This window comes from Esox lucius, chromosome 7 (genome assembly GCF_011004845.1).
Source record: "Esox lucius isolate fEsoLuc1 chromosome 7, fEsoLuc1.pri, whole genome shotgun sequence".
NCBI lineage: Eukaryota > Metazoa > Chordata > Actinopteri > Esociformes > Esocidae > Esox > Esox lucius.
The window spans coordinates 42,419,618-42,563,796 of record NC_047575.1 but is presented as its reverse complement, the minus strand read 5'-3'; the positions used below and the strand labels follow the sequence as shown (position 1 = coordinate 42,563,796).

General features: G+C 43.4%; 2 protein-coding genes across 4 annotated transcripts in view; both read left to right on the top strand.

The window, feature by feature from the left end:
- LOC105009969 (globoside alpha-1,3-N-acetylgalactosaminyltransferase 1-like) overlaps nucleotides 1–11,723 on the top strand; it is a 12,566-nt gene extending 843 nt beyond the window's left edge. The window contains exons 4-10 of the mRNA XM_034293319.1: nucleotides 11–46; nucleotides 384–518; nucleotides 1,738–1,789; nucleotides 2,392–2,547; nucleotides 8,492–8,616; nucleotides 8,854–9,016; nucleotides 10,591–11,723. Of these exons, the coding sequence (XP_034149210.1) occupies nucleotides 30–46; nucleotides 384–518; nucleotides 1,738–1,789; nucleotides 2,392–2,547; nucleotides 8,492–8,616; nucleotides 8,854–9,016; nucleotides 10,591–10,791 (849 nt within the window). The 5' untranslated portion in view covers nucleotides 11–29 and the 3' untranslated portion in view covers nucleotides 10,792–11,723. The remainder of the gene's footprint in view (nucleotides 1–10; nucleotides 47–383; nucleotides 519–1,737; nucleotides 1,790–2,391; nucleotides 2,548–8,491; nucleotides 8,617–8,853; nucleotides 9,017–10,590) is intronic.
- A 24,783-nt stretch (nucleotides 11,724–36,506) lies between these two features.
- Nucleotides 36,507–139,524, top strand: LOC105028499 (reticulon-4 receptor-like 1). 3 transcript variants are annotated; one of them, XR_002196919.3, is made up of 8 exons: nucleotides 36,507–36,821; nucleotides 37,290–37,395; nucleotides 133,638–133,816; nucleotides 134,262–134,546; nucleotides 135,094–135,203; nucleotides 135,409–135,613; nucleotides 136,043–136,752; nucleotides 138,889–138,958. XR_002196919.3 is itself a non-coding variant. In XM_020047920.3 (8 exons), the coding sequence occupies exons 2-8, from the start codon at nucleotides 37,383–37,385 to the stop codon at nucleotides 139,065–139,067; spliced, it is 1,503 nt and encodes a 500-aa protein (XP_019903479.3). In that variant the 5' UTR covers nucleotides 36,507–36,821; nucleotides 37,290–37,382; the 3' UTR covers nucleotides 139,068–139,524. The 3 variants fall into 3 exon arrangements, 2 of the variants coding, with proteins under 2 accessions (XP_019903479.3, XP_010899573.3); XM_020047920.3 differs by having other exon boundaries at nucleotides 136,043–136,574; nucleotides 138,889–139,524; XM_010901271.5 differs by lacking the exon at nucleotides 138,889–138,958 and having other exon boundaries at nucleotides 136,043–137,721.
- Nucleotides 139,525–144,179: the final 4,655 nt, after the last annotated feature.

Below are 144,179 nucleotides of genomic sequence, written 5' to 3'. Positions count from 1 at the left end.
TGTTTTTCAGATTGCAGACCAAGCAAGCCATGCTTATGGAACCAGTGTAAGTGACTGCAAATGCAAATAACAGCATCACAATAAAGCTATAATTCTATTATTTTCTTAATTCTACCATACCATATTATGAAATCTTCTATAAAGTACATTTTATAGTGCCTAACAAGATCCATTAGAAATCCTCTTCATTGAGCTACCTCTAACGACTATCCATCCTGCCAATTCCTTTGCTGGTTATATTGACGGGGTTCAGATTTTTTTTTTAAATTATAATTACAATTATTATACTTATTATCATTCAGGAGGACTGATGTGCTGACTGTAACCCCATGGCTGGCTCCTATTGTCTGGGAGGGAATCTTATTATTATTATTATTATTCAGGAGGACTGACGTGCTGACTGTAACCCCATGGCTGGCTCCTATTGTCTGGGAGGGGACCTTTGATCCCCAGGTCATAGATGAGGCCTTCAGGTCCTACAACCTCACCATTGCCACCACAGTGTTCGCTGTGGGAAAGTAAGTCACACAGCAGCTCTGGGTTTCAAGTCCAGTCAAAAAACATCAACTCAGATACCATGGTTGCACCATATCCACTGCAGAGGTGTAAAAGTTACAAAGTAAAAGCACTTACTTGGTATTCACGAGGAGAGACAAGTTCCTAATTTTGACTTAAATGATTTCCATTCATCAGTTCATTTAGGTGTAATAAGGAACTTCCCTCACCTGGTGAATACTGGGTAAATACTTCTACTTGTACTTTTGACACCTATAAAATTGTATAAGTATTACACTTAGCCAAGTACTTTTACCTCTCATCCTTCGTGTGTGAGAGACTGAATGAGGATGTTCTCTCGTTACATGATAAGAACTTTTTTTGGTTACATGCAAATCTTGATGAAATTTCCGGTCGAGCCAGAGGGCTTTGAATTGATTATTTTACTGCTGTGTAAGATTGTCTCACCCTAAGTGACAGTCATTGGAATGGATAAAAAAGAAAAAAGCAGTTCTGATTATCTGTTATGGAATAATGGAGTAAGACAATAAAAGACATCCATTAAATATGAACTGTTTTTTGTTTATTTTAAATGTTTCATAGGAAATATAATAACACATGAAATAACTCTGTCCAACCAGCTCTAAGATACCACCCCAAAGAAAATTTCAAATAACCCTTCTTCACCATCTCACACCAACCTTTATAAAGACTTACTCATGGCTGATGGCATTTCAAAGTCTGAAACATCTGAACATATAGAATTTTAAAGTAAACCAGTGCATTTTGTGAAAATAAATACACATTTCAAGATTGTATGTATAATGATTTACAGATTCCTGTCATCTACAACCAAATGAAAGCTGGGAAGAGCAGTGTTCATAGGAGAGCAGTGTTCTTAGGAGAGTGCGGTTTGACCCACACATTTCCTACATGTATAACCCTTTACCAGAGCCATTATGCATCTGTTCAAAAGCAGTACACTACAAGTAGAATAAGATGCCATTTGGCACCTACTTTGTGAACATGAATGGACGTCTTTACTTCATATTTCCAGATGTTCAATTCATGTCCCTAGCATCCAGTCTGTTAAACTGTTTATTCACATTTCCTGCTGCAGAAACACCTGTTTTCTACTGGTCCATGCATGTAATGAATCTACTTTCTTCCTCTTCTGGCAACTCCGTACTTGAAATGTATTTCCTTTAAATCTCGATCTTTTCTCTCTCTCCTTCAATGCAGATACACTTGTTTTCTACGTGACTTCCTAGAATCAGCAGAGAAGCATTTCATGGTGAGAACACAGAGCTGGTGTTGGGCGTTGGGCCAGGAAAGTAATGGCTGCTGTTTCCAGGTGAAATAAAGCCTGTTTATTAATAAACGCTGTTTTTCTCTCCCTGAGCAAAGCCATTGACCATTACTGCTCCCAGGTTGTGACTGTAAATAGATTTTTCTTTTGGCATAGTAACGTGGTACAACAACAGTACACAAATGACCTGTCTAGATCACGGCTGCCAAACCATTTTCCCGGAGATCTCCTGTGCTGTAGGTTCTTTCTCCAAATCTAATTTAGTACACCTGATTCTAATTATTAGTTGGATGAAAAGCAACCTTGGGTTAGACACAAATGGGTTGGGAGAGAAAATCTACAGGACAGCAGATCTCCAGGAACAGGGTTGGGCAGCCCTGGCCTAGGGGGTCACTTGATCAAAGGTGTCATACTTCCGGTGTTCATAAAGAGTACTGTAGGAGTCATTACTGAAGAATATGTCCCTACTGTCTGGGTAATCAAACAAATTCATCCAGACTGAAGTAAATATTTTCTCAAAGAATTATATTTTATATTCAATTCAGATTGTTACAAATTCCATCAAATAAAATTCCATGTGATTCCAGGTGGGGCTGAATGTGCAGTACTACGTGTTTACTGATATGCCAAGTCACGTTCCTATCAGCGTGACTCTGGGTGTCGGCAGACGGCTCAACGTCGTGAAGGTGCCGAAGTTTGACCGCTGGCAGGAGATATCCCTCCGCCGCATGGAACTCATCCAGGTTACACTATTATTACTACTGCAGGTTTTCATTATTAGTAATGTTTATCATAAGTAGTAGTACTAGTAGTAGTAAGAGTACTAGTAGTAGTCTTAGTAGTACTACTACTAGGAGTACAAGTAGTAGAGGTATTCTTAGTAATAGTAGTAGTTATACTCGTAGTAAGAGTAGTTGCAGTAGTATGGGTAGGAGGATGACTAATACAGTAGTCAACTCTACTTTCTGCTGCATTGAGTCTTGGCTGAACACCATTCTGTTATGTCAAATAGCCGTGGCAAAAAACATAGATACAAGGAACAGTGTGACACTTGAAGCAATCCTGCACTTTGTTTGCAAGATCAAAATAACATGAGAAGGTACTTTTGATTTCACCTTCCTTTTCTAAGGGCAACAGTGCATGGCAGGATACATACAAATATTATTCATTCCATACACAAATTCCAGACACTACAGATTGACTGATGAAGGACCTTGGCAATAAATTCAGCGCAGGCTGAATGTGATTTCAAGTGAGTCAAGGTTGTAGCAAGGATGTCATTGTGCTCAGCAAATCCTGCTCTCCTAACCTAAATTCTATTTGCGTTCACTGTAAACCGAACAATTTACCTAGCACATTCGGGTCAGTCATTTTGGCTGTAGTTAACATTGCTCTGAATGTTTGCCACAGTGCAACTTGCTGACCAGACAATGAGGTTAACAGTAAGTAACCATATTGTCCATTGACTATAATGGGGGATTTTAACCACACAAGGCTTAAACAAGATCTTCCCAGGTAGAAGCCTTTGATTATATGTCTAATCACCACCGCCAAACCTGGGTAACACAAATCATGTGATACTCATACAAATCCCTGCATACAGACAGACAGTTAAAAGTGCAAAGACTTCCAAACATATTGTGTGCGAATGTGCTGACAAGCCTATTCAGGAACTCAGGGACTGACTTGACACCACTGTGGAATCAGAGCATTAACAATTACAATATGAATGTACCTAGATATGTGCCTAGATAATGAGAACAACAGAAACATCTCTGTTTAGATTATCTCTCTGTAGGTTGCGCTCTGATAACCCCAGGAATGTTCACGTTGACCATTTGGCATGGGGGTTACTGTCTTGGAAACCTGATCTTTGCTATGTAGAAACGCCCTTAATGTATAGGCTAGCTGGCAACTAACATTACAGTGAGAAGATAATGGAACGTTCACTGAATGACATCTGTGCTGCAATTTTCCAATCAACTTGAGCGAACTTCTCCCTCGATTTGATACGGGTTCTCCATTATTTGACCACTATACCAAACCGCCGATTTCTAACACCACCAGGCTGAGACATATTCATGGACAACAATGCCAATGTACAGTGGGTATAGAAAAGAATCACCCCCCTTTAAAATAATCACATTTTGTTGCTTTGCAGCCTGAAATGAAGACAGACACAGTTTGTTTCATTCAGCTGCATTTACTCAGTGCAACTTATAATATCCATGTGAAAGATATAACACCAACATGTCAGAAAAAATGAAAAAGGATCACCTTGTGTCAGTATTTTGTTCAACCACCTTTTGCTTTAATTACAGCCTTTAGTCTGTTGGGATATGTTTCTAACTATGCACATCTAGACATTGCAATATTTGACCACTCTTCTTTGGAGAACTGCTCAAGTTCAGTTAAATTTGATGGTGACCGTTTGTGGACTGCTGTCTTCAAGACATCCCACAGATTTTCAATGGGGTTTAAGTCCAGGCTCTGACTAGGCCTTGCAAGGACATTCACCTTTTTCTCCTTCAACCACTGTGTGGCAAGGTTATTATCGTTAACGAAAACGAACGAAAAAACGAAAACCAGGTGGGAAAAAACATTGTCGTTAACTGAAATAAAAATAAAAACGAGGCATTACAAAAAAACGATAACTAACCAAAACTGTAATATGTGGTTGACAAAACTAACTAAAATAAAATTATAGAGTAAATGTTCTTAGTTTTCGTCTTTGTCAATGTCTTCCTTTTTTAATGCTATTTAAAACAGCTGAGTATTCGCTCAGCTGTGTTTCCTTTCCCTGCTCTCCCTCCGTCTCTCTTTCACTCACACACACACACACACACACACACACACACACACACACACACACACACACACACACACACACACACACACACACACACATCCCTCCATGCACACCGAGCTGTTTTTCAATGTCAAGGATCCTTCCTTGGTAGGACTAGTCCTTCCAAGGAAGGATCCTTCAGAGGCTAGGCCAGGCTCCTCCTTAGCATTCGAAGAACACGTACAATGGAACAGGCTACCATGTGCACGTCATTGCGTTATTACGTCAGTGAAAAGGCCCGTCTTCGTCTGGTAGTGATTTATAAAAGAAATGCCGGTGGCGGCAACCAAGCTAACAACTGTTAGCTAATATGACAGGTCCGGTTCGGTTCAGTTAGCTAGCTAGCTAGCTAGCCTACCGTTAGCTCGTTAGGTATCTAGCTAATTATCAATAGCAATTTGTACTGGCATTTAAACGTTAAACTTTATTTTTTTGTACTACCGTTTTAACAAAGGTACGGTAACGTTAAACACTAAACTAAAGATACTTACATTTAAGAGCATATTGCCCCGTCACATTTTTTTTTTTTTTACGAGCTGGCAAAGCCGTACGCATAGGATTGTGGGTAATATAGGAGCGCGAAGGATACACATATGCATCCTTTGCCGTCTATGGGAAATTCTCAGAACGAAGGACTCAGTCCTTGGTGGGATTCGGAGGATCCTCGACATTGGAACGGTCCTTCGACGGACGTCGATGACGTCGCATCCTCCAAATTCTGGCTTCGAAGGATCCTTCCTTGACATTGAGAAACACCTCGCGTCTCCATGAGAACGAGTGTTCGACGTTGAAGCAAGTTCGCGAAAGGTTGGTATCTCGTGAACACCTTTACACAATCACACATTAAAAAGTGGTATAAAAATATTTTTAATTCTGAATATAATTTTGTCAGTGTGTTAATGTCTATCCGAGAAGCGATTGCGCCTTCTTTAGAAAGGTAACTAGTCGCAAGTTTGAGGTAAAATGCACTTGGGTTGTCGATGTCAAAACACTATAAGCTGTGATTCAAATATTAAATAATGTTATGTCATTTTTACTTTTACACTGATTGTTTGCTGCTTCAATCCAGATTTGTAGGCAGAAGGCTATTGTATAAATTTAGAATAGGGTGTGAAAATTGTACAGCTGTGGTATTTGCGGTTCATCATGTATGTCTTCTTTAGTCTGTTGGCTATTTAGGTTTTTTTCTTGGCACACGTCACTTCCACATTTTGCATTTATTGCGGAGTGTCGACTGTTTACATATTTGTGCCCATATGTACATTTTATGTACTGATTTTATTGTTGAATAAATATTTTCTAAAATTGTATGATGTTTTTGTTGAGTTATTATTACACAATACCTTTTCTGACACTAAAACAACTAAAAACTAAACTAAAACTAAGCATTTTCAAAAAATAAACTAGCAAACCCACTTTAAAAACTAATTAAAACTAAACTGAATTTGAAAACAAAAAGTCTAAACGAAAAATTAAAATAAAAAATAATAAAAAATGCAAAACTATAATAACCTTGCTGTGTGGTCAGTTCTGTTGTGTGCTTTGGGTCATTGTCATGTTGGAAGGTACATTTTCTTCCCATTTGACAGTATTTTGCCCCATCCATTTTTCCTTCTATCCTGACAAGTGCTCCAGTACCTGCTGCAGAGAAACAATCCCATAACATGATATTACCACCTCCATGCTTTACTGTAGGAATGGTGTTATTTGGATGGTGAGCTGTATTGGATTTTCCCCAGACATATCGTTTGGCGTTGAGGCCAAATAATTCAATTTAATCTCATCTGACCATAACACCTTTATCCACGTGGCCTTAGAATCTTCAAGGTCCGTTTTGGCAAAGCTCAGTCGTGACAGCATGTGGCCTTTCTTGAGGAGAGGCTTTTTTCTTGCAACACTCCCATACAAGCCACATTTGTGGAGTATTTGTGATATTGTTGTCACATGCACGCAATGACCACTCTTTGTCATGAATTCCTGCAACTGTTTCAGAGTTGCTGTAGGCCTCTTGGTAGCCTCTCTGACCAGTTTCCTCCTGGCTCTTTCATCCAGTTTGGAGCAACATCCTGACCCAGGGAGGGTCTGTGTTGTACCAAATACCTTCCCCTTCTTAATAATAGACTTCACTGTGCTTCTAGGCACTGATAAAGCCTTTGAATTTTTTTTGTATCCATCTCCTGACTTGTGCCTGTCCACAACGCGTCTCCCACGCGAGTCCTCGTTACACCCTCACTGTACAAGATGTTCCCAGGTATAAGCCAGTGGTGAAATGTCCAACCACCACCTCACAACCAGGGTGCATGTGATACTGGTGCAAATCCCTGCATACAGACAGACACTTAAAACTGCAAAGATTTACGTACACATTATGGCCTCAGACCAGTGGGGATTTCTTTAAGACTACAAGGGAAGCTCGGCTTCCCCTATAACGTAAAAAAAAATGTGGTCAAATATGTACTATTGTGTAAAAATTTTATTGACAAAAAATGCGTTAAAACACGTTCATCTCTAAAACTAGTTAATTCGGAATCAGCTACAGGTTGGCTGACTCGATTTTCTTCTCATACAATCCCGCAGCGTCACAGTGCATTTCCCTGTTGAAGCCGCGCGTCCATTGACTTCAATGGGGCTGCTTAGAACAGTTTTTTTCAGCGTCTCTGGGGGTGAATGTGGAGTGGGCTGGCCCGGACTCCGGCCTTCCACGTGATGATTGGATCTGTTTAACTGCATCTCCTTTTGACTGACAGCGGTCTGTAAGAAGTCACTGAAGCTATTTCGCGCTCAGTCACATTGCGGATTTCTCAAGTGTATTTGAAAGACAAACTGCTGCAATATTTCTTGATATTTGTTTGGTGAAATTGCTAGCCGATTTGCATCATACATTTCACACAATTATAGGCTACACCAGTGGTTCCCAAATACGGTCCTCAAGTACCCCAACAGTACACATTTTCATTGTAGCCCAAGCCAAGCACAGCTGATTCAACTTGTCAACTAATTATCAGGCTCTCATTGAGTTGAATTGGGTGTGCTTGTCCAGGGCTACAACAAAAATGTGTGCTGTTGGGGGTACTCGAGGACCGGAGTTGGGAACTACTGGGCTACACCACAATCCTTGTTTCAGTTTTACAAAGTTAAATTTAATTTTTTTAGATAGTTAATTCATTCATTCATATACAGTAGTAGGCTAGGCTAGCGTCGTACGTGGGTGAAACTGCGCACGATGGCAGACAGTGCTAATATTGTCGACCTGATTTTAGCGAAGCCATTAATAAACAGAGTAAAACTATATTTGTAAAAAAAATTTAAATAAAATATTGTTCTGTTACAAAATTAAATGTTATTGTCTGGGGTCCAAAAGACCCCAAAGACCCCAAGTGTCACTACAAATGAAGACCATCCGAGGGTTATAATGTAGGCCGAAAATGAGCTTCCCCTCTATGAAAGACCAGCAGCCACCACTGCCTCAGACAGATTAGAAACTACAAACCCCAAGTCCCCTCACTGCTGAAGGAAATCTGACCTCAGCCCCTCTCCTGAATTTAGCAGGAGTAGTTGTTCCTTATAGATGATGTACTGATGCCACAACGATCAACCATAATGACCAACTACAAGCAGCTCATATAATAACATGTCACAGCTTCTAGGTTTACATTCAGGGTTAGGAGGATATATGGCTTAGGCTAGTCAGTACATACTAGTCAGCTGATGTGACTGTAGACAAATTAATTTCCCAATGAGGTATTTAACATTTGTTTGTTTGATTGGTTTTGCTGGTTAATTTATGTTATTGATTTAACATCAACTGAACGTCTAAAATCCATGTATTTTGGGAGCAGACTGCTATAGAGGAATACATCCACCAGAGGGCGAACTACATCTTCTGTCTTGACGTAGACATGATCTTCCATGGCCGTGTGGGACCAGAGGCTCTGGGGAAACTGGTGGCTGCTATACACCCCTGGTAACACACACACACACACACACAGAGACACACACAGAGAGAGAGAGACACACACACATTCAATCACACACACACACACACACAGGTGAAATGAAAACCTTTTTATATACACCCACATGCTGACTCCTCTCTGTTGATCTTTTGCCAGGTCTCCCATCCTAAAGAGTGATGTTAATAAGGGTTATTTACTTGTTTCATTAAAGGTTAAGTTACACAAAAGGGTCTGGTGTTTTACAGGTTCTACTGGGTACCCCGGAGCCAGTACCCCTATGAGCGGAGGACAATCTCCAAAGCCTACATCCCCCAAGACCATGGAGACTTCTACTACCAGGCCAACATATTTGGAGGAGCAGTGGAGGATGTTCACAGACTGACCAAGACATGCAGGGAACACCTGGAGGTAAGTATTCACACACACACACACACATACACACATGGAAGCAGACAGACAGACAGGCAGGCCGAAACACAGATATGCAGGCAGACAAGCAAACAGACAGGCCGAAACACAGATATGGAGGCAGACAGGCAAACAGACCGACAGGCAGGCAGGCAGGCTGAAACACAGATATGGAGGCAGGCAGACAAACATACAGGCAGGCTGAAACACAGATATGGAGGCAGGCAGGCAAACATACAGGCAGGCTGAAACACAGATAAGGAGGCAGCAGGCAAACCGACAGACAGGCAGGCTGAAACACAGATATGGAAGCAGACAGGCAAACAGAAAGCCAGGCTGAAACACATATGGAGGCAGACAGGCAAACAGACAGACATGCAGGCAGTCTGAAACACAGATATGGAGGCAGACAGGCAAACAAACAGGCAGGCAGGCTGAAACACAGATATGGAGGCAGACAGGCAAACAAACAGGCAGGCAGGCTGAAACACAGATATGGAGCCAGACAGGCAAACAGACAGGCCGAAACACATATATGGAGGCAGATACGGAGCCAGACAGGCAAAGAAACAGACATGTAGGCAGGCTGAAACATTGATATGGAGGCAGACAGGCAAACAGATATACAGGCAGGCTGAAACACAGATATGAAGGCAGACAGGCAAACAGACAGACCAAAAGACAAAAATGGAGGCAGACAGGCAAAAAGACATGTAGGCAAGCTGAAACACAGATATGGAAGAAGACAGGCAAACAGACAGACATGTAGGCAGGCTGAAACACAGATATGGAGCCAGACAGGCAAACAGACAGACAGGCAGGCTGAAACACAGATATGGAGGCAAACAGGCAAACAGACAGACAGGCAGGCCAACACACAGATATGGAGGCAGACAGGCAAACAGACAGACAGGCAGGCTGAAACACAGATATGGAGGCAGACAGGCACACAGTCACATACTCAGTCCGACAGTCATGCAAATCACTGTGAACACTCATGTTACTGTTGCAGTCAGTCATTTTCAGAACCCACTCTACCCTGCTCTACCTCTCTCACATCCCCTTCTCTACCTCTCTCACATCCCTCGCTCTACCTGTCTCTCACATCCCCTGCTCTACCTCTCTCACATCCCCTGCTCTACCTCTTTTTCACATCCCTCGCTCTACCTCTCTCTCACATCCCTCGCTCTACCTCTCTCACATCCCTCGCTCTACCTCTCTCTCACATCCCTCGCTCTACCTCTCTCTCACATCCCCTGCTCTACCTCTTTCTCACATAACTCGCTCTACCTCTCTCTCACATCCCTCGCTCTACCTCTTTCTCACATCCCCTGCTCTACCTGTCTCTCACATCCCTCACTCTACCTCTCTCTCACATCCCCTGCTCTACCTCTTTCTCACATCCCTCGCTCTACCTGTCTCTCACATCCCTGCTCCTCTCTCCTCTCCCTACCCCCTTTTTCTCTCTCCCAACACTTCTTTGTCCCTTTCTTACCCCTCTTCCACCCCTCTCTTCCTCCCTTCCTTCCTCTCTCCCTCCTTATCCCCCATCTTGTCCTGACCCCTCCCTCTAGATGGATAAGTCTGCTGGAGTGGAGGCTGTTTGGCAGGAGGAGAGTCATCTGAACTGGTACCTGTTGAAGAACAAGCCCACCAAGCTGCTGTCACCTGAGTATGTCTGGGATGACCTTAGAGGACAGGGCGCCAAGGAGATTAAACTGGTCCGCTTCTCCTCCGTCATCAAGAACAAGGCAGAGGTCAGGGAGAACCCTTGAGGGGAGAAGAAGAGGATGTGCTGCATTCAAGGGGCACCATTTGGCAACCCAGGGCCAGGTGGTTCTCCCCAGATCAGGTGGTTCTCCCTGGGACGTTGGCTAGATGCTGATCCAGGAGCGTGAGAGTTTACGGCAAATAATATTTGTGTGTTGCTCAAAAACAAACAAAGATAGAAAGTAATCACATACTGCGTAATCCTTGAGGAAAGATTTACCAGAAATTTTGAAGCACATTTTACTGCACATTGTAAGTGACTGTGATTATATTTTAATTTATTAGTACTAATTTACAGAATTATGAGCTTTCATTAGTCTTTTAGAGTGTGTATAATTATGTTATTCTGTTTATTACTGTATTTGTCTGCTTTATTACTGTATTATACCGCATTATGAGTACTAATGAAATGCTGTCTGATCCATCATTCATTGGCATTAAATGAAAGGAACATGGGTTTTTGTTACTTTCATTGCATTATTGTTTTTCTGTGTTTACATCAAAATATAGTGTACTTTTTTTGCTAGTTCTACTAAAACAAATGGTATGTATTGAATGTATTAAAATTGTCATGATGAGACCCAGGCCCTCTACACCACTTGGGAACCCCAGGCCCTCTACACCACTTGGGAACCCCAGTCTCTCTACACCACTTGGGAACCCCAGGCCCTCTACACCACTTGGGAACCCCAGTGCCCTCTACACCACTTGGGAACCCCAGTGCCCTCTACACCACTTGGGAACCCCAGTGCCCTCTACACCACTTGGGAACCCCAGGCCCTCTACACCACTTGGGAACCCCAGTGCCCTCTACATCTCTTGGGTACCCCAGTGCCCTCTACACCACTTGGGAACCCCAGGCCCTCTACACCACTTGGGAACCCCAGTGCCCTCTACACCACTTGGGAACCCCAGTGCCCTCTACACCACTTGGGAACCCCAGTGCCCTCTACATCTCTTGGGAACCCCAGTGCCCTCTACATCTCTTGGGAACCCCAGTGCCCTCTACATCTCTTGGAAACCCCAGTGCCCTCTACACCACTTGGGAACCCCAGTGCCCTCTACACCACTTGGGAACCCCAGTGCCCTCTACATCTCTTGGGAACCCCAGTGCCCTCTACATCTCTTGGGAACCCCAGTGCCCTCTACACCACTTGGGAACCCCAGTCTCTCTACACCACTTGGGAACCCCAGTCTCTCTTCACCACCCAGTGAAGCCGGTGACATTGTTCAACGCACTTAGTAAAGAAGGTAGGGGCACAGTGCTTCCCTGCAGGCTGCCAACAACACAGTGGGACTGGATACCACAAGCTCTTCTTAATGATGCACTGTGAATGCACCCTGGGAATCACGTCTCCCATGGTAAAAGGCTCCATGGACCAGTGGCATTGCGTCACCATGGAGATCACTTGGCAGTTTATGAGAGGGTTTGGGGAAGAGCTGACCAGACAAAACCAGGAACTGCAGGCCTTTATCTCCGGCCCTGTTGCCCAGTGAGGGTCTCCTGGTTCGTTGGGAAATTAGCCTCCTGGGTCGAGGCTCCTCGATCACCTGGACGCCTGCATGATTTGAAGCTGATCTGGATTCCCATCTTGTCTTTGTTGGCCTGCTGGTCATCTGAACAGTTTCTTCCTAATCTCGACCCTACTAGGAGGTTTTTCCTGGCCACTGTGCATTCATTCTTGTTGGTAGTTGGTCTTTGGGGTTTCAGGCTGAGTATCTGTAAAAGCACTTTGTGATGGCAGCTGATGTAAAATGGGCATCGGTGATGTAAAATGGGCTTTATCAAATACATTTGCTTAGAAAACTTGACAGTCGTAAAACTTTGGGTAACCTATTCAGTGGCTGTTAACGGTCATGTTTATTGACACATTGACATATTGAGCTCAAAGAGTTAATCTGCAAAAATGACAAGTTAATAAGTGGTTATTAATTGTTTGAAAAAAACACACACTCTCACGCGCGCACACATGCAGAAACCATGGATTTTCCTTCAACATGGCGGAGTTCATATCTGCCTGTGCTTTCAGGCCTTTTGCGCTTTGGCCCTGATGAAGACATGTACAGTATCACTGCCTTTACTGGTCATCCTACCTCACCCGTGTGTTGACTCTCGTGTCTCTCTCCACCAACCCTCTCAGCCACTGCCTAGCTGGTCGTGCTCTCAGTGCTCTACTACCGTCTCCTCTCCTATCATCTGTCCTATCTATTAAATTATAATAAGATTTTCGTCACATCTTTTCCGTCATACTTTCAGAGTCTTTCAGACATCATATGCCTTTTCCTCAGGAGTGTTTCCATCTAGCCATTCTACCATAAAGCCTGATTGATGTAGTGTGGTAGAGATGATTCTCCTTCTGGCAGGGTCTCCAATCTCTGGAGAGAAACTTTGAAGCGCATTCAGTGGCCATTGCGCTGTTGCTCAACTCCCATGGTCACCTTCCAGAACATCTTGCCCAATTACTGTACAATGAGACTTGTATATTTCAAACTTCTTCTACTGCACAATAATGGGGCCCAATGTGCTCCTAGGATCCATTTCAATCCTCAGTATTTTATAACCTTCCGTAGATCTTCCGTAGAACCTTCCGTAGACCTTAGCACCATTATAACTCACAGGTCTATGGAGAGCTCCCCTGACTTCAAGGCTTGGTTTTTGTTCCGACATGCAATTTGAAGGGTTCAGTGTTAAAGAAACCGGACGGTGTAACCGGAGCCGGCCAAGAAGAGCAAATGTCTCTGAGTGACTGACTGACTGGCTACCCTTGTTTGAGAGCGTAGTGGTTAAAGACATGGACTGCCATGCAGGTGACTGGTGTTTGAGCCTTGCCACAGACAAAACAAATGATGCATTAGGATTTGTTCAGGATAGCCAAAAACGTTGGCTGGCTACAACCTTCAGTAGCTATATTATAGTAAGCCTAAAATAAAACTGTTTACGGTTACATGCGGCTATTTCTGGTGGATTTTCAAAGTACGCATCCTTGCCTGCTTTTCTGGGTGAGATCACAACCCCTTTCACAGTAAAAGAGGAGGCGTTTTCAACAACATTCATCCCTTCTAATCGCAGGCCCACCTAACTAGGCTTGCTGGTTCCTTTCCTTGTTAGTTAGAGTTTTCACCCATGAATGTATCTGTCAGTGACAGACAATTCTTTGCATTCAAGTACCTTTTCTATTAGGGAGTAGTATTTTTTTAAGACAGTGTAAGATAAGTTCATGCAAGAAGAATGACATCTAATTAATTGCTTTCATTTGAGGAATTTGGCTAGCAACTAAATTCCTGCCAACAGGAACAATCTAATCTATAATCAATGTCAAGTATCAAGCAATAAATAAGAAGCAATAAACCCAAATTAAAATAGGTCTGTTTAAACTTGCATGACCATCAGAACACGGTGTAAAATGACTGACATAGGCTCCACCCCCTACATAACCTGTTCCCCACAGGGCACATCAGCATACAACGCCTCCAATCCAAGGTGGCCTTGAGCGAGGGACTAAACTAACCACTTTTGTGGCCTTTTAGTGTTATGCGAATAACATTACAGTGAGGATGGAAGCAGGAGCTCTTGCAGAAGCTGACGGTGTGCATTTGTGAAAACGTTCCCTGTGACTGAGGACTGAGAAGAAATATGTCTACTATGTCTTCTCATGGAAAAGGAAATGATCTGACCACCTATGAAGGAGGGTAGCTTTGATCTAGTCCAGTGTTTTGCCCCCCTGCCCTGCATGTTTTAGATCATCTCTACCACACTACATCCTGCTCTGTCACACCTGATTCAAATGATTTGCTTATTATCAAGTCTTTCATGAGCTTCATCAGGCATGTTAAGGCAGGGATAGATCTTAAAACACGCAGTGTAGTGTGGTGTCCAGGAGCAGGGTTGAGAAACACTAATCTAAATCCATTTAACATTGTGGTATTTCTGGCCACTGGTTGTAAGAGTGGCGCTGTTGAGCCAATATAGACCTCAGAACATGTTTTTACTACATCATGTATGGTGACAATTTGTGACCCATAACATCAAAACTGCAAGCTTTCAAAGACTTTCGTGGCTAACTCATGGATGACATTGATGTTACTCATATATTAGGCACGCATAAACAACATAGCACACACCTGGCCCAATATAAGCTTCTATAAATGTGAACAATGTGCTGTTATAGACTGTCCCAATCGCATCGGCGCCCCAAATTTATTAAATATTAAAGCCACGTGCTAACTGTGTGCTTCTGTGAGGGGAGCTTACTTCATGCGAGTAGAAAGGAAGTACTTAAGTGGTGGTATGAGGCATGGAACCAAACAGGGGTCCCTATTATCACAAGGATCCTGTTTATAAGTATGTTTTATTTGACAACATGAAAAACAGCCACAGCGAATTACGTAAAACCTGGTGGTATATTTAAGACATTCATTCCTATGTAATACGTTCATTCCTATTTAACACGTTCATTCCTATTTAATACATAAGCCATTACATTACATGTACTTGTGTTGGGAGGGGGTGCTTCATTTATTTTAGGTCATATTTGGTTGCAGTATTGACATGTTGACCAAATGCCGGAGAAACATAATCAAAAAGGTTTCTAGTGGGAATGATGTTGTTTTAAGGTTGAACTACGTTTGGACCAGGTTACATCAGCTCAATTCTGATATTTCTTCCCGTTAATTGATCTTCTAATCAGTAACAGCTATTTTCAGAGCTGGTCAGGTTGGTTCAAAACCAATTAGTGAAATACTTTTTTTGGGGGAAAAGCCTTCCTCTAAGTCCATGTTTAGAGATCAAATGACGGCAACCTGTCTGATCGTGACTGACAACCATTCTTAAAACATTAGCATCCATAGTAATAGTTATCAAACATGAAAGACAAGACTTCACACAATCACTTGACCCTACAGTTTTTTTTTTCACCCTAGCTTTCTGTAGTTGTTTAAGAACCTAAACTTACAGGCCACAAAGTTTTCTGAAATTCTGGGGTGCAAAGAAATTATGTATGTATTGTAGTCTTTAACCATGTCACATGACCCTGTGTATAGTCTGTAAATATTGTCTTGAAACATGTCATGTGATCCGGTGTATAGTCTATAAATATCATATTTATCCCCATCACATGACCCTGTTTATAGTCTGTAAATATAGTATTTAGCCATGTCACATGACCCTGTTTATAGTCTGTAAATATAGTCTTTAACCGTGTCACATGACCCTGTGTATAATCTGTAATATATTATTTAACAATGTCACATGACCCTGTGTATTCTTTGGTCTGTAAATGTACACTCTAACTGTGTCACATGATTCTGTCTATTGTCTGTTAATATAGACTTCAACCATGTCACATTACCCTGTGTATATTCTGTAAATATAGTCTTTAACCTTGTCAAATGACCCTTTAGTCTGCATAGTGGGCATAGTGTGTAGGTATGTGAACAGATCCAAATGTACAGTTTTTCTCAACTGATAAGATACTATTAATGAAACCAGTTGATCTAATGAGCACTGTAAGGTCTGTCTCCAGATCATGCCCTAATGACAAAGTATTGTATATTTAATAGGCACTGGAATTCCCAAACTCTCCCAGAAATAGACTACAATGAGAACGAACATTTCTTACATAAGACGTAAGATTATAATCAGCATTAAACAACTGTTAATGCATAGATTACATTTTGCAGGTGTTCAGTTGCTGGCTTCATATCAAGGGCAAAGAAGACTTAGCAAAACCTTTAGACAGAACTAATACTTCTAAAAAGTCCTGTGACTGTCTCATCTAGTGTGCTGACCTCCCATAACATTACTGCTGCATGACTACATGTTCTCCCTAGTCCAGCGATGCATGAACACCCAGTTGCTTGTACTGCCCCTGCCTTAGCAACAACGACCCAAAGGATTATGGTACCAAGTCCTGACACTGGCTAGGCCTAACATCTGCATTCAAATAGGTTTAGTCTCCCTCTGTCTTCATTAACACATGCTTAAATCTAACTACTTTACAGGTACTGGTACAGTGGGGAGAACAAGTATTTGATACACTGCCGATTTTGCAGGTTTTCCTACTTACAAAGCGTGTAGAGGTCTGTAATTTTTATCATAGGTACACAACTGGGAGAGACGGAATCTAAAACAGGACCTGGTCAATGACCTGAAGAGAGCTGGGACCACAGTCTCAAAGAAAACCATTAGTAACACACTATGCCGTCATGGATTAAAATCCTGCAGCGCACGCAAGGTCCCCCTGGTCAAGCCAGCGCATGTCCAGGCCCGTCTGAAGTTTGCCATTGACCATCTGGATGATCCAGAAGAGGAATGGGAGAAGGTCATGTGGTCTGGTGAGACAATAATAGAGCTTTTTGTCTAAATTCCACTCGCCGTGTTTGCAGGAAGAAGAAGGATGAGTACAACCCCAAGAACACCATCCCAACCGTGAAGCATGGAGGTGGAAAAAACATAATTCTTTGGGGATGCTTTTCTGCAAAGGGGACAGGACGACTGCACCGTATTGAGGGGAGGATGGATGGGGCCATGTCTCACGAGATCTTGACCAACAACCTCCTTCCCTCAGTAAGAACATTGAAGATGGGTCGTGGCTGGGTCTTCCAGCATGACAATGACCCAAAACACACAGCCAGGCCAACTAAAGAGTGGCTCCGTAAGAAGCATCTCAAGCATGGAATTACGAGTCGTTTAATTATAACCTGTTGAGACTCAATCTCATTTGAAACGGCGACCTGGCCAAGAAGACAACAGCAATGAATACATTAGAGAGTTGAAACATACAACAATGCAACACAACTCAACAACACAATTCATAAATTCAACAACATAATGCCTAAAGAAAGCATTTGCACTCCTCCATTGTATAAAGCTAAAGAGGTACTGTCACAGATATAGTTAATGTTACACATTCAGTAGCCATTTTTTCAATGCCTGTGAGTAGAATTCTGCCGGAACAGTATAGATATGAGAAGAGTAGAGTTCTGCCAGAACAATATAGATATGAAAAGAGTAGAGTTCTGCCAAAACAGCATAGATATGAGAAGAGTAGAGTTCTGCCAAAACAGCATAGATATGAGAAGAGTAGAGTTCTGCCAAAACAGTACAGATATGAGAAGAGTAGAGTTCTGCCAAAACAGTATAGATATGAGGAGAGTAGAGTTCTGCCAAAACAGTATAGATATGAGAAGAGTAGAGTTCTGCCAAAACAGTACAGATATGAGAAGAGTAGAGTTCTGCCAAAACAGTATAGATATGAGGAGAGTAGAGTTCTGCCAAAACAGTATAGATATGAGGAGAGTAGAGTTCTGACAAAACAGTAAAGAAATGAGAGGAGTAGAGTTCTGACAAAACAGCATATAAATGAGAAGAGTGTAGAGTTCTGGCGGTTTACGCTACATGCAGTTTAAATAAAGGTGCTGTATTATTCTATTACTCCTGGGGTCAGGGAAAGTTCATCTGAACTCAAGCCACCCAGACAGGGGGGTGGGAATATTTTGCAACTGAGATGATGCCCTTTAATCAACTAAGCTGTTCTTGTACAGCTGCGGGAATTATCATATATTGATATTTATGAGCGACTTAAAGGTGGACTGGTTATCTCCAAACTCAGATGCCATATAGGGGCAATGTAATTTACAACCAAGCCCAACCCTAAAAGTAACTGTATATATACACTTATTTCATTGTCCTGACTAAGGTTCCACTGAAGTACTCAGCCATCCGCATTTATCCAAATGATATGTGATCACGGTGGAATTGGGACATAATGGACAGTAACAGCCCTAAACCGCACCCCTCTAGATAGTAGCCTAATAAACAGAACTTTAAGAAGTTTGTGAACAGGCTTTCTTGCTTGAACTTTATTCATGTTACTGGGAAGAAAAAAGTTGAGATAGCTGACTTTTTTATAAGCTTTTCTCAACAATCTGTGATAAACATGCTCCATTTAAAAAATACTGGGTTACATAGTCGACATCCACGGATCCGCGGACAGTGCTCATTTGCATAAATATTTAGAAAAATAGAATTGCCATAATCGTCCGATTCCAATGGTATATTATTTGTAGCCACTTTCGTGAGAATTCAAAGAAAGGCTAATGTGTAGACAAGAATAGGTATTACAAGGGTGTACATCACTATATATGATGTTTTGAACCATAATACATCGTTTGTATTATAAATATGATATAAAAATAAATATTTAGTCAACATAGTATGGGGGTGTTCTTGAGTTTTTGGGAAGAAGTTGGTAATTTTTCTGAGTTTATAAATTATATAAGTCCAAACGTAACTAGCGATCTAGTGCTGCCACCTGCAGGTCGTTTTGCGTCATTACATGCAAAAAAAGGGAGATCAGATAATTATCTTTCATTTTATTGTGTTTTATTTCTAGGTAGAAGAACAAAAATGTTTGGGGGTGCATGTATATTTTACCTTCTATTATTTAATTATTTTCAACCCAATACAGTGTAATTTGCTAGTAAAGGCATGAAAGTATGAGGAAATACCATTGACACAATTCTTTATATTGCTTTCAAAAAAAATCTTTATGCTGAATGGCAGAAATGTTTTCAGAAAAATATTATTTTTGCCTTTCCAATAGATGAGTTTTTAAAATGGTGACCTAAAAGTCTGTTTTTATGTGTTTTTATTGAAGCCAAGGGGGTTGTGATTACCAGGATACATCATAATAGGTTGTATCTGTTACAGAAATGAATCTAGGACCCAAAATGTCCAAGTAGTGAAATCCGGCCGAAATCCCCACAGTCTACTTATTAAAGGCAAAGATTATCCCTGGTTCACAAGCGAACTATCTGATCAAATTCATAAGCGAATTGTGCGATGGGAAATGGTATATCCCGACTGATGGGCAGTCTGAAATCAATGCAATATTCTGATGAGAAAATGTTAATCAAGCTTCTATTATGAAAGTGTGGGGTGCAAGAGTGGAAGAAATCACAGTTTCGACCGTTTTACGAATGGAGTCCCGCTGCGTCAGGGGTCAGCTTTGGGATTGGTCCTTTTTGACCTAGTGTAAAACCTAATAACGTAAAAGCTGTGGGTGACACAATCGTTTATTCCTGTGCTTCCGTCCTCACGGCCTTTTGCACCGACCTCACAAACCTCACAGGCAGGAAAATGGGACTTCTTCTTACCCCTAGGGACCGCCAGAAACATAGACAGCTCCCTCACCGTATAAGCTGGGCCTGCCACCAGACTGGCTTGCAGAGAGCATTCAGAGGAGGTCATCTCATACTCCTCCCTCACCAGATTCCCCTACCCCCTCTTCTTCCTGCCCCAACACCGCACTGACCTGTACTCCCTTCATACGCCAGCCCTGCTCCCCAACACAAGGCGAAATACCCCGGGAGGCCAACCCCTCCTCCACCCCACCAACCACACCCGTTTTCTTCTTTGGTAAGACCAGCACCACAGCCCCGCCATCCCGTTTATTAAGTCCCTCCATACTCGCACTAACGTAGCATAAGCGACCACACCGCCCTCTTCATTCCCAACAACCCTATTTTTCCGAAAACGGACTAACTCCTTTCGAATCTGCTCATCCATATTGAATGGCGGCAATTTATCCTAGTTGAATGGCATAGAGGCGAAACTACCAACAACTTATTCCTGACAATAAAGGTTCAAAGGGTTTATTTGTCATTTGCAATAACAAGTTACGGCAATGAAATGCTTGGTTTTCCTACTCCCGACAGTGGAGTTAAAAGTAGAAAAATAACAGTAATTATAATTTTTAAAAAAACAAGATAACACAATCAGTCATAACAATACTAAAAACCACACATCAATAATAATAACTATACAAATATACAACCGTAGTGCAATGTAGTGTGCATGAATCTGGTTGTGCATGATATAAGTGTCTGATTTTTATTATATAAAGTGACAGGTGTGCATGGACTATGGATGGAAGGGAAGATGGGTTCCCGAGTTGAGCAGCCTTACAGCATGTGGAAAGAAACTGTCCCGTAGCCTGTTTGTTTTGGACTGAATACTCCTGTACCTTCTGCCTGACGGCAGCTTGGTAAACAGTCCGTGGCATGGGTGGCTGGGATCTGTAATGATCCGTTTGCTCCTCCTCCTACACCTCTCTGTGTAGAGATCTTGCAGGGATGTCAGGTCAGAATTTGTGATGCTCTCTGCTGTTTTAATAACCCTCTGAAGTGCTTTGCATTCAAGGGCGGTGCAGCTGCCATACCAGGTGACACAGCCAGTCAGGATACTCTTGATAGTGCATCTGTAGAAGTTGGTGAGTATACTGGAATCCATGCCAAATCTCCATAATCGGCGTAGGAAGAAGAGCCGTTTCCTGGCCTCCTTCACCACAACGTTAGAGTGGTGAGACCAGATCATGTCATCACTGATAATGACCCTGAGGAACCTGATGTTGTGAACTCTCTCTACTGCAGACCCATTGATGTGTATGGGGGCGTGGTCTCCACGCAGCTGCTTCATGTGATCAACAATAATCTTCATTTGCTGATATTGAGCTGGAAGTTGTTATCCTGACACCACGAAGTCAGTGACCTTACTTCGTCCCTATAGGCTGACTCGTCGTTGTCAGAGATCAGGCCTATGATGGTGGTGTCATCAGCAAACTTAACGATGGTGTTGGAGATGTGGGTTGCCAGGCGAATAGTGGGTGAAGAGAGTACAGGAGTGGGCTCAACACACAGCCCTGGGGGGAACCAGTACTGAGAGTCAGTGAGGAGGAGGTGGTGTTGCCCATCCGCACCACCTGGAGTCTGCCCGTCAGGAAGTTCAGGATCCATCTGAACATAGTGGAGTCGAGACCCAGATCCCTGAGCTTAACCGCCAGCTTGTGGGGAACAATAGTGTTGAAGGCTGAGCTGTAGTCAATGAACAGCATTCTCACATATGTCTTCCTTTTGTCCAGATGAGAGAGTGCAGAGTGGAGGGTCAGAGCAATGGCATCCTCTGTAGATCTGTTATGTCTATAGGTAAACTGTAGCGGGTCAGGTGTTACAGGCATGGAGTCTGTGATCTGAGTTTTAAATAGCCGCTCAAAGCACTTCATGATGATTAGTGTGAGTGCTACAGGGCGGTAGTCATTCATGCAGAGGACCTTTTGCTTTTTTGGCACAGGAACAGTGATGGACTTTTTAAACCAATTACTACTGACGTAGCGATAGGTTGAAGATATCAGTAAATACATCAGCTAGTTGGTCAGCACAGACATTGAGAACACGGCCTGTTCTCAAGTGTACCTACCAAGGCCGCTTTCTTCATGAACACAACAACTGCTTTGTTCATTCTAGAAGCTGAGTGAATGTTCAGCAACTGCCCGTTTCCCCCAATGACCAGCAACACTTCCTCAACTCTAATTCGATCCACCGGTACACACCTGAAACCGAGCCCCAGCGCCAACGCCAACTCCTTGGTTGGCGAAGCAGCCATAGCTGCTTCGATACCGTCAAGACCCAAACAAACTTCCCCCTTCCCCTCAAAAAGCTACCCGCTAATTTGGTATAAAGAATCGAAGAAACCCAATGTAAGGAAAGGAGAACTAGAAATCATGCAAAAACCAAATCAAAACTAAATAAACAAACAGCCACCTCCAAAACTCCTTACATCCCAAACTCCCAGCATGCAACACACCGAGAGAGAGAGAGACAGACAGAAAGACACATGGGCATACGCAGGGTGGGAATGCAAGAGGGAGACTGAGAGGAAAAGAATAATAAGGGATCAACGGGGAGAATAAATGTGAAAGAGTGAGAAAGAAAAACAGGTTACCGAAAAATAATTAGACCAAAGCTAAACACAAATGGGTGTAAATCAAACCAATGTATATTACACAGATTGTGCTCATGTATCCATTGCTGATCATGAGCCTGTAATTAACTTTATCATCGAACACGAGAAGGGGGAAACGGAGGAAAAGAGAAGCAGAAATAGACGGAAGGAAAGCATAAAATAATGGATAAAGATTATACGCGTAATAATAATAATGATGTGTCACATTTAGAGGGTTGGTGGCAGAGATATTTTTAGCCAGTGATCCATGCATAAACACAGCAAATTACACAAAATACATAAACACATCGGAATACATGAAAATGTACAATAGGTCTACACAAATCATCAAGTACACAATACAATTTTCTTTTTTTTTTTTTTAACACAAAACACAATCACAAGAAACAAACTCATTATTTCTTTTCCCATCTGTCTGAATTTCCCCAGAGGTACAGATTCATCCAGTTCTAAATGATGTTGTAAATTATTCCAAATGTGTGATGCAGAGACACTGAACTCAGTGGAGATTGAAGGGATTTCCAGTGTTGGCCACCGCTTCTTTAACACCTCATAGTTCTGCACGTCAACAGGGACATAAAGTACAGAGGACATTCACCATAAGGTCCCAGTATAGTTGAGGACGAAACCAGCAATAGGATAAACATGTACAGAACACTTTATTACAAACCGCCGACACACACACATGCAGTAAACAGAAAGAGGACAGAACTAGTGGATGAGAGAAGTGTAGTGTTGAGGTAAGTCAGCTGAGAAGCAATTTTTATTTAAAAAAAAATGACAACCTGGCCAAAGGCATAAAGATTACATGACATTACACAGTTAAAGAGAAATAAAATCAAGAGATTCCTAAATTACACCACATGGGGTGATTCATATACAGAGAGATATTATGTTAGGCAGGTGTAGCGATCAGGTAGAAGTAGTAATCAGTGTTTTTTAGTGTTTGGTTTTAGAGTCCGGTTGACATGGGAAAGGCCTTGTGGCTGAGGCGCAAAGTGGACAGGTGTCGGGCAGGAGTCGTCAGACCTTCTCGACCTGCCCTCTTGGGGAGAACCGAAGCACAGGCAGGACCCAGGTCAGCTTATGGTATTTCATCACAACCTGGCCCATGACACAGCATACATGGTCTTCTGCCGCTTGGTAAGGAGTAAGAAGGAGGCAGCAGATGGTAACTCATGGTGTCTGTTGGACTGGGGGTTTTCTGTCTAAACTTTGTTCTGCTGTGTCCCAGGGCCAGAGAGAGTTTTAGAAAAAGGGTTTTGTGCACTTATATTGATGCATTACAGTGAAGTGCAGGATGTTGTTGATCCTGATCGAGTCGCCCTAAGCTCTCTGCATAAGCACAAGGATATTACACTCCTTCACACACTCAAGCTCCTGTGTGAGTAACTAGACCACTGAACCAGATTCAGGGGCACTCACAGCCCAGCGCTGAGGCACCCTGATCAACTGGAGCTTGGAAGTTGGTTACCCTGTTCCGAGAAGGCAAGCCAGTCAATGCCATGGCTGGGAAAACACATGCCACATGAGTCAGGTGTAGGTGTGTGTGTGTGTGTGTGTGTGTGTGTGTATGAGTGTGTAGGTGTGCATGTGCCTTCAGATGACAGAACAGAGAACCGTGCTGTCACCTTAGAACATTTTCCCAGAACTCCCTCTGTTCCTGAGCTCTGAGGAGAAGTGATAGATAGATAGATAGATAGATAGATAGATAGATAGATAGATAGATAGATAGATAGATAGATAGATAGATAGATAGATGGCAGAGAGAGATGTGATGTGGTGGAGGAGGTGGAAGAAAGAACTAGAGTTTGGGAAAGCAGGTTCAAGCACAAGATTGAAATTGGGTGAATTGGTAGAAAGCAGAGAAAAGTATAGATAGATGATGTTAGGAAAATTAAAGAGGGAAGGATTCAGCTGAAGTAATTAGCAACCTCTAATCATTCTCATTAGCTAACTGCTATCAGATTGGGTGAGAACAGAACAGTGGGAGAGCGAGAAAACGGGGAGTCGGAAATAAGAAAGGGAGAGAGTGTGACAGAGACAGAGAGGAGAGAGATAGTGAAAAATAGAAAAGATAAAGGGTGAGAGACAGAGAAGAGAGAGTAAAAATAGTGAGAAATAGAGGAGAGTGAGAGACAGTGAGAGAGTGAGAAAATTAGAAGAGTGATTAGAGTGAGAAAATGAGAATACTAATGTGAGTGAGAGACAAAGAGTGATGAGAGAGGAAAGGGGAGGACTGTTCATTTATTTCAGCACTTGATACAAATAATATTGGGTTAAAGTCTGCCAGCTTTGACTGTACTTTCCCTAGACTCTGGGCATTTTCCCTGTTAATGCTATGCCATAACTGTACTGCAGTCATCTTTAGTTCATGCTTGTTTTCAAGTATTTTTGCCTTCAATCTTGGTCAAACCCTTTGCTAAGGGCTGTCAGGTCCCTGTACGACCGAAGCAGGAGCTTGGTCCACATTGCCGGCATTAAGTCAGACTTGTTCCCAGTGCATGTTGGACTCCGGCAGGGCTGCCCTTTGTCACTGGTTCTGTTCGTAATTTTTATGGACAGAATTTCTAGGCGCAGCCAGGGGCCGGAGGGTGTCAGGTTTGGGGACCACACAATTTTGTCTCTGCTCTTTGCAGATGATGTTGTCGTGTTGACCCCTTCAAACCAGGACCTTCAGCATGCACTGGGACGGTTTGCAGCCGAGTGTGAAGCGGTGGGGATGAAAATCAGTACCTCCAAATTCGAGGCCATGGTCCTCAGTCGGAAAAGGGTGGCTTGCCCACTTCAGGTTGGTGGAGAGTGCCTGCCTCAAGTGGAGGAGTTTAAGTATCTAGGGGTCTTGTTCACGAGTGAGGGAAGGATGGAACGGGAGATTGACAGACGGATCGGTGCAGCTTCTGCAGTAATGCAGTCGATGTATCGGTCTGTCGTGGTGAAGAAAGAGCTGAGCCGCAAGGCGAAGCTCTCGATTTACCAGTCAATCTACGTTCCTACTCTCACCTATGGTCATGAGCTTTGGGTCATGACCGAAAGGACAAGATCCCGGATACAGGCGGCTGAAATGAGCTTTCTCCGCAGGGTGGCCGGGCGATCCCTTAGAGATAGGGTGAGAAGGGTGGATGGATGGATCTTGGTCAAAGCAGATCAACTTCTGGTAAACAATTATATTTTCACATTTTAGCCACAAGAACACACCTTGCATTCAGGACCCAGGACGATAACAAAAATGTAATTACTAATCTATGCAAACTGCAGTTGAAGGAAAACACAGTATGTAGCACACTCAGGGAATCAAATCAAATGCTGTTTGAGGAGGCCTACTGCTTTCAAGACTCAACTACAACAGATAGACTGGCAACACAATCAATCAGACCCCCTATGAACTGTCATCATGTTCTATTGATGGAGAAAGAGGGAATTGCTCACCTCCATGGTACCCATCAGGGACAGGGAGATGTAAAAAGCTTTTCTGGGAGATTTCCAGGTACTCTAATGGGTTTAGGATTATACCTGAAGTCAACATTTATTCAGATTTAACACTGGGACCGCCAAATGCCTACGTGCAGGGGCGTAGGTTTCATTATACACGTCCCCCCCACTTTTTGAAAATGGCATTTTGTCCCCCCCACTTTTTATCAACACAACTCTTAATATAAGAAAAGCTCAAACTCTTTAGAACGTTGCAGTGGCAGTACGGTAAGCAAACGCATAATTCGAATAAGACTGCCTTTAGGACCACACGCAGGCCCTTTTGCTTTGCTGGTCTGGTTACTGTAATATAGAGGCATGCTGTTGCAACTGATCACCGGCTCATGAGTTTGGTAACCTAGCTGACATTACCTCTAGCTATTTAGCTTATCAGACTGTTTTACTAAAACCGGCAGCCATTGTACCCCCTTGTACAACACCAAAATAAGATCAAAGTAAAAACTAAATTCGAATGCATTTATTTCTTAATTATTTAAGTTTTGCGTAATTTTCATGTTGTACATCTGTAGGGCATAATAAACGAATGGACATACGAATGGCCTGTGTTCTTAGAAAGAATCGTTCTATGTATTATTTTTTTTGTAGTTTTTTTCCGTATGATTAGACCTTAAATGCAAAAACATGATTGTATTTTTTCAAATTCATTAACCATTTATATTTTTACTATTCTACTGTATATAGTTTGATGACAACCCAGTAGATGAACTGATGCTCTGGCTGGATGGTGGTGCTGTGGAGGAGAATGTGTATGCTAATATGGACGATTCCTTTGCTAATGACAAGAAACGGCATTCGGCTCTGGCTGTGTTCGTTTGAAAGGCTTGGCGGTCCTAGTGTTAACAGACACAACGCTGCAACGGACAGAGATTTTTAAAACTATTTTGGTAGCGTGGTGACGGATTCAGAGGGTTTCTTCTCATTATGACTTTCCCTTGTCTCGTAATTTACAGTCTTGCACAAGCACGCATTCTCAAGTACAATTACTGTAAATGATAGGCCTTGGGTTAAAAATGCCTTCAAAAGAGGATGGACTGGTTCGTTTTAACCCACACCAGCGTCACCCTCTCTCAAATCCAAATGTTTATTGCTCCTTGCATGTAACCTATAATTTGCCACTGTTCAGCAACACACACGTTTGTACATGCTTGTCACACATTTACATATTTACAGCTGCGTATATAATCTCAATGTATTGTGAGGCATGACAAAACGTTTCAAATAATCTGAACATTCATGTAAAGCTATTTCAATCTATAATTATAATTCTTCACAAAAAAATATGTTTTCCCCTTCATATGTTATACCCTAGATTTCCTCCTACAACTTACAATCATGGCCTCGCCTCGTCGGAACAACTCCGCCACAGGAAATGCACGCTTTCTCCAAATCTCGCCAAGCTGTTCTGCTTCTTATCACACCGCTTGCTGAACCGGGATGTTTTCTCAGGTACACGCGCCACAAGTTTTGCTTAGCCCGGCCAATAACCGTGACTGAGCGCATCCTACCGCAAGGAGTCGCTAGAGCGAGACGAGACGAGGCAGCCGGGTTTAACATTCAACGGTCCACAGCGAAACAATTGTGCCTTCCTGCGCAGCGCTCCTATGGGAGTTGTCTGTTTGCCGTGACCAGGATTAAAACACCTGGCCACAGTGACGCAGCTGTTCTGTGAGGCGGTGGCTTTAACCAGTGCACCGGTCAAGGACGATTTTCAGAATGTGTAGAGGGACAGGGGAAAGTGTGGGGGGACAGGGTTAAAGAAAAGCAGAATGGGCAGAAAGTTAGAAGGTTAGGTAGAGATGGGTTTGAACCATTTCCACCTACTGACACCATCACCATTATTGCCGTGTCTTTTTTTATGCACTGAAAAGCACTGTTCACAAATTGAATAATTACCACTAATAAATAATAATACAAATCTTTTAGGTACATAGCACAAAAGCCCAGTAACATTTTCACCCTCCTTTTCCATTTGATACTCAAGGTCCATACCATTCTGTTGCACTCTGATTCTGTTTCTTCTTCATATTAACAAACAATAACAGCATTTTTCTGAAACTCACTCAAGTGCCTTTGTTATAACTCTTCACTGCTCATCTCACACAAGGGTGTATTTTACCAAACAGTGCACAGTATTATCAGCCCAGCTTTTGCCAACTAACGGCTTAACGAGTGTCAATTTAAAATGGAAATGTGGGCTAGTAGGCCTAATTACTATTATTAGTAGGCTACAGGCGAGCTGAACAACTATTCATGCTCCTGACTGTTCATCAGATATCAACAAACTGGACAACTGCCAAAGACAGTGACGGGTTGTCATGGATTGCTCATTCATCCTCGATAACTGCAGGTTTACGGAGTACACAAGCCATGTGTTTGTTGTTTATTCATGCTCTTAACCACTCCAGAAATAAGATGCTGAAAGAAACAGCAGTTATTCCATATTCTAAGTCAGTGTTTCTCAACCCTGCTCCTGGACGCCCCCCTGCCCTGCTTGTTTTAGATCTCTCCCTGCCCTGCGGGTTTTAGATCTCTCCATGCCCTGACATACCTGATGGAGCTCATGAAGGACTGGATAATGAGCTGAACGTTTGAATCGGGTGTGACAGAGCAGGGAGAGATGTAAAACATAAAGGGCAGGAGGGCGCCCAGGAGCACCTTTGAGAAACACTGTCCTAAGGCATGCGTGACTTCTCGTTATACGTCTTGTTAAATTATGAATTCATCTTGCCCCAAAAAAATTAGTCAGGTAGGCAAACAAATGACAGATTTTGCTATTTTGTTGGAATGAATTACAATCCACTCTTTCTATAATTTATATGTAAATCTGCATACCATTTGAGCAGAAAAGATATGTACAAATTGTAACGGGCAGTCATGTTATTTTTTAAGGCCATGATATGAAAAATAACGAGATAAAGGCAATTATTACAGTTTTTCCCGATTGCTAACAAGCATTGGTCAATACTGAAACCACAATTGCAAAACTCTTCACACAGTCTGCATTTCTAACACGCATCTTGGCCAAACAGATAATATCAGAATAATCTCAGAATAAAATAATATTCACAGCACGTTTTCTCAAATGCTTACACACTGTTCCCAGAACTGTTAAAAACACATTCAAAAAAGAATGATTGCAATTTGTGTGGATTTCTGCAGTAACCAGATTGAAATATAAAGAAAATGTTTGATATTTGTTAGAAAATGTTAATTATGTTAGAATATTCCGTCAATCCAAACACAGTTGATTGCAGTTTCAACTGAAAACCGACCCAAGTGTTGTACACTGTACCCTTTGAGAGAAACGGAGAATGTGTGAAAGAACACCAGTATCAATATATCCATGGCTCTTTGACCGATCACATTTCTTCCCCTGTGGTGTGTTTTTTCCAGGTTGAATCCAGCCCCATCCACGAAGATGAATTTATGTGCAGTTTGACTGGCTTCCATCTCCATTACTCAAAAAAAAACAGTAAATCCACAGCTTTACAGTACTTTACATTATATGTAAGTCTTTGATACACTGCCGATTTTGCAGGTTTTCCTACTTACAAAGCATGTAGAGGTCTGTCATTGTTATCATAGGTACTCTTCAACTGTGAGTGAAGGAATCTAAAATCACATTGTATGATTTTTAAGTAATTAATTAGCTTTTTATTGCATGACATAAGTATTTGATACATCAGAAAAGAAGAACTAAATATTGGGTACAGAAACCTTTGTTTACAATGACAGAGATCATATGTTTCCTGTAGTTCTTGACCAGGTTTGCACACACTGCAGCAAGGGATTTTGGCCTTCTCCAGATCCTTCAGGTTTCTGGGCTGTCGCTGGGCAATACGGACATTCAGCTCCCTCCAAAGATTTCCTATTTGATTCAGGTCTGGAGACTTCCTAGGCCACTCCAGGACCTTGAGATGCTTCTTACAGAGCCACTCCTTAGTTGCCCTGGCTGTGTGTTTTGGGTAGTTGTCATGCTGGAAGACCCAGCCACGACCCATCTTCAATGCTCTTACTGAGGGAAGGAGGTTGTTGGCCAAGATCTCGCGATACATGGCCCCATCCATCCTCCCCTCAATACGGTGCAGTCGTCCTGTCCCGTTTTATAGTTTAATCCATGACGGCGTAGAGTGTTACTGATGGTTTTCTTTGAGACTGTGGTCCCAGCTCTCTTCAGGTCATTGACCAGGTCCTGCCGTGTAGTTCTGGGCTGATCCCTCACCTTCCTCATGATCATTGATGCCCCAAAAGGTGAGATCTTGCATGGAGCCCCAGACTGAACTTCTTGAACTTCTTCCATTTTCTAATAATTGCGCCAACAGTCATTGCCTTCTCACCAAGATGCTTGCCTATTGTCCTGTGGCCCATCCCAGCCTTGTGCAGGTCTACAATTCTATCCCTGATGTTCTTGCACAGCTCTCTGGTCTTGGCCATTATGGAGAGGTTGGAGTCTGCTTGATTGAGTGTGTGGACAGGTGTCTTTTATACAGGTAACGAGTTCAAACAGGTGCAGTTAATACAGGTAATGAGTGGAGAACAGGAGTGTTTCTTAAAGAAAAACTAACAGGTCTGTGAGAGCCGGAATTCTTACAGGGTGGTAGGTGATCAAATACTAATGTCATGCAATAAAATGCAAATTAATTATTTAATAACCATACAATGTGATTTTCTGGATTTATGTTTTAGATTCCGTCTCTTACAGTTAAAGTGTACCTATGATAAAAATGACAGACCTCTACATGCTTTGTAAGTAGGAAAACCTGCAAAATCGGCAGTGTATCAAATACTTCTCCCCACTGTATATGTGTATACACCCTGTTTGGTTATTGGACAGACATCTTGCCTGGATATATTGATACTGGTGTTCTTTCACACATTCACCGTTTCTCTCAAAGGGCACAGTGTACAACACTTGGGTCGGTTTTTAGTTGAAACTGCAATCAACTGTGTTTGGATTGATTAAATATTAAACATTTTTACAAATCTGATTACTGCAGAAATGCACAACAGTTGCCATCATTCTGTTTTGAAAGTGTTTTTAACAGTTCTGGGAACAGTGTGTAAGCAATTGAAAAAACATGTGCTGTGAATATATTGTTTTGCATCTGGTCGAGTATGAATGAGAAAAGAGTTCATGGATTTTGGAGAATGTGTTGATTGAATGCATTTTGTGTGAAGGCAATGAGAAATGATTCACAGTTTGGTCCACATACACTTCTGTTTCACTGACTGTGTTTCACTGACTGTGATAATGTAACTTCAGTATTGACCAATGCTTGTTCGCAATCGGGAAAAACTGTAATTCAATTATTCTGTGATGGCTCAACTCTGTGTAAATGTAATAATCTAGATCAGTGTTTCTCAACCCTACTCCTGGGCATGCAGGGCAGGGGGGCGTCCAGGAGCAGGGTTGAGAAACACTGATCTAACCATCAGTCACAGATATCAAAGTGGAGACTGTAGTGTAGACTGATCACCCATAGCGTAGACTGACCACCCTTAGTGGAGACAGAACTCCTGTAGTGGAGACTCACCTCCAGTGGTGGAGACTGACCTCCAGTGGTGGAGACTGACCTCCCATAGTGGAGACTGACCACGGGTAGTGGAGACTGACCTCCTGTAGAGGAGACTGACCACCCGTTGTGGAGACTGACCTCCTGCAGTGGAGACTAACACTGACCTCTCTATTCTTTTTCCTTGCTTGTCACTCTCTTTCATTCTCTCACTCACCCTATTTTGTTCAATGTCTTCCATCATTCTCCCTCTCCCTTCTCTCTCTTTTTGACACCCTATGCCTTGGGATCTTTCATTCTCTCTCTTTCCCCCGGCACATTCTATCTGTATCGTATGACCTTGTCAGTGAAACAAAATGGACAGTGATAGATGTTGATTGACAGTGACAGAGTGAGATGGACAGTGACAGAGTGAGATGGACAGTGATAGAGTGAGATGGACAGTGATAGAGTGAGATGGAGGGAGATGGAGAGTGATATATGTTAATGGACAGTGAGTTCTGGATGACAGAACACATACATCTGTGGAGTGTGGGTGGATGACAGAACACATACATGTGTGGAGTGTGGGTGGATGACAGAACACATACATGTGTGGAACATGTGTGGATGACAGAACACATACATCTGTGGAGTGTGGCTGGATGACAGGAAACACTTAAAATTAGCAACACTCTTATAAACTTTAAAAAAAAAAAAAAGGGTAAAGCCGAGGTAACGAAACACCAGTAGAACACATTCTGAAAAAGGTATGATCATAATAAGATGCCCTGTTCCCTGTATAGTGATCCACTTAAGACCAGAGCCCTGTGGTTCCTTGTCTAATATACTGCACTGTCACAGGAATATGGGCCCGATTGGGATGTCGATGAGGTGAGAGGAGTTAGACAGGACAGAGCATCGGGGAAATCCAGGAGGAGCAGCTCCAGATTTCCTGCGGTTAACGAAATGCAGGTCGATAAAGCTCATTGTGTTACCTTTCAGATGCAGAGAGGTAAGGCAGAGGAGGACCGGTTGGGGAGAGAAGGAGTGGGGGAGTTGAGGAGGAATTGGGGAGAGGAGAAGAGAAGAGGTTGGAAAGAGGAGGAAACCAGAAGAGGATGTGAAGAGGAGGCGCGGTGAAGGGGAGGAGAGGGCACAGAGGAAAGAATGGGGAGACAGGAAGAGTGGATGAAGGCATAAGGTAGGGTGAGAAGTGCTGTGAAAAGGAGGGAGGACGTGAGAAGCAGGGAGGCTGTGAGGGATGATTTAGACTTTAGCTAGTATGGAGGATGTAGCAGGAAAGGGGAGAACAGAATCAAGAATGAAGGGAAGAGGACGGAGGAGGGAGGAGGGAGAAGGTGAGGCCTGGACCTTTGCAATGTAAAGGTCGACCCAATTGGCCTCAGTTTCGACCAGTCACTGCGAGACAGGCCTGGACCCTAATCACTTGGGCAGAAGGTCATTAAAGATCATAGAAACGGGATGGCTAAACAGGTCACAACAGCCTCAGTCAGATCACCTTTCAATCAAACTTTGAGATGCACCAGGTTGTACTAGACATGCAAACTGTAATAAAATCAGCTCAGGCTGAAATTAATTCCCCACATCTCAGTGGACATAATACTGAGAACAAAAAAAAAGTCCACACCATGGACAGCACCCACACCTTCCCTTTCAAAACCAATGAATAAGACCTAGGCTGGTCAATACTCCTTATCCAATCATTTCTGTGAAGAAGACCCCGGTCAACTCTTCTAAGCCAATCAGCTCTGTAGATAAGAACCGGTCAACTCTTCTAAATCGCTCAGGTCCATGAACAAGATCAGGTCAACTCTTCTATGCCAGTAAGCTCAGCAGACAAGACCCAGTGAACTCTTCTAAGCCAATCAGCTCCGTAGACAAGACCCAGTTAACCCTACTGACTAGTCATGACCATGGACCGAGTAAAGGAATGAGACTATTAATTGTCTATCCTTTCCTCTACCCCATTAGTGACAATAGTGGTGGAACATTTGCTCGATCTACAATAGGTTACCCAGCAACCAAACCACGATGCACGTTGGAGCGTCAAGGAGCAGCACCCATTTGTGAAGACACAGGACAGTGAAGACATTCGACATGCAGGTCAGAAAGCCCCTCTGTTGATCTTGTTCAGCGACCGTAAAGGATCCTACTAGACTAGCCTACAACATCACAATATGGCTGCATGGGAGCGACTGCGTACATTGCTACTCAGGGCTGTAATTGTAAACTGCAGTGAAATCTGTATTTGGTACGGCGAGCCCTTGTCAGAGTGTTTGAAGGTTTCATTCCATTTGGAACAGTTGAGGGCCGACTTGACAGCGTACTATGACTATGAAGGCACAGTAACAGGCTATATTTCTACTTCTGACACTGATATGCTCTCTGTTCTGGATCATACTGCCAAGTCCTTTTATGTGGTGTGATCACATGACCTGAAAGCTCATGGAGCATCAGGTGTTGCCATCAGCCATTGAAGAAAGCCTCCTTTGAGAGAAATAACAGCTGACATACTCCTTGAGTTGCGTCACGTCCAACGACAGCATCCCGAGCTTCACGACTTGCTAAGTTTCAAATCTTGACGGCTGACGTGTGCATTCTTTCAGTCTCGCAAAACCTCATGATATCTCAGCGGAGGCTGAGCTGAACATGCAGTCGAGCTGAACATTCAGCAAATGTTAGCTAACTATGAAGTTGCCTGATTAGTCAGCTATAGTAGCAAAATGGCTAGCAACCAGATTTCACATTTGGTAACTTACAAATTACACAATAGACAGCTAAAATGAACTGCACAAACAATTACATTTAGAGATACAAACCAACTTACCTCTATGTTAAGGTCCAACGTTTATGTTCAGGTTCGATCTCTGTGCTCAGGTCCAACCTTTATGTTCAGGTCCAACCTCTGCGTTCAGGTCAGCTACCGCCTCTTGTCTTTCCCAGAATCATCTTCTGCTCTTGCCTCTACTTTTCCATTGGACGCCTGACAAACTTGTTGTAATAGTTTCTGCCCTCAGGGGATTTTTCAATAACTTAAACTCTTATGAGCCACCTGCTCCTACCAGCCACCTGAACAGCTATACATGTCCTGCAAACCAGCTTAGTTCAGCGATTTAGTAAATGCTCTTATTAATAAGAAAAATTTGAGGAATCTGCAATTAGTAAAAACATTTATTTACAAACGTTTTATAGATAATGTTGTGGCAGCATTATAAACTTTTTGATGGAGATGTTTTTATTTTCTTTCAGTACATTCCTGCACTCTGATGGCTTGTGTACAGAATTTGGTTTGACAAACCAGAAAAAGGTGAAGGTTCTGGAGTGCCCATCACAGTCTCCTTACCTTAATATCATTGAACAATTCTGGGGAGATCTCAAATGTGCGGTTCATGCAAGACGACCATAGACTTTGCATGACCTAGGAGAATTTTGCCAAGATGAATGGTCAGTTATACCACATGCAAGAATTCGGGGCCTAATAGGCAACTATTACAAAAGACTGCAAGCTGTCATTGATGATAAAGTGGGCAATACACAGTATTAAGTACCAAGGGTATGCAAACATTTGAACAGGAATAATTTAATTTTTTTCTTTATTGCCATGTTTTGTTTCATGATTGTGCGATTCTGTTAAGACCTACACTTGAATGTGAATCCCATAAGAAATAAAAGACGTGTTTTGCCTGCTCACTCATGTTTTCTTTACAAATGGTACATATATTACCAATTCACCAAGGTATGCAAACTTTAGAGCAAAACTGTATTAACATGTTTTCGCTGCAGCCAAAACTTTTAACGTGTTTTCGCTGCTTTTGAATATGAGCAGTAGTTAATGGAATGTACATAATGGAAAGTTACTTTGAAACAGCAAAAGGTCAGGGAGAGTAATATTGTTGAACCCCTATGGCATCAACTGTCCACAAAACCATGCAGCCATTGTGGCCACAGGTTTGAAACAGTTATAGTTGTTGAAATCGTAATATTTCACAAGGGGGGAATGCGTGGAAGGGAAAAGTGATGGGAAAATATTCGATTTTACTGGTTACCCACCTAACTGACTGGTTTACCCACCTAGCTGACTGGTTTGCCCTACTGGCTGACTGGTGTACCTGCCTAGCTGACTGGTTTGCCCTACTGGCTGACTGGTGTACCTGCCTAGCTGACTGGTTTGCCCTACTGGCTGACTGGTTTACCTGCCTTGCTGACTGGTTTGCCCTACTGGCTGACTTGTTTACCTGCCTGTCTGACTGGTTTACCCACCTAGCTGCCTTGTTTACCTGCCTATCCGACTGGTTTACCCACCTAGCTGACTGGTTTTCCCTACTGGCTGACTGGTTTACCTGCCTAGCTGACTGGTTTTCCCTACTGGCTGACTGGTTTACCTGCCTAGCTGACTGGTTTGCCCTACTGGCTGACCTGTTTACCTGCCTAGCTGACTGGTTTGCCATACAGGCTGACTTGTTTACCTGGCTGTCTGACTGGTTTACCCACCTAGCTGACTGGTTTGCTCTACTGGTTGACTGGTTTACACACTTAGCTGACTGACTGGCTGGACAACTGCCAAAGGAGACAATAGCTGGATTGACACCTGTCATGTCTGATGCTGTGTACAGAGGTCGGATGAAAGGATAACCTTCAGATGTAGAGACAGGTGATGGAGGGACAGATTATGAACAGCACCTTAATCCTGTAGCTGACAATCCCAGTTTCTTTGGATGAAGAAAATCTGAGATGTAGGACTAACAGAAAGACAGAGAGACAGAGAGACAGACAGGAAAAGAAAACTGACTGATGGACAGAAAGTATTCTGCCAGATTGGCAAAGCGACTTGAGGTTTGGTGGTTGTATTCCGCAAATAAACTCTGCGAGTCTACGAGATAGATAAATAGATAATGGTGTGAGAGCGAGAGAGAGAGAAAGACGGACGGACCGAGAGATACAGTGTTAGAGAGAGAAAGACAGATAGAGAAGGGGGTGCAGCGGCAAAAAGGAGATGGTGAGACGCGCGGCGCACGCTATCTGTCCTCCTCCAGTAGACATCCTTAAGATCATCACGCGGAGGGAGAGGAGATTGAAACGGCTGCCGCGAGTGCCGGGTTAGCAGAGACAGGAGAAGACAGTAACCCACGCGGCATTCCTGCCTTGGCGATTAACGATTGATTTTGGGGTGTTAAATGTTTTGTGGTTATTCGTAGAGCTCAAAGCCTGGACATAGGAATGGAAAAAGGTATTATGTTACGCTTAAAACATCTGTTGTATATAAGCCTATTGATATACTGTAAATGTGGCACTCACGTGCAAGAAAGTTACGGCATTCTTTTTTTCAACGGTAGTCTTTGAGTGGAAGCTAAGCAGTGACAAGAAATTAACAGATCAGGTGTCTCTTTAAGCAGCCATACGAGTCGAGTTTACAGTGTCTGGTACTGTCAAAACAAGCTGCGCCTTCACGCCGTGCGCTTTGGGATGATACCTACGGCATCTTGAATTGTTTTGATGTGTTCGTTCTGAAACTGTTATTTCTTTCTTGGAATGTCAGCATTTAGTCTGTAATTTCAACTATGCCCATCAACACTATTGATTTCAGGCGACTTGGACCAAACAATATTTCACATTCACTCGCGAGGGACGTCGAAAATACCAATGGTTAAATATCCAAAACGGTTCTAAAATCAAACCGTCTTTTCATTCTTACCAGACAAGCAGCCTACATTTGCCCGAAGGAGACGTCCAAGCAGGATAGGAATCAAACTGGAATAACCTATCCACGAATTGAACAGCCGCTTTCAACATGTTTAGAAGAGGTAAGGATATTACTTTTTTATTATATAGCTGTGGTTGGGCTGTTTGTTTTGATATAACGGGGCACATTGTGTGGCTGTGTGTGTCAATGAAGTGGCCTTACTAGATCTTGAAATCCGAACATTTGTTCGAATGGTAATGACCTACCTAGTAGCTGAGCATTCTAACATGACTTGGAATAAATTGTGTGTTTGTGTGTAAAATGGTTGCATGGCCGGCACAAGCCTCGTAGGGGCCCTAAGCATAATGAGTTTGGGGTGACACTCCAACTCAAAGCAGTTTTTTAGCTTCTCCTCATATTACACTGGGAGAAAGAAAATGTGTACAGTTGTGTAGAAATGTACAACTTTTACTTGGGGTGGGGGGGTCTATAGCAATGTTGGAGGTTGGAAAGCTACTTTCCTGCAATTTATGACTTGTGCCAAGTTCATCTGTGTGACAATGACTTATCCAATATGGATGGCTTTTCCATCAAGGTCAGGGCCTCTGAGCATACAGTATAACCTACAGGTCCAATTGGCTATGCCATGTAATTGCTAGAGGTTTAAATAACGACGTATTAACAAAATCTTGCCGCTGTTTATGTAAGCACGACGAGGCAAGACAGTCACATTGGATTACTAACCTCTGGCGCACGGACTGTGCTGGCCAATATCACTGCCTTCCACGGGACCTCTGGCAAACGCACCAGAAGGATTAGAACCCGGGTCTCCCAATGAGGTTGCTGACAGCGAGGCAGTGACTTCAGCGTTGCACCCGATTACGATCTTTACATAGCAAGAAGGACCTAGGCCTTTCAGTGGCTAGTTATTGTTTGCTAATGACTGCAGGACCAGCTAGATAGCTGCTTTCGTAAAATCAGTCAGTTTTTGCTGTCACACTAAATGCCCAGGGGAAAGGGTTTATGGTTTACAGCAGTCTTTAAAGCATTTAAAGCAAGTGTTTTTAGATATAACTTTTTCTGCCCAAATTGATTGTTTCCACTCACACGACACACCGACTGTCAGAGATTGTCCCCAAATAAGAAAAACGGCTTATCTACAACCACATTTACAAAATGCTCAGGTTGTCAGCCTCAGTGGACATCCTATTTAGACTCTACTGTTGACTATAGAGGTTATTAAATGTCTTGTCCACAGGGAGTTTGTGTATGACTTCCAAATGGGTGTTTCGGTCGGTCTGAGCGTTGTTACATGAGATGCTTCAACTTGTCCCTCGGCCCAGACTCGGCCGAGCTGGCTCGGCTCAGCTGAAATAAAATATTTATCCGTATCACGCAATATTCTTCTTAAAAATAGACGGCCGCTGCCGCACTGCAGTTTAGAGTTATCTGTGTGTGGGTGTGGGTGTGTGTGGGTGGGTGAGTGTGTGTGTGTGCATGTGTGTGGGCATTTGTATGTCTCGATAGAGATGGGGAGAGAGGGCAGCGAGAGGGGGTAGAGATGGGGGGAGAGAGGGGAGATAGAGGGGGAGAGAGGTGGAGAGACAGCCGCAAGATTGGAGAGAGTGAGGGGGGACAGAGGGCAGCGGGGGAAGAGAGAGAGGGGGAGAGACAGAGGGCAGGTAGAGGGGAGGGAGAGAGGAGAGAGAGCGGAGAGAGAGGTGGGACAGAGGGCAGTGAGAGAGAGAGGGAAGAGAAACAAGGGGGGGGGCAGAGGGCAGTGAGCAAGGAGAGAGAGAGGAGTAGAGAGAGGAGTTGTGAGAGGAGTAGAGAGAGGAGTAGAGAGAGGAGTAGAGAGAGGAGATGTGAGAGGAGTAGAGAGAGGAGTAGAGAGAGGGGAGCACTGCTGTTACTTTAAAATGTCTACATTTGTAGTACTACAGTACTGTAGCATACATATGGTTGAAATTCCTCCTTGCACATCCCAAGACAAAGGCTGTGCATCTGTGCCTCTCTCTGAAGAGACAGTGGTCTGTTTGGGGAGCCAAATGTCTCTGTCTCTCTCTCTCACACACACACACACACACACACACAGATCATTATCAATTAGGCTACTTGGCCCACCTTCAATTAAGCCACTAGCTGGGCTCCAGCCTGATTACTGATGAAACCATATGGACCTGGACTTGGGGCTAGTGGCTGTGTGTGTGTGTGTGTGTGTGTGCGTGTGTCTGTGTGCTTGAGTGTGAGTGTGTTTGTGCTTGTGTGTGTGAGTGAGAGCATGTGTGTGTATGTGTGTGTGTGTGCTGGAAGAAATAGGCCAGTGATGTGTGCATATGAGTGTTTGTGGAGGGGCTTGTTTACCGGACTGGCAGAGTTTCCTGATGCTTATCCACCAACATACACACACACACAAACATACACATGCAGACATGCAAACATGAATGCACATATGATAAATGCGTGTGATGCTGAATTTGTAGCTCTCTGTTAGTGGAGGTGATGTAATGTGCTGTAATGTGGAGGTGGTTTGTGTCTGATACGGTTATCTCCGCCTGTCAATTACACTCCTGGTAGGAAGTGAGAGGAGGTGGGAGGTACAGAGAAGAGTTAGGGAATTAGAGAGAGGAGGTGAATAGCATGAGGTAGACAGGTAGGGTGGCGGAACTGGTGAGGGAGAGTAAAGAAAGGGGGAGACAGGTAAGGTGGCGGAACTGGTGAGGGAGAGTAAAGAAAGGGGGAGACAGGTAAGGTGGCGGAACTGGTGAGGGAGAGTAAAGAAAGGGGGAGACAGGTAAGAAGGTGACAATTCAGGAAATGAAGAAGCGAAGTAGAGACTTCATGAATAGAGGTAGGTGTGATCTTTTAAATATACACTGTATGTTTCCAAATAGTCTGTCTGTTGTAATGAACGCGGAGAGAGACAGGGAACGTACGCAGACAAACCCCTTTAATGGGGATGCAGCTTTGTCTCTGCGGTGGACTCCCGGTGGTGGTTTGGGAGGAATTGGGTGCTGGCCGTCGCAGTTTTGCCGGCCCGGCACCCTCCATCTCCTGGGCCATTTCCACTCACAAGGCATCCCAAATGACTGTCAGAGATTGGCACCAGATAAGAAAAACGGCTTATCTACAACCACATTTACAAAATGCTCAGGTTGTCAGCCTCGGTGGACATCCTATTTAGACTCCTGGTTCTATGTTGCTTCTGCTGGCCACGGCCCCAAGCTGCTCCCTGGGAGCCCTTGTATACCTCCCCGGACCAGGTCCTAATAGGGGGCAGGTGTTGATTGGACCAGAAAACTGGGGTTCATTTATCATTCATCTGCATCACTATGTCAGATAGACTTCGGAAAAGCATTGTGAAGGTAAGTTAAAGGTGGTTTTGTGAGCCGTTGCTAAATGACTGGATGTTTAGAAGCCATAGATTTTCATTTGTCAGTAACGCTAAATAGCAATTACACAAACAGTAGATAGTCATTTCCTTGAAATTGCAGGCAAGGACACATGAATGGTATTCACCATTGATCTGAATTCAGGGTGGTAGATTTAAAGAGCCTCATATCATTATTGTCAAAATCTGACCAATCCCTTTAAGCCCATAGGCCTTTTGGGGCTCTGCTGATAATCTAGATTATAACAGTTATATAATATAATAGTTATTAGTCAAGTCTCTACATTCTTGTAGGGTATGGCCTTCCTTCAGCCAGCAACTGGTGTGTGTGTGTGTGTGTGTGTGAGAGAGAGAGAGACAACAAGAGGGAGAGATAGAGAAGGTGAATGAAAAAACTAGAAAGAGAGAAAATTGTGCGAAAAGAGAAAGTGAGAGGCAAAGAGAGAGAAATAAAAATGAGAGCGATTGAAGATCCCTCGTCCATTCTTTTGTTGCCAAGCCAAGTGTCTGAGGCATCGTTTTGCTGTGTGTTGGCTAGTTTAGCTTTTGTCTGTACCCCAATCTCTCTCTCTCTCTCTCTCTCTCTCTGTGTCTCTCACACACACATTCACACCAAGGCTTGCTGGCTCAGCATTTGACCCATCTTCTTTACCAGCCACTTTTCCTGTATTTTAGATTAATAATCTTATTACCGTGAAAACGCTCACTGATTGGTTATGGAAGTGTTTGGATGGCTATAGCAGCCGATGGCTGGTTGATGGTTTGTTGGCTGGTTGCCTGCCTGTCAGTGTTTTCTACTATTGGGCTGTTTATATCCTTTAGGCTTACAATCCAGAAAAGTATTATATCAAAGTGGATGAATAGGTTGCTGGCATCTGTGAACATTTAATGACTTTTATTTGTAAAAAAAGACTCCAGTCTGAATTTAAACCAATAATAACGGGTAGAAAGATATGTAGACATTTTCTCTGTCGTTTCTTCCTTCTCCTCCTCCTAATACTCCTCTTCTTTGACCTGCTCCTCCTGCTCCTCATCCTACGTTGGAGCTGGGGGGTGGGGGGAGTTGTTGGATTAGATATCTGAGCTGGAATGCTTAGTTAAATACAAGGACGATGTTTTCAGCACTGCAGAAGATGGATGGGGCGAGGGAGAATGAGAAAGGAGAGCGATGCAGGCGGTGAGGCAAGCACATACTCTTAGGCCTCGGTGTGAGCAAGAACTGGTAGCATAATGGCTAATCTTTAGGGAAATGTGTGTGTTTGTGTGTGTGTGTGTGTGTGTGTCTGAGCCTGTTGTTTGGGCTCTACCTTGGAGCCTTGGGGACTGCAGCAACAGCTAGTCCTCTACCTCCAGAGACAGAGAGAGAGAAGCAGAGAGACAAATACAAAGAAATAGAGACAGCGAAAGTAAGACAGAGAGACAGAGAGACAGAGAGACAGAGAGAAAGAGAAGAGAGACAGATACAAAAAGACAGAGAGAGGCAGAGAGTGCGAGCGACAGAGAGATTGGAGGGCTCATGAGAGGTAGGGGGACATGAATCGTTTTCATTATTACATGACCTACAAACCCACCACCAATAAGCAGGTCTTTTACACGTCACAAACTAGTTATTTGATTCGGGGGGTTAAAATCCCCCCCAGTTGGATCCCTCAAGTGCCTGGTGACTGGAGGTGGGTGGACACGCCAGGCCCAGCAGCCCGGTCACAGTAGTGAGTGGAGGGCAGAAGAGTCCGCTGTCCCAGTACTCACAGAGGGCAGTGTGCGTTCAGTGGGTGGTGAGCACAGACAGCTGGACGTCATGTCCGACAGAGGCACCGGTCTAACGTAGGTCACTGTGCGGGGAGTAGTGTTAGGGCTTTATTTCAATAGGATTCCATTAGCCCTGTGCCGGCAGCAAGTACTTTTCCCTGGGTCCAAAACAGGGTGCCATTTTGGGGAACATCTGGGACATTTCCCAGTAAGCACTTGTAGCAGGCTGAGCTAACATGGAGGAACAGCTGTAATCCTCTCTGTCTTCTGGGAGCTGGATGCTCAGGGAGAGGGATGAAGGAGGGAGACTCTCTCTCTCTCTCTCTCTCTCTCTCCATTCTCAGAGAGGGAAAAAGAGTGTGGAGGGGGAGCAATTTTGACATGCAAAAATCCTGATCACTTTGCCAAAAATACTGACTGGAAGATTATAAGGAAGGAAGCAAGAACTAACCAGAATTTCTGGCACACCTTTGGGAATGTTACTGGATTTTTGCAACCCCAGAGCAGGGACAGTGATATGCAGTGATGTGCAGTCTGGGTAGGCAGGGTAGGCACTGCCTACCAGGGCACAGAGCCTTGGTTCAGCAGACAATGCCTACCCTTGGGTTTTGGAAGAAATAGAAATGAATGATATTGTTTTCCAAATACATAATTCTTTTTTTACAGTGATTATTGATTTCAAACCCCCTTAATGATGAGAAAAAATTTGAGGTCTGTGACGTCGCCCGGTATGGCGCAGCCAGGGCCACACCCTGGAGCCAGGCCCGGGGTTGGGGCTCGTACGCGAGCGCCTGGTGGCCGGGCCTTTCCCCATGGGGCCCGGCCGGGCTCAGCCCGAAGGAGAGCTCACCACCCACAGGAGGGACCATAAGCGGCTGGTGCGGAGAGGATCGGGTGGCTGTCGAAGGCGGGGGCCTAGACAACCCGATCCCTGGACACGGAAACTAGCTCTAGGGACGTGGAACGTCATCTCGCTGGCGGGGAAGGAGCCTGAGGTCGTGTGTGAGGTTGAGAGGTTCCGACTAGAGGTAGTCGGGATCACCTCTACGCACAGCTTGGGCTCTGGAACCACACTCCTTGAGAGATGATGGACTCTTCACCACTCTGGAGTTGCCCATGGTGAGAGGCGGCGGGCTGGTGTGGGTTTGCTTACAGCTCCCCAGCTCTGCCGCCATGTGTTGGAGTTTACCCCGGTGAACGAGAGGGTCGTTTCCCTGCTCCAACGGGTCGGGGATAGGTCTCTCACTGTTGTTTGTGCCTACGGGCCGGACGGCAGTGCAGAGTACCCGACCTTCTTGGAGTCTCTGGAAGGGGTGCTGAAAAGTGCTCCGAATGGGGACTCTATCGTTCTACTGGGGGACTTCAACGCCCACGTGGGCAACGACAGTGACACCTGGAGGGGCATGATTGGGAGGAACGGCCCCCCTGATCTGAACCCGAGCGGTGTTCAGTTATTGGACTTCTGTGCTAGTCACAGTTTGTCCATAACGAACACCATGTTCAAGCATAAGTGTGTCCATCAGTGCATGTGGCACCAGGACACCCTAGGCCGCAGGTCGATGATCGACTTTGTTGTCGTTTCATCTGACCTGCGGCTGTATGTCTTGGACACTCGGGTGAAGAGAGGGGCGGAGCTGTCAACTGATCACCACCTGGTGGTGAGTTGGATCCGATGGCGGGGGAGGAAGCTGGACAGACTCAGCAGGCCCAAACGTACTGTAAGGGTCTGCTGGGAACGTCTGGCCGACTCTCCTGTCAGAGTGATCTTTAACTCCTACCTCCGGCAGAGCTTCGACTGGATCCTGAGGGAGGCTGGAGATATTGAGTCCGAGTGGACCATGTTCTCCACCGCCATTGTCGAAGCAGCCGCTCGGAGCTGTGGCCGTAAGGTCTCCGGTGCCTGTTGAGGCGGCAATCCCCGAACCTGGTGGTGGACACCGGAAGTAAGGGATGCCGTCTAGCTGAAGAAGGAGTCCTATCAGGCCTTGTTGGCTTGTAGGACTCCTGAGGCAGCTGACGGGTATCGGCAGGCCAAGCGGACTGCAGCCCGGGTGGTTGTGGAGGCAAAAACTCGGGCCTGGGAGGAGTTCGGTGAGGCCATGGAGAAGGACTATCGGCTGGCCTCGAAGAGATTCTGGCAAACCGTCCGGCGCCTCAGGAGAGGGAAACAGTGCCCTACCAACGCTGTTTACAGTAGAGGTGGGCAGCTGTTGACCTCAACTGGGGATGTCGTCGGGCGGTGGAAGGAGTACTTCGAGGATCTCTTCAATCCCGTCGTCACATCTTACATTGAGGAAGCAGAGGATGAGGGCTCAGAGGTGGACTCGTCCATCACCCGGGCTGAAGTCACAGAGGTAGTCAAGAAACTCCTCTGTGGCAAGGCACCGGGGGTGGATGAGATCCGCCCTGAGTACCTCAAGTCTCTGGATGTTGTGGGGCTGTCTTGGTTGACACGCCTGTGCAACATCGCGTGGCGGTCGGGGACAGTGCCTCTGGGATGGCAGACCGGGGTGGTGGTCCTTCTTTTTAAGAAGGGGGACCGGAGGGTGTGTTCCAACTACAGGGAGATCACACTTCTCAGCCTCCCCGGGAAAGTCTATGCCAGGGTACTGGAGAGGAGAATACGGCCGATAGTAGAACCTCGGATTCAGGAGGAACAGTGTGGTTTTCGTCCGGGCCGTGGAACACTGGACCAGCTCTATACCCTCTACGGGGTGTTGGAGGGTTCATGGGAGTTTGCCCAACCAATCCACATGTGTTTTGTGGATTTGGAGAAGGCATTCGACTGTGTCCTTCGCGGCATCCTGTGGAGGGTGCTTCGGGAATATGGGGTCCTGGGTCCTTTGCTAAGGGCTGTCAGGTCCCTGTACGACCGAAGCAGGAGCTTGGTCCGCATTGCCGGCAGTAAGTCCGACTTGTTCTCAGTGCATGTTGGACTCCGGCAGGGCTGCCCTTTGTCGCCGGTTCTGTTCGCAATTTTTATGGACAGAATTTCTAGGCGCAGCCAGGGGCCGGAGGGTGTCAGGTTTGGGGACCACACAATTTCGTCTCTGGTCTTTGCGGATGATGTTGTCGTGTTGGCCCCTTCAAGCCAGGACCTTCAGCATGCACTGGGACGGTTTGCAGCCAAGTGTGAAGCAGTGGGGAGTGGCTTCCCCACTTCAGGTTGGTGGAGAGTGCCTGCCTCAAGTGGAGGAGTTTAAGTATCTAGGGGTCTTGTTCACAAGTGAGGGAAGGATGGAACGGGAGATTGACAGACGGATCGGTGCAGCTTCTGCAGTGTCCCCCCGGAAGAGCTGGAGGAAGTGTCTGGGGAGAGGGAAGTCTGGTCATCCCTGCTTAGACTGCTGCCCCCCGCGACCCAGCCCCGGATAAGCGGAAGATGAGGATGATGATTATTGATTTGTCAACAGAAATTTCATTTTAATTGCTCCAGAAATATGTTTTTTGATTTTGTAGATTCAATTACAAGGAATATGTATGGAGGTAGCGTATTGGCTGAACTGCTCTCTACCACTCCCGCAACCTCTAACGTTCACAGGCTCTGTCCCTCAAAAAGTTTTGGGGCAAATAGAGCACTGCTTTTCCCCGTAGTTCTAGTGAGTGCAAAAATGTTGACGGTTTACGCATACATACGGTAGTACATTCAAATATTCTCGCAAATATGTATGGAAAAGCTCAAGGCCTCTGTGCTTTTGGAGTGTAGTATTGTCACTTCCTACCCATCAAAATATTTTTGCCAGTGACTCTCCAGTCCTGCGAGAACGTCTACCAAAGCTAACTGGCCTAGCTAGCTATTCATTGTCACATTTAAAACTGTTCTCTTTTTCTTTTGAAGAAAATAAAACTAAATCTATCAAAGTGTAGACCAACATCTGATTTTACGGATTTATAACTGCATTAGGGGCAGAAGTATACCAGACCTTTCCAAAATGAATAGTATTTAATAAACGAGTGGCTGTGTGGTTGCACTGAAGCAAGCAGGTTGTTCTGCTTTCTCTGCCTGCTGTTCTCAGCTGCTGACACCGTGTGGTTAAGGGCTGGCTGCACTGACTTGAATCATCTGCCAACAGCGATCCAGATTCTTTCAAAAAACAAAAGACAAATCGATTTCTTCTTCAAATAAAGTTTACATATCGTTTCTTGGCTATTTTCTGTAAGGGTTGGTTCATCTACTCCCTGATTTTGTAGTCTGCCTTTCTTTACTGGATTCAGACTTGATGTTTTTGGATTGACAACCAGACACACTACTATTTTACTAAATCATTTTTTTGTAAAGTGCCACATATAGGAGAAGTGATACATATAAGAGAAGTGATACATATAAGAGAAGTGATGCATATAGGAGAAGTGATGCATATAGGAGAAGTGATGCATATAGGAGAAGTGATGCCTTTAGGAGAAGTGATGCCTTTAGGAGAAGTGATGCATATAGGAGAAGTGATGCATATCGGAGAAGTGATGCATTTAGGGGAAGTGATGCATATAGGAAAAGTGATGCATGTAGGGGAAGTGATGCATATAGGGGAAGTGATGCATATAGGAGAAGTGATGCATGTAGGAGAAGTGATGCATATTGGGGAAGTGATGCATGGAGGGGAAGTGATGCATATAGGAGAAGTGATGCATATAGGGGAAGTGATGCATATAGGAGAAGTGATGCATATAGGGGAAGTGATGCATATAGGAGAAGTGATGCATATAGGGGAAGTGATGCATATAGGAGATGTGATGCATATAGGGAAAGTGATGCATATAGGGGAAGTGATGCATATAGGAGAAGTGATGCATAAAAGAGGAAGTGATGCATATAGGAGAAGTGATGCATGTAGGGGAAGTGATGCATATAGGAGAAGTGATGCATATAGGGGAAGTGATGCATATAGGAGAGGTGATGCATATAGGGGAAGTGATGCATGTAGGGGAAGTGATGCATACAGGAGAAGTGATGCATATAGGAGAAGTGATGCATATAGGAGAAGTGATGCATATAGGGGACGTGATGCATATAGGGGACGTGATGCAATTTTGTAAATCGTTTTGCTTATGCAATCGCCTGCTTCTTGCACACTCAACTGCGTACTTTGCGAGTCATGCTGATGAAACAGGTGATGTGTGTTATGGAAACGTGCTGACATCGATGTACTAAAATATTTCTTTGCTTAAGGAATTGTCCAGGGCAGTCTCAATAGATATTTGTATGGGACAGCTCCCATTCTCCCTTTCTCATTGCCTACCCTGATTTAGACCTCACCGCACGTCACTGGTGATATGGAGGGATAGGGAGTGACAAAAGGAGACCGAGAACGAGAGTTAGGAAAAGAGGGAGAGAGAGTGAAGTAAAAAGAAAGAGAGTGAGTGAGAGAATGACTCCCAACAGGGAACAGTAGTGAGGTGAACATGTCTCGGACAACAGCATCATTAGAAATGTTCCAGAACACCAGAGATGGGCCAGTTAGACAACAGCATCATTAGAAATGTTCCAGAACACCAGAGATGGGCCAGTTAGACAACAGCTAAATTGATAACTCCAATAGTCTAGAGTGATTTCCCTCTCCTCTTACATCCTTCTCTCCTCTGTCTGTACCAGCTACATAATTGATACGTGTTATGATGGTGAATCTCCAGCTCCAAACAGGCTGTATCTCCTACTTCACTATGGACTCGGTGGTCCTCTGATCTCTCTTCCTCTCCCGTCTCTGCCTTCCATCTCTCTCTGCCTGTCTCTCCTTCGTCTGCTTAGCTCCCGTCATCGTTCCCCTGACTCTCCACATTTTAATCTTCCTCCCGTCCTCTGTCCTTGGTTGTCTCCATCTCAGTCCATCCACCCCTCCACTTCTCCATCCTCTCTGTAGTACTATCTCTGTGCTTGCTGGAAGAGAGGGACTGAAATAGCTCATAACTCCAGCACACACTGTCCCTCTGTGTCTCTCTTCCACTTTCTCTTTTCATCCCTCCCTCAGTTTTCCTCCTCTCCCTCTCTCCTTTTACCACTCTCACCAGGGCAGCTCTTACCTCCCTCTCCTTTCCCTTGTGCCTCCTCTCCCCCTCCCTTCTTCCCTCCTCCTTCCTCCTCTCTGCCCTTGCAGTCTCTTACTCAGCATCTGGTAGGTAAAGTAAAGTGAATAATAGAGTTATTAATGAGAGAGGGAGGGCTCCACTCACCAACGAAAAATTCACAAAATGGGACAAACAACAAATCCAGTATGCATGCAGAAATGTTCAATGGAAAACACCAAATAATGCATTCAGAGCGGAATTGGGACGAGCATTTAAATTCTACAAACATATGCTTAAAAACACAGAGTTTCCTGACAGTAATAAAAATAGATCCAACCGTGTTTTTTCATTCCTCAGGTTAGAATACAGCATAGTAAAAGCACATTTCTTACACAATGCATTTCAAGGTTCTTTATAGCATAACAGTTGGAATAGAAACATTGTAATCAAAACAGTTCAGACTGTCTACAATCCCTTTCACCTGTATCCCTCTTCAAGCCAAAGCTGCCCCTAAGACATCAACACATGAGCAGTATAGAGCCATATGTAAGAAAGTAACAGTCACACAATCGATACAGAAGTGGTCAGATGAAGCAGACGCTAAACTGGGTTAAATTCCGACAACATTGAGGAGTTTACTATGAATCACTAGCTTCAGTAATAAGGGTGTTGTTAACAGAATGGTTATATACGTTTGTATGTAACCCTACCAGAAGATTTAGACTGAAGGCAATATCTGAACTGCTCTGGATGCCAGAGATTCGGCTTTTAAGGAGCCAGACAAAAATCCCGATGCCAACAAGAAATTCTGGAAAACATCCTCCAGTGAGCTTCCAATTAGTCATTGACTGGCAGCCGTTCAGTTTATCACAAAAATGAAATCCTGCCTTGCTGTTTCTGACACTCTTTGGACTTAGTAGGGGCTGTCACACTATGGGAGACTTTGAGGCAAAGCCAAGCTGGGAGGTCGGCAGAAATGCAAGCCTGCTAAACAAGACGAAATACCCCATAATGAGAACTGGTTTCAAGTAAAAAGTAATCCCTGTGCCCATTCTACTTATATTTGGCATTCTACCTAAATTACTATCATCCAGTAGCATCAACCTCTGTAACCATGAAATACTTTCAAAGGCTGTTAACGTCCACTGTGAGAAACATTTGACCCAAAATCTTTCCACAATCCAATTTGCACACTGTTCCGACAGATCCACAGTTGATGCATTATCTATTAGATAAGAGGAATACCTGTGTGAGTAGGCTGCTTGTGGACTATAGCTCATCTTCAACATCATAGCGCCATCCAAGCTAATCACTAAGCTTGGGACCCAGGGACTTAAAATCTCTCCCAACAATTTCCTGAGGTCGACTCGATCCCTGAAGACGATCAGACAGCCAACAGGGAGGTGGCACCGGGGCAACAATCTCTCCCTCAGTGTCCCTTAATCTTACCTTAGCACCTATTTTAAACCTAACTATCAGGCATTTACTTCCATTATCTGTAGAGTATCTGCCCATGGTCTTTTTGACTATCCAAATAAAGTTTAACAATTTGGTAAAGAGTTTCAGCTTCCTATACTATACGACAGTTCTCTATACAAACAGTCACCCATCTCTAGACTGTTCTCTATACTACCAGTCACCCATCTCTTGACTGTTCTCTATACTACCAGTCACACATCTCTAGACTGTTCTCTATACTACCAGTCACACATCTCTAGACTGTTCTCTATACTACCAGTCACACATCTCTAGACTGTTCTCTATACTACCAGTCACCCATCTCTAGACTGTTCTCTATACTACCAGTCACCCATCTCTAGACTGTTCTCTATACTACCAGTCACCCATCTCTAGACTGTTCTCTAAACTACCAGTCACCCATCTCTAGACTGTTCTCTATACTACCAGTCACCCATCTCTAGACTGTTCTCTATACTACCAGTCACCCATCTCTAGACTGTTCTCTATACTACCAGTCACCCATCTCTAGACTGTTCTCTATACTACCAGTCACACATCTCTAGACTGTTCTCTATACTACCAGTCACACATCTCTAGACTGTTCTCTATACTACCAGTCACCCATCTCTAGACTGTTCTCTATACTACCAGTCACCCATCTCTAGACTGTTCTCTATACTACCAGTCACACATCTCTAGACTGTTCTCTATACTACCAGTCACACATCTCTAGACTGTTCTCTATACTACCAGTCACACATCTCTAGACTGTTCTCTATACTACCAGTCACACATCTCTAGACTGTTCTCTATACTACCAGTCACCCATCTCTAGACTGTTCTCTATACTACCAGTCACCCATCTCTAGACTGTTCTCTATACTACCAGTCACCCATCTCTAGACTGTTCTCTATACTACCAGTCACCCATCTCTAGACTGTTCTCTATACTACCAGTCACCCATCTCTAGACTGTTCTCTATACTACCAGTCACCCATCTCTAGACTGTTCTCTATACTACCAGTCACCCATCTCTAGACTGTTCTCTATACTACCAGTCACCCATCTCTAGACTGTTCTCTATACTACCAGTCACCCATCTCTAGACTGTTCTCTATACTACCAGTCACCCATCTCTAGACTGTTCTCTATACTACCAGTCACCCATCTCTAGTGAACCCTAACCCTTACCTTCTCCCCAAACCCCTGACGTTGTGAATGCAATGTTACTATCCTGACCTGGTGAGCACTAACATCATTGTGAAAGACAACCTGCAACATTTCCATTCGTTTTTTTTAACACTTTCAAATTGTTACCACACTTTACAATGGGAAGTTAGCCATGAAAGAAAATGCTTGTATTATAATGTGATTGTGATAACTGTGATTGTAATGTTCACAGTTATTTACTTCCCGTACCAATAAAGCCCTTTGAATTAAATGTAATAAAAATTGAGAGAGATGGAGACAGAGATGGTGGGAGATGGAGAAACAGAAAGAGACATGAGATAGAGGGAGAGAGTCAGTGTACAGAGATAAAGAGAGAGAGAGAGAGAGTTAATCTAAGCCAGAACACTAAGCCCTTACATCAATGTTTGTGTATGGTGCACTATTACATCTCCTAAAGACCTGCCTTCCCCTTCACCTCCCCGTCTGCATTTAACCTCCCACCAGACAGACAGGCAGGCAGGCAGGCAGACAGACAGTAGCAGCAAAAGCAGGTCTTATATAACCGCAGCACTGTATAAACCAGTCCATCTGCCTCTCTCCACACAGCTTTATAACAACTAACACTAACAGACACACACACACAGACACACACACACACACACACACACACACACACACACACACACACACACACACAGAAGGCTGAGTTGACAAGAAGCTCTTGTCCATGCATTGATATGATGTGTGACTCCTACACCATTAAGTACAACAGATCAGGAAGGTTAGGAGGATCTGAGATTTTATTTCTTCTCTCATCACAAATTCAGATGGCAGAGGGGGAGAGACTGGTCAGAGAGAGAGTGGGGAAAGAGAGAGAAAGAGTATGTCACAGAGAGAGAGAGAGAGAGAGTCGGTCAGAGAGAGAGGGGGATGAGTGGGTCAGAGAGAGAGTGGGATGGGGGAGAGTAAGTGGTCAGAGTGAGAAGAGGAGAGTGGTTCTGAGAGGGCGGAGTCAGATAGAGAGAAGAGGAGAGTGGTTCTGAGAGGGCGGAGTCAGAGAGAAGAGGAGAGTGGTTCTGAGAGGGCGGAGTCAGAGAGAAGAGGAGAGTGGTTCAGAGAGGAACGTAGTTCAGTGTGGGGGGTTGGAGGGGGTCAAATAATGAAGGAGATTGGGTCAGAGAGAGAGAGAGAGGGGGAGCGAGAGGTACAGTAGGACAGTATATACATGTAGCCCTCTCTAACTTGTCCTTCTCTCCCAGCACTAATCTTCTCCTGTCAAAAGAGTGTCAAAGTTATGGTGATGCATGACAGGCGAGAAAACCACTTCAAGTACAATCTGTCTAGAGAAATATATTTAAATCCAAGATGGGGGTTCCGTGTGCATCTGCTCATTTGTGCCCCATGTCATCAAAACCGCTCACGATATGATACTAAAATCTTATAGATTATGAACGTAATGAACAAAATATTACATATCCAGCCGAGGTTAAAAATATAGATTTTGTCCTCTGCAAAACTCCCAAACTGCGTATTTATTTGAATTGTAGCCCTGATCCTAAAGTATCACTTTTTTCAGAGGAACACCTTCCTGGTTTTTACCTAGGTCCAGCAAAAGTTTTAGAAGATATACAAATTTCAGGGACTCTAGAGAATTGCAGGATTCCACAGTTAGCCCAGCCATAGCAAAAGCAGAAGCCAGTGCCTTGCTAAATAGCAGCGCAAAGAGTTATGGGCTAACCTTGTCATAACATTCTAGTGCTGAACCCTTGGTTTCAACGTCCTGGTCAGGGTTTCTAAATTGGGAGGGATGTCTACAGTCGCTACGCCATTCCATTGTTGGTTCCCATGGATATAACAGACAGATGGCACTACTGTTGGGTTGCTAAGCACCCAGTCACTGCTTAATAACACATTCCACATTGACTACATCTGACTCATCTGCCGTCATCTGTCAGCGCCCATCATCTTGATCTAGAGAACAGCCCATCAGTTTATTTGATTGGCACAGTTGCCTTCGATTTTGTTTACCAGTGAGGTCTTCTGAGAACGCTGGCAGACACCACCACTGCACCCCACTGGAGGCCGGCGTCTGCAGCCAAGCAGGGTGGTTCAGGGCAGATGGATGGGAGACCAGATGCTGCCAGAAGAAGTGTTGGAGGGACAGTAGGGGCCACAAGGTCACATTCCAGTGCCTCTGGGCAGGGAAGGGGACATTGCCTTGTGTTGAGTGTTATCTTTCTGATGGGATGTTAAACAGTGTGGTCACATGGTACTTACCGAAAGAGTAGGGGTGTTAACCACTGTTTCACGGCCGTATTTCAAATGTAGCCCTCAAACAAACATGGCTACCTAATCATCCCCAGCTTCCGACTGGTTAATTTTTCACCTTCTCTTCTGCAGATAGCTACTCTCCGTTGGTCATTGCTGTAGGAATGCAAGAATGTGTTCTTGCTCTTTCAGTATATTCCATATATCTGACACGAAACCATGTTTGTCATGAACCAGACCAGTTTTTGCAACGTATCCAAATCTGTGGGCGTTGCTGATTGTGTTTTGATACTTTTTGATTTGTATTTGTGTTTGATTTGATTTGTGTTTCTAAGACAAGAGACTGCATTTACCCGGCCTCTGTAATAAAAAAAACATCATTTTCAAATGTTTGGCCAACCGTTGTTCAATATGTCCAACACGTGCACCAAACAGAATGCTCTGCTACTGCCTCTGCAAAGCATTGTGGGAAGGCAAGCGTATCGTTCCACAGGAAATGAGCCCTTCCGTCACACCAAAGCACGTCGATGATGTAGGAGTGATTGAAGCGTCACACTAGGCGTCATTACAAGACTAACTCAGAAAACACCTTTTATGGAGTAATATCGTTCTGATAAATACAACCGTGCATAATATCAGTGGCCCAGTTTTTCTTTGAGTGACGGACTGAGGAGTCTTGCTTGGCTGACGTGACTGTGTGACCCCACAGGAAAGAACTCCACAATGGACTGGTCATTTGAGACTGGCAGGAATCAAGAGTTCCTAGATGGACTAGTAGCCGGAGGCAGAACGGAATCAAACAGGTGTCGTGTGGCCATTTGACTACTAGACTAAAATGTTAGTCGAGCAACAGACTACCGACTAAACAATCAATTGGTCAACTGAATGGTTTCCCCACAGTGTTATTCCCTGGGTTCCGTGGTTAGGATTGGGGTTTAATGAAGTTTAGGATGTGGGTTTAGGTTGGGTTTGCGGAAGGCTTGCAGATAAGGAACATAGATTTCTGATTATCTGGTCCCCACAAGGATAGAAAAAGAAACCTGTGTGTGTGCGTGTGTGTGTCTGTCTGGGAAACGGAATATCAGCTGGACCTGTGGTATTATACCACATACGCACACACACACTCAGCCACAAACACACACATTCAGCTCCTCACAAACACACTCAGTCACTCACTCAAACACGCACTCAGCCATTCCCATACAAAGACACATTCTCCGTCAATCACTCACCAACATACGCTCATTTATTCATACACAAACACACTGTAGTTAGTGTTTATGTACAGTACATTTTCTTTGTTGCCAGTCTGTGCCTGCCCTTGGGCACCTGACAAAACATCTCTGCAGTGAACTGAAGTATATAAAATAAAAAATAAAAATCTACAAACTGGATTGTTCCTTGATGCTGATTGGTTCAAAGCAGTGGTACATCAGACAGTATATCATGTGTATGACAAAAAACCTGATGTAATTATATTGGTATGGAGTTTACACCAGCAACAAGGCACCTCATGGGTCTGTGATATTCGTCCCGATCCGGTCTAGTGCATTAGAACGGCCCTCAGCTGTGGTATGTGGCCCATACACCCGAAACCCCTCTGGTGCTTTAACAACAAATGTCAAAATATAACCATATCAACAAAAGGAACATTCTGTCTGGAAGGAATGATGAGTCATTTGACTGTTCTTAGCCGAATGGCTTCTAAGAAATTCTCTTCATAACTTTGTATTTGTGTCTGTGTGTTCAAGGCTAGCCTCTAAGAACCAACCATCTATCTGCAGCTAACCACCTGAGTCAGAATTTAGGGCAGCAAGACTGGCACATCAATGTCTGTCTGTCTGAACATGTTTTATTGGCCGTCCGATGTAAGACTGCTTTATTTAGCCTCAATGCCATTGCACCACCCTGCTTCAGACAGTTATGTAGCTACGCACGCACACACCTACACCCACATGGACGCACTCACAAACACACATCCTTCTGAATGTACTGTAGAGTTACATCCTTCTGAATGTACTGTAGAGTTCCATCCTTCTGAATGTACCGTTGAGTCCCATCCTTCTGAATGTACTGTAGAGTCACATCCTTCTGAATGTACTTTAGAGTCACATCCTTCTGAATGTACTGTAGTGTTACATCCGTCTGAATGTACTGTAGAGTTACATCCTTCTGAATGTACTGTAGAGTTACATCCTTCTGAATGTACCGTTGAGTCCCATCCTTCTGAATTTACTGTAGAGTCACATCCTTCTGAATGTACTGTAGTGTTACATCCGTCTTCTGAATGTACTGTAGAGTTACATCCTTCTGAATGTACCGTTGAGTCCCATCCTTCTGAATTTACTGTAGAGTCACATCCTTCTGAATGTACTTTAGAGTCACATCCTTCTGAATGTACTGTAGTTTTACATCCGTCTGAATGTAATGTAGAGTTACATCCTTCTGAATGTACTGTAAAGTTACATCCGTCTGAATGTACTGTTGAGTCACATCCTTCTCATTGTACTGTAGTCTAATCCTTCTGAATGTACCTCAGTGTCACATCCTTCTCAGTGTACCGTAGAGATACATCCTTCTGATAGTATCATAGAGATACATCCTTCAGACAGTTCCATAGTTAGATTCTTCTAACACTACCGTAGAGTCACATTGTTCTGACAGTACCATAGTTTGATTCTTCTATGTCGGCCGTTGAGTCACATCCTTCTGAAATTAGCGGTTCACATAATGTACCCCCTCTTTCTTTCTCTCACGCCCAGCACACTCTCAATATCTCCCACTTTATTTTCTTCTCTATGTCTTTCTATGTCGCTTCTTTCCTTCTCTCTGTCTCTGTTGCTTTCTCTGACTCTGCCTTACCCCCATTCCCCCTGTCCCCACATCTCTCTGTCTTTTCTTCTGCTTTAGTCTCCTCTGTCATTTGCTCAAAGGAGCCATTGTAATGGCAATATAATGACCCTCACTATTGCAAATGATTGATTCTTCTGGCTCAGTTAAATATGACAGGTCGTAGTGTATATTTTGGTGGTGGCACCCTGAACTAGCAGTTGATTGATTCTGTTTGTGTAATACAGTGCCTTAGGATGGAGTTCAGAGCCCTTCCCTTTCTACACATTATTTTGTGTAATATACGTACACATTTATAATTGATTATATTACTTTTTCCCATCAATCTACACACAATACTCCATAAGGACAAATGGAAAACATTTTAGGAAGTTTTGCAACTTCCTATTTATTTAAAATAAAAACCTGAAATATGTCATGTACATACATTTTCAGATCCTTTATTCAGTACTTTCTAACATTACCTTTGGCAGCCATCATACACTACCTTTCAAAAGTTTGGGGTCACTTAGAAATGTCCTTGTTTTTAAAAGAAAAGCTACTTTTTATTTTGAAGGGATACCTTAAGACCAGAATTCAACAACACCCCCGAACCAATCTGACTGATGTTATGAAGATCTACAATGAAGAATGGGAGAAACTGCTCAATTTCAGGTGTGCAAAGCTGGTAGAGGCATGGCGAAGAAGACTCGAAGCTATACTACCATTTAGAAATATGGGATCCGATAGAAATGAGTATGAATAGGATATATAGCAAAGTTAGAAATAATATTTTTTTATTTAAATAATAATTGCATCCTTCAAACTTTGCTTTTGTTAAAGAATCCTCAATTTGCAGCAGTTACAGTATTGTAGACCTTTGGCATTCTACTTGTCAATTTGTTGAGGTAATCTGAAAGAGATTTCACCTCATGCTTCCTGAAGCACCTCCCACATGTTGGATTGGCGTGATGGGCACTTTTGAACAGTATTGTGCCCATCAAAGTGTTGAATGGTAGTGTACAAAGAGAGATAGATTACACAATACTAAATTATGAATTCACTCTCTAACACAACTAAATGTGGAGAATGAGCATGTTCTGAATACCTTGTGGTTTGGGTGTAAACCTGAGTCTGAGTGAATCTTAATACCGGTTTAATCACCCCTACATGTCTGTGTAGGAAACATAACTAATGACCCGTAATCCTCCCATCTCCTCCCACACACACCGTGGTCCTCATTCACTTGTGGTTTCTGACTGGGTCTTTGGTAAGGTTCCTGGTATAGAGGATGACTCAGAGGCCTTAATGTAATTTGATTATATACCTGGTATGGTTGTTGACTCATAGGCCATGATGTACTGTAATCCTATACCTTGTACAGGGGGGATGACAGAGACCATGATGTAATGTCATTCTATACCTGGTACAGTGGATGACAGAGACCATGATCTAATGTAATTCTATACCTGGTATAGTGGATGAGTCAGAGGCCTTGATGTAATGTAATCCTATACCTGGTTTAGTGGATGACAGAGATCAAGATGTAATGCAAGTCTGTCCTGGTATATTGGATGACAGAGACCATGATGTAATGTAATTCTAGAAATTATAATGCTGATACAGTGGGTGACAGAGACCATGATGTAATGTAATTCTATACCTGGTATAGTGGATGACTCCACATTTCTTCTTCCCATTAGTGTAATATGACAAAATGAGATATGTGTAAGTTCATGGTGCGTGTGGTTGTGGTTTGAGCTGTTACACGTTGAAATTAAGAGCTGGTCTCATGGAGTGATAACCTTCTCATCTCTGTCAGCATGAATTCATCCTGAATGAGCAAACAGGTCACAGGAAGATAGACGGCTTTCTATAATGGTCAAACAAAGAATGCACACACTTAAACATGTACACGCATGCATGCAACTAAATACTGGAGTTTATTAGATGCTAATATTATTAGCCCAAAAACAAAGGCAGAGACCAATTCCTGTAATGGAACTGTTTAGGATTCTTAAGAGATCCAGCCTATTGTTCTGAAGCGTCTTTTCATTAAAAATAACAAATGAAAATAACCAAACTATCTAGACTCACAGCAAGGTCAAATTATACTGTATTTAATGAGAGTGTCAATTTGGATTTAAAAATGGGGTAAATCAGTACAGCAGTGGTAGCATTATAATTTATCAAAACATTTACTAAATGTTTATGACCTTGATGGTGGTAAGAGTAGCTTCTGGCAAGAGCATGGGTTACAACAGCTCTTCTAACAGTCAAAACAAATTCTAATGACTCTCGCTGCCTTACAACACTGGTCCTTTGCAGGGGGCTGTGGGTACTTCTTGACACCTGGCAGTTTCCTCCCAGGGAGATGTGCGGCGGGAAGCTGTGCACAATCTGTCTCGATTAATGGCTCAGGTGAAATCAATGTGTCTCTAAGGTAGTCCATCGACCAGCCTCAGTGAACTCTCTCCCACTCGCCGTAAATGCACGAGGAGCCAAGCCTAGCATAGCTGTGGGACAAGCGGACAGGCCAGTGGTGAGTTCCTCCTCGTGTTGTCTACAGGCTAGCCCTGTAAGGCAGGCTCTTTCCCAATGCGATGTCCTCTGTGTCACCGTGGTGACGGCCTGTAGCAGAGTCCCTGCCATGTTCAGCCGTCCTTCCGTCTTCAGTGAGGGTGTGGGCGCCGGTTCAGTACACATCCTTTCGGGCTTCATTCGTAATTTGCTGGTCCTAGGAGATGAATGCGGGAGCAGAGGCTCTGGATCAGCACTGTCTGATGGTGCTGTCACAGACGTCACTGTTTATTTCTTCCACGCCGTTTGAGTCGCTGTACGACAGATCTTGTGGCAATGCTAATGCTATACTCCTCCATTCATCTTGATCCGGCCATTGTAAATGATGCGCAATATCATTGTAAGAGGTAGGCCTGGAATAGACTGATAAGTCTGCAGGGATTTGGTTGACATAGATTCGTTGAAGAGGTACAGTATTGTTCTTATAATTACATCAGTATATTCGATAGAATAGCACACCCTATTCTTCGGTTAAAATCATTGATTATGTAGCGATTATTCATGTTTGCTTCTTGTCGCCCATCAACTCATTCCCCCTCCAACATTATGGATCATTATACAACATATTTTTCATATGTTATATTTGTGTGAAATTACTTTTGGTACAGTGTAGGTTGACTTTCACGTTCATTATCAGAGGGATTAGGAACTGTTCGTGGCAGCTTTCATTGAGAGCAGTTATTTTACAGCAAACAGTCTAATCGGTTGGCAACGTTCTTGAAGCTTTGAGCCAATCAGCATTGCCTTATTATTACATTTTATTTTCACTTCACATACTAGTTTGTTATTAAGTCACATTCAAGTTCACATCTTCTTGAAGGCATGTCTGCAAAAAAATCAAAATATCCCAGAACATGTTTTTCTTCTTACAAACGTCTCTCCTGAAAAGTAGTGACATGCGACATAAGCCCAGTTTCCCGAATTCTGTCACATATTATATGCCCTCATAAAAGTGGTTCTATTAGTGATATTAAATGCCCTCATAAAAGTGGTTCTATTAGTGATATTATATGCCCTCATAAAAGTGGTTCTGTTAGTGATATTATATGTCCTATAAAAAATAATTCTGTTAGCAATAGTATATGCCCTCATAAAAGTAGTTCTGTTATGATATTATGACTCTGAAAATGACAGAGTGATGAAACATTTAAAAAGGTTATGCTTTATGTTCAGATGACTGGCCTTTTCTGATGTTAAAAGAACAATGAACGCAATTGTCAATGGACTCAATTGTCAGTGGCCACACACAGCTCCAACATCATCCTCAAATTCGTAGATGACACTACCATCCTGGATCTCATCTCCAAACAACGATGAGACCACTTACAGAGAGGAGGTACGGAACCTGGGTACATGGTGCCAGGACAACAACTTCTCTCTCAACATCTGCTAAAAGAGATGATCGTGGACGGCAGGAAGCGGCAGAGGGGGGGTCATGGCCCCATACACATTAATGAAGCTGAAGTGGAGAGAGTCTCCGATCTCAAGTTTCTCTGTGTGTTTATCAAAGATGTCCTCATTTGGTCCAGGCAAGCGAACCCAGTGGGGAAAACTGCCTAAAAACAACTATACTTACTGAGGAGACTCAAGAAATGTGGCGTGTCTGCAAAAACTCCCATCAACTTCTACACATTCACCATTGAAAGCATCCTGTCTTATATGGCAGCTGCTCCACTGCGGACTTTACCACTCTTGAGAGGGTGGTAAAGTTTGCGGAGCGCATCATCGGCTGCCATCCCCCTTCCATGCAAGGCATCTACCATACACGATGCCTGAAGAAAGCACGGAACATCATCAAGGATCACAGCCACCCAGGCTATGGTCTATTCACACTGCTGCTGTCTGGTAGATGCTACACACATCCAGACTCACAAACACTGATCAATGATCATACTGATCACACACAAACTTTCCAAATGCTCTGATTTTGAAAATATGACTGATCATGCAAAAAAAGATATCCAAAGCCTTAAAAATGCCAGTCAGTACTGTTCAGTCACTTAAGAAGTGGAAAATTCAGGGATCTCTTGATCCAAGCCAAGGTCAGGTAGACCAAGAAAGATTTCAGCCAAAACTGCCAGAAGAATTGTTCAGGATACAAAGAAACACCCACAGGTAACCTCAGGAGAAATACAGGCTGCCCTGGAAAAAGACGGTGTGGTTGTTTCAAGGAGCACAATACGTTGATACTTGAACAAAAATTGGCTGCCTGGTTGAGTTGACAGAAAGATGCCTTTACTGCACCAATGCCACAAAAAAGCCCGGTTACAATATGGCCGACAACACCTTGACACGCCTCACAGCTCCTGGCACACTGTCATTTGGAGTGACGAGACCAAAATAGAGCTTTATGGTCACAACCATAAGCGCTATGTTTGGAGAGGGGCCTATAGCGAACAGAATACCATCCCCACTGTGAGGCATGGTAATGGCTCACTGATGTTTTGGGGATGTTTGAGCTCTAAAGCAAGGGGAATCTTGTGAAAATGTATGGCAAGATGAATGCATCATGTTATCAGAAAATACTGGCAGACAATTTGCATTCTTTTGCACGAAAGCTGCGCATGGGACGCTCTTGTCCAGCATGACAATGACCATTTCTTTACAAATGGTACATATATTACCAATTCTCCAAGGGTATGCAAACTTTTGAGCACAACTGTAGTTGATACCGGACAAATCTGTGTACCACAAGCTGTTCCAATCCTTTCGTGTAAACTTCCAGTCATTGCAATAAAGCTAGTCAATTGTGCAAACCACATGAATCCATATCCTTCAAAACCAATATTTATCACCACTTTACCCAGGCCGGCTGTGTGGAAAATCTGCCACTCTGTCCTTCAGCAAGACAGTTTACCCTAATTGCTCCTGTAAGTCACTCTGGATAATATCTGTCACTGTACCTTTCATCCACCTGAGAGAGAAAGAAATGGAAAAGTAATGGATGGGGGGGTGGAAGGAGAGAGGAAGGAAAGGGATGAGGGAGGGGATGAGAAGGAGAGAGGATGGAGGGAGCGTGAGATAGAAGGACAGCAGAAGGATGAGGAAGGAAGGAGAGAGAGTGACCAGATGGATGAGGAAGGGAGGGAAAGTGAGCAGTGGGATGAGGAAGGAGGGAGAGTGAGCATGTAGGGAGGAGGGGGAGTGAGAAGAGGGATGAGGGTGGGAGGAGAGGGAGTGAGCAGAGGGATGAGGAAGGGAGGAGGGAGAGTGAGCAGTGGGATGAGGAAGGGAGGAGGGAGAGTGAACAGAGGGATGAGAATGGGAGGAGGGGGAGTGAGCAGAGGGATGAAGAAAGGAGAAGGGAGAGTGAGCAGTGGGATGAGGAAGGGAGGAGGGAGAGTGAACAGAGGGATGAGAATGGGAGTTGGGGGAGTGAGCAGAGGGATGAGGAAAGGAGGAGGGCGAGTGAGCAGAGGGATGAGGAAAGGAGGAGGGAGAGTAAGCAGAGGGATGAGGAAAGGAGGAGGGAGAGTGAGTAGAGGGATGAGGAAGGGACGGAGAGTGAGCAGAAGGATGAGGCATGGAAGGTGACAGAGGTAGGGATGGGAGTTTTTAGTGAGATCAGACTAACTCCTCTAGGAAGGAAGTGGTGTTCGGTGAGAATGAGACCGACTATGTTTTTACTTACCTGTATTTTGTGAATAGGATATAGGCGCTGTACTGCAAACTACCCCGGTCATCTACGTCCTCTCTGATGTCTAACACATCTGTGCTCAGTCATGTAAATGCCCAGAGACTCCTGCATGCCCGGACCCTCAGGCCCATGTCTCTGGGACTACATGGAGAAGCAGAAGAGACATTGAGGGGAAAAATGTTTAAAGCATAAAGCACCTAAACCCATTTTTTACATATTTGGAGCTGGGAAGCAGAGATATGTGTAATCAACCACCACACAATGCATAATGTAGCCCTAGTGCACTCAGCCATTCATGTGTGGGAACACATACATTCACTTCTCGGCATACACACACACACACACACACACACACACACACACACACACACACACACACACACACACATTCACTCCTCAGCACACACACACATTCACTCCTCACTACACACACACACACACACACACACACATTCACTCCTCACTACACACACACACACACACACACACACATACACCGAAATGTACTCAACAGAGCACGCAAACACAAAACAAAACAGAAACCAAACACAGGAAACACACAGACACAGACATGTATTCAACAACACAGGAACAGACAGACACAGACATGTATTCAACAACACAGGAACAGACAGACACAGACATGTATTCAACAACACAGGAACACACAGACACAGACATGTATTCAACAACACAGGAACACACAGACACAGACATGTATTCAACAACACAGGAACACACAGACACAGACATGTATTCAACCACACAGGAACACACAGACACAGACATGTATTCAACAACACAGGAACACACAGACACAGACATGTATTCAACAACACAGGAACAGACAGACACAGACATGTATTCAACCACAGAGGAACAGACAGACACAGACATGTATTCAACAACACAGGAACACACAGACACAGACATGTATTCAACAACACAGGAACACACAGACACAGACATGTATTCAACAACACAGGAACAGACAGACACAGACATGTATTCAACAACACAGGAACAGACAGACACAGACATGTATTCAACAACACAGGAACACACAGACACAGACATGTATTCAACAACACAGGAACAGACAGACACAGACATGTATTCAACAACACAGGAACACACAGACACAGACATGTATTCAACAACACAGGAACAGACAGACACAGACATGTATTCAACAACACAGGAACACACAGACACAGACATGTATTCAACCACACAGGAACACACAGACACAGACATGTATTCAACAACACAGGAACAGACAGACACAGACATGTATTCAACCACAGAGGAACACACAGACAGCCATTTGCATTTGAGTTATTTAGCAGATTCTGTATCCAGAGTGACTTACATTTAGATATGCACTCATCAGACTCAGAAACAGGCACACATTCTGAAGGAGAAACTGTGTGTGTGTGTGTGTGTGTGTGTTGGTGTGTGTGTGTGTGTTTGTGTGTGGTCTTACATCAAACATCTTAGTCTCATGGGCTTGGTACTGTGACAGGGACGATGACATGTTGGAAATAAATAGTTCACTTTTAGGTTTCTCACTCTGGCTCCCGTCCCCTCCCCCCTCTCTTTCCCATTCCCTCAGTGATGTTAGAAAGCCCCTAAATAGAAATATAGACCCAAATCTCAGACGTTTAACATTTCAATAATTGAAAAGATGGTCTCATCCATGGCGACTGTAATGTGTTGTTATGGGTGTGGCCAGGTGTCAGAACGCAATCAGTCCTAGAAAGGAAAATTGTCAAGTGTGAGTGTTGGTTCATGAACAGTAAGAAATTCTAAATACCAATACTGTGCCTACTCAAAGTCAAATGGTCGATACACTAGAGAGAGGGAAAGAGAGTGAAAGAGAGATTGTCTAGATAACTTTTCAGCATATTCTCACTTGCTCTCTTTTTACATAAACTGCAGGCTGTACTGTATTTATGTGACGTGTGTGTGTGCGTGTATGCGTGTGCGTGTGTGTCTGTGTTGCGCCTATGTGCGCGCATATAACTCATGTTAATGAACTCTCCAGGGGTGAGTGAAGCAAAGCTGCCTCTTATATAACGGCTTTACTGGAAGAAGGTTTATTTTTATTTTACATTTTCTTATTTTCGACATCTTTCCTTTTCCTCTCTGTGTCTTTTCCAATCTCTCTCTCTCTTTCTGTCACTCTCACTCTTATCTCTCTCTTTTTCATCTGTCTCTCTCTCTCTCTCCATCACCATCCCTCCCTCACACCCTCTGTGAAATCTCAGAGACCCCCTCTAACATGTGGATGTGCCGCACGACAGAACCAAACATGTTTTCCGTGCGCATACACCAACACAGCTTCTCTGAGAGAAGTCACACCTACAGTAGCAGCAAAGTCATGGTGCCATAAGCCGGGCCGGCTCAGCGCCAAACACGCCACCGGGTCTTAGTTTGTCCTGTTGGGCCGAAGTGGACATGTGCGGGCCGTCAGAACAAAGGCTGCAAAATAACGTTTATCTTGAGGAAACTGAAACCGTGTCACCTTGACGCTCACCAGGCTGTGGTAATGATTTCAGCATTTATGACACTAGGCCTTGGTTCGAAAATAGGCTTTCCGTTTAGTGACCCACAATCCCCAACTCTGTTCTGTCTAGTCTGGCCTGTGTTCCCAGAAGGAATTAGCAGATCTAGGGTGAGAGACTATGCCAGTACTGTACATATTTAATGGAACGGAGGAAAAAGAAAAAGATGGGGACATTGAATTTAACAGAGTTGTCGTAGGAGATAGAAGGACAGAAAGAGAGAGAGAGACAGAGAGAAGGAAACGTTTACATGAGCCAGTTATAGTTTTTTCTGCATCTCTATCCACCCCTCTTTCCTAATGACGGCCAGCCCCAACCTACTGACCGTCACCAGCTATAATTGAAATTACATTGAGGTATGAAAGTGCTTGGCAAGGTTTGGGCCACAAAAGGACTATTTACATTCATGTTATTTGGCAGACACATTTAACCGAAGCAATGTACTGGAGCATTTACGGTGACGTGCCGGGCGCATGGGCAAACTAGAGACTGATCGCCTTGTCAAGCACAGAGATTTGACCTACCAACCTTTTGGTTACTGGTCTGATTGTCCGAACGCTGGGCTACCTGCCTGTTATTGGCATGGGAATGGGTTGTGGGATGGATGTGCTGCCCTCACCTTCACACAGGAAGTTCTGTTTATTGATAGTGTGGTTTCTTCCATGCTGTTGTTGCGTGAGTGGCCCTAGTCTGTGATGGCTTTAGAGGACATGGATGGAGAGTACGCTGTGACCTCAGTCTGATTCATCTTGGAGTGACTGGACCTTCCATTGGACCGTGTCTGAGTAATGCCATAACAAAACAAAACAAAATCTTTGTTTTGGAGGGGGTGGATGACTCCTTGATGGTATGTCCTCCTGTGGAGTGTGACTTTATGACAGTCCGAGATTTGATCGGAATGTTCCGGATCACCTCTTTGTTAATGGTAATTTGAGTCTGCATGAGTGACGCCTTCACAGATCATTTCATTATGATTCAATATGATTCCCACGTAACGGGCCGTGTTCTGAATCACTCCCTAAACCTTGTGGGTACCGGCCAAAGTGGCACGCTCCGCAGGGCCTGCAGCATCATTTGGGACGCAGACGTGGGGACTGACTCATCAATCTCTAAGCCAGTCATCTCACCTAGAATATGCACTGACGTGTGTGAAGAGTGTGTTCATGCACACAGGCTTGTGTTCGTCCACGTGCGTGTCTATCCAAGGCTGTGTGTTTTCATCCGAGTGTGTGTGTGTGTGTGTGTGCTTGTCTCCGTCTGCCCAGTCCCTCCATCATCAGGCGTTATCCTTCTACTGGGACCGGCTTATCGTGGCTCATTTGCATATTCTTTCACGCTGGTGACCTTTGGAGAATCGAATCCAGATGTCTTCATCCGTTTGGTCCCAGGGGCGTTCGCCTTAATGAGTGGTCTGGTGGAACAATCCATCTAACCTGGCCTTCAGACGGCAATAACAAAAGATGTGAGAAACTTAAATTGCAAAGTGCCCTAATCGGCTTAGTCTACCAAGTCATCGTCTCCCATTACACCTTAGCTGATGCAGTCAAGCAACAGTTGCTCGACGGTTGATACTGACCCATGGCAGAACAGACAAAAACCATACAGAGAGAGAGAATAAGAGATGGAGAGTAAGATATTGTATTTCTTTGATCTATTTCGTCAAAACATACATATATATATATATTTACTTTTTTTACACAGAGTACAAAATGTGACCAAGGTATATTTAGATAAAACATGCATATGCAAATATAATAAAAGAAACACACTTGGAGAACGAATGACATTCTTTAGCTATGAAGTTCCCAACCAACGCTGAACAGATTGAAAGGTGCTAATATATATTTTATTCTGAAATATTTGTACTTTGTGTACTTGGAATCCACAGATAGTGGAGAGATGGGGAGATGTAGGGAGAGAGAGAAGGAAAGTTTCATGTTTATCTTACAACATGTAAATGGAAAGAGAAAGGACTTCTAGTGTTAGCCATTCAGACCGAGTGTGAGGGAGGACATTGGATTGCGAGAGGAAGTACAGGAAAAGAGAGAAACTGGTGCTGCAAATGTGATGAGAAACATTTTAAGTGAATGGATTTTCAAAACGCCTACTCAGATCCTTGTTTGATATGTGAACATATACACAAGCAGAGACATGAGCAGATTCTAATTAGTGGACATTTCTACAGTTCAATACATTTTCCGTAAGGGAAAATCAAGTCAGGGATTTCAAAGTAGGAATTTCTAATTGCAGAATACTTTTTCTAAACCCAAAATGTTTCCCACCAAAGGGCTATCAAATTAAGCCCCATGTACATTCTAGGCTACAAAACAAAATGAAACAAAACATTCTGTAGTCTACAAAATGAACTGCTTTCTATACAGAATGTCATCAAGAGCTCTATGTAACGATTCTACTCCTAGGACATCATCTTCCTTCTGCCATTCTAGAAAAGTACACTCAAAGGCTGTAGAGCTGCTGAAACCATTTGACTACCGATAGGCCTATGTACCCTTCCAGTATGCGGTTGAATAGTATATCGTATAGCACTGGGTCAGCGTGTTGCTGCTTTGTTTGTAACTGAGGTAGACGGCCTCCATCCAGGCCACTCTATTGTCTATGTCAGGTCAATGTGCATGAGTGTGTGTGTCTGTGTGTGTGTGTGTGTGTGTGTATGTGTGTGTTTGCGCACTGAATGTGGTAGCGTACAGTAGATCTGTGTCTGCATTTCTGACTCTAAGGTTTCTTTTTCTGTTTTCCTATGTCTGCATTTCTGTGTGTGTGTGTGTGTGTGTGTGTGTCTGTGTCTGTGTGTGTTACTGTGTGTGTGTGTGTGCTCTTTCGACCTCTGTCCCTATTTGAATTCTGTCAATCTTTCCATCTCACAACTTGTCTCTCTTCATTCCTTCATCTCCTCTTTCACACAACTCCTCCTGTCCTCTGTCACCTCTCCATTTTCTTGTCACTGAGAGTGGAGCTTCATTACAGGCTCATCTGTTAATTGGGATATATTTTCCTGTTCACCCCTATTGTCCCATTTTTTATCTCTCTATATATCTATTCTGTCTCTCCTTCTCTCTGTTTGCCTCTTTGTCTTCTAAATACCTATCGGTCTTTCATTCTCTTTTTTTTTCCTTTTCTAGCAAAATGTTTGCTTTTCTTTTCTGTGTTTTTTCTGTTTCAGTTTCCATCAACTCTCAAATCTCTCTCCCCACCTCCCCCCCACCTCTGTCCCTCTCCCCATTTCTCACAAAAGCATCGTGAATGGCCTTTCACAATGCTATTTCATAGAGTGTCCAATCAAATATACACTCTTAACCAATAGTTTCAGTTATTTTAGGCATGGCAATAAGAAACCAATGCTCCAAACTTGAATCTCATTCATGAAATATTTAAAGGTTTTTGCAGTGCTTACCTTTGTAGGTTGGCCAAAATTCCAAAAATTGAGTTACTAAATCAATACAGGCCAGAATAATATAGTGGTTGAAAATCTGAAGCATTTTATCCTAAATACCTTCTGTATGAAGTAGCCCAAGGTCTATTTTTGCACAGACCATGAAACATTAATAGGAATTTTAATCCAGCCCATGTGTTTTAATCATTAATAGCAATTCAATGTATTACACCTATAGGCGACTACTTTTATATCTGTAATTGCAATGAAATATTAGTATAACTGTCATGTAACTTGTGCTGGTAATGCTGGAGGGCTCAGAGCTCTGACTGGCTACCTAGCGGACAGGTTCACTTCCTCCATGAACTTGTGAAATCCGCCAGACATGAAAAACTATTGATGCAAGACAGATATAGATTTTCAGACAGCGTGTTCACATTTTTTATGTAAATTTTTCATATTACTTAGAAGATGTCGGGTATTTTTCCAAATATTTCTCTCAAAAAAGTATTGTCTCTGTGAAATGTTGATGGAACATCGAGCATATACAAATCTTATTTATTTCCGATGTCGTCTATGTTTAACTGAGCTCATATAATGTTGATTTTGCTTTTAGTGAACAGTGGCAGTAACTTGTAAAATATTCATAAGTCTCTTAAAAAGACCTGCACCAGTCAGTCAACCTAGCTCAGCATTCATTGACAGATGTATCATGTTTCAATTTCAGACTTTCTGGATACAATTTCTTATATGTCAAAGAAAGACCCCACTCAATGATTATTTTTCTTAACATAAGGATGTAGCATTGAACGTACTTGTACCTTTATTCAAGCCTTAGCGAACACATTATCTACATTTCAGGCACTTTAACTCTTACCCTCCAAGGTCTAGACTACAGTTGGTTTTCTGCTCTTCCTGACAATTAATTTCTCCACCCCCGGTTTTTCCAGGTCTAAATCAGTCCCTGAGGGGGATCAACAACTACAAAGCAATGGAACTGACTTCACAAGGTCTGGGGTTGAACGTGGGGGATGTAGATCCTATCACTCCAGAGTGCGTCTATGTATTCTTATCTGCGGTTTGTTCCCTGTTCGACGTGTTTATCCGGATTATAAACGTATCTCTCCATCTACCTGCTCCCTACGGCGGCCATGTTTCTTCCTTGTCTTCATTTCCGTTCACTCTTCCATTCTTATTTCTGTCGTTCATCTGCTCCTCTCTTTTTTGTTTGGCTGCTCCCACACTAAATTACTGTTCCGGCAGACACGGTAAACTCTCTCCCCTTCCCATTTTGCTCTTCCCTTTCCCTCACATTCTCTCCATTCCTGTTCGTCGTGCTTCTCTCTTCTACCTCAAACCTCTACTCTTAGCAAATATAAACTGCTGTTAAAGTGCAGTAACTGCTGTCAACTGTGTTATTTTGGGAGCTTGCACTGCTGTTACACTGCAAACTGACTCCACGAGCAAACCATACACCCTGCCCCCTTTCCCCTGCTGCTTGAGTGACAGGCTGACAAGAATTTCTCATTGCTTTCACACACAAAGCTAAAGCTATGCACTTTGTTGAAACTATATATGTTTTTAGATATAATTTGTGCCGCAATCGTTGACCATGTTGTCAATCAAGGACTTTCCATGAGAGAGGCGGGGCAACGGGTCCAACTCAATGTCAGTAGATCAACTGTGGCATCAATAGAATATTCAAGAATGAAATAGATAAGTTACTATGCTATAACACGCTGTGTTTCCGTTTTACTGAACTGAATACAAAATAATTTGCTTTTCCAGTGTTAATTTAGCTTGGTGTAATTAATTTTTATTGTCTGTACATACAATGCATACAATATTAAATACATAAAGGACAAAATGCGAAAAGGTAAAATAAAGGTTTTGGTTCTGTGGATATTCACGGTCTTGAGTGACAGTCTTTCTGGATTGGACATGTTTGCTACAGCTCATGCTGTGATTATATGTTTGCTTGTCATTTATGGTACACAACATACTATAATTTTATTATCAATAAATGGTAGAGAGATTTAAAAGATGGTTAATTATCCATGTTGGGTTATATTGATAGCTGGAACTAGTGTTTATTGGACCATTGTGTTGTGAATATAACCTGAAATAACCGTTCATGAGACTACAGGTTGTATGTTTTGGTTTTGTATCATGTATTTAATGTTTGGAGCATCATTGTGTTACTCGAGTCTGGTCTCCAGACCACATATTGAGGGTTGCTGTCTTGTCTCGGAATCCATTCCAATTGTACTCGTGTCTTGGACTGTGAGGACTCGTTAATCCTCCCCGAGACCAGCCAAGAAACAATCAGCTCACGAATATCCTAGTAATTCAAAGCCAAACTGTCTCGGGTTGACACGTTAACAGGCACTGTGTTGCTTAGGAAGACGGCCCTGCAGCCGAGTTCTGCCGGCTCTGGCTTCTGCAATGAACGACTGCAAATAATTACATGCTCAAACTCCGTTCCTCTCTGCTTTGCCTGTGATGACCATGACAGGTTTCTGCTCTGGGAAACGACAACACCTGCAGTCTAGCCCGTGTCTTCCGGTGGCGACCGGGTCCTCTGTTTTTCCTGTATTATTTTTTTTTACGCTGAATTAAAGTGGCAAACTGACGAATTTGCAGTGCGGGAGTAGTTGTGGAATGTTTCATTGACTGCAGATACAGAAGCCAAGCATGTTGTACAGTGAAGAAAACAATTATTTGATCCCCTGCTGATTTTGTACGTTTGCCCACTGACAAAGAAATTATCAGACTATAATTTTAATGGTAGATTTATTTGAACAGTGAGAGACAGAATAACAACAACAAAAATCCTGAAAACACATGTCAAAAATGTTATAAATTGATTTGCATTTTAATGAGTGAAATAAGTATTTGATCCCCTCTCAATCAGAAAGATTTCTGTCTCCCAGGTTTCTTTTGTACAGGTAACGAGCTGAGATTAGGAGCTCTTAAAGTGAGTGCTCCTAATCTCAGCTTGTTTCCTGTATAAAAGACACCTGTCCACAGAAGCAATCAATCAATCAGATTCCAAACTCTCCACCATGGACAAGACCAAAGAGCCATCCAAGAATGTCAGGGACAAGATTGTAGACCTACACAAGGCTGGAATGGGCTACAAGACCATCGCCAAGCAGCTTGGTGAGAAGGTGACAACAGTTGGTGTGATTATTCGCAAAAGAACTGTCAATCTCCCTCGGTCTGGGGCTCCATGCAAGATCTCACCTCGTGGAGTTGCAATGATCATGAGAACGGTGAGGAATCAGCCCAGAACTACACAAGGATCTTGTGAATGATCTCAAGGCAGCTGGGACCATTGTCTCCAAGAAAACAATTGATAACACACTACGCTGTGAAGAACTGAAATCCTGCAGCGCCCACAAAGTCCCCCTGCTCAAGAAAGCACATGTATAGGCCTGTCTGAAGTTTGCCAATCTGAATGATTCAGAGGAGAACTGGGTGAAAGTGTTGTGATCAGATGAGACCAAAATCGAGCTCTTTGGCATCAACTCAACTCGCCGTGTTTGGAGGAGGAGGAATGCTGCCTATGACCCCAAGAGCACCATCCCCACTGCCAAACATGGAGGCAGAAACATTATGCTTTGGGGGTGTTTTTCTGCTAAGGGGACAGGACAACTTCACTGCATCAAAGGGATGATGGACGAGGCCATGTACCGTCAAATCTTGGGTGAGACCCTCCTTCCCTGAGCCAGGGCATTGAAAATGGGTCGTGGATGGGTATTCCAGCATGACAATGACCCAAAACACACGGCCAAGGCAACAAAGGAGTGGCTCAAGAAGAAGCACATTAAGCCTGAAGGTTCGAGTTGCCAAACGTCAACCTTGAAACCTTAATGACTTGGAGCAGATCTGCAAAGAGGAGTGGGACATAATCCCTCCTGAGATGTGTGCAAGAAACGTCTGACCTCTGTGATTGCCAACAAGGGTTTTGCCACCAAATACTAAGTCATGTTTTGCAGAGGGGTCGAATACTTATTTCACTCATTAAAATGGAAATCAATGCGTTCTTCTGGACTTTTTTGTTGTTATTCTGTCTCTCACTGTTCAAATAAACCTACTATTAAAATTATAGACTGATCATTTATTTGTCAGTGGGCAAACGTACAAAATCAGCAGGGGATCAAATAATTGTTTTCCTCACTGTAGGTAACTACAGAAGTGTAAAAAGTACAAGTACTCGGCTGTGTTCACCAGTTTTGGGAAGTTCCTAAGGAAGAGCTAAATGACCAGGTGAACAGAGTTCATAACTCACCAGTGACCTTTACTGATAATTTACACTCTAACCCTAACCCTCTTTTATTTAATTTGTTCACTGGTTACATTTGAATTCCCTTTACCTTACTTAAATCCTAATTAGATACTTCCCTAAAGTGGTGAACACAGCCAAACCCAGTTGCATACTTTTACTCCAGGTGGACATTTATGCCATGTCTGTACATGCATTTAATATTCATCCTCAATGAATTACAGTTACTATAACTGTTTACTGCACCACCCTGGTATCTCAAACCTCACGCTCCAGCGCTTGAATAAACTCGTCAGTCCTTTTGTGAGAAAATACCCTACATCGATGTCTAAACAGCAGCACAAGAACTTGCATTATCTGTCATCCGCAGATTGTTACATGTACACTGAGGTTATTCCTCTTATAGCACCAGAACTTGCATTATGATTGGTAAAAGATAGAAAAATATACATTTAATAACAAAATAAATATAAAAGAGAAATATAAAATACAGCATATTAATAAAACATAGAATAAGAAAATAGAAATAGAATAAAATAAAATAAAACGTGCTCTGTTCTCTTGGCCCTGGTTAACATTCTAGAAGCTGCATTCTGAATGAGCTGCAGCTTTTTTACAGTCTTTTTGGGGAGTCCAGTTAAGAGGCCATTACAGTAGTCAACCCTACTAGAGATAAAGAAGAGCGAATGTCACTCACTCACTCACTCACTCACTCACTCACTCACTCACTCACTGACTGACTGACTGACTGACTGACTGACTGACTGACTGACTGACTGACTGACTGACTGACTGACTGACTGACTGACTGACTGACTGACTGACTACCCCTTGTTAAATAGTGTAGTGGTTAGAGAGGCGGGCTATGGTACAACAGGTCCCACATTCGTCTCCCGTAACATTCAAAACACATTATGCCTATGCCTGAGGTTCAGGACAGACAAAAACTTGGCTACATTACGCTTGCTACAACCTTCTGTAGCTACGTAATAGGAAGCCTAAAATAAAACAGTTCTGGTGGATATTAGGATTTGTTCAGGATCGACAAACACTTCACTGGCTACATGATTCTCTCATCTTTTCACTTGACAAAATAAGTCAATTATCGTCACCTATATTGATAGATACTGTATCAATGTCATTTAAAAATGGCTAATTTGCTGTTAAAACAGCCAGTGACAAAAGAGGATTTGTTCAGGAGATGCCTAGAGACAGCACAGCCAGGACCTTACAGTTCTGATGAAACAGTTGAGAGTTCTTGTGTTTTTCATAATTGGTTTACATATGATAGGTGATCAAATACTGTATACTGTTAAGTCTTTTTACTGCCAAGTGAAGACTTTCACTCTTGCAGTATAGCGATTTGTCCTGGACCTTGTCTAAAATAAATTGGATTTGTTGTTGGCTCAAAGTTGTGTGTTGGGTTTCTACATAACTGAACATCTATTACACCATTTGTTAAAGATCTTCTGTTTATTTGGCTTTGATGATTTAATATTATTCCGTCCAAGTGGGCTGAGAAATTTTCTGTGATCAATGCGCTGACTGTGAGATATTGTTGAGGTCATGGTTTAAACAATCCACAGTTGTTGCTGCCAACAGGTGTGTTGTATGTATTCCAAGTGTAGGTGACCCCTTGGATGCTGCCAGTGATCAGGTACAACTCCAACATATGACAGCGCTGCAGTAGTTGTGACACGTTTTTCATGGCTACATTGTTGTTGACATGTGTCATGGGTGTGTGTGTGAGAACGGAAATACTGTCACCTCCAGGAAGGTGTTTTCCCCCTTGTGTGCTGAGGGGTTTTAGGTTCCTGGCCAGTCCTTGTGTTTAGATCTCCATAGACTAGGATGTATTTTCGGAATGTGTATACGTCTGATCTGTGAGAATCTACCATACACTATAAATCCCTTCCAGTTATGACTCCTGGTAGGTTGGTGGATTGGACAAGGCCCTAGCTTTCTGTAACCGCTGTGTATTTCCATTTTTGTTGAGGTTTAAGCCAAAATCTGATGAATTGGGACCTAGTACATTCAAGTATGATATGGAGAAAGGCAGATTACCTAAGTCCTTGTATATTCCAGTATGAGATGGGGAAAGGCAGATTACCTCAGTCCTTGTATATTCCAATATGAGATGGGGAAAGGCAGATTACCTCACACCTTGTATATTCCACAGTGAGATGGGAAAAGGCAGATTACCTCAGACCTTGTATATTCCAGTATGAGATGGAGAAAGCTTTGTGTTCCAACTTGTTTTCATGTGGTTAACCTTTGGACTACCAGCTGTTAGCAGAGCTGGCTGAGAGCATCATCTCTGTCTGCTTTTTCTTTCGTGCTCTCGGTGTCCCTTCTCTTCATGTTTCTCTTCCTGGTGACAAATCCGTTGATTAGAGCAGATCACGTCTTCAGCCTTCTCCCATCTGGCCAGTGTTTTCACAGGAAGCACACAGGAACACGCATACATACACAAACACACACACAAACACACCTCTTCACTGCCCTCAGCTAAAAGAGTGCATTTACTGCCACCGTTTGTTTCAATGAGTTTTACTGCTATCAATTATCACTTTGTGCTTTCTCTCTTTGGCTCTTTCTTTCCGTCTCTGTTTTTTCTTTTTTCTTTTCTGTCTCTTGTTTCATCCCTTCTTTCCAGGGCGTCACGGACGTACCTTCAACAGCCCTTGTGTTTAATGAGGAGTAATGGAGACCATTTAATTTGTTCTGTTTCTCTATTACTGTGGTCTGTTTACTGGAGGGCTAGCTGTTGCTGACCTCTCCGGGGCGTGCTCAGTCACCATCCCCACTCCTGATGGAAACACAACGGCCTTCTAGAACAATGCCTGTTCTCCCCATCACCCTGGTTACACTGTATTTACTTTCAATCGGACTGGATGTTATCAATGTGGTTATTGTTGTCGTGGTGATTATCATTATGTTTAGTACCATCTCATCTATGAGGGCTTAACCGAAAACGTTTCATCAATAACATACTGTAGGATATTGGAACTCCAAAGCATACCTTTGCCTTGTCAGAGGATATGCCATCCACACTAACGAACTAATATCTTTCAGATAAATAAGATTTAAACCAGGCTAGAACATGTCCACGTAGCCCAATATTGGTTTCCAGTCTCTCTAAGAGAAGGGAGTGATCAATAGTGTCAAAAGCAGCACTAAGATCAAGAAGCAACAGGACGGATGCGGAACCTTTGTCTGAGGCCATTAGAAGGTCATTTGTTACCTTCACGAGTGCAGTCTCAGTACTATGATGGGATCTAAAACCGGACTGGAATATTTCATAAATGTTTTTTGTCTTTAGGAAGGCATTCAGTTGTTGGGAAACACATTTTTCTAAGATTTTTGAGAGGAACGGGAGATTCGATACTGGCCTATAATTGTTTAATATGTCGGGATCTAGATGAGATTTTTTTAGAAGAGGCTTAATTTCCGCAATTTTTTGTGAGTTTGGTATGCATCCGAAAGAAAGGGAGCAATTTATTATGTTCACCATTGGCTGACATAGCACAGGAAATAACTCCTTAAGTAATTTTGTAGGAATCGGGTCTAGCTGAGAGTTTGTGGGTTTAGAACTCATTACAAATTTTGTAAATGTGTCGAGCGATACGGTATCAAAAAATTCAAATGTCCCCATTGACACCTGGTCAGGGAGGTTCAGGAAATTTTTTGGACAACTGAGATTTTGAGGACCATAACTATTTAAGGAGTCAGTTATTTGTTTTCTAATGGTGACGATCTTTTCATCAAAGTAGTTCATGTATTCATTACAACTAAAGTGAAGACCCACTTCACTTGCTAAGCTTTGCTTTTTTGTTAACTTTGCAACTGTATCAAAGAGAAATTTTGGATTGTTTTTGTTCGCCTCAATCAGGTTGGAGAAATAAGCTGATCGAGCAGACGTGAGTGATTTTCGGTATTGTACTGTACTGTCTATCCAGGCTAGTCTAAATACTTCCAACTTGTTGGAGCGCCACTTTCGCTCCAGTTTTCTGGAGGCTTGCTTAAGTGCTCTAGTATTGTCGGTGTACCAGGGAGCAAGTTTCTTGTTGCGTATTTCTTTAGTTTTTAGTGGTGCAACTATGTCTAATGTATTTCGCAGTATTGAGTTTAGATCCTCGATTTGATCGTTTACAGATTTATTTACTCTGTCGTTAATGAGCGAACTTGTAAGAATATCAAGGAATTTATTTGTAGTCCGAGAATTTATAGTACGGCTTTTGAAACTCATTGTTTGGGGGGCAAGTGGATTTCTTGTTTTAACGGTAAATGTAATAAGACAGTGATCCGATAATCCAGGATTTTGGGGGTAAATTATTAGATCTACAATATCTATTTCTCGTGACAGGACTAAATCCAAGGTATGATTTTGGCAATATGTTGGACCTGAGACATGTTGGATGAAACCCATTGAGTCAATTATGGCTTCAAAGGCTTTTTGAAGAGGATCATTAGAGTTTTCCATATGAATATTGAGATCACCAAAAATTAGAATACTATCTGCCATGACTACAAGGTTAGACAAGAATTTTGGAAGCTCATTGAGGAACAATGTGTATGGCCCGGGGGGCCTATAAATAGTAGCTATGTAAAATGATTTATCGGCCTGGTTAACTTTCATGAGTAAAACTTCGAAAGAATGAAACTCTGTGATATGTTTGAGAGTAAGTTTATATTTACTGTCATAAATATTAGCGACACCCCCTCCTTTTCGGGACGCACAAGGGATATGATCACTAGTATAGCCAGGAGGAGAGGCCTCATTTAAGGCAGTGAATTCATTAGGCTTTAGCCACGTTTCACATAAACCAATAGCATCTAGTTTATGATCAGAGATTAATTCATTTACTGCAACTGCCTTTGGAGCAATGCCTTTGGAGCAACTGCCTTTGGAGCATATTAGGGTTGAGTTATGTCAGGTTAGGGTTGAGGTATATCATGTTAGGGTTGAGGTATGTCCGGTTATGGTTGAGGTATATCATGTTAGGGTTGAGGTATGTCAGGTTAGGGTTGAGGTATGTCAGGTTAGGGTTGAGGTATATCATGTTAGGGTTGAGATATGTCAGGTTACGGTTGAGGTATGTCATGTTAGGATTGAGGTATGTCATGTTAGGGTTGAGGTATGTCATGTTAGGGTTGAGCTAATGGTGGCTAAAGACCACTGCTGTTTCTCAAGTCCTTGTCAAAATTGAAAAATGCCACCTCTCTCTCATCTCTTCCTCCTTTTTGTAATTGTTTTCCTAACATCTCCCTCATCCCCCCTTTTCTTTTTCTACCCCCTTTCTTCCTTCCTTTGTCCTTCTCCTAATCCATCCCTCATCCTCCCTGCATGTCCTTCGCTCTCCTTCCCACTCTTTTTACTTCATCCCTTTGCCCCACTCCCTCCTTTCTTCCCTTTTTCTAATCCCTCCCTCCCTCTGTTTTCTCGCCTTCTCCTCTCTCTCTGTCTTCATCTTGTTCTCTCCTCTTTCCTGCCCTCACTCCATGTTTCTCTTCATCTCTTTCTCTCCTTTCTCCTACCCTCGCTTCCTGTCTCCATCTTTTTTCTCCTTCTGTCTCTTGCCCTCGTTCCCTGTCTCTCTTCATCACTTTCTCTCCTCTCTCTTGCCCTCATTCCCTGTCTCTCTTCATCACTTTCTCTCCTCTCTCTTGCCCTCATTCCCTGTCTCTCTTCATCACTTTCTCTCCTCTCTCTTGCCCTCATTCCCTGTCTCTCTTCATCACTTTCTCTCCTCCCTCTTGCCCTCATTCCCTGTCTCTCTTCATCTTCTTTCCCTAGTTTCCCTATCTGTCTTTATTTCTGTAGCGATGACTGTTATTGCTGTCTGGTTTCTCTCATCTGGTCAAGAGTACCAGGTCTGAATGTATCTCAAATCAGGGGACTATGTACAAAACATGCTGTTATGTCTTAATACTTTTTCCGTAGGGTTGGAAATACCCCAAAATCACAGATGACAGTCTGTACTTCAACCCCGTAGTGTCTGATTCATTTGAAATCTAAAGTGCAGGAATACAGGGCTGAAAAAACAAACTTGTCATTATATGGGTGGGTGGGTGTATATACACTGAACAAAATTATAAACGCAACACTTTTGTTTTTGCCCCCATTTATCATGAGCTCAACTCAAAGATCTAAGACTTTCTCTATGTACACAAAAGGCCTATTTCTCTCAAATATTGTTCACAAATTTGTGTAAATAATTTTTCTAAATCTGTGTTAGTGAGCACTTCTCCTTTGCTGAGATAATCCATCCACCTCACAGTTGTGGCATATCGAGATGCTGATTAGACAGCATGATTATTGCACAGGTGTGCCTTAGGCTGGCCACAATAAAAGGCCACTGTAAAATGTGCAGTTTCCTCACACAGCACAATGCCACAGATGTCGCAAGTTTTGAGGGAGCGTGCAATTGGCATGCTGACTGCAGGAATGTCCACCAGAGCTCTTGCCCGTGAATTTAATATTCATTTCTCAACCATAAGGAAGATGTCTAATCAGCATCTTGATATGCCACGCCTGTGAGGTGGATGGATTATCTCGGCAAAGGAGAAGTGCTCAATTAACACAGATTTAGACAGATTTGTGAACAATATTTGAGAGAAATAGGCCTTTTGTGTACATAGAGAAAGTCTTAGATCTTTGAGTTGAGCTCATGATAAATGGGGGCAAAAACAAGTGTTGCGTTTATAATTTTGTTCCGTGTGTTTGTGTTTATATATATACAATATATATATATATATATATATATATATATATATATATATATATACATACAGTATCTCACATGTGAGTACACCCCTCGCATTTTTGTAAATATTTGATAATTTCTTTTCATGTGACAACACTGAAGAAATGACACTTTGCTACAATGTCAAGTAGTGAGTGTACAGCTTGTATAACAGTGTAAATTTGCTGTCCCCTCAAAATAACACAACACACAGCCATTAATGTCTAAACCGCTGGCAACAAAATTGAGTACACCCCTAAGTGAAAATATCCAAATTGGGCCCAAAGTGTCAATATTTTGAGTGGCCACCATTATTTTCCAGCACTGCCTTAACCATCTTGGGCATGGAGTTCATCAAAGCTTCACAGGTTGCCACTAGAGTCCTTTTCCAGTCCTCCATGATGACATCAGAGAGCTGGTGGATGTTAAAGAACTTGCGCTCCTCCACTTTCCGTTTGAGAATGCCCCACAGATGCTCGATAGGGTTTAGGTCTGGAGATGTGCTTGACAAGTGCATCACCTTTACCCTCAGCTTCTTTAGCAAGGCAGTGGTCGTCTTGGAGGTGTGTTTGGGGTTGTTTGAATACTGCCCTGCGGCCCACTCTCCGAAGGGAGGGGATCATGCTCTGCTTCAGTATGTCAAATTACATGTTGACATTCATGGTTCCCTCAACTAACTGTAGCTCCCCAGTGCCAGCAGCACTCATGCAGCCCCAGACCATGACACTCCCACCACCATGCTTGAATGTAGGCAAGACACACTTGTCTTTTTACTCCTCACTTGGTTGCTGCCACACATGCTTGACACCATCTGAACCAAATAAGTTTATCTTGGTCTCAGTAATCCATGTCCTTAGTCTGCTTGACTGTTTGCAGGCTTTCTTGTGCATCATCTTTAGAACAGGCTTCCTTCTGGGAGGACAGCCATGCAGACCAATTTGATGCAGTGTGCAGCGTATGGTCTGAGCACTGACAGGCTGACCCCCCACCCCTTCAACCTCTGCAGCAATGCTGGCAGCACTCATATGTCTCTCCCAAAGACAACCTCTATATATGAGGCTGAGCACGTGCACTCAACTTCTTTGGTCGACCATGGCCTGTTCTGAGTGGAACCTTTCCTGTTAAACCGCTGTATGGTCTTGGCCACCGTGCTGCAGCTCAGTTTCAGGGTCTTGGCAATCTTTATCTAGAGCAACAATAATTTTTTTCAGATCCTCAGAGAGTTCTTTGCCATGAGGTGCCATGTTGAACTTCCAGTGACTAGAATGAGGGAGTGTGAGAGCAATCACACCAAATTTAACACACCTGCTCCCCATTCACACCTGAGACCTTGTAACATTAATGAGTCACATGACACTGGGGAGGAAAAATGGCTAATTGGGCCCAATTTTGACATTTTCACTTAGGGGTGTACTCACTTTTGTTGCCAGCAGTTTAGACATGCATGGCTGTGTGTTGAGTTATTTTGAAGGGACAGCAAATTTACACTGCTGTAAATTCACTACACGCTGTAAACTCACTACTTTACATTGTAGCAAAGTGTCATTTCTTCAGTGTTGTCACATGAAAAGATATGATCAAATATTTACAAAAAATTGAGGGGTGTACTCACTTTTGTGAGATACTGTATATATATATATATGTACTGTATATTTATATTTGTGTGTATGTGTGTGTGTCTGTAAATGTGTGCTCCACCATAGCAGATCATTGGGAAATTTAATTACCCGTCTGAAAGCTCTTCAATCAGACGGATTATCCGCTCTGTGTGTGTGTATGTGTGTGTGTGTGTGTGTGTGTGTGTGGGTGCTCAGTCAGGTATGTGTGTGCTAACATCCTGGGTACATCCATACATCAGTCACAGAGACACGCATACGTCGCCACCAGCATGTCTCTTCGCCGTTGTGGTTGGGGAGGGGGAACCGTGAGAGAGGAACACACCTTCTCCTCCAAAACGTCTTTCTTCTCCCTGAAGCCACAACAGGATTAATGGAGGAGTGTGTTTGATCAATTTCCCCGCTCAGCGAAGACGGCTCTCACACGGTGAATGTGTCCCAAGCTGCGCCCTTTCCCCCCTGCACGGGGGCACTACGCGAGCAGTGTGGCGGCGCGGAGGAAACTGGCTGCCGTTCAGGACACGGTGAAAGTTATCCAAAAGAAAGGTCTTCACTTTGAAGCGATCACCCAAGATCTCCTTTATTTAATAATACCTATGATAGAACTGCTAGTCTGAACACTGTGGATTCTACATCTTCCTTTCTCACTCCACTCCTCTCACCCTCTATATCCTTCTCTCCTCTGTCTCCAACCTCACTCTCCTATATCCCTCCTGGTTATGTCTCCTATCCCTCTTGGCTGGTATTCCTCCCTCCCCTTCTGTGTCTCATTTCCCCCACTCTATCCAGCTCTCTTTGCCCCCTTCTATCATTGTCCTTTGATCATCTTCTCTCTCTTTCTCCTTCTACCACTGTCTCCAATATCTTTCTCTCTTTCCTCTCATCTGTGCCTCCTATATTTCTCTTTCCTGTATCATTCTCCTGCTTTCTCTCTCTCTTTCTCTGTCGTCTTCTCCCCCTGAGTTTCTAGCACAAAGCAATTCCGGGTGTATTGAGCTCCCTCACACAGTCATTCTTCAGACTGATGTACTTAAACACAGAGACTGCAGTGCTTCATATCGGGCCCCGGGCTTAATGGGAATCATGTCTATATGTGCCACTTAGCAGAGTTAGCTTTCATCTAAGGCAACTAATTCCTGTGGTTAAGTGTCTATATGGCAAAAGACATTTCTAACTAAGTCATAAAAGGAAAAGAGATGCGAGGTGGTCTTAGAGATCGAGGAAAGGAAGAGAAAAAAATGGGGGAGGATAGAGAAGTTAGGAAAAAGGTTGAGGAGACAGCGAAAGGGGTGAGGACAAAGAGTAGTAGTGGCTAGGAGAAAGAGTGATGGGCGAGGAGAGAGAATGATGGGGTGAGGAGAACGAGTGTCGGGGTGAGGAGAGAGAGTGATGGGTGTGGAGAGAGAATGATGGGGTGAGGAGAGAGAATGATGGGGTGAGGAGAAAGAGTGATGGGTGAGGGGAAAGAGTGATGGGGTGAGGAGAAAGAGTGATGGGGTGAGGAGAAAGGGGTGAGTTGAGATGTCTTTCCCATGGGAGACCTGGCTAAGATGGCAGCTATAGTCTACACAAGTTCAAAAATAATTCACATCCATATTCAGCATTCTATATTCCCACATCTATTTAAATTGCTGAGCCCGTATTCACACGTTCCCAGTGACTGTGAAATGGGATTCGTCCCCTTTATAGTGCCCTTTTGTTGACCTGTGCCCGGGCAGTTTTACACTACATGTAGGAAATAGTGTGCCATTTGGGACACTGTTATCAATATTAATGCCTTCGGCACTTCTGCTATACTGAGACGGTATAGAGAACATTGGATGGGGTAGTGAGGCAGAGGGAGGGAGGAGTAGAGGAAGAGAGAGGAAGACCAAGCAGGAGGGAGAGAATGAGAGCGAGAATGAGAGGGAAGGACTGTGTGTGTGTGTGTGTGTGTGTGTGTGTAGATAGAGAGCAGAGCATGGGCCAGTGTAATACAGTTTGACTCTCTGTATAGATGAGTCATCACAGTAACTGGTTTCTGTCTGTTCAAATCACAATCAGTTCATTGCAGACACTGGCCGCTCCTTGCCATACATATGGTCTAAGACACACACACACACACACACACACACACACACACACACACGGAGCCTCGTATTCATACCCTTGTTGTATTTCTATTCATGTTCCCTAATTGTATCCCTAACCATAAACTTTACTGAACCCTTAACCTTGAAAGTAACCCCAAACCTAACACTAACCCAAAATGTACGTTTCCCCAAAAATCTTTCTGATTGGGCCAATCTATCCTAGGCCCGGACCCACCCAATTGGTCCGCCAGACGCTAGTGGGGTCGCAGCATCCCAAACAAAAGTCTATAGAGTCCCCAAGTCTCAGTTTGTCTGTTTTATTCTCCTTGTGGGGACTGGCTTATGTCCTGACCAGGGCCAGTGTGTCTGTTTTACTCTCCTTGTGGGGACTGGCTTATGTCCTGACCAGGGTCAGTGTGTCTGTTTTACTCTCCTTTGTGGGGTCTGGCATATGTCCTGACCAGGGCCAGTTTGGCTGTTTTACTCTCCTTGTGGGGACTGGCTTATGTCCTGACCAGGGCCAATTTGGCTGTTTTCTCTCCTTGTGGGGACTGGCTTATGTCCTGACCAGGGCCAGTTTGGCTGTTTATCTCTTGTTGTGGGGACTGGCATATGTCCTGACCAGGGCCAGTTTGTCTGTTTATCTCTTGTTGTGGGGACTGGCATATGTTCTGACCAGGGCCAGTTTGGCTGTTTTACTCTTGTTGTGGGGACTGGCATATGTCCTGACCTGGGCTAGTTTGGCTGTTTTACTCTCCTTGTGGGGACTGGCATATGTCCTGACCAGGGCCAGTGTGTCTGTTTTACTCTCCTTGTGGGGACTGGCTTATGTCCTGACCAGGGTCAGTGTGTCTGTTTTACTCTCCTTTGTGGGGTCTGGCATATGTCCTGACCAGGGCCAGTTTGGCTGTTTTCTCTCCTTGTGGGGACTGGCTTATGTCCTGACCAGGGCCAGTTTGGCTGTTTTACTCTTGTTGTGGGGACTGGCATATGTCCTGACCAGGGCCAGTTTGTCTGTTTATCTCTTGTTGTGGGGACTGGCATATGTTCTGACCAGGGCCAGTTTGGCTGTTTTACTCTTGTTGTGGGGACTGGCATATGTCCTGACCAGGGCCAGTTTGGCTGTTTTACTCTCCTTGTGGGGACTGGCATATGTCCTGACCAGGGCCAGTTTGGCTGTTTTACTCTCCTTGTGGGGACTGACATATGTCCTGACCAGGGCAAGTGTGTCTGTTTTACTCTCCTTGTGGGGACTGACATATGTCCTGACCAGGGCCAGTGTGTCTGTTTTACTCTCCTTGTGGGGACAGGTTCAGTTTAGTGTGCATAGTGTTTCCCATTCAGTGAGCAGAAATATTATTTTTCATAGTTATAGTTCCAAGCATTGGGTTCTTCTGGGCTTGCATTCCACTGAACAAATTGTGTGCTGTTATATTTCACATGGGTTTTTCTATACTAAAATGCCGTTTAATCATTCAGGTCAAATTGATGTCTATGATTCGGGTGCCAATAGAGCTACATCATATGCGTTTCAGCAGTCGAGTTTCAGCGGCTGTGAAATTGATAGGATTCTTCTATGGTTCCTTGCCAATTTATGCAGTTCTATTTAAAGTCCGGTTCTGTGGTATCGTGCACTGATGCTGTGGTGGTTCTTCATCAGTGTTGATGGTAAGGCGTCCATTATGCAGATGCATGCACTTTTTTGCCTCCCCGCATGGTGTGCACGGGAACTGACTGCTTATGTTGTCTAGGCTCTGCAACTTACAGAACACTTTAATGGGAAGCTGAGCCGTTTATGTCTTTGTCTTTGTTGCTGTGGGTCTACTTTCTGCCTATTCATAATTCTCCATCTTCATCTTCCTCACCCCTATATATGTTCTTTCTTCTTCACCTGCCCCTCCTTCATCACTCCTCCGTACTCCGTCACCTTGCATCTTCCTGTGTCTCATTCCTTCGTCTCTGCACCGGCAAACTTCGTCACCACACCTTCTACCTTCCTTTACTATACTTTCCTGCCATTACTGCGCTTCTCTTCAATCATTTTTTTACTACCTCAGTTTTCTACAAGAGTTTTATTCATCAATTTGGTGGTCTCATACTGCTACCCCTTCCCTTTTCACAGCCTCCATTCTCCCCCTGCCTCCATTTTCTCTTTTGTCTTTCTTTAACCTTCATTATCTCTCTCTATTCCCTCTCACCTTCATTTTCCCTATTTCTTTCTTTTCCCTCTCTGATCTCCACTCTACTCTATTTTCTCCTTCATCTATTTCCTCTCTCTCTCTCTCTCTCTCTCTCTCTCTCTTTATACTCTTCTGCCTTTCTTCGATCTCCTATCTCTCCTTAATCTTCCTCTCTTCCATCTTCGCCCTATGTTTCTCATCCAACCAATAACCAATGTCATGCTTCATTTAGTGGTCACCTGGGCGCTTGTAGAAACATCCATTCCTTCGTCCCTTACGACTCATTAGTTTCAACCTCAGCTGTCTCCCGTGCTGACCACTGTCCAGTGTTTTTAACCCATAACTATGTGCTGTTTCAAACACTTGACCTTGGCGTATGTAGCCACCACATTCACTTATCCATTCTTCCACCCAGTGTGCACTTCCCAATTTGTGCACTTGTTCACTTCTCTACACTGATTTCAGATAAAATGTTTGAATGTGGATAATAGGCACTTATAGATGCGTCATACTCTGTGGGATTCATGATATTACTGTGAAGAAGGCAATGTGATTCTGAAACAGTGCTGGTTTTTTACCCAGTTGTTATATCAGTAAGTATATCACAATAGGTATATTGCAGGATATAGAGTGGCTCTTAACAGTTCACCCCCAAGAGACATTTAAAAAATAAACATGAATTTAATTTAGGAGTAACAGACAACGTTTTCAATTAAGCCAATTGGGTTCAAAGTGTTAGCTAATGTTAGCTAGCCAACAAACAGCCAGCCAATCCAGCTGGCTTAGATGATACTCTGTTGGGGATTCTGGTGTAGACTTTGTGGTAGTGCTTGACCAGAAGCAGAACATTGTGCTGCTAGAGGACATGACCCTAAATCAGTCCAGGTTGTTAGGTTAATAGACAAACAGACTAATCTGATTTGCACTGGCACAGGCAAAGCTTTAAAATAAATGGTAAGACCTGTATAAAATACCTCAATGACAAAACAATATTTTGGAATAATAATAATGTTATTTTTTTTGGAATAATAATAATAATGTTTTTTTATAAACAAAACAGGGGAATACTCCATATGACTACTGGTACTGTGGGTAAAATAATAAAGCAGGCAGGTCTTTATAAATTTCAGTTTTAAATAAGTAGTAAAATTTAGTCAATTTGCCTTTCTAGTTTTACAGGTAGGGGTCAATGTAAAGGTCAGCTTTAGTTCAGTGTTTGCTCTTGTCACACCTGGCACCCAGCAAGCTCAAACAAACCCTGAGGAATTAGTGGAAATAACAGTATTTGACCCTAGATTTCGCCAACAGACTAAATGTGTAATTAAACATGCTCCAACCTCTTAGAAATTGTGTGCCGTTACATATTTGTTAAGGCACAGTATAAATACAGTATGTTAATACAGCATTTTTAATACAGTATATTAAGAATATTTGATTTAGAATTTTATTTTAATGATATCAAAAGTTGTTGGACCCTAAAACACTTTCTAGTTGTTTGTTTCGGAACAGAACCCACCGAAATATAGTTAGCTAGCCCTTAGTGACAGTTAACAGTAGCTAGCCGACAAGCATGTGTGAGCAGAACGGTACCAGAATGAAAAACATATCATAGTTAATAATCCAATGTGAAATTTGATAACGATCGTATCCTTAACTAGCCTGGGAAAAGTTGATCCAATCTTCTCTAATTAAAAATCTCACTATCTTCTAAGTCCTCTATCGGATTACAATATCAGTAATGCTTTGGAGAGGGAGGGGCAGGTAACCCCCCCCCCCAACCACACACATACACACACACCGGCAATGATTTTCGGCTCCAGGCCACAATCTTATGACTGAAGCGCTGAACTCACCAAGAAGCGGGCTGGCGGGTGGGTGGAGCAAGTGGAACCAGCAGAGCATGCTATCTAACACCATTGGCTGATCAAAGTCTCTGCATGTGGCTCAATTGCTTTTACTTAGGCTATGAAAATCTCCACATTTTCTGCTTTTCCGTGTGGAGGCCTATATGCACAGTTTCAGCCACCTAGCTTCCCTGTCGAACACATGCTGTAGGTAAAGGAATATGAGTTGTAGCTCTTCATCTGATAAAGTTGATTAACTAGCCATCTTAAAACTTTTGGGGGACTATTGCTTGCTTACTCAGCGTTCACCTCCGATAGCTAACATTAGCTGAACAAGTGGAATGTATCCAGCTAAGTTTATGGTCCGAAATGAGTGTTTCATTAGTTAGTTAGGGTGGTAGGGTATCCTCGTGGTAAAGAGCGTTGAGCCAGTAATTAAAAGGTCAATGGTTTTAATCTCTGTGATGATACAGTGAATAAAAAAAAAGCTATAATTTGCCCCTGAGCAAGACAGCTACTAATAATTTCATGCATAGTTGCCTAATAAAATCACAGTGAAACAACAAGTAGTTTAAGTATTTGCTGTGTGTGATTGGAATTGCTGACAAGGCCAGGAACAGTATTCACAGAGTAGAGATGCTGATTCAATAATTAGGTTGCATTCAAATGGAGAAGAACAGCAACACTATCACCCTGGATACTACAGCGTTATATCTTCACTGAGGCTCTTTGTTTATGAGCCCTGGAAGAAACTATTACCCAGCAGTCATTAAAACACAGCACCCTAGCTGACGAACAGAATAGTCTGCGTGAATTTCCATATCAATGAAGTTTAGGAATGTTGATTTGTTCAGTGCCGTGTACAGTGAATGCCAAGCAGCTACATAATGCACATCTTCTGATCAGCTGTGCTATTAAATGGGGCTAGAAGGTGAAATATTCAAGCGGCCTGACAGGATGGGCCCCTCTTGCCGCATTTTCACTGGTGCTTTACACCGGTACCAGGGCTGCAATGGTGATTTATGCTAATGTTGGCTCTAAACTTTCCTGTTTAGACTATATCTTTGGTACCAAGATCTTAAGGAGGGACCCAGATGTTGAGGGAAGATTAAACGTGATTTGGTTTTCCGGTTACGAAAAATAAAAGGCTATATTTTTCTCGTAGTAAAATAAAATAAACGATAACGCCATGCTCAGTTTGTTTATAATACAGCGTTTGAACTTGAGTAATAAAACGAATTTCTTCCTCAGACTCCTGCGACAGACTCCTTCACCACCTACACTCATGACACTGCAACTGTAAGCCAGTGTATTCATTGTTTAGTTTAATAAGTATTTTGTCAAAACTATCTGTCTTTAATAGAAAGATTTGGGAGAATTCTGGGGTAATTTTGTGTTGTTATACGGTTGTTATATGATCTGCAGGCAACGTCTCTTTCTCAGCGCTCCATTCTTCTATTGAGTCAATGACATCATACCACCTACGGTCGTTTCAACTCTTTCGGTTGTGACTCTTCGCTTCCCTGTACTGTTGCTTTATTTTCATTTTTCTATCATGGATCTGTTTTTTAGATTGTATGAAAACCATTACGAGAAGCCTAAGACTAACCAAATGATACACATGGCTATTCGAATAGCACAACGTCGCGTTTTCACAGCATGTAACGCGTCAACCCGCAAACCCCGCCCTAAGTCCTAAATTCAGGAGTTTGGCACCAAGTGAGAGTCGGGCTTCTCGGCCACGGCCTAGTGGCTGACTGGCGCTGGCCCATGTCAATGGAAACAGAAACATTTCTGGCACTAATGGAAACCAGGCATCAGTGGTAGCGGGCGAATGGGCCTTGGCTACTTGGTAGTAGAACAACAGCCACTGTCATTTTCTACCTCACAGTAGTGTGGTGTGTATTGTATGGAAAAACTCAAATTCCCTCAGGCACAATCGCTGACTTTTGTGTTCATTGTCTGCTTTCACCATTCTTACACTGATCTGTAATTTTAACGGAAACCTGTGCACTCTCTCGGTGTCTGATATACATAAATAAAACATGTACATCATTTTGAATCAAAAGGCCTATGTGTTGACAAGTTGGTAAGTGAAATAATGTAAGTAGCCTAATCTAAATGTGACATAGAGATTATACAGTACACTCATTCCTGTAACCATTACAATGGCACTTTGTTATACGGCAGGTGAAGTCCTCAGGACTAACAAACCAGTTCCTTATATCAGGGGTGGAGCATGAAAATAAACAGGTCAGGCATGAATACAGAAATAGATTTTTCTTCAGCAAGACAATGTGAGCTTGTTGTACAGAACTGCTTGGTCTCAGCAACATCAGACAAGCTACTGCATAGGGTATCAATGTGTCCGTTGTCCAAAAACACACCGTCCTTCCATTGCAGCTTCACAGCTTTCATCTTCGTCCAATCACAATGGAATCACAATGATGGCAATTTTCTGGTAATTCTTTGGCCAAAACAAACCTAAAACACATACCTAGAAAGATGTGCCACAGGAGAATGAGAGTGGGCGCGACTTTTAGCAAATGTACTGTTTGGGATTTATGCTATGTAGAACAAACATGCCTCTACAACATGTATAAACTCTAATAGCTTCTGCGATATCCATAGAATTTCTGTCTGCAATGTTAATGGTCACCAGTCCTGACCTCTTAAGGCACACCAGACTGTGAACAGTAAGGTGATTCATCCCCTGAATTAATGAAGGTATACAGGTGCTTAAGGGGGGACTGTTATCCACCTGGATTATGTCGGAACGTAATAAACAGAAATAGAATGAATAAGACGTGTTTCCATTCAACTTAATGAGTCCTCCATTCTTGTAATTCTTTTGCTGACTAAATGTGGGAACATATGATGAAAGGTTTCCGCACCTGGCAAATTCCACCTGTCTAATCCCGTTTCATAAAACGAACGCACCCACAAAAATGGGTCAGTTGATGGTGTTAATAGGTTGCTTACTTTCCCCAGGACCTGGAAACCCGGTGTTAGCTTGTTTTATGTGAAGCTTCAGCGTCAGCCGAACTCACCTGGGGAAAGAGAGGTTCCATGTCTCCTATCCGGGGACGGGTACTGCTTCGCTCCACTGTCAAGCCAGGAGTTAAAATGGAAGGGCATTAAACAGCGGAGTAGGCATGGCTGCATAGGGGTTGAGTATTCGTTCTTAGGTCTTGAAATGGTATATAAGGGAATCAGATGATTCAGTGCTGTCCATGTTCCCGGCTAGGGATTTAAAAAGCAAACTTCAGAGCGAAGTCCTTCTGTGCGGTGTTCACATCTGTCTCCAACAGGCTCCGCTAAATGTGAAGACACACCTGCAGAGATTCACGATAAAAGGCGACGGTATTTAGGAATCATTCATCAGTTTGTATTTTTCCCGTGATGTAAATGTAGGTAAATCACACTAATAAAGCAGGTAAAAAATATGCATGACATTATACGATAATGGTTGTGACAGATTACCTGACAACATTATTTTGTGTCAGTTATTACTTAATTCAGACAATAAGCTGTCTAACCGGATTGACTAAATTGGCCTGCTCTACAGGCGCATCACTCAAACCGTGTTTGCTTCCAGCCTAGCCCTTGTCCCAGAAGTCATGTTCAAATCCGCACACTGTTAGTCATAACCAAGCACACGTCTGAAGTGCCACGGACCCTGGTTCTTGGGGTTAATGCAGTGTTGACACCGCTTTGCAGCGCTGCCCTGTTGAATGCGTATTTCGGTATGTGTGGCCACGCAGCCTGAGAAGACGCAACACGATACCGTGCCCGCTCCGCGTGGCCAGGGAGGGGGTGATGATGCACGTGTCACGACTGACGTAGCCAGTCAGATGTTCAACTGGTGCAGAAAAGGGGGCTCTCTAAAAACATTCCAGTCTTTTGAATTGTATGTCCGTGTGGTTCGGATTATGTGTCGAGTCTGACCGCCGCAGTGTATGGCTCATGCAACTAGAAGATCGAATTAACCTCTGAAATGGGACTTTGACCGAAACATCTGTCTGAATGTTGCTCCATCACTGAACATTGTAAAATGAGGTCTAATATGCAAAAAAATAAACATATCCTGTCTGTGAAACCCTACCTTGTGTATAGCCACTTGATGAGTTTGTTTTTACTGAGATAAATCGATGTACATGCAAAAAAGACTCTACCGAGGCAAACGGTTTGTTTATGAATGTTAAGGAAATAATTAAGAAAGTCATTATTAATGTTCATACCGTGTTTTTGTTTTGATCTCCTCCGGCCTGAATGATCTTTTCAGGACTCTGCTTAAGAGGCACACTTGTACTCTCCTCATACCCCTCTCTCTTTTCCTCTTTCCACCCATCCCTCTTGTTCTTTCTTTCATCCATCTCTCCTTCTCTCTCTACAATCTTCGCTCCCTCATCCATCTCTCTCTACCCATCCCTCCCTCATCCGTCCCTCTTATCCCTCTTTCCCCACATCTCTGCATCCGTCCCTTTTTCTTGTCATCCTTTCCCATCCCACTCTCCACTTAAACCTCTCACTCCTGCTGCTATTTTCCCTTCCCGCTAACCTGTGACCCTGTATGAGTGGGAATGAAGGCTTCTGGGGTATGTAGGCGTGCAAAACATTAATACTCTTCTTTATGTGAACATCAAATGGCTCTATGCCAGCCACAACATACACAGACAAAGACACAGAAACTGAAAAACACTCATGCATGCACACACGCACACGCACACACACACACACTCACACACTCACAGAAACATGCATTAGTAATACAGGAGTGGGTGGAACAGCTGATAGAAAAGGCACCACTGTGAACATAGAGGAAGAGGGACAGATGATGACCAATTGAGAGAGAGAGAGGCGAGAGAGATAGACAAAGGGAGGCAGGGAGAGAAATAAACAGTTTAAGAGAGACTAACAGTAGAGGGAGAGAAGAAGACTGAAAGAGAAAGAAAAGCACAACTGAGAGAGTGAGAGACAGCGGAAAAGAGCAAAAGAGAGTGTAAAAGAGAAGTAAAGCAAATGGGATAGAGATAGAGAAATCAGTGCGAAGAGTGAAATCAAGGGCAAAAATATTGACAGAGAAAGACAAAGTGAGATAGCTGTAAGAACAGTAATCATTGACACCTACTACCCTAACTGTGCTATAAATAATGTAACACATTGTCTTTATAACAAATGGGTGGTATGAATTTATAAAAATTAGAAGGTGTGAGGTGGCGAAATAGCGCTGTTAACATTTGACAAGCTGTACAACCAACATGTGCCGTGTGTTTGTTAATCTTCGAATCACCCACCCTCTAATGCCATGGCAGTCGTGGATCTTCAGCACTTTGACTTACCCACGCCGAGTCGCAAAAAAATGGAGGAGCACTCAAAAGAATGCACAGAGTTAATGTCATGGATAGAATGTGTAGCTTCCTTAGAGCATCCATGGAACCAATCGCAGCGACGGGTGTTAAATAACCAACTCCAAGCCGATCCCCAAGTAAGGCTGACCCACCAGTAGATGTCAACTGGAATCGCTCATTGACCCTCACCAGTCAATCGGTATTGAAAGGCCTTCTTACTAATGCCTTTACCAATATCTGTAGTCAGGGGAATCTCATTCCATGGGGAAATGAGTGTACGTTAACAGTGCGGTGCTGCGCTTCGGTTTCTGGTTGTAGTCTGCTGCTGGGGTTTATAGGCTGGGCGTCTGTATAGGCACTTTGTGACAGCTGCTGACAAACTGTTTGAAGGGCTTTATGAAATTGTCCATTTGATTGATTGGTTGGGAGTGTTGTGTTAGTGTTATAATGAACATCTGGAAGTGGTACCTACATCAGTGTTTTCAGCTATTTACCAAAACAAGTGGATGTGTGGGTGTTTTTTTTTTATTGTTGTCCCAGATTGCTCATTTTATGATGAATATACATTAACCTTTGAATGGGATAGTACACTCCTAACGCCAACATGTTTTGGCACCGGGCCTTCTAAACATTGTTACTAATTTGCTGTGTTGTTATCCTCTAGAAAGAATAGCAGTTGAAATAATAACGTATCTGTTTTACTGTTATTTTAATTGGCAAGAACCCATTCTTATTTTCAGCAGAAGACGTGGGGAATGTTACAACAGGAGGAGGAGCAATAAGGGTAAACTGTCTTTCTCTGGTTCAGCAAGAAATTGCTTTCACATTGGCAGTAGAGGGATTAAAACCTGGGACCTTTTAAACACTAGTCTAACGGTAACGCAATCCAGTATTTTGACGAGTTCAATTATTTTGTGGATACAGTGATATTTTGTCTCTCTGTGCGGTTTGAAAGAAGTTTCTTCAATCGCTAACTAGTGTTAGCATAATGCGTGGTTGTCTGTGAGGTCAGATGGCATTCTAATTATTCCTGTATAATTCTAGTCAATGCTAAAGCTAATAAGCACTGGACCTCTTCATTTGCTTAATGATACTGACACTGATGAACAAATAATCTAGACCCATTAAGAAAATCCTGAACTCTCTGTGGGAGAACAATCTGTCAGTATGCCCTTGAGAAAAGTACTTAACCCGACTTTTCTTCTTGGGTTGCCATCTACAATGGCTGATCCCTTGCTCATACCCGATTCCATTTCCATTTCAAACACACTTGTGTAACACTTATACAAGTGTGTTTGGAACAGAACAAATATTTACTTAAGTTAAGCACTTATAACTTAAGACCCTTAGCCTGGAGTATTAGCGGGAGGAAACATAAAGCTAGCACGCTATTCACGACTGATGACAGCTGTCAGATCTTAAGCCATCTTTAACGCCTGTTATGTAAAAGTTATCTCATGTTATGAACCATATTATGATTAGTGTAGAAGGAAAGACTCTAGACATTTACATTAGCTCGATATTGACAACATAATGGAAACCAGATGTTATTCAGCTTTTGTCAGCCACTTACAAAAAGTTAAAAATGTTGAGCTAGTGCAATAGTGAAACAAGACCTCCAGACACTTTTTCCAAGTACACAATCTGTACTTGATTCATAATACCTTGTTTAATAAACCGATATATTGAAGTCTCAGAACTGCAAAACACTCCTAGTAAATGTATCTTTTTCAAATCCTATTTGAACCAAGGTCTGAATGACGTAGCAATGAGACTGCTGATACATATATAGCAGTAATAATAAAACATTAAGCTGTATCAGTCAGTGGTTCATCACCATGAGTAGTCTATGGGCCGAGAGAAACTTTAATCTATAATTCAGTCTTCTTTAAAAAGCCATTACATATTTCAGCTATCTTTAGTCGCCATCGGCTAATCATCAATCAAAGTAATGGGCACCTGTGTGCCAAAATGTTTACATGAATGCGTCTGCTCCAAGTCTCTCTGGATTTGTTAGCTCACGTTTGTAGTGACTGTATAAAGAATAATAAACCAGGGATTACAGTTTCTCATGGGCCAGACTAGCTACTTCAGGCAAAGGGAACCATCTGCATCAAATGGTGAAACAGAGTATTTCACCTTTAATAATGTGCAGTCTCACAGATATCCGTAAAAACTATATGGGGCATATACACACAAGCTGGGCAATAAGAAAAAAATCTATGTTGTGTAAAATTGTCTTAATAGTTTGTGATAATAATAAACGATACTTTTAGAACAGTAATTGTGTACCCCCAAAATATTTTGTATTAACCTTTCAGCTGATACCACTGGTTTGATTGATGTAGCCATTAGAAAACATGTTTAACTTCAAGCATCAGCTTTCAGTAGTACAGGCTGCAGATCACATAGAATTTTATCAGCCAAATGTATCAAACCTCTAAGAAGACGGAGAACAGCAGAGACTGAACAACACAGAGACGAGAGCGTGTGAGAGATAACATAGGGATTGTGTGGGGAGTGAGAGAGAGAACAGGTGTCTGCAGAGAAAGGTAGTGAAAGAGAGAGATTTGTAGAAGAAAAACTATGTGCTGAGAGAGGGACACTGAATCCCCCTTTGCGTGCGTTTTAATCGCCAGCTTCCACGTGATGCTGACCTGACATGGTGGATGACAGTCCCTTGGAATTTGAACAGCTGAGACAAAAATGACGCCGGACTTGCCTTATTCTGTCGGGGGAAAGGTACGGCCACTTCCTGAACCTTGAGCTCCAGGTGTTTTTGACCCCGGGCCACCAGCTGCTCCGATTCGAGGATGTTCATGGTTCTTGACTCTGCTGTCGGTGGTGTGAAACCAACCAGAGCTGTGTCATATGCAGACTCGAGCAGCTTGACACGTGTTGGTGGCGGTACGGCCGTCGATGTGCAGTTAGTGGAGGGGTGAGAGTCCATGAGGCCTTGCGGCGCTCCGGTGCTGAGGGATAAAGGGTTGGATCGTAAAAAGGTGTTGTTCTACACCTGTTTGGTGACCTGCCAGGACATGGACATGCCAAATTGTGAGATTGGAATGGAGGAGAACAGGGGATAGAGGAGGACAGGATGGCGAACAGGGGATGGAGGGGAAAAGGAGATGGAGACGGGTGGGGTTGTTTGTTTTAATATTTCTGTGAGTGCGTGTTCCTCATGCACCTGACAGAGTGGTGTGTGTGTGTGTGTGTGTGTGTGTTTGTTGTTGGGTCAGAACTAATAAAACATACTGCTGTCGTCAGCCTCACAACAACGACATAGAGACACGAGTCCTCCTAGATCTCTATCCCCCTCCATTTCTCTCCTACTTCCGTCCTTTGATTTTCTCCCCCTCCCTCTATGATCTCCCTTTTCCATTCTTCCTCTCTCTCCTTTCTCCCACATTATCACCTCCTCTCTCTTTCTCTCCTGCTTCTCTTACTTTTTGTCTCTTTCTATATTATTTTGGTTTTCTCCTCACTTATACCCTACTGAATCTCTGTTTCATTTTTCATCCCCGCCATGTCCCTGCTCTGATTTGTCTGTGGCCTGTTTAACTGGAGGGAGTGATTGGCTCCTGGTCTTTCTGCAAGTCACTGGGCTGTTTCTGTGCTACCGAGCCGAGACTCTCACCTATAGATACGTGTAACAGGTTTCTGTCCCTTGGCTTGCCTAGACCTGTTTGAACCAGGGACCCTCTGAATACACCACAACGATCACAACTACTTAAAATGTGACATCATTGAAATTTGCCCTTCTTACTAGCTAGCCACAAAGACCTTTTTGGTTCAGATACAACAGGTCCTTTGTCCTCTGAGGGATGTTGTCGGAGTCAGCCCTGTAAAAGGACAACAGCGGATTACAGTATGAACTCACTGTCATATGACAGATTATAGATGACAGATTGTGCAGTCCTAATGCAGAGGGTTTGAGATTAGAGATTGAATTTAGAGAGGGCTGAAGGTGGGGCCAACACAGGACAGAGGAGCTCCCGTAAGTGAATCATTCAAATGCATTGTATAAAGCCTGCTTTACATCAGCAGGTGTCACAAAGTCCTTGCATGGATATCCCTCCTACAGTCCAAAGCACAGTGGCTAGAAAAAAAAAGAAACCTAAAGATGAGCCGGGCCCCAATCGGTGGCCAGTTCTCTTCTGGCTGTGCCAGATTAAGTCTGGTTCTGGCCCACGTGGCTCTATAATGGACCATAAGTGCCGGGTCTCAGCCCAGTTTAACCCCTGAGCATTCCTTTAGTAAAGTAATAGGGCTGTTTTGTACTGAAATTTCCTAACTGTTTTAAAGGTAATTTTAAGTATTATAAATGATCCAGATAAAGTGTATGCCCTCCTTTAGTTTTTTTTTCTAATTTCAAAAATTGTAATGAGGACAGAAAATGTGCAAGACTGTTTGGAAAGGGAGAATGCATTATCAAGTTATACTTTTTATTAAAAGAAAAGGATTGGCCTATTTGGCCTATTTACCCCCAGATGGCTCAACTTACCCACTGACTAGGATCAATTTCCTCACTGACTAGGATCAATTTCCTCACTGACTAGGATCAGTTTACCCACTGAATAGGATCAGTTTACCCACTGACTAGGATCATTGTACCCACTGACTAGGATCAACGTACCCACTGACTAGGATCATTATACCCACTGACTAGGATCAACGTACCCACTGACTAGGATCATTATACCCACTGACTAGGATCAACTTATCCACTGACTAGGATCATTGTACCCACTGACTAGAATCGACTAACCCACTGACTAGGATCAACCTACCCACTGACTAGTATTAACTTACCCTCTGACTAGGATCAACTTACCCACTGACTAGGATCAATTTACCCACTGATTAAGATCATTGTACCTACTGACTAGGATCAACTTACCCACTGACTGGGATCAACTTACCCACTGACTAGGATCAACCTACCCACTGACTGGGATCAACTTACCCACTGACTAGGATCAATTTACCCACTGACTTGTTTCAACGTACCCACTAACTAGGATCAATGTACCCACAGACTAGGATGAATTTACCCACTAACTAGGATCAATTTACCCACTGACTAGGATCAACGTACCCACTAACTAGGATCAATGTACCCACAGACTAGGATGAATGTACCCACTGACTAGGATTAACTTACCCTCTGACTAGGATCAATTTACCCACAGACTAGGATCAACTTACCCACTGACTAGGATCAACTTACCCACTGAATAAATCATTGTACCCACTGATTAGGATCAACTTACCCACTGACTAGGATCATTGTACCCACTGACTAGAATCGACTAACCCACTGACTAGGATCAACCTACCCACTGACTAGGATTAACTTACCCTCTGACTAGGATCAACTTACCCACTGACTAGGATCATTTTACCCACTGAGTAAGATCATTGTACCTACTGACTAGGATCAACTTACCCACTGACTGGGATCAACTTACCCACTGACTAGGATCAATTTACCCACTGACTAGGATCAATTTACCCACTGACTTGTTTCAACTTACCCACTAACTAGGATCAACGTACCCACTAACTAGGATCAATGTACCCACAGACTAGGATGAATTTACCCACTAACTAGGATCAATTTACCCACTGACTAGGATCAACGTACCTACTAACTAGGATCAATGTACCCACAGACTAGGATGAATTTACCCACTGACTAGGATCAACCTACCCACTGACTAGGATTAACTTACCCTCTGACTAGGATCAACTTACCCACTGACTAGGATCAACTTACCCACTGACTAGGATCAACTTGCCCACTGAGTAAGATCATTGTACCCACTGACTAGGATCGACTAACCCACTGACTAGGAACAACTTACCCTCTGACTAGGACAGAAAATGTGCAAGACTGTTTGGAAAGGGAGAATGCATTATCAAGTTATACTTTTTATTAAAAGAAAAGGATTGGCCTATTTACCCCCAGATGGCTCAACTTACCCACTGACTAGGATCAATTTCCTCACTGACTAGGATCAATTTCCTCACTGACAGGGTCAATTTCCTCACTGACTAGGATCAGTTTACCCACTGACTAGGATCATTGTACCCACTGACTAGGATCAACGTACCCACTGACTAGGATCAATTTACTCACTGACTAGGATCATTGTACCTACTGACTAGAATCGACTAACCCACTGACTAGGATCAACCTACCCACTGACTAGGATTAACTTACCCTCTGACTAGGATCAACTTACCCACTGACTAGGATCAATTTACCCACTGACTTGTTTCAACTTACCCACTGACTAGGAACAACTTACCCTCTGACTAGGATCAACCTACCCACTAACTAGGATCAATGTACCCACAGACTAGGATGAATTTACCCACCAACTAGGATTAACTTACCCTCTGACTAGGATCAATTTACCCACAGACTAGGATCAATTTACCCACAGACTAGGATCGACTAACCCACTGACTAGGAACAACTTACCCTCTGACTAGGATTAATGTACCCACTGACTAGAATCGACTAACCCACTGACTAGGATCAACCTACCCATTGACTAGGATCAATTTACCCTCTGACTAGGATCAACTTACCCACTGACTAGGATTATTGTACCCACTGACTAGGATCAACTTAACCACTGACTATGGTCAATTTACCCACAGACTAGGATCAATTTCCCCACTGCCTAGGATCAACTTACCCACTGACTTGTTTCAACTTACCCTCTGACAAGGATCATTGTACCCACTGACTAGGATCAACGTACCCACTGATTAGGATCAACGTACCCACTGACTAGGATCATTGTACCCACTGACTAGGATTAATGTACCCACTGACTAGGATCAATTTACCCACAGGGGATCACCTGAAATATGGGTAGATGTATATGTTCTATTTTTGTCTCTTTTCCACTTTTCCACAATTTAACTTTCCCCAGTCTTCCTTACTTCTCAGGAGTGAATGTAAATGTCACTTGGCTTTTCATAATCAAGGGATCATGCATAATCACAGTGGTTATAGAGGGTGCGAAAAGTCAGATCCTCCAGAGAAAATTTAAATGTCAGTTTGCTTTTCCCAGGTAATGTTAAAAGACTAAAATAGCAACAAGGTGGGCTGTGGTTGGTGACAGCAGGAATGGTCATGAAGAAGCACAACCAAGTAGCACCACAACCAGATGATATGTATTTGAAAGAGGTTCAAATATTTGAATGCCATTTACAGCTAGGAATAATAGGAACTATCATTCTAGGCATACTCATTATTTATAACTGCCAACTTTCTAAGGTGTTACGTCCCCAGTGTAGCGGGGTGTTGCGCTCTCTCCTCCGGGAGGTGTGCGTAACATAAGGGAATTCTAAGAAGGTTCAATCTGCATCGCTGCGAGTCACTGCAAATCAGTATCTGAAACGAAAGCACATAATCCAACTAAGAAGTTTGATGACAACTCAATATATTTACTTGAAAAGTGAAGATGTTGAACATTTTTAACACAGGTAATGCTAACCTAGCATCTTAACTCTGCTAGAACCTCTTCTTGTGGCTATTTTAAATTTTAGACCTGGTAGACATCCGAACCGATATCAAATTCAGCCAGTTGCGTGCTAACATGTTCCATGCTGCATGATTATTTTTGTTTTCATGCATGGATTGCAACGATCACGTAAATCAAAGTACTGTTGGGGAAAAGGAGATTATGGAAAAAACCCAGAGATTATGGCAAACCCGGAGATTATGGCAAACATTTTGCCAAGTGTAGCCCCAGAACACCAACCCGAGCGTAGCCTTTTCAAAGTTCTCTTCCAAGCGGCAAGGAGAAGTGCAAACGGGAAGCAGAACATGACAGAAAAATCTCCTCAGTGACTCAACTAGCTCACGAGTGTGGTGGTGAAGCCTGGCATGGCATCATCTACCTCAGGGACGACAAGGCGGAGTGTGATTAAGTCAATGACTAAGCCTCTGTAATAGGGTCAATGACAGAGTATCTCAGGGGGAATGGGGATAAAGAGTATCTCAGAGGGAGACAGCAAGGGTGGTTCATCAATCCAGTTCTGTGCTGTTCATCTTCACACCCCTGGACCAGACTACGCTTAATCATACACGCTACTGAGGAGTGTTTCGTGAAGACTTTGGGATGTTTTCTCAGACAAAGATTAAACCTAGTCTAGGACTAACAAAACAAGATCAATGGATTTTTTTTTGTCCTGGACTTGGCTTAATCCGTGTCTGTGAAACTGCGTTTTTCATGACATGGATCGGCAGATCATTACACAAAAAATTGAGCTCTGCGATGGAAACCCTGGCCTCCAGTTGTTTCTTAGGTACCGTACTATGAGGAGGCTTGTGTCTTGTGATTGTAGCTTATGTATAGGTATGTAGGTCAGGACCAATTCATAAAGACAAATAGGAGCAGTCAGTGTACTGCTTTGTAGGTAAAAAAGAAATGAAAAGAGAGGCCAGAGTACAGAGGCTAGCTCTGGAGTAATTTGAACAAATGTTTTGATTCCAGATTCTAGCCGCAAGTGTGGTTTTCGGAGTAGCCGGAGAGAAAACTGTTGAAGTAGTAACATTTTACAAATGTGTGGATTTGCCTTTCCACATAGTGTTTGTTAACAGAAGTTGAGATGTTAAAAAGCTGCTCTTGAAATACTGTTGATGTTTGTGGAAAAAGAGATCAGGGTCCTGAGTAAGTAGAATAGAGTCTATTGTCCCAGTGGATACATAAATATGCATAAAAATATAAACAGCACAATGTGTACAGCAGCCACTACTGCTATAGCTGATGGTAGCAGAGATGGAGAGTTTTGACCTTCTAAGTTTTAATCTTGGGAGGCTTGGAGCAATGGAGAAATAGAGAGAAATATATTATGAGGGAAAGATACCGAGCGAAAAGAAACGGAGAAAGAGAGAGAAAACATTTGACTGGGCTAACGATGCGTGAGGGATGAACAGTGTTGGAAGTAGGCACCTGGGAATTGATCATCAAACCGGCAAAAACATGCAGATGTCCTCAAAACACTCAGAGAAGGAGAGTAAAGAGACAATGAAGACACAAAACACATATAACCACGAAGCCCTCTCACCCGCGCTCGTTTATGTCGGTTTTTGCTAACGTACACATTCAGTGGTGTAGTTTATTTGGTACACATCGTTGTTTAAGAAAACTCACCGTTCCCGCCAACAGTGACTCCAATATGAAGCAGGGAGACAGGAGCCAAATTGCTGTTTGATTTTAAGTTACAGTGAAAAACGTCGGCCTAGAACTGTCCTACGGTCAGCGCCTCTGCAACCTGTGTAAATAGAAACACCAGCGTAACGTTGGCTTGTGGCTCAAACCAGTGCTGTTTCAACAACTGTCCTCTATCGATACATAGGTACACCAGTGTAGCATTGGGTTGTGGCTCATCCCAGTGCTATTTCAACCACACCTGTCCTCTGTCAATAAATAGCAACAATCTAACAAAAAAAAATGAGAGTGCAACCAGGCTCCTGTTTCCAAAATCTCAGAAACGGCCGCTCCTCGACTTTTCTCGCCTAACAGACTCTAGGGTTTACAGAGAATGTGGAGACAAATGAAAAACATCCAGTCAGCAGAGGTGTTGTGGGTGGATGACAGGTGGGCCACAAACAGACAAATAACAGTCCTTGTCACAGATGGCCTCACAAACAACCGCATCGGTTTCCACTCCAATCTGCTAAAAACAAATGGAGGCGGCTCCAGCGGATCACCAAATCCTCTCCCTTTGTCGGTCTTTCTTCCCTTCTGTCGTTTATAAAGTGTCTCCCTCTTCCCTTCTGTCCTCTCCCTGCCGTCGTTTACCAAGTGTCTCTCTCTTCCCTTCTGTCCTCTCCCTGCCGTCGTTTATAAAGGGTCTCTCTCTTCCCTTCTGTCCTCTCCCTGCCGTCGTTTATAAAGGGTCTCTCACTTCCCTTCTGTCCTCTCCCTGCCGTCGTTTATAAAGGGTCTCTCTCTTCCCTTCTGTCCTCTCCCTGCCGTCGTTTATAAAGTGTCTCTCTCTTCCCTTCTGTTCTCTCCCTGCCGTCGTTTATAAAGTGTCTCCCTCTTCCCTTCTGTCCTCTCCCTGCCGTCGTTTACCAAGTGTCTCTCTCTTCCCTTCTGTCCTCTCCCTGCCGTCGTTTATCAAGTGTCTCTCTCTTCCCTTCTGTCCTCTCCCTGCCGTCGTTTATAAAGGGTCTCTCTCTTCCCTTCTGTCCTCTCCCTGCCGTCGTTTATAAAGTGTCTCTCTCTTCCCTTCTGTCCTCTCCCTGCCGTCGTTTATAAAGTGTCTCACTCTTCCCTTCTGTCCTCTCCCTGCTGTCGTTTATAAAGTGTCTCTCTCTTCCCTTCTGTCCTCTCCCTGTCATTTACCAAGTGTCTGTCTCTTCACTTCGGTCCTCTCCCTGTCATCGTTTACCAACTGTCTTTGTTTCCTTCATTCCCTCAGCTCTGTCCTGCAGGTTTCTTTTGGTCCTCTGTGAGTTAGCTTGTATTAGCTTGGATCCCTCAGTCTCCTCCATGTATTGTCCTCTCCTTTTATCTTCCTCTCTTCTTTCACTATTTCCTTCTATCCAGTTTCATGGTTTGTCTTATATTCTCTGTTGCCTCGTTTTAAACAACCACTCTGTCACGTGTCTCTCACTCTCTCCCTCCCTATCTTTTTTCCTTGCCTTTCTTTTGCTTTCTCTCCACTCTCCCTTTCTCTCATCCCTCTCTTTCTCTTATCTCCTCTCTCCCTCCTTCTCTCTCCTTCCACCTTCCCTCTGTCTCACTGATCTATTTTCAGCAGGGGTGTCAATTAGCTGACGAGTGGTGTGTCAGGGCCCATGGTTCTAGAACCCGCAATGCTTGGGTCAATCAGAGGCTACCATCACTGAGGGACTATAATTGCCCTAGCTGTCAATCATCTCTCTCACACACACACACACACACTCTGGATGAGAGCTTCTAGCATACTTAGAGTCACTCCTGCCTATTTTGCCCCCCAAATTACGAACATGTAATTTCCTGCACAAAAGACCAATGTTTTACATAAATGGCCATTTTCATTAATTTGAAGAATTCTTGTTCTCGCGTAGAATGGGTCTTTACTCAAGATGATTTTTTAAATTTTCCAAATCAGTTCAGCATGCACACGGTCTCATCAATGCGTGTATGGTTGCAGCATAGCTACTCTTTTAAAAATTCACAGACAGGTCAAATTATATCAAAGTGCAAGACTTTGCAATTTGACCCTGCTAGCTGACTACACACCTTGCGCTGTTCAACCATACACTTTCTCCTGGATAGTTAACAGCAGCAAGCTTTGCTAGCACCATAGATTTAAACTCTGCTAACGTTAGCTAATGACAAAAGGTTGACACATTTGATGACATGATGGTGATGATGGGAACGTTGTTTCCTATGAAATATTATGCTACTTTAGCAATGTTATTGTGTTTCAGTGCCCCTTCAGTGTAACGCTGTATGTTTTAGGTTCTGTATCTTTAAAAGGTATTGATGATGACTTTATTTAGAGTAGCAGCTAGGTTAGAAAATCATACATAAAAATCAAACATGATGAATTGGTCAAATCATTCATCTGTTGTTACTTGTTCCCCCTGCTAACATTAATTAGCTACTGTTCTTCCCTCTCCCTCCTAGCGCTTGCTAAACACTTTCTGGATGCATCCTGCTTGCTCACTTCCCCTTGGACTGACTACTGGAAGATCGCACAGGAAACTGCATCACAATGCTACTAAAGCTCATGTAGGCTAATGTCATGCTTTTAGAAAGAAGTATTTGTATAGAGACATAATGCTAGAGGTTTTTGCCAGAATGTGGTCAGTATGTCTGTTCTGCAACTCGGCAAGCAACACCGGCACTGGTCATTTGCTGTGGCTGGTCTTTCTTTTTGCATCCTCAGGGCAGTAATGTTCGCTGCCATCATCAATGACAGCCATTGCGCTAACCAATGACACCCATGGCACTAATCAATGACAGCCATGGCACTAATCAATGACAGCCATGGCCCTAATCAATGTGGCATCCAGGCGGTTCGATTTTACTAAGAATTACAAGCACAACTTTATTTTACGATTGTTAGTGCCCGGCTGTTGTTGCCAGCAAGCTAGCACTGGGTCATAGGCTCCATCTCACAATCCATTCCTCAGAGAGAGGAATACTTTCTACTCTTACTGGGTTTAGGGTTTGACAAGAGAATGACTGTTCCTCCTTCAGTTTATATAATACATTTACATGTAACAAGTCTACATTTTCTGTGTCAGTTAATTGCATTATGGCAGTGATAGCAATACATACCCCATATGCCACCAGGAGTCTCATCACAGAACCTTAGTTTAAATCAAACTCACGAAAATGCACCGTGTGGCGCAGAGCCATGATCACATGGACCTCCCCTTCATCTTTATTTACAGAGGCGAACAGTTAAATGACCTTTAAATGACAGGCACATCTAGGCACGCACAGCCACCTGATCCAACCAGCTTACATTCAATCACGAAACGGATATCAGCCTGGTCGGGCTGTGATTCGATCCGTTTGGACACGGGGCGTTTCCAATGTTTCCAACAACGCACGTTGCATAGTTCTAAAGCACTGTATTCACAACACCAAACAGTACTGTCCATAGAGCATTAGCAATGAAACGAGGCAATCAATAAGTGTATCTGAAAATGATTATTGCAAACATTTGCGCTTCAGAGGCTCCTTAATGAGTATCAAGGAAATATTAAAGATAAAAGAAAAACAGCTAATGAAAAAAAATACAGAAAGACTAATTGCATTAGGTTTTCCATTGCTAACGTTCCTGAAAAAATCTGTTTGAGTTAGCACTCGTCATCACCTAGACCACATGCATATTTCATGAAAGTGCCGATTTAACGATAGTGGGCTCCAAACTTAAGCCTACTCATCTCGACCAGACTGATATCAGTGTAGCGTTTAACTGTAAGCTTGCAGGATCATGCGGCTGTGTGAGGCTACATCTCAAGGCATGAACACATACACCCCATCTAAGACACACATACACCCCATCTAAGACACACATACACCCCATCTAAGACACACATACACCATCCAACACACAGACAAAGACAGTCTTTAACAAACATTTTAAATGTGTGGGACTGTTCTGGTTTATCAAGTTATCACTGTTTTGTTTTGTGTTATGTTATCTTGTTGTTATGTTGTGTGTTTTTGATCAGTTACAGTTTTGAGAAGGAATGCGTGAAAACAAATGTATACAAAAACATTTCACACTGTGGTAAATTTGAAGCGTATGTTCAATGGTTATTCTTTGCTATATGGGAGTTTTTCAGTTGAATTATTTGTATAGTTCTATGTGAGTCTCAGGTGAAGTGAAGTACGCATTTTGAATTATTATATTAGCGAAAACTTCGCTGGCTAAAACCAAAACCTGAAATTGTATACGGTTATATTGCGACTGTTTCTGACATGGAAAAGTTAATCTTCAGTCTCACTAGCAATTGCTAAATTCTTATGATTATTCCTAGGAAGTTAGTAGATATTGGAAAGCCTATTACTGGCTAATATGAATGTATTTTAAATATATTTTTGAATACATATGGAAAATATATTTCCGAACACATTTGGAAAATATATTCTTGAATACATTTGGTAAATATGTGTCAAAATGTTTGAAATTCGGTTGCTTAAATATATTTGTAAAAAATGTATTTCATGCATTTTTAAAATGCATGTCTAAATATATCAGACAATCAGCAAGGTGGTGTTTCAAACCCATGACCTTATGTTCCACAGACAGGCGCGCTAACCTCTACTCCGAACAGGATTAGGTTAATGGGAGAGGCAAGTAGTGGTATTACCACGTTTACCTTAGAACGTTAGACTATTTGTGACTAAGATTAAATGTGTTTTGGTAATGTACACGTCAATAAAATGTATGTCAACACCTAAATGTGATATAATCAATACGTAAGTAATTACATTTCATATTTTTACTTTATACATTTTCAAATACATTTCGGAATAAAAGCTGAAATGTATTTTGAATAAAGTTAAATGTATTTATACATTTTTAAATACATTTCAGAATAAAAGGTGAAATACATTTTGACACCTGAAATATATTTTGAATTAAGTTAAATGTATTCCACATATATTAATCATACATTCTACATACATTTTGTATTGCAAAAATATATTTATTTTCCAGATGGGAATACAGTTCATAGATGGTTTTTGTGGTGGAGGTAAACTTAGTAAGAAAGGTAGTCAGTTTTACACAGAGATGGGGACAAGTCACACATGGTCAAGTCCAAGCAAGTCTCAAGTCTTAACCATGAAGTCTCGAGTCAAGTCTCAAGTCACAGTTCAGATAAATCAAGCAAGTCAAGTCAAGGGTTCACCCTAAGCAAGTCAAGTCGAGTCCTTATAAGTTTCAAGTCAAGTCACAGTACTAAAGAGATGAACACACACACACTGTCCTCTGTTTCTGACGTGCGCTTCGTGCGAAGCTCGATTTCAAAATCAAATATTTTTTCTCCTCCGCGGTACAATTTTTTGGGGGGACGAAGCGGAGGGATCTTGAATCAGCCTGAAGGGGTTGTATTCGCTATAACAACCGCCTCGCTATACCTTATCCCGCTTATTACATGGCTACCTACCAAATAAATCAATAATTTGACACAAAATATTGATTTCAAAAGGAATTTATTGATTTAAAAACGATTGTATTGCTTCCTCTAAAGAAAATAGTCCGTTCCGTCTCTGGTTAGAATCCTGATGCATCCATAGCAATGAGCTGTTTTTAATGACAACGGTCTGTTATCAAGAAATAACACGCATTCTGCACTGGAATTCAGCCACTACATGTAATAGGGGCTAATAATAACAACCTTATAAACTAATTATTGTGACTGAAAAACTGCCTAATATGTAATTACGCTGTAATTATTCTTGTCTGTATGAGTAAAAAAAAAAAACCTCTTCGAAATGTTTAGGTGCTAGTAATCACATCGGCGCCTCCATGTTAGCCTTTCATGCAGTAAAGTTAACTGTTATGGTGTAAGCACGATGCTTTTTAGTTTCCACACGCAGTCCACAAACACTTGAAAATGCGCACATTTAATACAGACATTATGGCCTACGTGTAATAATATACATGCCTGCTCATTTTAAGATGCCCATCAACATTAAAATTCAGGCCACTGTTATAGTCAAATTCCGTTACATCTATTTACCAGATGTATTCTGTAATGATACACATTTCTAACAAGAAAAAATAAAATAAAATATGCAACCAAGGCCAAATTATGACAAACAAAAGATTAATCCATTACTTAATCGTTATAGATCTTAGTGAAACTGAATATAAAGAGATTACTTTCTTACCTTTCCTTGTGGTTCTTAAAATGACGAATGAAATTTGACGTTGTTGCATAGTTTGCATCTGGCAAATTTGTTTTATTCACACGGTCCAGTTCAAAGTCCTTGTATCCAAACGATACTATTTGTGGAGCTCGACTAACGTTACTGTCTGCCATGTTTGGCGCGGTTTGAATTGTGCAGCGTTAAAGGCACATACGCTGATTAGTGCTGCTGATGTCACAACATATAAAATAATTTTATTGCTGTTTGTTTATTATAAGTTCAAGTCATTGTCGAGTCTTCCACTTCAAGTCAAGTGAAGTCTCAAGTAACTTGTTCTCAAGTCAAAGTCAAGACAAGTCATTTTCATACTTTAATCAAGCAAGTCACAAGACCTGAAAATTGTGACTCGAGTCAGACTCGAGTCAAGTCATGTGACTCGAGTCCCACACCTCTGGTTTTACACAATCCTCCATAGGATTGTGTAAAACCAGTCTAGCGACTGCTGAAATGTGTAATGCCGTGGCGTAGTGGTTAAAGGCAGTGCCTCTCACGTGAAAGAGCTAAGTTGGAATCCTTTGAGAGAAACAAAATGTATTAATTATTTCTGGTAGATTCCATGATTCTCTCATCTTTTCACTTGATGGAAAGGTTAGTTATTGTCACCTTTATTGATAGTTATTGTATAAATGTCTTTCAAGAATGAAAGAAAAAAGTATGTTCTTATGCCATTAAATGAAATAGCTTTGGCAGACTCGCTAGCAATTTCTCAATTCTTATGAATATTCCAGTAAGTTATTAGATAAAGTGTATTACTGGCTACTACGCTGTTAAACGGCCAGTGGCAAACGCAATACATAGCCGCTATTTGAGGTGAGGGTAAACTTAGTAAGAAACGTTAGTCAGTTAAACTGTATCAATGTCATTCATGAATGGCCAATTAACTGCTAAAACGGCCAAAGGCAAAAGAGGATTTGTTCAGGATAGAGACAAGAGGTTACCAACACAGCCTTTCACGTGGGAGACCGGGATTTGAAACTTGAGGTGGCAAAATGTTCTATTGCGGGCCGGGCTGAACTAGGCTTGCCTGGTTTCTTGTTGTTTGTTAACTCAATGTTTGTTAATTCAAAGTCTGTTAGTTCAGTGCCAGTTTGTCTGAGCACACAACCACTGCATGATATGGTTAGAGGACTCCCTCAACCCCCTCCCCCCACCTCTTCTCATGCTGGGCAGACGACGGTCTCTGGAAGCACTAACGCTAGGAGGATAATTAGTCCCTAATTACACAACCATGTGAAGCGAGAGGAGCTCTGCTGGTGTTATTGACCCCCACTAGTTTGTGTGTGTGTGTGTGTGTGTGTGTGTGGTGAAGTCTCCATGCATCCCAAAAGGACAGGGCTGATTCGGCTGTGTTTCAATAACTGGGACAAAGTCTGTTCTATAAAGTCTGTACTATAGAGGGTGAATCTAAGCAGCCATAATCAATAGGAGGAAGGTGACTGTTATCGGGACCCAGAATGCAAAGTGTGTGCAATCCTGTCATCAAGTCAAAGGATGGCCATTTTGGAACTGTTTAACACATTTGGCTACTACATTATTCCACGTGTTATTTCATAGTTTTGATGTCATATCATTCCACAATGTGTAAAATAGTAAAAATAAATAAATACCCTTGACTGAATAGGTTTATAGAGGTGAAGTGAAGAGGTAACTCCAGGATGCTGGCCTTCTAGGCAGAGTTGCACAGAATAAGACAATAAAAATATAAGATTAAGATGGGCAAAATAACACAGACAGTGGACATAGGAAGAACTCTGTCTAGAAGGCCAGCATCACGTTGAGAATGGTGTTTTATAGATAGTATTTAATGAAGCTGCCAGTTGAGGACCTGTCAGGCGTCTGTTTCTCAAACTAGACACTCTAATGTATTTGTCCTTTTGCTCAGTTGTGCACCGGGGCCTCCCACTCCTCTTTCTATTCTGGTTAGAGACCGTTTTCTCTCTTCTGTGAAGGGAGTTGTACACAACGTGGTACGAGATCTACAGTTTCTTGGCGAATAGGAATAGCCTTCCTTTCTCAGAACAAGAATAGACTAACGAGTTTCAGAAGAATGTTTTTTGTTGCTTGCCATTTTGAGCTTGTAATCAAACCCACAATGTCTCATGCTCCAGTTACTCAGCTAGTCTAAAGAATGACAGTTTTATTGCTTCTTTAATCAGCACTACAGTTTTCAGCTGTGCTAACATAATTGCTAAAAGGTTTTCTAATGATCAATTAACCTTTTAAAATGATTAACTTGGATTAGCAAACACAATGTGATATTTGATCACAAGATATTGGGCCTCTGGACACTGATGTAGATATTCCATAAAGAAATCAGCCATTTCCAGCTACAGTACTGATTTAAAATAGTAATAATTTCTACACTGTATTTCTGATTACTTTTTGTGTGTGTATCAACATATGAAACCAAAACATGAATCTTGAATTAAAACTTCTAGCAACATCTATAAATAGGCTGAATGTTCCGCCAGAAACCATGTTGCCCAACATCTCTACACATTGAAATCCAACATTATTTGGACAGTTCCTTTGTTTCTTCTTTGGCTGTATACCAGCACTCTGGAGGTTAAAGTGCTGACTGTCAGCTTTAATTTGAGGCTATTTTCATCCACATCGGATGAACCATTTAGAAATTACAGCGCAAATTCAAGCTGACAGTTCCTAACCCCATAGTCACTGTATCATTTTAAATCCAAAGTGCTTGAACACTGAGGCAAAAAAATAAAAATTGTCCCCGTCCAAATACTTATGGAGTTCACTGAATATGACTCTGGTCTGCTAATGTTTTCTGAAGTGCTAGCTACCGGTCAGAAGGGCGTGTTGGGATTTGGAAAGCATTCTACTGTACTTCTGTTCCAGCACAGAACACTGCGAGGTGAAGAAGAAAACCACCAGACACATCAATAGAGACTGTGACCTATATAAGTCACACACATTCACACACGCACAGCTGGGCGGGGCAAGGCGGTCCCAGCCTCCTCCATGGACGTAAAGAGCAGCTGCTAATTGGTTAACATTAACATATTTACCTTAGTTCAGCTTACACACGACATTAGTGCCTCAAGTGGTTTAAAATGTAAGGCCTTTCCTAGAATGGAAAAAACAACAATGAATGGACCAAACGTGATTTGTGACTACAGGGTGTGTGTCCTGACCTAATGTGCCCAACAGAACTGGGAGAAGGAGGGAGAGAGACGGAGCAGGTGGGATGAAGGATCATTTATTTCTTCAGAGTTTCAGACACTATGAATTCAGTGGGGACATTGTTTGTCAGAAGGGAGGGGGGTGCATGACTTTCATTCTGTTTAATCACAGGTTTCTCCTTGACATTGGAGAGGAAATGCTATATTCTAAGTGGGGGAGGGCTGAGGCTAGGATATTAGTTGTGTTTCTTGTGTTGCGTGTAGTGTGTCTGTGTTTGGTTGTGTTGTGTTTGATGGGTGGGTGTTTGGTTGTGTTGTGTGTTTGTGGGTGGGTGTTTGTGTGTTTGGTGGGTGGGTGGGTGGGTGGTTGTGTTGTGTGTTTGGTGGGTGTTTGGGTGGTTGTGTGTTTGTGGGTGGGTGTTTGTGTGTTTGGTGCGGGGGTGTTTGGTTGTGTTGTGTGTTTGGTGGGTGGGTGGTTGTGTTGTGTGTTTGGTGGGTGGGTGTTTGGTTGTGTTGTGTGTTTGGTGGGTGGGTGTTTGGTTGTGTTGTGTGTTTGGTGGGTGGGTGTTTGGTTGTGTTGTGTGTTTGGTGGGTGGGTGTTTGGTTGTGTTGTGTGTTTGGTGGGTGGGTGGGTGTTTGGGTGGTTGTGTTTTTGATGGGTGGGTGCCTGGGTGGTTGTGATATTGTGTTGTCATGATATACAGTGTCATGTACCACAGCTGTCAGCCATTTACAGTTCAAGATTGAAACCATATGGTTTATAAGCGACTGTATACCATGGGTATGACAATAAATATGTTTGTTACTGTCCTAATCACATTGTTAAGCGCTTTACAATGGCAATAAGAAACCCCTGGGGTTTGTGGTACATGGCCAATAGACCCAGGCTAAGGGAAGTATCCAGGACAGCCATTAAACATGGTCTTTTAGCCATATACCACACCCCATGGTGCCTTACCGCTTTAATAAAACATGTCCTTTATCTAAAAACAATGTTGTGATGTCACACAAGAACACCTGTACACAGACAAATGGGTGATAAAGAGAGAGAGAGAGGGAGAGAGGACATGTTTTCTCCTTCATATATTATAGATAGCCATATCCCTGCAACCTTTTTGACTGTACCCCCCTCCTGTCTCCTCATTTTCTCCCCTCTCTCTCCTCTCTCTGCCTTCTCCCTCCATCTCTCTCCTCTCTCTCTGCCTTCTCCCTCCCTCTCTCTCCTCTCTGCCTTCTCCCTCCCTCTCTCTCCTCTCTGCCTTCTCCCTCCATCTCTCTCCTCTCTCTGCCTTCTCCCTCCATCTCTCTCCTCTCTGCCTTCTACCTCCATCTCTCTCCTCTCTCTGCCTTCTCCCTCCATCTCTCTCCTCTCTGCCTCCTCTCGTTCCTCTCTCTATCACTGCCTCTATCTGCCTCTGTTTTCTCTGCCCTCTTTTACATTTTCACTCTTTCTGTGCCTCACTTTTCCTCTCTTTCATTTTCCCTGATATCTCCGGGCTGAGCCCATCTAGAGGTATTTTAGGATCTTAAAAGGCTGTGCTGCACTGTTCTTTGTTATTCTGTATGACATGCACAGGAAACGCTTGCAACACTAACACACACAGACACACACACAGGTTTGGAACAAAACTATTATTGTGGAAACATACACATGAACGTGAACACACACAAAGGCCAAGGGAAATGCCAGTCCCACTGTATCTCTTGATGAACCTGTAATTAACGCCTGCGTGTCCTGTCAGGAAAACATGCTGGATCGGGAAAAGTGCCTATTTGCAATGTGTAAAAGGGTGCAATGCTTTTTGAATGTATGAGCCAAATGCTTCAACTACTACTAGGTTTTCAACTTCGGCTGCTTCAAAAATTATCACTGCTCTTAGAAGTGCTGGTTAGCCAAGTCACAGTTACTAATTACACAAAGAAATTAGACCATACCTGCCTCACCTGATTGGCTCATTAGAAGCCCAACAGACATTCACAGATTTTACCATATCTCATCTCTCCTATTCTCTGTGTACCTGTAACCACGGTCCATCTCTCCAATTCTCTGTATACCTGTAACCACGGTCCATCTCTCCTATTTTCTGTGTACCTTTAACCACGGACCATCTCGCCTATTCTCTGTGTACCTGTAACCACGGTCCATCTCTCCTATTCTCTGTGTACCTGTAACCACAGTCCATCTCTCTTATTCTCTGTGTACCTGTAACCACAGTCCATCTCTCCTATTCTCTGTGTACCTGTAACCACAGTCCATCTCTCCTATTCTCTGTGTACCTGTAACCACAGTCCATCTCTCCTATTCTCTGTGTACCTGTAACCACGGTCCATCTCTCCTATTCTCTGTGTACCTGTAACCATGGTCCATCTCTCCTATTCTCTGTGTACCTGTAACCACGGTCCATCTCTCCTATTCTCTGTGTACCTGTAACCATCTCATCTGTCCTATTCTCTGTGTACCTGTAACCATCTCATCTGTCCTATTCTCTGTGTACCTGTAACCATCTCATCTGTCCTATTCTCTGTGTACCTGTAACCATCTCATCTGTCCTATTCTCTGTGTACCTGTAACCATCTCATCTGTCCTATTCTCTGTGTACCTGTAACCATCTCATCTGTCCTATTCTCTGTGTACCTGTAAACATCTCATCTGTCCTATTCTCTGTGTACCTGTGGACATGACTCATCTCTCGTATTCTCTCTCTCTATATGATTCATTATTTAATTCGCCACCCCACACGTGCCTCTACACATCACAAGGTATTCTCTCATGCTCTCTCACATGCCATCTGCTTTTCATTTCCACTGCCCTTTCACTTCTATGTCCACACTTTTCTGTGCTCATCTTTTTCTCTCATCCTCTCTGTATACCATCATCTGTCTCATCCCCACAATCTGACTGTTTCTCTATCTCATCATCTATGTCATCATCGATCTCATCATCTGTCTCATCATCTATGTCATCATCTCTAACCTTTTCATCCTCTCTATCTCATCATCTATCTCATCATCTCTAACCTTTTCATCCCCTATATCTCATTATCACTCCTTCTCCTTCTCGCTTTTTTCTACGGAATTTCAATTTGAGGGGCTTTATTTACATAGGAAACAATTAACATTGCCCAAGCCAGTGAAAAGAGATAATAACTAAACAACAGTGAGCAGAAAAATAAAATGTAAACAATCTGAAACACTAAGTGAACATTAGACAGAAAGAACAGAGAACAAATAAATAGATGAATGCTAGTCCTCCCTTTCCTCATCCGCTCTCTCTTCATCCATATCATCCTTCTAAAGTTCTAACCAGGGTCCTGGCTAGAAGGCATGCAGTAAATGTCAAAATCACATTCCCCCTCTGGACTCATCTCGCCCCGATAGCTAGCCCAGTTAATTAATTAGCTCGTTAGCCTGTTTAGCTGGCAACACAGGCCTCGTGCCAATTAAAACAATTTAAAAGAAAGTTGTGCTTATTTCAACGGGGGGAAAGGACTTAAGATACCAATGACCATCGGGTCAGCTAACGTTTGCATACGGCGACCGGAGCAGTGGGCTCATTGTGAGGAGCTGGTTGAAATCGCATCGTCTCCTCCTGGGACGGCCAGAGGTTGTCGTGGGGCGATGTCTTGGATCAGGACATCAGCCTAGAGGAGACAGAGGAAACATCCTGATTGGAGTTCAGCGGTAACCCCCCGCTGACCCCTGGTGACTCCTGGACACAGGACATGACCCCTGGTGACCCTTGGACACAGGAAAGCACCACAGTAGAGGTCCCTTATTGGTCCAAATGGCAACCTGACCACTCAGCAGTGCACCAGTTCACACCAGGACATATAGAGACGTTTCATCCCGAAGTTGTCCTCACATTACCCAGAGATGTGACTTGTGTGTGTGTATGTGTTTCTGGGGGCATCTTTGTGCCTACGTGTGTGTGTGTTCTGTTTCCTCTCCTCTGGCTGTGTGGGATTATGGTTAATTATGGAGGACTTGAATGTCAGGAGTGTTGCTGGGGCAATCCTAGGGCAGTCGTTATGGGATGTAAATACCAGCTACACACAACAGGAGCTCATCAAGTGTGTGTGTGTGTATGATCAAAGAGTATGTCTGCTGGTGACAAACAACCTCCCACTGCAACAACAAGCTTATTACTGAACAGCAGAAGAAAGAAACAGCCAGAGGTTATGAAAGGTGAAACCCAGCAGGACGACTCACAATGTCTCAGGAGCAAACTTGACAGACGAGGGAGGACTGTGAAGTTAATGCACAACCTAACTACCGCGAGTAAACACAGTGAGATTAGGAATTAATACAAATCTCACATCTGAGTGTTACTAGAGTAACCCCCCTAAAATATACGCTCTCCCCCCCAGGGGCTAGAACAAAAAATTCTGCTGTTTACAGGAGTTGAAGCCCCTGGGGGTCAGCCTGAAGTGAGCCCTCAAGGCAGAGGAAAATAGAAATATAGTGTAGATTTTTGTTTATTTTATTACCGCAACCGGCATCCATTGGCCTTAGGCCAGAGGCGCTGGGAAATAGAAAAATCTAGATGTTTACAGATAAATGACATGTATTTACTGTTAGCGGGGCGCTGAAATACACCCAGACCCCAGGGGCGGAGGGCGCCTTAATCCGGCTCAGTGAAAACGGATATCCGAATGCCCACCCGCCCTGTGTTATCGGTGCAGGTCGGCGCCGCGGCAGGATGCTGGCGGTCGGGGGCCAATGCTCGGAACATCCGCCGGCGGCGGAACGACCGTTGAGCGCTGAGCGAACCCTCGGCTTCCCCTCGACACGCATCACTCGGACGGATGGCACGTGCCTGTCTGAGGGAATGATGACCCACCGGCGGGCAATACTGAGGGGAAAGGGGCGGTGCCTGTCTGTGCACAGACCTGCCGTGGGGATCAGCGAGCGGCTGCACGCTACCGGAGAGATGTGTCCTAGAACGCGTTAGCGGGGGGGGGGGGGGGGATGTGTCTCAGAGACGACATGGAGAGCCTGCATAATGGTGTTAATTGCCAGTGTTAAGTGATGGTTTCCCTGTTGGTGCTGGTAAACATGACAGCAATGCAGAGTGAAAGTAGTGGGTACACAGCTCACAAGTGTCTGTTTGTGTGTGTGTGTGTGTGTGTGTGTGTGTGTGTGCTGGTGTGTGTTCGTTGGTGTGCCTGCTTTCTCTGCTCGGCTAGTGCTCATTTAACATTGTCCAACCGCTTTTATTTTTTAATCTAGCAGACTTCAAAGAACACATGGAGAGTTGCAGACCCTAAAGCATACAGCTTTAAATAAAGCATAGAGGGTGGGAGTTTGAGGGAGGGGGGGGAGTAGGAGTTGTATGGAGAGAGGAAGAGGGGGAGAGAGTAGGAGTTAGGGAGCGAGAGGGGAGAGAGCTTAAGAATTTGACAGAGAGAAACGGAGAGGAGAGAGTAGCAGTTAGAGGGAGGAGGAGAGAGGTAGAGGAGGTGGGTAGCAGTTAAGGAGAGGGGGGAGAAGGAGTAGGCGAGAGTAGGAGTTCGGGAGACAGTAGGAGTTAGGGAGAGAGGGGGAGAGAGTTGGAGTTAGTAGGAGTTAGGGGGAGAGAGAGGGAGTTAGGGAGAGTTAGGAGTTAGGGGGAGTTAGGAGTTATGGGGAAAGTGTAGGAGGGAGGTCCTATGCTTTACCTCTGAGAGGTGAAATACACATTACTGACTCTCAACCCTTGGGCAGAGAGTGATCCAAACGACCTCTTTCTTCTGAGTCTGTGTGTGGGTGGGGGGGGGTTCCAGGCACCTTACAGAATGTTCACAGCCAGCTTATTGAAGCCCTCAAGAAAACAAACACACACACACACAAACAAATGCAGTAACACACATGCTCATTACCTTCGCTGTCAGCCTGTGGCCACCAGCTCTCTGCTAGTTGGAGTGAAAATGTCAACTACCACCTCTGCCCATCTCTCTCTCCTACACCCATGTCTCTCTCATCTGCCCATCTCTCTCTCCTACACCCGTCTCTCTCATCTGCCCATCTCTCTTTCCCTCTCTCCTTCACTCTCTCTCTCCCCATCTCTCTCCTACACCCATGTCTCTCTCATCTGCCCATCTCTCTTTCCCTCTCTCCTTCACTCTCTCTCTCCCCATCTCTCTCTCTCCCTCCACCTCCTTCTCTTCTATTTCCCTATTTCATCTCCTCCTGTTTTATGACATGGAGAAAACCTGAGAAGACAAGTGAAAGGAAAACATAATACAGGCCAACCCAGGTCACACCAGTTTTTCCCTCCCTCCCTCCCTCTCTCTTTCTCTTGCAGTCTTTCTGTCTCCCTTCACTCTCTGTCCCTCCATCTTGTGGTTTATTCATTTCTCCCTCTCTTTCTTTTGCCTCCTCAATCAATTGATTTTCAATTTAAAGGGGCCTTACTGGCATGGGAAATGTTCTTTACACTGCCAAAAGCTAATTTAACGAGACTAGGGAAAAAAACAACCAGACACTCAGAAAAATCAGTAAACATTACAGACACAAATGTTTAATAAGGATTGAGGCATTTTTAAGCATTCTATTTTTAGAGATTTGCAGCATTAGTGAAGGATAAATAACAAGGGAATTACCTAGATAAATATCAGTTACGTAGCTTGTGACAATGTAGCTTGTGTCCTTTTACTCATGCAAACGCTTCACAACTCCTGGTACTGAAATTGCACAGTTGTTTAATTTGTTTAAAAATTTTTATGGGTCTGTGTGTTTTTCGAGAAATATTTATCTCCAGCGAAATTAAATTCCATTTCCATATCCATTCATCATGATATCTCTATTCCCAAGAGCCTGGTCTGCCTATGCCTGTTTCGATAGTGAGGCTATACTTGCTGACCCTGGTCATAATCATGTTTTTGTCTTTATTTTGGGTCACCAACTGTGGTCATGAATTCTGCCAGTCTTTGTTAAGCAAAATAATATTCCAATACCGCTCCGATATACCATGTTTATACCCAGTCTTATACCGTGTTTATATTTGGTCCTATACCCTGTTAATACCTGGTCCTATACCCTATTTATATCTGGTCCTATACCCTGTTTATATCTGGTCCTAGATCCTGTTTGTACCTGGTTTTATACCCTGTTTATACCTTGTCATATACCCTGTTAATACCTGGTCATATACCCTGTTAATAACTGGTCCTACACCCTGTTTATACCTGGTCATATACCCTGTTAATACCTGTCCTACACCCTGTTAATACTTGTCCTACACCATGTTTATAACCTGGTCATATACCCTGTTAATACCTGTCCTCCACCCTGTTTATACCTGGTCATACACCCTGTTTATACATGGTCTGTAACCTGATTATTCCTGGTCTTATATCGTTTATACCTGGTCTTCGACCCTGTTAATACCTGGTCCTGTACCATGTTTATACCTGGTCCCATCCCCTATTTATACCTGGTCGTATACCATGTTTTGTACCCGGACCCATACCATGTTTATACCTGGTGCCATTCCTTATTTATACCTGGTCCCTGACCCTGTTAATACCTGGTCCTATACCATATTTATACCCAGTTAATACCTGGCCCTCGACCCTGTTATACCTGGTCCTGTACCCTGTTTATACCTAGTCCTGTGCCCTGTTTATACCTGGTCCTGTACCCTGTTTATACCTAGTCCTGTGCCCTGTTTATACCTGGTCCTGTACCCTGTTTATACCTAGTCCTGTGCCCTGTTTATACCTGGTCCTACACCCTGTTTATACCTAGTCCTGTGCCCTGTTTATACCTAGTCCTGTGCCCTGTTTATACCTGGTCCTGTGCCCTGTTTATACCTGGTCCTTCACCCTGTTTATACCTAGTCCTGTGCCCTGTTTATACCTGGTCCTACACCCTGTTTATACCTAGTCCTGTGCCCTGTTTATACCTGGTCCTACACCCTGTTTATACCTAGTCCTGTGCCCTGTTTATACCTGGTCCTGTACCCTGTTTATACCTAGTCCTGTGCCCTGTTTATACCTGGTCCTACACCCTGTTTATACCTAGTCCTGTGCCCTGTTTATACCTGATCGTACACCATGTTTATACCCAGTCTCTGCCATGACTACTTTTACCAACATTACACCGTCTGGTTCTGCCATGACTACCTTTACCAACATTACACCATCAGGTTCTGCCATGACTACCTTTACCAACATTAAACCATCAGGTTCTGACATGACTACCTTTACCAACATTAAACCGTCGGGTTCTGACATGACTACTTTTACCAACATTACACCGTCAGGTTCTGCCATGACTACCTTTACCAACATTACACCATCAGGTTCTGCCATGACTACCTTTACCAACATTAAACCATCGGGTTCTGACATGACTACCTTTACCAACATTAAACCGTTGGGTTCTGACATGACTACCTTTACCAACATTAAACCGTCGGTTTCTGACATGACTACCTTTACCAGCATTAAACCGTCGGGTTCTGACATGACTACCTTTACCAACATTACATCGTTAGGTTCTGCCTTGACTACCTTTACCAACATTAAATTGTCAAGTTCTATCATGACTACATTTACCAACATTAAACCGTCGGGTTCTGCCATGACTACCTTTACCAACATTACACCATCAGGTTCTGCCATGACTACCTTTACCAACATTAAACCATCGGGTTCTGACATGACTACCTTTACCAACATTAAACCGTCGGGTTCTGACATGAATACCTTTACCAACATTAAATTGTCAAGTTCTATCATGACTACATTTACCAACATTAAACCGTCAGGTTCTGACATGACTACCTTTACCAGCATTAAACCGTCGGGTTCTGACATGACTACCTTTACCAGCATTAAACCGTCGGGTTCTGGCATGACTACCTTTACCAACATTACACCGTCAGGTTCTGCCATGACTACCTTTACCAACATTACATCGTTAGGTTCTGCCATGACTACCTTTACCAACATTACACCGTTAGGTTCTGCCATGACTACCTTTACCAACATTACACTGTCTGGTTCTGACATGACTACCTTTACCAACATTAAACCGTCGGGTTCTGACATGACTACCTTTACCAACATTACACTGTCGGGTGCTTGTTGATTGGTTCAAATGGGTCATCGATCCTCAACCTCCTGATGAGCCCACCAATCAGGCAAAATGATGGTGATTGGCCGACACAACAGGAAGCAAGCCCATGTCTGGGACAGTCCAATCAGAAAAAACCCTGCTGTGTTACGCATTAGCCCCCTTGACCAACAGTGACCCTGAAAATCTCTTTGTCTTCCTTCCACTTTATTCAGGGAGAGAGAGGTAGATAGACAGGTAGAGAGAGGGAGGGAGAGGGTGACAGACAGGGAGAGAGAGGGTGAGAGACAGGAATGGAGACAGGGAGAGAGAGGGAGACACAGGGAGAGAGAGAGAGGGTGACAGACAGGGACGGAGACAGGGAGAGAGAGGGAGACAAACAGGGAGATGAGAGGGAGGAAGACAGACAGGAAGCGCCAGGGTGAATTGGACAGACGTTATGGGATTCTGTATTGCTGCAGCAGTAAGTGTTACAGATAAACAGGCCTTCTTTTCACTTTTCTCTTTCTCTGTCTCTCTCTATCTTTTCTCTTGTCGGGTTTTCGACAGGCGTATTCCTCTCTGGCTCCGTGGAGAGTTGCTGTTGTAGAATATTAAGAATCTGGTGACGGTTATACTCGTGGGAAAGACTTGCAGTAGTATTTCAGATACATGTTAATGGTGCAGTGTGTGTGTGTGTGTGTGTGTGTGTGTGACAAACCTAGATGCCGAGGCATCTATAAGATCTGGGTCAGTCAGCTGGGAAATTCTTCCTACCACCAGTGCCTTTATGGTGTGCTGTGTGTATCTGTCTGTCGCCCTGTGTGTGTGTGTGTGTGTGTGTGTGTGTGTATCTGTCTCCCTGTGTGTGTGTGTGTGTGTGTGTGTGTATCTGTCTCCCTGTGTGTGTGTGTGTGTGTGTGTGTGTGTGTGTATCTGTCTCCCTGTGTGTGTGTGTGTGTATCTGTCTCCCTGTGTGTGTGTGTGTGTGTGTGAGTATCTGTCTCCCTGTGTGTGTGTGTGTGTGTGTGTGTGAGTATCTGTTTCCCTGTGTGTGTGTGTGTGTGTGTGTATCTGTCTCCCTGTGTGTGTGTATCTGTCTCCCTGTGTGTGTGTGTGTGTGTGTGTGTGTGTGTGTGTGTGTGTATCTGTCTCCCTGTGTGTGTGTGTGTGTGTGTGTGTGTGTGTGTATCTGTCTGTCTCCCTGTGTGTGTGTGTGTGTGTGTGTATCTGTCTCCCTGTGTGTGTGTGTGTGTGTGTGTGTGTGTGTATCTGTCTCCCTGTGTGTGTGTGTGTATCTGTCTCCCTGTGTGTGTGTGTGTGTGTGTGTGTGTGTGTGTGTGTGTGTGTGTGTGTGTGTGTGTGAGTATCTGTCTCCCTGTGTGTGTGTGTGTGTGTGTGTGTGTGTGTGTGTGTGTGTATCTGTCTGTCTCCCTGTGTGTGTGTGTATCTGTCTCCCTGTGTGTGTGTGTGTATCTGTCTCCCTGTGTGTGTGTGTGTGTGTGTGTGTGTGTGTGTCTGACCAATATTGTTCTTACTTCTGTTAAATTGGGTTTGCAAGCAAGAACCCATCTTTAAGCAAATCAGGTGTTATTACACACAAACACACACATGTACACATGCACACACACTAACACACACTAACACAGGGAACAATAGTGGTTAGATGGGGCTGCATGCCATCACTTAAACAGCCAATCAGTGGAGGTAATGGGACATATCATAGAATACTGTATACTCTTTACAGAGACCTAATGGAATATAGAATATATTATTTGCAGAGACCTACTGGAATATAGAATATAACCTTTACAGAAAGAAACTGGAATATAGAATATATCCTTTACAGAAACCTACTGGAATATAGAATATAACCCTTACAGAAACCTACTGGAATATAGAATATAACCTTTACAGAAACCTACTGGAATGTAGAATATAAGCTTTACAGAGACCTACCTGGAATATAGAGTATAACCTTTACAGTGACATAATGACATTTGAAATACAACTGTTACAGAGACATAATGAAGTTTGAAATACAACTGTTACAGGGACATAATGAAGTTTGAAATACAACTGTAACAGCGACATAATGAAGTTTGAAATACAACTGTTACAGAGACATAATGAAGTTTGAAATACAACTGTTACAGAGACATAATCCATCCATCCATCTTCTTCCGCTTATCCGGGGCCGGGTCGCGGGGGCAGCAGTCTAAGCAGAGATGCCCAGACTTCCCTCTCCCCAGACACTTCCTCCAGCTCTCCCGGGGGGACACCGAGGCGTTCCCAGGCCAGCTGGGAGACATAGTCCCTCCAGCGTGTCCTAGGTCTTCCTCTGAGTCTCCTCCCAGTGGGACGGGCCTGGAACACCTTCCCGGGAAGGCGTTCAGGAGGCATCCGGAACAGATGCCCAAGCCACCTCAGCTGACCCCCCTCGATGTGGAGGAGCAGCGGCTCTACTCTGAGCTCCTCCCGGGTGACCGAGCTTTTCACCCTATCTCTAAGGGATTGCCAAGCCGCCTGTATCCGGGATCTTGTCCTTTCGGTCATGACCCAAAGCTCATGACCATAGAGACATAATGAAGTTTGAAATACAACTGTTACAGAGACATAATGAAGTTTGAAATACAACTGTTAGAGAGATATAATGAAGTTTGAAATACAACTGTTACAGAGACGTAATGAAGTTTGAAATACAACTGTTACAGAGACATAATGAAGTTTGAAATACAACTGTTAGAGAGACATAATGAAGTTTGAAATACAACTGTTACAGAGACATAATGAAGTTTGAAATACAACTGTTACAGAGACATAATGAAACTGTAAACAGTCTGTACTCCATCGTGTCATGCAGAACGGATTGTATGTGTTGCACTTAATCATGATTGAAGGAGAATGTATTAAAAAAGTAATTGTCAAACCTTTCAGAACCTTTCTTTACATGTAGATGTTCCATCTACTCTCAAAGGATTAAGACACTGGGGCCTTTCTTACAACTGTTGTTAGAAGGGATGTGCGACCAGATACAGAAGCTTTCCAGATCCTTGAGCTCCTTCAGACTGCTCTGCTCTAAGGGCCTCTTCAATTCAAACCATATGTTTTTTATGGGATTCGAGTCCAGCAGCTGAGATGGCCATTGCAATGTTCTGTTTTTGTGGTCAGCTAACAAATGTTTGTGGATTAATGTGAGCTTTAGGGTATTGTCCTGCTGAAAGATCCCCTTTTGAATTGTCCTGCTGGAAGAACCCCTTTGATTATGTTTCAGCCTCCTGGCAGAGTCACCAGGTTTTGGGATGAAATGCCCCGATACTTGGTAGAGTTCATAATCCTGTTCACTTTATCAGTGGAAGTCAAATCACCCCATTATATCAAAGTTACCACCGATATTAAACTGTAGAAATTGGGTTATTTTCTGCTTGTGTATGATATTTCCATGCAGGCATGGACCTAGGGTCTTGCCAAGGAGAAAAACATTTAGTGAGCCCCAATCTTCAGTTTTAATTAGCTGGTATAAAAGATGAATAGATGTTTAAATGGTCATCAATCATCAACAGTGTGCAACGTAGCTCATTCCAAATATACATACTAAATTAATGTGCGATGAACAGACAGAGGCAGAACCACTGAGAGATGTTTTAAACTAGGCTACACCTTGTTGGTTAGAATAATTGGGACAGTAGTAAAATAACATAGATCATGCATGATCAGCTAGACTGCACCCTACACATTATAAGCAGAAGCTTCTTGCACTTGTCTCTTTTTGGTATGGTCTTTCTGGTAGCCAAGCATCGGAAGGAATTTGAATCATAAGGCTTTCCGGTAGTTTTTAAACAAGTAATTTTTTTTAATAGAATTCTGGTGTTTGCTTTTAGGGAACAATATTGTTGTAAATCTGATCATCAGAAAGGTAATGTAATTTTGTCTTAGGGTAAAATCTAATTACTGTGCAATCATTTCAAAGCAAGATGAGGCGCCCCCCAGAATGTCACAGCAGTTGTAGTAGTAGTAGTAGTAAGTAACTGCCTCAGTTAGCTGTTGCAGTTAGCTGTTGCTGTTAGCTGTTGCATTTAGCTCATTACAGCTAGCTCATTTAAGCTAGCTCATTGCAGTAATTGCAGATAGCTCATTGCATTTAGCTCAATGCAGGGTGCTCATTCCTGTTCGCTCATTGCAGCTAGCTCATCGGATCTAGCTCATCGCAGTTAGCTCTTTGCAGTTTGCTCGTTGCAGTTTGCTCATTGTAGTTTGCTCATTACGGTTAGCTCTTCGCGTTTTGTTCATTGCAGTTGGCTCTTTTGCAGTTTGCTCGTTGCAGTTGGCTCAATGCAAGAAAAGGGCTTGAATCCTTCTCTCAGATTATCCCTGGGGTCCCACAGAGGGTGGTGCACTTGAAAAGCACAACTCAAGATTTTTGGGTTGTTAGTTGTTGAATATTTCAGCCTTATCTTGCTATGCACTAGCGACCCTTTGTGGTGGCTTGGGTGACTGTGAGCTCAGTTCAGATAGAAGATTGGAGAATCTGTTCTCTCCAGCACAGAATTCAAGTCTAAACGTCCTGGTTGAGCGAGCCGTGTGATAACAACACAAACTGCTTTGGAAATTGGGTTCTGCCTGTCCATGGAAAGTTGAGGACACAAATATATATAAAGAAATAAAAGAAACAAGAACTGTCAGAACCTGAGCCAAATGTCCAGCAAACATCTGTATTATCAAAAGTAAACAATTATAACCCGAAAAACCCGGTATGTCAATCGTAAATTAACAAACACACAGCAATAGCCAGGCTAAGGACTTTTCAACGGATATATCGACAGACCAAGCAATTTCCAGATTTTATGAAATAATGTCCTATTTATAAAAGTTTAAACATATTTTATAGTGTTAAAGAATGTTGATTTTTAATTATTTTCTTTTCAGGAAATAACGGGATTTGAAGTAAATGTTATGAAGGCATATGGGCCGGTTCCAAAGTGGTTGTGAGATGGTTGTACAATGGTTGTAATATTTTTTTTTGCTGGTTAGGCATATAACATAAGAGTATTATTATAACGGAGGTGGGCATGACATCCTGCATCTCCCTGCTGGCTTCCCTCTAAAGCTGAGCATCATCGGTCCTAGAGAACTGATGGAAGTGGTGTAGGTGGGCCAGCCAGGGGGCATTGGGGTGTGCTCCAGGAATGCCATGGTGTCTTGTCTTTCAGAAGGGACATTAAATGGATGTCACTAAAGATCCCAAGGCAGTTATTCTAAGAGGACATAGACTCAGGTATCCCGGCAACATTTCCAATCAAGCCAAAATAACGTCATGGGCCGGTTATTCATGCCCAGCTTCTGACTGGATTATTCATCCCCTCTTATTCCATATTGTAACAAACAAAAAAAAATATTATACAATGTGCACTAAGCAATCAATATAATGTTTAAGTTACTCCGGATAAGAGCGGCAGCTTAAATTAGTCATTTTCTTTTTTTTCTAATGTAATTACATTTTAGAAGCAGCATCATCAGGCTGAACAAGATGCCATTTAGATCTGTCATTTACTGTAAATACCATGATCTGTGGGTGTCATACATTAACTGAGATTTATCTCCGTGTAAATGAACAAAATAATCAGGTCTGCGATTAGACTGAGATAAATACAACATGAAGCCAGTGGATTAAAGATGTCCTCCATGTAGTCATCTCTCCTCTCTCTCTCCCTCGTCTCCTCCTTTCCTTCTCTCTTCTCTCTCCTTCCCTCCTCTCGTCTCCCCTTCGTCCTATTCAACACTACCTCTTTAGTTTTCTCTCTCAGTCAGATGTTATGTATATAAATATATATCCTGGTACTCTGTAATTCATTAGAAACAATTGCCTTCTTTCCTGAAATTATTACGTTTGTGTGTGCAGGTTGGCGTTTTCATGCAGTTTGCTCGTACACTCATCTTAAATGAAATGATTTGTGTTAAACTACTAAATTCACTTTTTAGGATTAATGACACAGAGCTCCGTTCTTAAGGACAGAATAGTGTGTGCGTGTGTTTGTGTGTCTGGGATGTACTCAGATGCAGACTGATTGCAAAAGGGGAGAAACTAACATCTGTGGGTGTGGCATAGCATTTGGCAAGTGCAAGGGGTTGTGGGTAGCCAGGCATTCTCTCCTTGGCTCTGTCTTCTTTCTCTCCCTCAGTGTGACTGGCAGGTGCCCAGCCTTCCTCACAGATGACTTGTTGTTGTGCTTCAGAGAGGATGACAGGATGACAGACTGTGTGTGTGTGTGTGTGCGTGTACTTGTGTGTTTCCTGTGGCTGTGTGTGTATTATTGACAGTGTCTTACGTCAGGCTGTTGATAGAAGCTAGGACAGTGTCTCTCTGTGTGCGGAACAGAGCTTTGGAGTCTGTGATTGACATCTAAGAGTAATTGTTATGTGTTCCAGTATGCATGTATGTATGTGTACGTGTGTGTGTGTTACGGAGAGAAGAGAGTGAGTGAGTGGGAAGCAAAAACTGAGAGTTACAGTTAAAAGGGGGGTGGGGGGGGGGGGGGAGAGAGGAATGACATTGCCATAAACCCTGTTTCAATCTGCATTGTTGATGCAAGTCATGCTGTATAAAACAATCACGTCAGGTGTGACAAAAGCAGGAAGTGTCTGGAAAATGTGTGTGCACATTTGTTTGTTGGTGTGTGTTTGTGGTTGTATTTGTGTGTGTGTGTGTGTGTGGGTGTGTGTGGGTGCATGTGTGTGTTTATGGGTGTATGTGGGTGTATGTGTGCATGGTTGCTTTTATTCCAGAGAGAAATGACTACATTGAGACCACAACAATCATCCAGTGGACGGCTGTCTTTTGCTTTCTTTGTGACAACTCAATCTACTGTAGCAGTCTTTTTTCAGACTCCTGTCCCCCTGTCCCCCTCCCACTCCTCTCTCCATCTCCACTCCCCCCTCCCTTGCTCCCCCTCTTGCCTCACCTCCCCCTTTCTCCATATCTTCCTCAAAGAATCAATTTAGTCTCTGTCAGTCCATCTCTCTCCCTATCTCTTCTTTTTCTACATCCCTCCCTCCATTTCTTTCTTTCTAGCAGTAATATGTTGTAGCACAGTGGCTAGTTTATGACCTCTCGCTTTCTCTATCACTGCCCCCACCCCCCCCCGAAAAAAATTAAAATCTTATTTAGAATGCAGCTGTATCAGGTCTAATCTAACAGACCTACAGGAGAATGCAGCTGTATCTGGTCTAATCTAACAGACCTACAGGAGAATGCAGCTGTATCAGGTCTAATCTAACAGACCTACAGGAGAATGCAGCTGTATCAGGTCTAATCTAACAGACCTACCGGCCTGGTCATTCTTCCAAAATCTGCGAAGGTCAGAACCAAGACACAGTGGTGATATTGTTGCAGAGGAGGGGACAGGGAAGGCGTGTGTGTTTGGATTGGATGTAGGCTACATGTTTAAATCAATTAGCCATACAGGAAATGAGTCACAGCGCATGCACACACACCCACACACACACACACACATACACACACACATTGTCATACCCAATTAACACACAGCAGGGGAAAGTGTAGCCAGCACCGGAAGATAAGACTGTAGAAGGACCGAAATGAAACAACTCTGAGAAATGGAGCTGGCACGTGTGGAGGAAAGAGGACAGTCTAGATGGACAGATAAGATCGAGGAGGAGTGGAAAATAGTGGTGGAATGAGGAGACAGAGAGGAAGAGTGAAGAGACAACCATGAAGAAGACGACTGCATAGTGTGCCACACACACACTAAGGCCTTATATATATATACACACACTAAGGCCTAATATATATATACACACACTAAGGCCTTATATATATATAAGCTCATACAAGGAGAAGACTGATCAGAGATGCAGCCAAGAGGCCCATGATCACTCTGGATGAACTGCAGAGATCTACAGCTGAGGTGGGAGACTCTGTCCATAGGACAACAATCAGTCGTATACTGCACAAATCTGGCCTTTATGGAAAAGTGGCAAGAAGAAAGCCATTTCTTAAAGATATCCATAAACAGTGTAGTTTAAAATTTGCCACAAGCCACCTGGGAGACACACCAAACATGTGGAAGAAGGTGCATTGGTCAGATGAAACCGAAATCAAACTTTTTGGCAATAATGCAAAACGTTATGTTTGGCGTAAAAGCAACACAGCTCATCACCACTGTCATGCATGGTGGTGGCAGCATCATGGTTTGGGCCTGCTTTTCTTCAGCAGGGACAGGGAAGATGGTTAAAATTGATGGGAAGATGGATGGAGCCAAATACAGGACCATTCTGGAAGAAAACCTGATGGAGTCTGCTAAAGACCTGAGACTGGGACGGAGATTGGTCTTCCAACAAGACAATGATCCAAAACATAAAGCAAATTCTACAATGGAATGGTTCACAAATAAACATATCCAGGTGTTAGAATGGCCAAGTCAAAGTCCTGAATCCAATCGAGAATCTGTGGAAAGAACTGAAAACTGCTGTTCACAAAAGCTCTCCATCCAACCTCACTGAGCTCGAGCTGTTTTGCAAGGAGGAATGGGCAAAGATTTCAGTCTCTCGATGTGCAAAACTGATAGAGACATACCCCAAGCGACTTACAGCTGTAATCGCAGCAAAAGGTGGCGCTACAAAGTATTAACTTAAGGGGGCTGAATAATTTTGGTCGCCCAATTTTTCAGTTTTTTATTTGTTAAAAAGGTTTGAAATATCCAATAAATTCCGTTCCACTTCATGATTGTGTCCCACTTGTTGTTGATTCTTCACAAAAAATTACAGTTTTATATCTTTATGTTTGAAGCCTGAAATGTGGCAAAAGGTCTAAAAGTTCAAGGGGGCCGAATACTTTCGCAAGGCACTGTATATACACACACACAAAGGCCTATATGTATATATACACACATATGTATACTCTGGAAAAAAATTAAGAGACCACTCCTAATATTTCTTATATCAGCCTCTCTAAATGTATGCCAGACATTCCATTCCAGTGTCTGTTAAATACCAACACAGGCACAACTCTGTTTACTTAGAGGTACTGATTAGGTGATTACCTGAACCAAATCTAATTTAACAAGAAACATATAAAAACCACTGCTGTGTTCATCACTATCCTCTTGCAATAGGACAAGCTGGATGGCAAAAACAGTGCAAGTAGTACCTCAAAGGTCATTTGAATAAAAAACTATTCAGCATGACAAGAGTTGAAAAGAAAATATTTGAGTGAGGAAAAGAAGGGTTCAATTCTGGCTTTACTGGCAGAGGGATACAGTGAGTGTCAGGTTGCTTCCATCCTGAAAATGTCAAAGACGGCAGTTCATAAGAACAAGGTCAAACAACAGACATTGGGGACAACAAAGTTACAGACTAGCAGAGGGCGAAAATGACTATCCACTGACCGAGATGACCGTCAACTCATTTGAATGTCACTCAACAACCATAGGATGACATCAAGTGACCTACAAAAAGACTGGCAAACAGCAGCTGGGGTGAAGTGCACAGTGAGGATGGTTCGAAACAGCCTCCTAGGGGCAGGGCTGAAGTCATGCAAAGCTAGAAAAAAGCCCTTAATCAATGAGAAGCAAAGAAGAGCCAGGCTGAAGTTTGCAAAAGACCATCAAGATTGGACTGTAGAGGAATGGAGTAAGGTCATCTTCTCCACAGTGTCCCACAGCCACTCTGAAATTTGGTTGGGGATCGGTGATGATCTGGGGATGCTTCAGCAAGGCTAGGAATCGGGCAGATTTGTCTTTGTTAAGGACGTAGGACTCAAGCCAAGTACAAGGTTATCCTGGAAGAACACCTGCTTCCTTCTGCTCTGACAATGTTCCCCAATTCTGAGAATTGGTTTTTCCAGCAGGACAATGCTCCATGCCACACAGCCAGGTCAATCAAAGTGTGGATGGAGGACCACCAGAGACCCTGTCATGGCCAGCCCAATCTCCAGACCTGAACCCCATTGAAAACCTCTGGAATTTGATCAAGAGTAAGATGGATCGTCACAAGCCATCAAACAAAGCGGAGCTACTTGAATTTTTGTGCCAGGATGCTCTGGATCGGCATATACGACAGCATGTTCCAGGTCCTGCCAATATCCAGCAACTGTGCACAGCCATTGTAGAGGAGTGGACCAACATTCCACAGGCCACAATCAACAACCTGATCAACTCTATGCGAAGGAGATGTGTTGATCTGCGTGAGGCAAATGGTGGTCACACCAGAAACTGACTGGTTTTCGGACCCCTCCAGTTCAGCTTCAATTGATACAGTTAAACTGACTAACGTTTCTTACTAAGTTTACCTCCACCACAAATAGCGTCTATGTATGCCGTTTTTTGCAACTAGCCGTTTTAACAGCGTATTAGCCAGTAATATGCTTTATCTACTAACTTACTGGAATAGTCATAATAATTCAGCAATTGCTAGCAAGTCTGCCAAAGCTATTTCATTTCATGGCATGAGAAAGTTTTTTTTATTTCATGGCAAAACAACATACTTTTTTTCTTTCATTCGTGAATTACATTTATACACTAACTATCAATAAAGGTGACAATAACACGAGAGAATCGTGGAATCTACCAGGAATTATTAATAAATGCTGTTGCTCTCAATAAATTTTTACTTAGGTCTTCCACATGAGAGGCACTGTCTGTAGCCATTATGCCACGGCATTACACGTTTCAGCAGTCACTAGACTCCACTGAGGATTGTGTTAAACTGACTAATGTTTCTTATTAAGTTTACCTCCACCATAGCGTCTATGAACTGTATTACTTTTGCCACTGACGGTTTTAAAAGCTTATTATCCAGTAATATCCAGTAACTTCCTAGGAATAATCAGAAGAATTGAGCTAGCGAGACTGAAGATGAACTTTTCCATTCCAGAAACAGTTGCAATATAACTATACAGTTTCAATTAAGGCTTACTATAACGTAACTACATTGTTAAGCCAGCAAATGTGTTTGTCTATCCTGACCCAAAACGCATGCACGAATGCGTACTTCGAAAATCCACCAGAACTAGTCGCGATATAACCGTAAACTGTTTTTCTTTTCAGGCTTACTATAATGTAGATAAGTAACGGTTTTAGCCAGCGAAGTTTTCGTCTATATGGAATAATTCATAATGCGTACATGATCAAGGAAGAGACATTCGCTCTTCTTAGCTGGCTCCGCTTACGTGGTCCGGCAAAAACAGTAACTCCTTCATCGTGTTATTATATATTATATATATATATATTATATATTTTTTTTACGTTTCAAGGTTTACTTGTGAAATGCACTGAACAACACAGCCAGGAAGAGTTGCACTGAACAACTCAGACAGGAATTGTTTATAAGATTAGGCAACTATTTGTTAGATAGCTGTAACATGGCGCTGCCTTAAAGATAAAACATTGTATGGAATATATGAGGAGAAAAGGTGTGTTGGGAAGCACACTGACAAAGGATGATGATTTGCATTTGACGCAGCCACATCAACCCTGTCCATACAGATAGGCCATGTGATCCTGCTGGATTCTGGAAGATCGAGGGTTATTGGATAAATTGGGATGACTGAATATCTAACAAACCTTTAGGGTGTAATATAGAAATGTAGCCCAATCATACTGAAGTTGTAAGCAATGGTTTAGAAACCCTTTCCAAAGGCACTGCACATAACCCATAATGTAATATGCAAATTCCATTTTTGGTCAGCTATTTAACTCTAACATTGATTGATCCCTCAAAATGTGTTCAATTGTTTATAGGCTATTCCAATTTGTCTAATGCCTCCTAATATGAAAGTAATCTAAAAGTAAGTAATCGGTTTACATCACTGAGTAATCAAAAAGTAATGTTACTCATTACAAATGTGGACAGGTAACTTGTAACTGATTACATTTAAAAAGTATCCTACCCAACCCTGTGTGTGTGTGTGCGTGTATATATGCACACACACACACATATATGTATATAGATTTTGAGCTATTATAATTGATTTATAATACCACTGTCAATAGAACATCTACAGATGGAAAGTGGGGCTCTCAAAGTAATGTTTTAACCACTTTGTCCCCACAGAACTGGCTGAGGTCACGCAACACACACACTTGCAGGCACACATAAACCAGCATGGCACCCCCGCCCCCCCCCCCCCCCCCCCCACACACACACACACACACACACACACACACACAAAGGCATGCAGACGGCTTGTGGCTACACTCACAGAATCAATAGTTCCTCTGTCCTTGCCTTAACTGTTTGCTTTTTGCTCTTTTTCTGTCTCTCTCTCCTCCCTTCTTTCCTTCCCCAAACTCCTCCTATGCCGTGTCTCCATCTCCCCTCCACTCATTCCTCCCCAAACTCCTCCTAAGCTGTATCTCCATCTCTCCTCCCCTCCAACAGCCCAGTCCATCTTTCCTTTCATCTTTACACTCCTCCCTCCCCCACCTCTTCATCTCTCTTCTCCTGCTCTCGCCCTCCTCCCTCCATTATTCCATTGCCCTCCTCTCCTCCTCTTCTCTTTCCATTCCCTCGTTTCCTGCACCTCCTCTGATCCTCCCTCCTCTCATCTGTCCTTCGTTACATCAAAGAAGAGCAGAATTGATTCCTGACCCCAAAAAGAAAACATCTAAAACTTGAAACATTTGTCCTTCAACCCTTCCTCCCTGCAGTGGACCCTTTCTTCTTTCTTTCTGTCTCTGGTTCTAGTGGTTTATTACATGATGCAGGGCAGGTGTGTGTGTGTGTGTGTGTGTGTGTGTGTGTGTGTTGTGTTTAGGCACAGTATATATACTTTAATTTTATATTTTGAGTGAGATTGTGACGGTGTGTTTTGGGCTGTGTGTGGTATGTGTGCGTGTGTGTGTGTTTGTGTATACATGTGTGTGTGCGTGTGTGTGTGTGTGTGTGTGAATGTATGTTGTGTCATATAGTGTTAAAGCACAAATCCTTGTCAAATGAACCATACCCCTTGTTGTCCTAGTAAACTGAAGCAGTGTTTCGGTGAAGATAATTCTGATAACAGCTGCTGAGACACAGATGTAATCAACTCTCTCCCATTACCACTACCTCTCCCCTAACACACACCCCCCCCCCCCCCACCCACCCACCCACCCCCCCCAGCCCCAGGTACTTCTACCTACGTCTCTCTGAAATTGATAAGCGGGTTCACAGCAGCAGCTGACGGGAGTGACGACAGGAGACAGCTGCTTCGTGAAATCAAATCTTAGCTTTGCTTTTTCACTGAGATTAAATCATCCTCATGTGTGCTGCACTGATGGCCACGCATGTTCCCTTCATGTCATGTGAACTAGGGGGCCAGCTAGCTTAACTGCTAGTTTAACTGGCATTAATGGACTCTAACCACCTGTCTTGAGGGACTCACACAGTTTTTTTCTCCTTAAATGGTGACTATTTCATGCCTGAGACAATTGGGTGCAGGGGAATGCAGTGAGGGGAAAAAACCAGGAGAGCTTTGGTCCTCCAGGACTGGGGTTGAATAGCACACATTTCTTAACTAACATTTCTGTTTCTCTCCTCTTTCTCCTCCACTCTCTACTTTCTCCTCTTGCCTCTCTTCTTTCTCTCCTCTTTCTCCCCTCTCTCTGCTCCTCTCCCGTCTCAGGTGGTGGCGGGTTAGGTGTGCTCCAGCTGCTGGTACTGTGTGGATGTTTGGAGCTGTCCTCCCCATGTCCTCGAGACTGTATCTGCTACACCTCTCCCAGTACAGTGTCCTGCCAGGCGCACAACTTCCTGTCCGTGCCTGAGGAGATCCCTGCCCAGAGCGAGAGGGTTTTCCTGCAGGTGATCTAACCCGCCCTCTGAACTCTTCAACACTACAACCGTCTGGGTTCTGGAGGAGGGATACTGAGTAACTTGGATGTTTATTTGGGAATGTTTTGGTCCAAAGCCATGCATTTAAGTTGTGCCAACTTTTAAGATTTGTACTGTCCTACTTCTACTTGTTTATCTTCACATAAACACCCCTCGTGCCAACACAGCATTTAGAATTGATGCAATAATTCCTTTACATTGTCCAGTCTGGACATTATAATCCCTATGTGATGTATTGTCTCACCGCAAATAGTACAACATTTATTTTCTACAAAAACTACAAAATAAATGTCTAGAAAATGCTTTCATAATGTTAAATAAAGACCCAAATTGAAATGCCGCTCAGTGAAGAAATATGCGTGAACGTCCCGGCAACAAGCAGCCAAACCTTCGCTCCTCTCTTTCCGTCCTCAAGAACAACCGGATCCAGCGTCTGCTACGAGGTCACTTCAGCCCCACCACCGCCATGCTGTGGCTCTACTCCAACAACATCTCCTACATCCAGGCCTCCACCTTCCACGGCTTCACCCGCCTGGAGGAGCTGGACCTGGGGGACAACCGCCACCTGAGGGCCCTGGCTTCGGACACCTTTCAGGGCCTGAGCCGGCTGCACGCCCTGCACCTCTACCACTGCGGGTTGCTCAGCCTACCGCCGGGGATCTTCGAAGGGCTCAGTAGCCTGCAGTATCTCTATCTACAGGTAAAGGACTTTGGTGCATTGTGGGTTTTTTACTTTTTGCACAGACCAGTGTGCGGTTGGTTCTCTGGGTCTGGATGTTCTGGTTTATGACGGGCAGTTCTTGTGAGGCGATTGGTTGAATATTTGTCAGGGAGCCATACAGGGAGCTTGGAGTGTCATTGCTTAGTATTCTGCGTTGTAGTGTTCATGCAGAGGCTCTTATCCACAGCAATTTACAAATTAAGGTTTAGCGCCTTCCTCAAGGGCACACTGATGGTTCAGGGATTTGAACCGGCAACCTTTTAGTCACTAGGGTAAGGCTGTGCTACATGTTGCCCTGAACAATGGTTACACAATACCGATGGACAAGTTAGTGTGCGGTAGAATTGGAGCGTCATGGGTTTGCTAACAAAACATATGTGAAGAAATGTGGACATCAGGTTTACAAAAATTTACCTATAAGAACCAGAAAGGAGGAGGTCAGAAGTAACGCAGTCAGAAGTAACGCAGTGATCCCGCCTCCCCCAGTATCACCAGACCCTCACAGGCATTTCTCATGCTCCCTCAGGATAACCAGCTGGAGTTTCTGGAGGATGACCTGTTTGTTGACCTGCTAAACCTCAGCCACCTCTTTCTCCATGGCAACAAGCTGTGGTCCCTGCACCAGAACACCTTCAGGTCAGAGACTCTTTCTGACCCGCCCCTCTTTGCTTTGCAATGTGTCCTAAATGGCCCCCCGGGCTCCTCCCCTTCTAATGGACTCCTTCTTGCTTGCCTTTAACAAAATCCATGCACCATAAAAATAGGGCTTCATCGGTTGATTAATGAATTGTCTGACTGACTGACTGACTGATTGTATTGTTATTTATTTGTGTCCTTCCAGGGGACTGGGAGTTCTGGACCGTCTCTTACTGCACCAGAACCGTCTGCAGTGGGTCCACCGCCTGGCCTTCCACGATCTGCGTCGCCTCACCACCCTCTACCTGTTCAACAACTCCCTGGCAGAGCTGTCTGGGGCGTGCCTGGCTGTGCTGCCCGCCCTGGAGTACCTGAGGCTCAACGACAACCCCTGGGAGTGTGACTGCAAGGTAGGACCCAGTTTGCCCGACACGTTAGAAATGCGCCTTAGAACCGTTGCGGGTTGGACGGGGGCGTTGGAGGGCGGTTCATTGTAGACTTAATTATCTGTGGAGTCCCTCACATCTGACTATTTCATTGCCTGACTACCCTGTAATAAGAAGAAAGTGATCATTTTGCAAAGAAAACCCAATGTTAGACAATCCCCACTTGGTCTGAAATGAATCGGCCCACTGGGAATTTTGCCGAAGTGCCTTACGGTGAGTCCGTCACCGAACACACCTCGTTGTTTCCATCGAGCCTAGGGTCACATCCTACCATGCTCGCCCACCCAGGGTAATCGTCCCTACTATGTTTTGAAAGGCACTAATCCATTAAATAACATTTGAATGGTTCAACTATTAAGCCGTTATCATACAATTATTACTGCATTCATCCAGGCCCTGCCTCTCTGGGATTGGCTGCGGAGGTTCCGCGGGTCTACGTCAGCTCTGGGGTGTGTGTCACCCCCTGAGCTCCGGGGCCGGGACCTGAAGGGCCTGAAGAAGGAGGATCTGCCCAGCTGTTCGGCAGGAGAAGCCGGGGGAGGGGGTGTCGTAGGCGGGGAGGACGAACTGGGCGAGTCCCTGGTGAAAGAGGAGGACCACCGACTGAATCACCGGAACCACCGACACCGCCACAACCACCACCAGTACCCGCACCTCCCCCACGGAGACCAACACAACGGGGACCCGCCCCCCCCGGCCTTGCCAAGGCCCCCCACAGGGAGCCGTAGGAACTGCACCCGCCACCGGGGGCGCAAGGGCAAGGCTGGGGGTCAGGGGGGGGTGAATGAGGTGCAGGGCGAGGGGGAGGAGAAGGACTACGACCCTGGAGAGGCTAAACACGACCCCTCCACGCCCCCACGCAGGAGGAACAAGTGTGTCCCCAGGACTTCAGTTGGCCCGCCCAGCGGGGTCCAGAGAGTCAATGGTAATGCAGCGTGCCGCCCCACTGGGGCTTTTCTCTGCCTCCTATTGGCTGTGCTCCTGTCCATCACGGCCGTGATCCTGCGGTGAGACTGGGGAGGGTTTACACTTGACTGGTGTTTTACCCACAGCACGGTACACTCGTCTGTGAACGGCGGACTCACTCTGGCTCCTGCACGGAGGTGTGTGATTCTGTGTGTGTGTGGGTGGGCGGGTGTTTGCGAGCACGTGTGAGTTTGTCTTAGTGTACTGTATGGATGTGTACCTGTGACATATGGAAGGGAAGGTCTTTGGGATACCCGTCGCTCTTTGATTATGTCATAAAGGGGAGACAGTGGCTCACCTCCGGAGTTCTGATTTCTGTGGTTGATCGACTGAACTGAGGATTTCAGGAAAGGTCTTCTGCTACCGCCGGGGACGACGTCTCAGCACAGACAGACAAAACGACCCTGCTGAACTTGCCGTACTGTAAAAACATCTCTAAAAATATCAGTCCACTGGGTTCTGTGATGCTGTGTTTCTAAGTTCATAGTGTGAAGAGTGTCCATGTTTGTCTGCCCACTGCAAAACCAACCAGACTTTTACCACAATTAACTGTCATTATAACCTCATCCTGAAAGGGAGAGAACCCTGAAGCGAGAAAGGGAATATGGGAGAATGTGTGTGTGTTTAAATATGATTGTGTGTGCGTGTGTGTGAGAACATGCATGTTGTAAATGAACCAGTCCCTTGACCATTTCGGTAAAGGGACAATACAGTATACAAGCCATTCTATTTCTAGAGAAAGAAAGGGAGGGAAATTGAGAGGACAGAGTGAGAGGGAGAGAGAGGACAGTGAAAGAGATGGGAGAGAGAGAGAGAGAGGAGGTTAGAGTGCCTACAGTAAGTCTTGATTCTCAAGAGATGCAAAAGCCAAGAGGTTAGAGGACAGTGATGGCTGACAGAGCAGTTGAGAGGTTATTGGTCCCTTTCATTGATCTATTGAATTTACTTCTCCCACAGCCTAAGAGCTAGTAGCAGGGCCTGCCGTATATGGACATACACATCAGAGAACAAGAATGATGGAATGATTGAATAAGGATGTGAATTCCCGGCTGTCCAATTAAGGGTGAAGTGAATAAATGCACTCCCCCCGCACCCCCCCCCCGCCAACCCCCACCCTCGTTGTGGAGTGTGCTGAGCCATGCAACCTGAGAGACAGATGCTGATTCTACTGCACTGCTGCTACATCTGAGGAGAGAGCTGTGGAATCCTCCAGGTGATTCTGGAACCTTCATCCATGGTTTCTAGCTCTTTCTCACAGAGAGGTGAGACCGCGCCACTGGGTTGATTGAAGACAACCCAGTGCCCCATGTGGACTGGAGGGGTTACAGCACATCCCAAGACCTGTCCAGTCTTACCCACTTACAGTACTCAGCTTTCCTCACACTGATTGACGTCCCCCTGTAGAACAGCGGTCTCCAACACATTCAAATAGAGTCTGAAGACCACCCCATTTCACTGAGTCATAATGGTAGCCTGGCAAAGCTGATCCTTATGCCGGATCCTTATGCTTCTGCGCCGCGGTCTGGCTCCGATTATGTTTTGTTCTGTCCTCCATGCAGTTTTATACCCCACTGGGAGCATTTCAGAAGTGGAGCGCTGCAAGGCAGCTGTACTGGCAAGATCACGAGACCAACAACAAACAACAATTAACTAATTTTCCTATCCGACGTTGACTTCCTTTGTTTTTGTATTTTATTCCTTGTTCTATAGTTCCAGAATTGTAAAACATGTAGGCAAGTAAAAAAGTTTAAAATCAGACAGTCTAACTAAAAATTATATAACCTTGGCCTACCTGAAAAAGATCTGTACCAAATGTAATTATTTCAAGATGCATAAATACAGAATGACAGTAGGCAGAGTATTAGGTTATAGTACTCACTTATAGTACAGAAAGTGTACTATACTAAAAATATATATATTTGAACTGTACGGCTTGAACGCGGCGGTGCCTATCTTTAGCCAAGCAGAGCGGAGAGCCGCAGCATTGACTAGCGTGGCCGCGATCAGCTCCGGTGGACATGTCTGAGCCGGAAAGCGCAGCAGAAGCGCCTGGTGAAATCTAGGCGTTAGAATGGACGAATGTACGCTGCACTCAGGAGGCTTTGCCTGGCTAGCATACTGGCTAGACTAGCGCCAAGCTAAGATGTTCCATGTTCTATGGATTCTGTTGCTATGTCTGATCCGGAAGTGATACATGGGGTACCAGGTTTTTATTCCAGCCCATTGCTAAAAGCCTTCATTCAAGCTAATCCTGTGTTTTCAATTCATTTCAGGGGGTGGAACCAACAAAGGAGTGGCCATATCTGTTTTTGTTTGTTTCAGCCGAGCAGTAAAACATCTGTCTTGGCGAGTGTTCAGTTGGATCAGGTGTGTTGGTGCAGGCCTTGCCCTCCGCTGTGTGTCCCCAGAGCCAAGGTTGGCCGTGGCTGCAGTTGTTTTTGTGCTGCTGTGAAACCCTGAGGTGACGCTGTAAAATGACCGTTGTGACCGTTTGTTCGTGGAAGGGTGACTTCTGTAACCACTGAGAAACTGGCGTGGTCCTGTGTGTCTGACTGACTGACTGATTTCCTGTCAAGTGAATGGACAGTGGGGGGCTGCTGTTCATTTTGCCTTTCTATTAAATTGTTCTTTCTTCCGTTCTGTCTTTGTTAAGCTGAACAATTTCAGATAAACGGTATGCTTTTCATTCCCCTTTACCTTCTCTTTTCTCATTCCTTCCATCTACCCGTTCCCCTCCTTCACTCTGTCCTTCTGTCACTCCTTCCCTCACACTGGTTGACTCTGTTTTGTATGTGGTTATAGAATTACGCTCAGACTCAAAAGCTGTTTATAAACTACATTAAAAAGAAGTGTCCTCATATCGCTGAGGTGGACTGTTTGTTGGCTCCTCTTTTGTTTGTCTGTGAGCGTGTGTACGTGTATTGTGTGTACGTTGTGATTGTGTGTGTTGAGTGAGTGCTGTGAGTGTGTTGGTATGCATGCGATTTCTATTTCATTGAATGTTGGACTTGCAGGGAGAAGAGGAGTTGGGAGCCAAAGATGGAGATAAGGGAGAAACTGAGGAATGGGCAGAATGTGGCTTTAGTTTGAATTGGAATGAACGATGGAAATACGGAAACAGATTCATGCACATACAGTGGGGAGAACAAGTATTTGATACACTGCCGATTTTGCAGGTTTTCCCACTTACAAAGCATGTAGAAGTAATTTTTATCATAGGTACACTTCAACTGTGAGTGACGGAATCTAAAACAAAAATCCAGAAAATCACATTGAAAGATTTTTAAGTAATTAATTTGCATTTTATTGCATGACATAAGATACATCAGAAAAGCAGAACTTAATATTTGGTACAGAAACCTTTGTTTGCAATCACAGAGATCATAGATCACATAGATCCTGTAGTTCTTGACCAGGTTTGCACACACTGCAGTAGGGATTTTGGGCCACTCCTCCATACACACCTTCTCCAGATCCTTCAGGTTTCGGGGCTGTTGCTGGGCAATACAGACTTTCAGCTCCCTCCAAAGATTTTCTATTGGGTTCAGGTCTGGAGACAGGCTAGGCCACTCCAGGACCTTGAGATGCTTCTTACGGAGCCACTCCTTAGTTGCCCTGGCTGTGTGTTTCGGCTCGTTGTCATGCTGGAAGACCCAGCCACGACCCATCTTCAATGCTCTTACTGAGGGAAGGAGGTTGATGGCCAAAGTTGTTGGCCAACATACATGGCCCCATCCATCCTCCCCTCAATACGGTGCAGTCGTCCTGTCCCCTTTGCAGAAAAGCATCCCCAAAGAATGATGTTTCCACCTCCATGCTTCACAGTTGGGATGGTGTACTTGGGGTTGTACTCATCCTTCTTCTTCCTCCAAACACGGTGAGTGGAGTTTAGACCAAAAAGCTAAATTTCATGTGGTCTCATCCGACCACATGACCTTCTCCCATTCCTCCTCTGGATCATCCAGATGGTCATTGGCCCCAGACTGAGGGGGATTGACCGTCATCTTGAACTTCTTCCATTTTCTAATATTGCGTCAACAGTTGTTGCCTTCTCACCAACCTGCTTGCCTATTGTCCTGTAGCCCATCCCAGCCTTGTGCAGGTCTACAATTGTATCCCTGATGTCCTTACACAGTTCCCTCGAGAGTTAGGAGTCTGTTTGATTGAGTGGGTGGACAGGTGTTTTTAGATTCCGTCTCACACAAACCTGCAAAATCGGCAGTGTATCAAATACTTGTTCTCCCCACGCAACACTATTTTCCACATGTACCGTAGCGTGTGACTGGCTCAGAGCACAGACAAGGAGTACAACTGAGGTGCCTAAAGGCTTATATTAAGGAAATCTATCTTGCAAAAACAACAAACAAGCTTCCGCTGGTTTGGACCTATCAGTCTTGGTCGATAGAAAGAGAATCAAACAACATCTGTCACACGTGCAATTTTTTTCCTCCCAATGTCTTCTAGGCTGTTGGAATAGCATTCCAGGTGACTACCTCATCAAGCTATTTGATAGGCGGCTTGATCCTCAATGCGACTTGGACTTGAGGATCAATGACTTCTGATGTAACTTGGACTTGAGCTGTATGACCTGAGACTTGCTTTCCACTCACAGACTCACACACCTTGTGTTCCATGTTCTCGACATGCATCCAGTGGGTCAGGGTGGGACAACACAACAATACTGTACTCTAATTGAAAAAGATTGTTGTCTGGATGGCAGCACATGTTGCTCTAAAACCTGTATATGTTGTTCAACATTAATTGCGCCTTCACAGACATGGGCAATTAATGTCACCCATGCCATATGCAATAATGCACCCCCATACCATCACAGAGGCTGGCTTTTGATCTGTGTGCTGATCAGAAGCCGCATGGTCCCTTTCCTCTTTAGTCCGGAGGACACGGCATCTGTGATTCCCAAAAAAAAAATCACATTTTGATTTGTCAGACCACAGGAAAGCTTTCCACTCTGCCTCAGTCCATCTTAAATTAGCTTGGGCCCAGAGCAGGCCTTTTAATGATATTACAGTGGATATAAAAAGTCTACACACCCCTGTTAAAATGCCAGGTTCTTGTGATGTAAAAGAATGAGACAAAGATAAATCAGGTCAGAACTTTTTCCACCTTTAATGTGACATATAACGTGAACAATCCAATTGAAACATAAACTGAAAAAAATAAATAAAAATCACAACGTGGTGTGCACACCCTTAAACTAATACTTTGTTGAAGCACCTTTTCGTTTTATTACAGCACTCAGTCTTTTTGGGTAGGAGTCTATTAGCATGGCACATCTTGACGTGGCAATATTTGCCCACTCTTCTCAAAAGCGCTCCAAATCTGTCAGATTGCAAGGACATCTCCTGTGCACAGCCCTCTTCAGATCACCCCACAGCTGTTCAATTGGATTCAGATCTGGATTCAGATCTGGCTGGGCCATTCCAAAACGCAAATTTTCTTTTGGCGAAGCCATGCTTTTGTGGATTTGGATGTGTGCTTTGTGTCGTTGTCGTGCTGAAAAAAGTGAAATTCCTCTTCACCTTAATCTTTCTAACGGATGCCTGAAGGTTTTGTGCCAAAATTGCCTGGTATTTGGAATTCTTCATAATTCCCTCCACCCTGACTGAGGCCCCGGTTCCAGCTGAAGAAAAACAGCCCCAAAGCATGATGCTGCCACCACCATGCTTCACTGTAGGTATGGTGATCTTTGGGTGATGTGCAGTGTTTTTGCGCCAAACATACCTTTTGGAATTATGGCCAAAAAGTTCAACTTTGGTTTCATCAGACCATAACACATTTTCCCACGTGCTTTTGGGGGACTTGATGTTGGTTTTTGCAAACTTAAGCCGGGCTTGGATGTTTTTCTTTGTTATAAAAGGCTTCCGTCTTGGCACCCTACCCCATAGCCCATTCATATGAAGAATACAGGAGATTGTTGTCCCATGTAGCACACAGCCAGTACTTGCCAGGATTCCTGCAGTTCCTTTAACCTTTTCACGCGTGAGTTTCAAATATTCCTTACCGACCCCCCAGCATGAGTTATTTTGCGCGTGACTTCAGTACTCTCTCCAGCATTTGAACTCACGCCAGCATTTGAACATTCACATTGCTAGGTAAGGAACACTACATGCATTGCATTGCAAGCTTCTCTCGTTGACTCGAATTCTAAGAGCTGCAAAAGTTGGTTGATTTATAACTGTAGCTAGCTAGAAAACGTCAGCTAACCGCTAGCAAACGTCAGCTACCCGCTAGCTAACAAATCGTGACCAGTAATTCAGTGCAGTGAAAATGAATATACTATATAAAATGCTTACAACGGGTAACGTAACTTCTAGAAAGTTTTTGCAATGGTTTTGTTCGGTAGTAGTCGCTAATATAATTCGTTTTTGTGTATTAGTGTTGGCTGTCTGTTGGTACGTAAGTAACACTTCTTGTCCCGATTTGAATGCTTTCTACCTGGTTAATATCATAGTATGGTCTTGAAACAATTACAATCAGGAAATAAAGTTATAAACACTGTTTGAGCTAAATGTGAGTAAATAATAGCGCGGTTTTACCAGCCATTGTTACGTTACTTGTAGCTAGGCATGCTAATGGTGCGTTCTAAACAAGACGTTCTAAACACCCCATTATGATCATACGCTTCAGGGACCACTCTAGCTTGATCACACTGGTGTGACCGTATGCGTCAAACGGTTAATGTTGCGGTAGGCCTCTTGGAAGCCTCCCTGACCAGTTTTCTTTTCGTCTTTACATACATTTTGGAGGGACGTCCAGTTCTTAGTAATGTCTCTTTGTGCCATATTTTCTCCACTTGATGATGAATGTTTTCACTGTGTTCCATGGTATATCTAATGCTTTGAAAATTATTTTGTACCCTTCTCCTGACTGATATCTTTCAACAATGAGATCCCTCTAATGCTTTGGAAGCTCTCTGCGGACCATGGCTTTTGCTCTTAGATGCAACTAAGAAAATGTCAGGAAAATCCTACTATAACAGCTGAACTTTATGATTAATCAGAGTCACTTTAAAAAATGGCAGGTGTGTAATGACTTCTGTTTAACATGAGTTTGAATGTGATTGATTAATTTTGAACACAGCCACATCCCCAGTTATAAGAGGGTGTGCACACAAATTTTTCCCCCTCGAAGATTTCAGTTTGTTTTTCAATTGAATTGTTCACATTATAGGTCACATTCTTTGTCTTGTTCTTTAACATCACAAATACCTGGCATTTTAACAGGGGTGTGTAAACTTTTTATATCCAAAGTATGTACCGTAGATGATGAGATCCCCAAAGGCTTTGCAATTTTACGTTGAGAAACTTTGTTGTGGTGAACTCCTCCCCATCCTCACTTCTGACAAACCCATCCTCTCTAGAATAATCTTTTAATTAATACCTTTTCATCTTATTGACCTATTGCCAATTGATCTATTTAGTTGTGTGATATTCCACCAGGTTTAGTTTCTTAGCATTACACAACTTTTCACATCTATGTAGCAGCACTTGACATTAACTTTTTTGCTCACCAGCCACTATGGCTAGTGGTTTTCCAGTTACTA

Bases quoted from the DNA above. Each gene is read 5' to 3' on its own strand.
- LOC105028499 (XM_020047920.3), top strand. The intron at 133,817-134,261 runs GTGATCTAACCC...TCCGTCCTCAAG, and splicing joins GCGAGAGGGTTTTCCTGCAG to AACAACCGGATCCAGCGTCT. The intron at 136,575-138,888 runs GTAATGCAGCGT...AATTCATTTCAG, and splicing joins CGGGGTCCAGAGAGTCAATG to GGGGTGGAACCAACAAAGGA.